The sequence below is a fragment of the Cinclus cinclus genome, chromosome 7, assembly GCF_963662255.1.
Source record: "Cinclus cinclus chromosome 7, bCinCin1.1, whole genome shotgun sequence".
Taxonomy (NCBI): Eukaryota; Metazoa; Chordata; class Aves; order Passeriformes; family Cinclidae; genus Cinclus; species Cinclus cinclus.
In genome coordinates this window covers 20,412,290-20,541,495 of record NC_085052.1, presented here as the reverse complement: position 1 = coordinate 20,541,495, position 129,206 = coordinate 20,412,290, and the positions used below count along the sequence as shown (strand labels likewise).

General features: G+C 42.4%; 5 protein-coding genes across 8 annotated transcripts; 1 reads left to right on the top strand and 4 right to left on the bottom strand.

Annotated features, from left to right (window-relative positions):
- Nucleotides 1-8,442: 8,442 nt before the first annotated feature.
- On the bottom strand, nucleotides 8,443-29,696 carry LOC134045994 (neurotrypsin-like). 3 transcript variants are annotated; one of them, XM_062496187.1, is made up of 19 exons: nucleotides 29,164-29,696; nucleotides 28,952-29,065; nucleotides 27,728-27,918; nucleotides 25,650-25,695; nucleotides 24,202-24,438; nucleotides 22,801-22,924; nucleotides 21,914-22,089; nucleotides 21,443-21,590; nucleotides 20,408-20,586; nucleotides 19,869-20,010; nucleotides 18,638-18,840; nucleotides 17,508-17,649; nucleotides 17,043-17,248; nucleotides 16,399-16,477; nucleotides 16,033-16,155; nucleotides 15,212-15,492; nucleotides 13,415-13,677; nucleotides 12,283-12,357; nucleotides 8,443-10,740 (listed from the first exon to the last, which is right to left on the bottom strand). In XM_062496187.1, exons 3-18 carry the CDS (start codon nucleotides 27,797-27,799, stop codon nucleotides 12,322-12,324), a joined length of 2,457 nt encoding a protein of 818 aa, XP_062352171.1. In that variant the 5' UTR covers nucleotides 27,800-27,918; nucleotides 28,952-29,065; nucleotides 29,164-29,696; the 3' UTR covers nucleotides 8,443-10,740; nucleotides 12,283-12,321. The 3 variants fall into 3 exon arrangements, with proteins under 3 accessions (XP_062352171.1, XP_062352170.1, XP_062352169.1); XM_062496186.1 differs by having other exon boundaries at nucleotides 8,443-12,357; XM_062496185.1 differs by having other exon boundaries at nucleotides 8,443-13,677.
- A 2,189-nt stretch (nucleotides 29,697-31,885) lies between these two features.
- CHCHD1 (coiled-coil-helix-coiled-coil-helix domain containing 1) lies at nucleotides 31,886-35,312 on the bottom strand. The gene is made up of 3 exons (XM_062496442.1): nucleotides 34,298-35,312; nucleotides 33,789-33,907; nucleotides 31,886-32,655 (listed from the first exon to the last, which is right to left on the bottom strand). The coding sequence occupies exons 1-3, from the start codon at nucleotides 34,485-34,487 to the stop codon at nucleotides 32,545-32,547; spliced, it is 420 nt and encodes a 139-aa protein (XP_062352426.1). The 5' UTR covers nucleotides 34,488-35,312; the 3' UTR covers nucleotides 31,886-32,544.
- A 7,135-nt stretch (nucleotides 35,313-42,447) lies between these two features.
- On the bottom strand, nucleotides 42,448-49,421 carry FUT11 (fucosyltransferase 11). The gene is given in 5 exon segments (XM_062496441.1): nucleotides 42,448-43,259; nucleotides 46,429-47,054; nucleotides 48,348-49,055; nucleotides 49,057-49,281; nucleotides 49,284-49,421. Coding segments are annotated over 5 exon segments (1,845 nt in total). The 3' UTR covers nucleotides 42,448-43,111.
- A 1,375-nt stretch (nucleotides 49,422-50,796) lies between these two features.
- SEC24C (SEC24 homolog C, COPII coat complex component) lies at nucleotides 50,797-89,325 on the bottom strand. Of its 2 annotated transcripts, XM_062496075.1 has the most exons (24): nucleotides 89,290-89,325; nucleotides 81,563-81,765; nucleotides 78,555-78,641; nucleotides 75,995-76,136; nucleotides 74,937-75,115; nucleotides 73,270-73,710; nucleotides 71,798-71,928; nucleotides 68,692-68,803; nucleotides 67,755-67,882; nucleotides 65,078-65,216; nucleotides 63,057-63,172; nucleotides 61,680-61,804; nucleotides 61,211-61,402; nucleotides 60,098-60,191; nucleotides 58,301-58,417; nucleotides 57,653-57,823; nucleotides 57,169-57,265; nucleotides 56,755-56,900; nucleotides 56,228-56,366; nucleotides 55,296-55,414; nucleotides 54,731-54,910; nucleotides 53,896-54,087; nucleotides 53,385-53,474; nucleotides 50,797-52,948 (listed from the first exon to the last, which is right to left on the bottom strand). In XM_062496075.1, exons 2-24 carry the CDS (start codon nucleotides 81,735-81,737, stop codon nucleotides 52,808-52,810), a joined length of 3,453 nt encoding a protein of 1,150 aa, XP_062352059.1. In that variant the 5' UTR covers nucleotides 81,738-81,765; nucleotides 89,290-89,325; the 3' UTR covers nucleotides 50,797-52,807. The 2 variants fall into 2 exon arrangements, with proteins under 2 accessions (XP_062352059.1, XP_062352060.1); XM_062496076.1 differs by lacking the exon at nucleotides 78,555-78,641.
- Nucleotides 89,326-91,909: 2,584 nt separating this feature from the next.
- On the top strand, nucleotides 91,910-126,297 carry SYNPO2L (synaptopodin 2 like). Its single transcript, XM_062496480.1, has 4 exons — nucleotides 91,910-92,014; nucleotides 105,577-105,728; nucleotides 108,196-108,872; nucleotides 123,965-126,297. The coding sequence occupies exons 1-4, from the start codon at nucleotides 91,910-91,912 to the stop codon at nucleotides 126,295-126,297; spliced, it is 3,267 nt and encodes a 1,088-aa protein (XP_062352464.1).
- Nucleotides 126,298-129,206: the final 2,909 nt, after the last annotated feature.

Sequence of the window (129,206 nt, the reverse complement as noted above, 5' to 3'; positions counted from 1 at the left end):
GCCCCGGCGGGTCCCGTCCCTGCCCGGCGCGGGCACCAAGATGGCTCCGCGCTTCCCAGCTTCACCTGCGACACCCCCCGCCAGCTGAGCGCCGCTTCCGCCGCTGCGCTTCCGGCTTCCGCCGCGCGGGGCATGCCGGGCCGGGTGGCCGCTCCCCGCCCGGGCCTTGCCGGAGAAGCAGCGCGGGCGTCCCCAGGGACGGGCCGGGGTTGGGCTGGGCTGGGCTGGTGCCGCCGCCGCCGCCGCACTCCTAGCGGGGTGCGTGGAGTGGCCGTAACACAGCAAAAGCCTGTGTGTTGTGTCTGCCCGTACCGCCGTAGGCAGCGGGAGAGTGCTAGTTGTGCTAAAATGTGGGGTTACCCTGGCTGTGACCATCTGATTGGAGATGAAAGGAAATATACGAGTTCTCAGTAACATTTGCTATGGAAAACAGCAGGAAAGAAGATCAAGTGGAGAAAGAAATAAAGTGAGGGGACCGTGGCTCGAGTGAGTTCCCGTTCAAGTGCAGTGCCTGCATTCCTTCGGCCGAGAGCCCCTGGCTCTCTCTCTCTCACAGGCCGAAGCCAAGGAGGGGTCTGAGGAGCTGCTGAGGTCTGAACAACTCCAAAATTCAAACAGGGGAGATAACTCCCGTGTCAGCCCCATGAGAAGTTGCATAGGATAGCTAAGGTCTTTCTATCCTACCCTCTCTGAAAGCAGCAGAGGTGACGTTTTTCAGTTTGTATGTTTGTTTGGTTTTTTCCTATAATTCTGTTTTTAGAGTTCTTATAGTTCATTGCTCCATTGAGAGAGTTGACTGGTAAAACACCAAAGGTTAAGTTTGCTCTTTGAGTACATGGCAGCCAAACAGCTTGACCTACACCTCCCTCCTTGTGTTTGCACAGAGGGGAAAAGCAAACAATGGGAAAAAAGCCAGCTAGGGAGAAAAGATTAACGTACTAAGAAATATTAAATGTAGGGAGAGAAACTGAAATGCAGCTGGTAACACTCACTGTCTCCCTCATCTCACTCTAGTCCTTGATCCAAAGAAATTATGTAATTGATGAGTCCTCACAGAGGGTCCTAAGCAATGCACCTTGGATCTTAAAGGAAGCTTCCTACATGGTTTGTCCTTACAAGCTTAATGCTACCCAGTTTAAGATTTCAAACACAAAGCTGCATTACTGCAGTGTCCGTCAGCTGTAAGAGGTATGGTCACTCATTGAAATGTCGGATCCCTCAGTGCTGCCAAAGCAGACTTCCCACAGGTGCACTGGGCAGGGAGGCACAACACTGGCCAGCCAGCTCGAGGCAGTGTTGCCACAGCACAGCATGCCAAGTTCTGGCTCGTGCGCTGCCTAATCCTGCACAAAAGTTGACCTGTGCTGATGCCTGGCCCTATCAAATAACCTGTTAGTGCACCACACCAGCAGTAATTCAGGAGAGAGACTCACCTGCCTGATAATGGGAGTTCTGGTGAGTTACATCAATATGAATCAAGGGCATTGCAGAGAATCTCTGACACATGAGAAAGCAAAGACACACAAAGGCATTGGAATACTTGGTGCAGTGTTGCATTAAAGAAGGATTTCACCTTAGGAAAGGTGCTTCCCTAGTGAGATTTAGAAAACTCTTGGAATTTCAAAGAATAAAAAAATACAGCTGAAATTTTGAAGAGTATTTTCATGGGGAAAAGGAGGAGGGAAAAAAAAAAAGTGCCCAAAAAGTGAAGGGTAACTACAAGTGAAATTCAGATGTTGTGGCACTTGAAATGACAGAAATGTTCAGGGAAACAGTGGTGCCATAGGGCTGATGCTGCTCAGCAATATCTTTTGACAACGTTATGTCCAGCACAGCACTGTTAGATTTTACCTCAATCCAGTGGAGAATACATATTACATCCAGAAAGGGCAGAGGAGAGGAGGCATGTTAGACAGTTAGATTATAAGGAGGCTTCAGAACACTGTGTTTGATTCCATTAAATTGTAACAATCCTCACTCCTATTCCTCCTTCCAGCTTTAGGATACCACAAGTTACAAAAATATCCAAAGAAATCTTGCTTTCACTTTCTTCAACATCACAGGCTGAAAGCATGGAAGAGGTGATGAAAATAATGAGACAAACAAAGCAGAGTGAACATTGGCACTTTCATCTAAAAGTGCATTTCAAGACCCTGTAAAAATGTGTCTTCTGGCTTGTGCAGACCAGGCCTGAGTATGCTGTTGCCCTGGCCAACATGAGGGAGTGCAGGTGTGAGTGCTTCACTCCTCCTTGTCCTCATGGCTTGGAAAGGCACACAAGTTCATAAACACGCATCCATTTTTTTCCCAGCCAACTTACTGCATGAGACAGGCATGTATTTTCCCTTGTGGATCTTCCAACAGACAAAAACTAGAGACTGAAAAATATTATCCAACCATTTCAGCAGTGTTCTGCTAGGAAGAAAGAAATTCAGTAAGAAATCCTGCAGAAATTACAAGGTTGCCAGTAAGATGTTTTCTTGCTTACGAGGATGTGATTTTTTTCCTTCTCCTTATTTCAGAAAAAGGATATTGTTCTTCAGAATTCCTCTGCCTCCAATGTAGACAGTTTTCAGAATGCAGTGTTCCATATGAGAGAGTCACATATGAGTGCACACGCATACCCTAAAGCAGAATTCCAGCATTTACTTTTGTTTCCTGTCTTAAGCTCTCACTGGGGACTAAAAATCAATGAGCCTGCATTGCACCCCATAAGTGTCTGCTTTTCACTGGTGAGTCACATGCTACACTACAAGTCATATCCAGCCTGTTTTTTATTTCTGATTGCATGGAAAGTAAAACACATCCTTGCTGTGGCTTGAATCTAATACAGACTCAATAACAAAATACAGCACTCCAGAGATTTTCACTGCAAGTGCAGTGGGACCCAGCTGTTCAGCTCCATTCTGACTCAACAAAGGTTTAATTGTCTCTTTGCATGTGATAATGCACTCAGAAATGACAAGAAAAGGCAAATTCTTAAAGCACACATATGGCTTTTTGTCTAAGTAATACACTGGATGTGCAGAGTGATAGTTTTTTATGCTCTAGAACTATGGCACTATGGCAAACGGCCAAAAGTTCCTGTTCCTCCTAGATGATCACTGTTTAATGCTATACTGATTACTCAATTCATAACTAGTACTAATAATTAATAACAGATATTAAACATCTCCACGGACATAACCAGCCACCATTATTTATTTCAAAACACTAGGCATGTTCAACAGATGGAACAAATAAATGTTTTAGCACAAAAGAAGGGACAGCATACAACTCTTTGCTCCTTGCTCTGCTTCTGACTAGGCAAATGGCTGTACAAGATACACAGAGCTTTTCTAAACAATGTATAGTAGGAAGCTGAAAGGAAAGCTGTCCTCAGGTATTGCAAGATAAATTTCCCCCATTTGGATTGAGCATTTCCCAGTCTTTGACTAATTCTTGCCACAGAAGAGTTTGAACTGATGCTGTCCAAGGTTCTGTCTCTGGGATCTTAGAGAATATGAACATATGCCTGATTAAAGCCTTATTCAAAACTAAATTCACCATTTGTGAGATGAGTGACTAGTATGCATATACATACATGGGAAATAAAGTCAGTAGGGAAACACTTTTGCAACAGCTGCTAAAATTACTGTTATACAGCAGGAGACAACAATTGTGGCTAAGACCTCATATATGAACATAACTGCTACTCTTCAGAAAGAGAAGATGGCATTTACAGATAATCTGCCTGCAAGGATTACTGAGCATATGTTATCTGGCATCTTGTATTTCACAGGATACAAGTATATTTTCCTCTTCCTTTCACACTAACCTGGAGGAGCATTTGTTTTTGTTTTCACACATTCTTCTGCCATTAAAGCTGACAGTCTGGCAGGGTCTAATATATACTATACATTCACAGATAAAAGCACCAAGCTAAAGGGAACTGAAATGTTCTCCATTTTGCAGAGGGGAAAGAAAATAACTGTTACACTGCAAGTCCTCTTTTTCCTCAGTCTGTATCACATTTGTATATTTCATCAGCCAGTGTGAAAAGATTGTGAAAGCAGTATAATAACTCTCTCCTTTGTCTAGAGAGCAGGTTAGATACATCAGTTGTGTAAACTCAGCAACTGATAACTCAGTTTGTCTAGAGAGTATTACCCTAACTAGCAACGTTATACCATTGAAAGCTTCCTAAGAACTCCAAGAAGCTGCTTTTGATGCAGACAAAACATAAGGTTCCTTGGCTTATTTTCAGTTCACCAAAAAATAATCAAGGAAAATTGCTAAATGTGACACTCCCTCTCTAACAATTTACAATTTTAGAAATCAAAAATAGCAATTAAAAATAACAAGTGCTGCAGTAGCTGACCCTTAACACACCTTTGCTGCAGAAAACAGGTTTCTGTATCTGTTTTTGAGGTACAGTCAGCTGGTAAGTGAAGGATAACTCTTAGGGAATATAGGAATCCCATTTGTTCATGTCAAGGCCAACATATACTGCTCTGCAATGTATGCAAGCAGATCTTGGCTAAGTGAAGTAATGCTCTGCTACATTTATATTCTTCTCATATCTTCAGGAGCAGAAGCTTTCCCCATGCTATGGAACCTGCTCTTCCAGATGAAACTCACCATAGCAAAATTTGCACTATAGCTGCTTCTTAGCAGTAAAGTCTTTCAAAATATAAGTAACAGGTACATTGGTATTAAATAGAGGGATAAAAGATGATTCTAAAATGCAAGAACAACAGTGTACAATATTATGGACAGTAAAATGGTGTGTATTCTTCACAGCCTTTCCCTAGAAAAATAATTTCACCATGGAGTTAGGGACGTGAGGGGTTTTATTTTAAAAATTGAGTTCCTGCTACCTCTCTTCAGATCCCAATGGGAAGTTCAATCATCAATTAAATTGTCAATCTAACAAGATTCTCTCTTACAAATAGTGTGGTTGCTACAACCACGCAGCAACGCTTCATTTAAGAAAACACACCTGACAAATTTTGTGCTCATGGGTGGGGGTAAGGGTCAGTGCTGTTCCAGTTACATATGTTTAACTGGCCTCTTGTGTAAGAAAGAGGAGACACTAACAAAGGTATTATGCCTGTCATGATGACTGAAAACTGCCTGGACTGCTAGATACAGAGACAACACCTCTGTCACTTTTCTTTTTCTGTAATAAGTGAGGGGGGAAAAAAGACCTACTGACTTGAGCAAGTGGGATTTATTTCAGCGTGCTCTGTAAAACAAATCAGTCAAGCCTTAAAATTATCCAAATGCTTACTGGTAAAGTGTTCACCTATTCTACCTGCAGATCTTTCAACAGGATCCTCCTTTATTAGACTTAAGGATTCTCAGATTAAATCCACTGCTTCTATTTTCATCTCTCTTCTCTAGGCAGGTGACCAACCCTTAGCAGGTACTGGCAGCTGGTTGTTTTGTGTGCTGCCTCAAAGGCTACCAGCTTTTTTAGTCAAATCTTCATTTTCAGCCATCTTCCTGCAAAATGCTATGACAAGATCCTATAAAACTTGCTATCCAAAACTAATGCATTTCCCAATATAATTATTTTGCATATCTTCTTCTTCTTGAGGGAAGTTAACTAGATTTGTGTAATTCTATCATCACCTTTAGTGTTAAATTTAGCAAACTGCATTCATTTAGGATGGTGAAATGGAATAGTCGTAGGAGTTTAGTGAGTAGTGGCACACTCTTTGCTTATTTCTTCAGGAATCTTGTGTGTGGACACTCCTGACTCACCTAAACAGAGGCATCTAATTCAAGTAGTGCATCATCCCTAAGTTTCAACCACAATGTTTCATCAGTTTAACCAAGTTGTTAAACCCATGTAACTGTGAAGACAAGACTTGCAGGAAAATAAAGATTTCTCAAGTCTTAATTAACCCCACTGTGGCTTAAACATGTGGGGAATTAAAAGGCTTTCTGTTGAGACTTCAGCATAATTGTGCTGATTAACAGAATCTGCTTCTTAGGTTTGCAAGAGATAACAAAATGATAAACCTGAAGCAAGGGAGCTTTCCTCTGGTATGTTTGTTACTGGTTCTAGAATCCCACAGTCAGAGGTTATAATCCTACTTTACCTCCAGCAAGCCTGTATGTGCAAGTGGGGAGGGGGGAAAGAATAAGGAACTGACCTTTAGAAGTACATGTTCATTTAATACAGCTCTGGTTTACACAGAACAGATTAGTGAAATTGCAAAGAAAAGAATTATGTTGTTGTTTGAAGTGGTTCTTGGAACAGTGTCCTGTATCCAAGAAGAAAGTGACAGAAATGTATAAACTTTTGCAGTGGTTTGGAGCTGAGTTGTCCACTTAAAGTTGTCCACTTATTGCCACAGTAAATGTCCCCACACTCCTAGTCTCTGCAGTGACGGCTGTCCAGTCTGGCAGGTGGGCAAACAGGAGAGCACTCTGCTGCACAACTTCTCATGGAAACCCTCAGCAGTACCTGCTGCTGGCTCCTGAGCCCCAGGGCTGCCAGGGGCTGGCAACCAAAACATCCTCAGCAAATGCTTCCCAGCAGGATGAACTTGCTGAAATTGTAACTCCTGCTGGCTTGTTTATTCTGTTGGGCAGCAAGTGAACATGAGCCCAGCACTGTGTTGCACCTGCTCCCAGCTCAGCCCTTAGCGTCCCTGATGCATGCATGAAAGCCACTGCAGATAGAAAGGGATAGGAGAAACAAGGCCTTTTGCTTCGCTGACAGAGCAACACAGCTTCACAGCTTCTCATTAGTACAGCTGATCCAAAGAAGCTGGTTCTCCCGTTCAGGTGACAGGCTAGTTTTGAAAATCTGCAAAGAGAACAGTGCCTTTTATTTTTAACAGAATATGTGAGATTCAAAAAGTAGGGAGAAGATCAAGTGGTGCACTGGGTTCTCACAAATTTGTTTGAATTTGTCCTGAATTTGAATCCTGTCCTATGCCTGTCCTCCATCAGCACATCTTAAATCCAAAGGTTTTTCTAAACTTAAATTACTTCAGCTGGACCATCCACATACTTAAGGATTCATTTTGATGGCTGATTCCTCTTTTCACTTTTGCACATGAAGAGAATTCCATGGAAACCTCCTACCAATGCCAGAAACCTCTTCTAGACAGGCCAGTTTAAGAGTAGCACGGGACTCAGTGCAGCAAACCGAGGCAATTTGAGCAGTATCCTGTCTCCCTCCACTTGAAAGTGGAAATGGTACCCAAGTAAGAATTTTTTAATGTCAGCGGTGATACCCAAGTGCCCTTCTTCTTCTCTCCCAATGAATATGGTAGCTATCCTAGTTAGAAAACCACATGAAGTAAAGCTCAGTTTTCTCCTCATTGATATTTCAGTTTCAAAATCCAAAGCTATCTTAGAGTAGTCAAGCAGTCTGAAACAAGTAAGCTCATGCCATACACTCCTCCCAAGCCTTTTCACCACAGGAAGGCAGCAGTCAAGTGCTTTAATACAAAATGACATTTGACAGACTTGTAACCTTAACCACAGCTTCAACATTGTTTTCCAGGCAATGACTACCGAAGAGCACTACAGGACCGATGGGATGAAGCGGTGCCTGCTGACCCATGAAGGCCAGCTAGAATGCCTGAACTCTGCTTCCCAGTTTTGCATGAGCAAGAAGGGAAATGTAGGTAGGTGTAGAAAACCCCAAAGGGAGAGATGAAGTGAGGAAAGTGTTAACTACAAGCAGTTCTTTCTTCAGTGAGTGCAGGTTGGTTTCCACCAGCAGGCTGGAGTCAGTACATGTGAAAACTTACACGCTATAATTCTCGGAGTCTGCAGGCATCAGCTACACCAAGCTCCAGGCTAACCCTAATGACTTGGAAAAATTATTGCATACCTTGCAAGGAGCTGGACCATGTTTCAAAACAGACTTTTTTTACAGAAATTCAGGTTTCAGTGGTGGGGAGGAATATAACAGCAGTAGAGTATAACAGTGTTCTTGAACCAATGGCTCATTCAAACAGAATTTCCCTTATCCTATTTCCACTTTTCCAGAGGCTGGCTTTGACTTTTAAGAGTGATGACACATGAAAGGAGACTGTGCCAATCAAGTTTGTATAGAAAGTTCACCTTTAACAACAAATTAGTAAGCTGATGTATTAAAACCTGTTAACTTTTTTAATCCAATGAGCTGACCTGCTCTTTCACTCGTTCCAAATAGCAAAAAAATATGACATTTGAAGAACTGTTGCCTTTCATTGTAATGGTAGATGCTGACTTTGTGACATGCTTTAGCATGTTGAAGCTTCTCTAAAAATAATGTAATAGAGAAATTTAATTAACTTTACTCAGTGTTGAAAAAAATCCTAAAATCTGCCCTTGGAACAGATTCCTTTATTAAAAATAAGACAGAGCCCCGCACAGTCACATTATAATCCATTTATTAGCATACCTTGTGAGCCATTGGTTTGGATCCAGGGGACATGACTACTTTGGCACTGGACTAATTTCAGAGGTATTCAGCCCTTAGTAGAGAGGGATTTTAGTAGGACTTGAGTGGGCTACTACACAAACAAGTTTCTGATGTGGAAAATTACGTATTTTTCCAAACAAGTGAAAATGCAGCCCAGGAGATGTCCAGGTCACAGTGCCTTGTTCTACAAGGAGTAGTCCCAACTTGGTTATCACCAGAGGTGATTCTGTTCTCTCTAGCTGTAAGAAACTCCCAGTGAGTCTATCAAGATAGTGTTAAATACCACAGTGTAATTTCATCTCTCCAAAGTTCCCATCTGATTGCTGAATATATGCAAAAAAATCTGTCTTCAAGTGGTCGATGAATCACTGCAGCTCTTTTGAGGTGAAGAGACTTCAGGATACAGGCTTCAGAAAGAAAGGAAGACAGACAAAAGGCAGATCTACCTCTTTTACCCCAGAGATAGCAAATACCCACTTTCCTGGTTCCTCACCAATGCCTCTACTCATATCTTTGTGAAACTGATCTGTTATTTTCTGCTACAAGTTTACAGAGATTACAAGGATAATTGACATCCTGTTCAGTTTAATAAACAGCTGCCTGATTAATTATAGCATAGAACATCATTCATAGACATCATCAGAATAGTGTTGAGCCACAAAAAAATGATAAATATTTAATCCAGCTTCAGGTGGCCAAAGTGTGAACAGGTTTGAGATAGTACCACTGCAGGTCAGGAAAGCCCTAGCACTGGGGCAGCCTTCAGAGCACTGGGGCATTCTCTCGAAGAGGGATTGGAACAACACTAAGGGCTGCTCCTTGGATTCTTACCATGGCCATGTTTCTACTTCTGCCAGTGCTCCTAGCCACTCACAGTGATGTTCCCTTTCTCACACAACTACGATGTGCCACTCTGCTATGGAAAGTTCTGTCAGAGCATGCATGTGACACAGTGCAGCCACCAGCAAGACTGACTGAGCTCTCAGCTCCTGGAACCAGTGCACATGCATTAGCCTTATCCAATGGACAAATGCTGTGAAGGTGGACTGTCTCAGCCCTCCTGGTATGTCAGCACAGGCAAAGGTCTACACAGCTCTCCAGGTGCTCCCTGCCCAGAGCTCCCCAGACAGACCTACAGTAATTTCTGTGAGCTCAGTGGGACTGCTGCACCTACCTGAGACACAGGAGGAACTAACCTCAGTGGGTTTTCATCCCCTGGTAGTAAGGCTGCCACCAAGACCACACTAGCAAGTTTAAAACTAGCTCCAGCATACAGACACAGCACTGAAATCACTTACAAAATTGCCTGCTATAGAAAATTGTACTCAAATAATCAGCAGGGGATACAGTCTCCCCTGGCAAACTGCATTCAGTTGTTCACCAGAGTTTAAAGATCCATCAGAAAGAAAAGACACGACGAAACAGTCAGCATGTTATCAGACACCCAGACAATTTGGATTGAAGAGAGACAGAGAAGCCACAGTCTTAGAAAAGGAACTATCTCTAGAATAATGCATAACAGAGAATATTAAGCCAGGCCCCTTATTTCCTCTTGTGGCTGAGAACACAAGGACAGATGGTACTCAATGAAAACAAAGAGCAATTAATTCAGGAACCATAAAAAGAAATTATGTGCCGTGGAGAATAAAACTATAATGGTTTTCATTGCCAGAAAATACTGGGATTGAGAGCTCAGTTAGATTAAAACAAAAAAATGTAAACATTCATATGGAAGATGAAGGCTGGTTATATTAAATCCTTTTTTAAAGTTAGACATATAAACTCTTATATTTCAGGGAAAAAAAAGAAGAATGACAAAAGATAGTGCACAGTATCTGTACAACACCTAGAAGATCAAGTATTTGCACTTCCATTTTTAATTATGATAATAGTAATGCAAGTAATTAATTTAAATGGGTCAAGAACAAAATTCCCCAAAAGAAAAAGTTGTTAAAGCTTGTTCAGCACAACTCACACATACTATCTTTTGAAACATCTGCTGCTGTACAACATTACAAAATACAGTCCTAGGGTGACTGAGTGGTGCTCATCCAACAGGCAGTTCCAGTAAGCCTCAGTGGCAAAAGTGGCAAAGCACATGAGTGTGGTTTGGGCCACAGTCCCAGGTTAAATAGTGAAGAGCAACAGTTGTATCCTGAAACAGGCACCAGGTCAACGGAGGAGAGTATTGACAGGCTTGCCTACAGCACCAGAAAGGTATAAAAGCAGGCAAAGGAGATTGGATACTTCCTTCCCTCCTGGCTCATGCAGGACTCGAAGGGTGTTAATTGCAAGGACTCTCACAGCTTTCATAGTGACAAGATCTAGGAGAAAGAAGTATTTTTAACTAGAACATGGGCATTTCAGAAGACAATGCCAAGCATGCTTTACATGGTAATTCTTGCTAACTCCTGAATAGCCACTCGCTAAGTAAGCTTAGGGAAATAACCTCACAATGTCATCCTTTGGGTGTTTCTAAGCCTGTTGGGGTTATAGGTACAAACTGAAAAGTCAAACCAGGTTAAACTAGAGATGTGATAGCACCCAAGGCACGGAAACTCCATTTGAACTGCTGTAGCATGCTGGCTCAGGGGAGGCTGAAGATAAAAGTTAAATCCCTCCATGTTTCCCAGACGGGTACTGCTCCTACCTGTGTAGAACTTGGTATTTAATTCCTGGGACATAAGGAGCAGTCTGCAGCTTGCATTTTAGAGACTGCCAGGAGCCATAGGACAACATGGCCAGCATGGAGCCAAGCAGAGTGCTGTCAAGGGATCAAGTCTGGCATTTTAAACAGGGTTATCAGCACAAAGCTGTGCTGAAGACATTCAGCACCTCAAGAAGAGGCACAAGCAGATCAGGTTTATCTCAAAGGCCAGTTTGCAGGGCTCCTGACATTGCATGTTTCAAAGACTCCAACAATTCTTCATTAAAATAAAGTTTGTAATCAAGATTTTAGATCAGTCCACTGCAACACTGGTAGCCCAACTATTCTATAATATTCTGAAAGGGTAAATGAAACTGTTTCGTTTAGCCTTCACACACAAAAATCAGCCACCTAGTCAGATCAGCACTGCTACATTAAGCTAATTTCTAGAAGACAAATTAAAACTGTAGGCAATCACTACTTCTTGAATCCAAGGCAATTTCTAGGATTCTGTAACCACATGCCCTGTGATATTGCTAATATGACATTGCTAATCCACAGACTGTGCTCTGCCTTCTGTTCTTGCTTTGGTAACACCCAGACACCGAACACCTCAATGCAAACCTTCTGGACAGCAGGTCAGTGCCTGACCCCGTTAGTGCCTACCCAAAACATGCACATCTGGCACAAGTTCCACGTGTCCCATCCTGTATTCATCCTCCACATTCAAGCCATTGGTTATACATCAAAGCTTTTTGCTCCTCCTGCTGCACAGACCTGTCTCCTCTCTGCCTCATCTGTACACAGTGAGAAGATGCTGCACAGCACAACTCTTAAGGCACTTAGCCCTTCTGTCTACTTATATTTTTTTACTACTCAAGAATAATACATTAACTTTAAAAAGTGCTTAAGGCATAAGAGGGCGCTCTGTTCATTTGTTTGGATGAGACAGAATAATAGTAACACTATAATATTATTGTAATATGTAATATTGTAATGTTGAATAACCCCTGCTTTCTCTCAGCATTATGTCTGTTCAGGCTGAGAACTATAGCTTGATGACAGTGCTTGCATGCCCTCAAGTTAAGCCAGTTTACTCCCACTGAGAGGAATGAAAAGAGAAAGAGTGCAAAGAAGGGAGAAAACGAAGCATGGCCCGGAGGTTTCAAGAACAGGACACACTTCACAAAAGCAGGAATCTGCTTAGCAGTGCACTTACTGTTTTTCACAAGGAGGGAGTAATTTGCTTGAGGTGTATCTATACCCCAGGAGTAATTCCATGTTTCATGGAAAACTGTGAACACAGAGATATTAAAGACTAGCAGCACAAACAAAGAGCAGCTAATAACTATCATAAGTAAGGGACCAGTAGGAAGTCCCCATAGTGCTGTTAAATCATGATTCAACATCTGAATGTTTGAGATTACCATTACATTTGCATTTAAAGAAAAATAACATGTCTATTCAGCTACTTGAGGTCAGATTTTTGAGTTCTTCATAGCAATCACGAGGGCAAAAAAGCTACTGCCTCTCACACTAACAACTGATTTGAGAAGATGCTACTTTAAGGAAAAAAAAAAAAAGCCTAAACGCACACAAAAAGTACTATAGCAAAAAAGCAGCACTAAAACCATAGCATCTGGCAGCTGGAAATGTGTGTCAGAAGATTGCAGCGGGAGGGACAAGCATCTCTTAGTCCATGCAGACACTTGAAAGGGATCCTATAGGAGCAGACCTACTATTCTGAAGAGAAAAGGTTCCCTCTAGAGACATAACAGGGAAGCTAAAAAACCCAACTGTTGGCCTGTTCCTCAACTCAGGTCAAATCTTCTGATTCCTGGAACAGAAGAAAGCTGTTATGAAAAAATATCTGAAGATTTCCACTATGCCAGCACCTGGTGCCATCTTCCAAGCATCTCATCTCTCCTTGCAGCATGTCTCAACTGTCCAAACGTACAACCATTAGTAGATTTTCAGCAGTAGGTATCTCTCTACTTCTACCATTTCTGTGTGCCAGGGCAAAGGAATAAGTGTGATTGCATTAAAGGATTCAGATACGTAGAGCAATGCATACTGATCATTGTTACCACTGTGCACCTGCTTTCTCTGCTTACAGATTACAGACTAAGTGAAACCAAAGACTTTAAAGAATCAGTCATAACTGTTTTCCTTCCAGTTCTACAGTAAAATCTTTTGCCAGTGTCCAATGACAAATCTCCATCAGTCACAAGCCAGAAGCCACAGCCTTCTGCTGCTGCAGGGCAAAAGGACTGTATGCTGAAACTCCTAGAGCTCAGTCATTTTCATTGTAGCTTGATCACTTTCTTGATCCAGGGTACGAATTTGCTGACCTTTGTGTACACACCGGGCGAATCCTTCCGACCACAGCCATACCCCCAAGAAGTGATGCCCAGAATGATCCAGCGTCCATTTGATCTCTGACACATGAGTGGCCCTCCACTGTCACCCTGACAGCTGTCCACCCGTTTGTCCTCAGAGAGGTTCCCAGCACAAATCATGCGGTTGGTGAACTTCTGCCCATAACGGGCCTCACAGTCTTCCCGTGGGAGAAGGGGCACCACCCCCTGCAGCAGGGTTCTGGAATAGGACTTTCCTGGAATAAAACAGAGCGGCCAGACTGATTCACATACAGGCAACAGTAGTGACCCGGTGCAATAGTGGTTCCTACAGAAACAGACACTAAAACATTTCTTGTCAAGTCTGCAGCACAGAAATAGGCTGAGCTCAGCATCTCTGAAGTACAAGAACTTCAGGAAACAGTGATGCCAAGCCAGACCACAAAAAAGCTGTAAGATCAAAGGCGTGGGGAAGAGGATTATAGAAAAAGTTTAGATCAAAGGATGAATCTTACTCCTGGTTCTGTCAACAAGTAACTTGAACCTTGTTCAATTTATTTCACCTCTCCAAACCTCCATTTCCTCCTCAGTAAACCAAGGACAGTGTTTTCTCAAGAGAATAAACACAGTAGTATCTTAAGTGCTCAATCCTCAGAGAAGTTTTAGAAGATGTTTCAGAGGCATTCAAATATTATTCAAAGGGAATTCACTTCATCTTTGGCCAGACTTGAGTCTGTTTGATCAAATCTCTTTATTACCCCAGGGTTGATCAGAACTTAAGGTTAATGTGCTATATTAGAGTATGACCTTTCTGTGCCCAAGGTTTATGTAAGTTCACAAGGTAGTAGGTTAACTGCTCCTCATTGAGAAAGCTGGGTTTGGTGCGTGGGAAGGATTCTAGCCACTAAGCTCCAGTACAGCTTAAGGTGGTTACATGGCTAAGTTGCTCCTTGATCCACCCCAAACAACCTGAAGTGACACGTGCAAGTGGCACAACTGACTCAAAGGCAAATACATACTTGCAGTTTAAAAGCTGCAGTAATAGCTAGGGAAACAGCTGAGAAGGATGGGCAAATACAAAATCAACAGATGAGCTCCTTGGGCTTTTGACAGGAAGTTTTTCTAAACACATGGCTTTTCTCTAGTCATAGCAGACCCAGAAAGGCCTCTGTGCTCCCTTTTACCTAGGAAGCTTCACAGCAATATGCTCAAAGAGGACAGGACCAGGTTGTCCTGAACCCAGGACAGAAACCAGACTCAGAGCCCATTTGTCCTTGCAGAAATACACATGGAGATTAAGCAAAGTAGTCTGAGAGAGATTTCTCTCTGAGGGCTCATTCTACCTCTAAGCCCTCATTTCACTATGACAGTATCATGAAGAAGGCAGGTCATGGAAACATAGGGACTCCCAGGGGCTTGGTATAGCAGTTCTGCACAGGCTGCTCCCTTAGAGGTCTGCTGTGAGCAAGCATATGTGTAGAAATGGGAAGAAAGAGAAAACTTTGCTGCCATGTGGCCAGATGGCAGCATTGGTCTCTCCCACAGCTTCAGAGGGATGTTACGAAAATCAAAGCTTTCACCAGTATTGAGCAGACTCAATGAGCCTCAAATTAGATGAAAACACAATAGCACAAAACCCACCTCATCTCCCCATTCCTCAGCACCATGTGCTGGCACAGACAACGGGAGCAGTGAGAACATAGCCTTGAGTTGACATAAATTAATGGCCCACGTAGGCTTCTGAAGGCAGACTTCCTCACCTCACTCGTCTCTCAAAGTTGCAGCACTCACCTGTGTCTCCCCAGCCAGAGATGATGCAGGCTTGCCTGTTAATGTCAGACCTCTCTCTCCTGTCAGGCAGGCAGACAGGCAGAACGTGGTGATTGAAGGAGAGACAGTGCCCTTCTCTGCCCCGCATCCGGACCAGGGCTATGTCATTATCATTGCTGCCAGCCCAGTAGTTCCTGTGGAGGACAATCCGCTCCACAGGCAGCTCCCTCTCAAACTCATCCTTCACACCTGTATGGTAATCACCCACCCGCAGGAGGTAGCGCCGCACATCAACACCAAACCTGGAGAAAAACAGACTCAAGATCTTGATACTCCTACTAAGAGGAAAGCAGACTCACACAAGTCTCAGTTGCTATGAGACTGAACCACCTCCTCACACCACAATGGTAAAACAGTTCCATCTGCAGGACTGTGGGACCTCTTTAGCAGATATGATCATGCCAGCTGTTGAAGACTTGGTGACTGAAATCACTATCCACCATGCACAGTACTTTTTTTCCTATAAAAATGATTATTATAGTTGCCGCAGGCTTGTGAACTGACCTGTTCACAGTTCCTTAAAGCACTTAAAGTGGCAAAAGGCTGGTTCCCTTTACACTGCAAAGCCTCAGAGTTAAGAGGCCAGGTGTAAGCAGTGAAGGAAAAAGCAAGTCTATATTGAGTCATCCCTGTAAGCACTCCAAGATCACACATATCACAACCTGAAGCTCTTGGTTTAGAAACTTTGCTCATGTGGCTCCACTGGGCTAGGAGGATAAACTTGTCTGAGGCTATCTTGTCCATCATTGAGTATCCCTTGGGGCTCCCACTCCCAAACACACCTTTTGAAGCAGTGGGCTGCAGTCACCACCCAGCAGCTGCTGATCAGTGTTGCTCCACACAGCAGACGAGTATCTCGACGGAAACCCTTCAGCCGCAGGGAGGCCTGCCACGGCCAACTGCCTCTGAAGAAACAGAGGAATAAGAGGTGTCACACATATGGGAGGCATTCTCCTCTTTTCCCATTCACTCTGTCTCATCTGAGCTCAGCTGGCTTGCATTCTTCCCTAGATAGCACACTGGTTCAAACCAAGTTCAAAAATAACCAGTGAAAATCCATTAATGGAGTCAGCATCTGCCAGGCTTTTTCCAGAGCCCAAAGGAAAGCTGGAACCAATCTGGCTCTCTTAGCAGTTACAGGACAGTACCTCAGAGACTTGTTTCCACCTATGATCCTTTTCTTGCGACGGTGGAGCAGGCGCATCCCACACACACTGGACTCTGCACCTGCATGGCAAAGTTAGAGCAATTGGGTGGGGACCTTCACCTTAAGTATCAGCATTGCTATCACAGAGCCAAATACAATTCACCTTCTATGAGGGCATTAATCCTCAAGGTAATCCTCAAGGACTGTGTTGTGTTGTGCATATGGAATTCGTAGAACATTTGATCCCATAGGTTTCCTTAATTTCACTTGAGGTGCTTACCTGAAGCCTCTATAGTCTTATGCCAGGAGTGGGACCTATGCTTATACTTCCTCAGTACTCTAAACCCCAAAGGTTGCTTATGGTTGCTGTTCTAAGGAAGAGTATGGTGACTCGGCTGTGGGGAAATTCTGCAGGCTCAAAGGCCTGGCGTGGGTGGAGCACCTCAAGACTAATTTGGAACACTCTGTGCTGCTAAGAAGATACACTGAAAACAAGAAAAACGCAGGAGGTGCAGGACAGGACATGCTTATTTTGTAGGTGAAGTTTCAGCCAAAGACAAGAATGACAGAGAAAAACCACAAAAGCATGCAGAGATCCTTCAAGCAGAGCTCCAGATTCCTGCATAGAAGAAATGGGAATGTCACCTGTTCTCTTGATGTTTTGGACCTTTTCTTCCACATAGTCACAGATCACCCCAGCATCCTCACTGTGCCAGCAGCTGTGAATCCTGGTGTCAGGCATGGCACATTGCCCCAAGGTGTGCTCCATTCCACTGCATTCTATGTTGTCCAGATGGATGGGCCCATGGCCTTCGCCAAAATAAGCCATTGCCCTGGCTTTTGCTGTACCACTGCAATTAGAGAGAAGAGGGTGGCTAATCTGCAGTGAGCAGGAGCCAAGTGAACCTGAGACACCAGTGCATTTTAAGTGAAATAATGTTTATGTGTCACTCCACACACAGATAGTAGTACAATAAAAAAAGCAACCTACTCCCTCCCTCCTCCCTATGTGTGGGTGTGCCAAAACTAAAACTAAGCCCCTCAAAACAAGTCCAGAAGTGCTCCTGGGAGCTGTTTCTCTCTGTAAGATGCCTGTACCACAGCCCTTACCTGAATCCCAGTTGCCTGCAAACCACTGCAGCATCTCTGTCTGTCCAGTCATCGTCACAGACGCTGCCCCACTGCCCATTCAGCAATACCTCAACCCGGCCCTCCTTGGTGCTTTCTCCATCCACCAGCCGCACAGGAGGCCCTGAAGGAGAAAACACATGGGCTGCTGCAAGCAAAAACACAAGAGGGGTCAGGAGTCCAAAACTTGGGTTTTGGGAAAAGATGAATCCCAGACATCAGTAAGCTTAAAACAAAAAGAAAAAACAAAAACAAGCAAACAAACAAACAAAAGTGTGTCTATATGAAGACATTTTACCTCTGTGCTGAATCAGAAGATTATATACATACTAATTTATTTAATAAATACTGGAAATCATCAGTGGATAATACTCTGAAAGCTGAGTAAAGAGGAGAACAAGAACAGAAAGAAAGTTATTAACTCCTGAGCCAAGAGTTAGACAAGCCTAAACATGCCTGGGGAAAAAAATCCATTGCATTGTAAAACTGTTACATGATTTTAAGGAAGAGTTCTACATCCAGGAAAAACAAAAATGTTGGATGCGAACTATTCCAATAACAAATGTCTGACGGGCTGGAAAGTCTTCTGTAGTAAGGAAAGGAGAGAGTGTCAGGCATTATATAAATGAGGGAATTATGCTAACTTGAAATACTTTCACAATATTAATTAGAAGTGTGCCATCCACACAAGGAAGTGTGAACAACAACCACTTGCATCTGAAGTCCTCCTGTCTTGGCAAGGTGTGGCACTAATGTAACCACACTTAACTTTCCTAAAAGTTAGTTACAGGGTTCCCTTGAGCAATGGCACTCTAAGGCAGCCACTGTCCCTCAGTGGCTTTGTTTGTTTGAAACAAACCTCAGAGGTTTGTTTCAGAGACTGCCAATACAACTATCTCCAGTTTCCATTTATCTGCTGGTCTGATAGTAGTTCTAGTGGAGCCACAGATTTGTGGCTCTGCCCCAATTCAGTCAGGGCTCATTTGTCCTCAAAAAGCAGACCCCTTGTTGAAACAGCAGAGGGGAAACTCCCACATCTGCTAAAGTTTCCAAGAGAACAGACCAGAAGGTGAAATTTCCTCACTGTTCAGGGCAAGAGCAAGGTGAGTTACCCAGGCTGCCATCCATGACCGTGTTGCTTTCTGGGGAACAGCGGACTCCCAGATCCTCAGCATGGGAGCAGTCATGCTGCCCCCAGTTGCTGTGGGGACAGTCCAAGAGAGACAGCTCTGTCCCCACACATGCCACATCATCCAGTAAGATGAAGCCTTGGCCAGCAGCATAGTCTCCTTCAGAGGCCAGGGCAGCAGGACCACTAGAAGAAGGAAACAGAAATAATACTGAAACTCTAAATGCCACAGAAGGACCCAAACTCGGATCTAAAGAGAAACTCCCCTGCTTAACTATGGTACTGGTGGCCTCCTGACCTAAACCACTCAGTGGACACACAGGATGGCAACCGAGCACCCTCACTCACATTTTGCCAGTTTCAGTTTTCAGGGAGGCCTTCTCAGACCAGTCCATTTTCTAGTGTCTGGTCAAAGGCACATTCCAAGGCACGGAGGCCCAGCAGAGGCTGCTTTGCAGATATGGCAGGTACATCAGTTTGGGGAGGGGCTGGCAGAGGAGGTATCAAAAATGTCAATATTTAAGTAATTCTGTGTCTTTTTATAGGAAGCAGCTACCTGGATTTGAATAGCAGATAGCTGCAAACTTTTAGGCACTAAAAGAGATGACAAATGCAGTATGTAGCTGAACTCAAAGGGAAGAATTTAGTTTAGTCCTTTTTTCATCTATAAAGTTGAAATTTTAGGAGACCCTACTAACCATGTTTTTAAAATCCACAAAACCCTATTTTACCAGCTCAAATGCAACTGTATCCTGATTTTAAATCTTTCCCAAGCTCCTACCTGAAGGGATGACAGCTCAGCAATGGGCTGAAAATCCCTATTACTACTCTTTTTTGCCCTGATGGTCTTTGTTCAGCTACTGAAGGTGATACATAGGGAGCAGATAGGTGATGCCCTTTTACTGACAGAGCAGAAGTGACACCTGCAAATTTAAGAAGCGTAAATTTTCTGACTTTGCTGAGGGGTTTATAAGGATAATATTAAGCATGTTATCTGCTTTCAAAACACACTGAGGCAAGAGATAATGGATTTATTTTTGCCCCTTGGAAAGAATGTGGATACCTATTAATCTTTCTTTAATAAGTTGTATAATGGTAATAAGCCTTCTAACAAAGACAGCATTGAAGGATTAAGGTCTGGCCTATCCCAGTGAAGGGTGATGGAATCTAATGCTTGAAATTAGGAAGCACAGACACTACACATTCTGTCCTACCTGAAGCCCAACTGCCTGCAGACCACCTGGGCACCAAGGTCTGTCCAGCCATCATCACACACTGTGCCCCAGTCTCCGTTGTAATAAACTTCCACCCTGCCTTCGCTGGGGCTGCGGCCGCCAGCCAGCCGGACAGTGCCCTCTGGAAGGGATGGGAGAAGGAAAGGGCAGCACTCAGCAGGGGAGAAAAGAAAACAGCCTGTACACCATTGCTAGGTCTCTGCACTGCCCCCGAGTGAAAGGAACAAAAGACAGATGTCTGTAAGTACTCAAAATACAAACATTCATTGCTTCCAAACATACCCATCTGTTAGGGGAGGATTCCCTTCAGCCTTTCCACACCACCTGAGCAAAACCGTGGGAACACCACCTGCCTCTGATCCATTCCCTTTCTCTTTGCCTCCACATCCAGCAGCCCTTGTGGGAGCCATACATGGAAGCTGTGCAGGATCCTGAACCAGGGGGTTACCTGCTGAGCAAGCCAAGTCATGTGGGGGTAAGACCGACCACATCTGACTGGCAGAGCTGTACATCTGTACCTGTGAAAGGGTCACAGGAGACCCCAGCGTCTTCAATGTGGTCACAGTTTTGCTGTCCCCAGTCACTCTTCTTGCACTGATCAAGGGAGAGTTCATTGCCTGAGCACTGCACTTCATCCAGCAGGATTGGGCCAGATCCCTGCCCATAGTGAGCCCATGACAAGGCTTTTGGGGTCCCACTGTAAACATTACAGACAATGTATGCTCAGTAAGGAAGGCCACAGTCTTGTGCCCTCAGATTCTGCCTTGCACAGGGACTCTCCTTTACTGGGTCCCTGTCCTCCCACAGTTTATCTATATTTTCAACACAGTGGAGGTGCCAACTGTTAATTGAAATAGGTTATTGGAAAGTTTGTAATGAGCCCTTACAGCAAATAGCAGAAATGTTACTACATCATGAACAGTTCAGACTAATGCAGACAATGACCTAACATCAGTCTCTGTTACAATCTCATAACAGGCAAAACGCCCAAAGACTGAGGGATCTCAAATTTGAACAATCTATTTTAAATAATCCTGTACTGATGTGATTTTCAAGAATGTTCAGTATACAACAGTTCCCATTTTAAGCACTGAATGGCACACAGGAGAATGAGATGGTCTCCCTTGCTTTCCTGTCTGAAGAGGATAAGGGCAGCCAGTGAAACGAGAGGTATATAAACTTAACCAAGTAAGCAACTGCAGTTCACATATGGAAATCACCATGACAAGTTGTCACTGGGGCCAACAAGATTTGTATTAGGACATATGCAAAATTGATGAACAGGAGTAAATACAATCCTTAGACAGGAATGTACTTGGGTTTTTATTTTGTTTTGTTGTTCGTTTTTTTTTTTTACACAGCACAAACCCATAAAATTGACAAAAATGGGGTACAAAATCCCTTCATAGGACGACCAGTCCAGAATTACATTTCCCAGGGTTTCTTTATATCTCCTACAGGAAGGGCTGGTAGTATAGTGAAGGGACATGCTCTCATGTTGTTCATTCTGCCTACTTCTGTTACTACTGCATGACATACAGCAAAGAAATTACCCGAGTCCCAGCTGTCTACAAACTACTTCAGCATCCCGATCGTCCCACTGGTCATCACAGATGGTTCCCCACTTGCCATCATGGTAAACCTCCACTCTCCCTTCAAAGCTCTCCTTCCCCCCAACTATGCGCAGTGGGGCACCTACACCTGTGCTTCAAGAAAGAGAAAGAGAGCACAACAGAACAAGAGAGACAAAGCACATCCATGAGTTCAGGGTGTAGAACCATTCTCTAGCCAGAGGAGCTCTCGTGATGCTCTCTTACTACATCCTCCCCTCTAGACCCCCCACAAGCACCCGCAATTGCAGCCCCCAGAGTGGGGTACTGCTGGTCCAGAGATGGCTCTTTAATTGGCTGCTGTGGTGATCAGTTTTCTGCCTGCAGATAAAAAAAACTGGCTTGATTAAAAGAGGATGTGGTCATAAGCATCTGCTATCTTTCAGTGACAGAGATCTTTCCCTGGAGATTTACCTTCTGGAGGAGCACAAGTTACCACGGCACTCCCCTGGTTACAAGCTCCTGACATAGCTTCCTGATAGCCACACTGCAGCAGGGCTTCCTCATCTCCATGGCAGTTTGCTGACTGCAGGTGCAGAGGAACAGGCCGTGGTCCAGGATGACTCTTCTTCCCAACTGTGCCGATCTCACTGGTACAGAGGATGCAACAGAGCAGTGAAATGTCACAGCACAGCTTGACTTACAAGTTCCCTCCATTGTTGTGACTCTCTAGTCCAGTTCTGACATTTCACGTCCCAGTGTGCCCAGTTAATTGGAAGTGCATAAAGGGGTGACCATTTACAGTCTAATGGGAAAGCACAAGCAAGCACAAAGCACTTCCTAATGCTTTTGTGTGCCTACCTACTGCAGAAGAGTTGGTGTACTCAGAAATGGCAGTCTCATTTGAAAGCAACGAACTAACCCATCAATAGACTCAAACACCAAACTATCTGAATCACCTTCCCTCTCTGTGGACATTATCTCTTCGCTGTTTGGAAGTTTGAATGTCCAAATCCCAGATACCCAAAGAGAGTTCAGATTCCTAAAATTTCTATTAGATTACTATAGTATCCAGCTGATGATCATCAAAATGGAATGCGATCTCACAACTCACTTTTCACAGCCTGGAGCATGAAGCATAAACTATTGTTTTAAAAAAATCTTGCAAATGCTTATTGGGTTGGGGATAGCTACAAGAAAGAAAACAGTACAAAAGGACCCTGATAAGTGGGAAATTAGACCATAAAACAAACTCTTTTCTGCCAGCCAACACGCTCAGCCAGAGGGACTGTAACCACAGAGGCTGCTCTTTCAAAAGCCACATGAGCATGTACCTCTCACAACCAGACTGAGGTTCCCACCTGAGACCTAGTTGCCTGCAGACAACGCTGGCATCCCAGTCAGTCCAGAGGTCAGCACAGATGGTACCCCAGAGTCCATTGAAGTACAGCTCCACACTACTGTCTTCAGCCAACCGCACAGCACCTTCCAAAGGAGAAAAAGAAAATAACCAAAAACCAGCTGCTATCTGCTGATAGACGTTTCAGACCAGCAAGTTTGGATTTGCATGTAGCTGAGCTGAACTGCACTTGGCTTCTTTCATCCCTGTTTTGCCTGTGTTGGCACTAAAGTGATGTGCAGGAAAGAGTGTGGGATGTGGCACCTTCCCAGTCCCAGCAATGGCTGCTTGGGAGGTTGGGTCTTACTGTCTTTTCAAATCCATGGTAACACCAGCAGGAAATTTGGCTTCTGCCAAAGATCCTAGATTCTCCTTCTGTGGAATGAGGATGATTTTACATGCTTTTACATGCTTGAAGATATTGAAAGGGTGTGTAAAAATGGCAGGCTATCTAATTACTTCTGACACTCAACTGATCTATCAACCACTTCACCTGTGTGACGCTGTTTCTACAGTGAGAAGTTCAGTAAAAGCAGATGAATCCTATGTAATTTCTCTAAGAAAAGGAAGTGCCAGTGTAAATGCCCTTTCAACTCCCACCCACCAAAAATTTTACCACTGTTTAGAAAGCACATCTCCTAGCTCAGTTATGTAAACTTGCAGAAGGACACACCTGTCTGCAGTAGCTCAGTGCAGGCACTCAGCTCCACTGCACTTACATCCTTCCCTTTAATGAAGCCATCTTTGAAAGCACATCCACTAGCACGGGAAAAGACTGTCAATTTATTTATTAAACTGGTATTTCAACTGTTCTGCAAAATGCAGGAAAAGCAAGGAAGGTCATTAAACAGGACACTTTCAAGAATGCTGCACAGCAGCCCATGCATTGAGAGAGCTTAGCTCCTTGCTTGCCTCAAAGTAAGCAGTAGTCCTTGTGACAGCACTGAGGAAGTTTAACACAAGCCTATGACCTGCCTTGCCACAGAAGATTTTTTCTTGTTGTATTTGAACTGCTACACTTACATGAGGAATGCTCTGATACGGACCCTGAAGGAGCAGAAGTGGGTTGTTTTCTACATAATTAAAACTGTTTTCAAAGTATCATAAGTTAGCAGTAGAAAAAAAAGTCTCCTTGTATGAGACTAAAACATCTATACAAGGCATTACAGCTACAGTAGCTTAAATCCACCCCCTACTATATAGAGACATTCTTCTCCCACACAGGCTAGCCTCTAGTATTAATTACTTCAACAATTTGGAACAGTCTTTGTACTGTGCTTTTTCACGGGGTGTTCCACCTGCCACTTGCAAGTCTGAGCAGCACACATTTGTGGCTTGAGCCCTGAGGCAGCGCAGCCCTTACCTCGGTTACAGTCACAGTTGGCCCAGCCGATGGCCCCTGACACGAGCCTGTAGAAGCACCAGGGCGTCGTTCCCCCGTCTGGGTTCCTGCAGTAGTTGTGGTCCCCCAGGCCACGGTCTGGGTACTGCTGAACATAATCAGGGAACTCTGCCCAGTTGAGACACTCCGCCCCCGCCTCGGTGACTGCCAGTGAGCCATTGTAGTACCCGAGAGGTCCCACAGCACACACGCTGGGCGCTGGGCACAGGAAGGCAGCGTTAGCATCACCTAAGGCATCACACACTGAAGCTCGGACAACACGGGAGACACCAGCTGGTTATGAGAAATTCCCCCCGTGTCTGCAGTCTCAACTGCTGCTTGCCTGATTCCAACTCTAGCACACTTCAAGGTTCTGCTCAAAGAATATTCATAATATTCACTGTCTAAACCACAATTGTTCTGAAGCAATGAACTGCCCAGAGAGACTTTGAAAAGTGTTAACTTAGGGCCCAAACATGACAATTTGAGCCGGTTTCCATTACTGTACATGCAATACATTTACTCACTTTGGAGCAGCACTGGACAAATCAGGAAGGTGGGAAATGACACTGTATTTCATTGCATCACCCTATATACAGATATATCAGCAGATCACCTGGCTTATCTGAACTTAGCTAATATATTGGAAGGAAAAGGGAATTTATTTTGGGGGAAGTGCACATGCCAATGTTTCAGTGCCCATGTGAAATATCCAGTGTAGAAGTACCCAATAATTAAATGGTTGTGGTCCTTAACAAAAGGAGAAACCTCTCAATTCATGACCCTGAAATAACAAGGTGGGGAAGAAACCCCCAGGTTTTGTGGGCTTTATAGAGTCCATAACATGAGAAGAATAGACTGAAAAGGGGACAACATTTATAGCTCTATTCACTAAGTAAATAAAAAGAAATCAACACTTTCAGAAAACCCTTCTGCACATGGGGCAAAGAGCAAGGGTACAAAGAAACTTTGCGTCATGTCATTTGCCTTCTAGCCACTGCCAGGCCCAGAGGGGATAAGTGACAGCTGAAGGTTAAATGCAAGGTACAAAAATGAGAAGCAGTTAGAAGTCATTGTTAGGAAACAAACCATATGCAGAGCATCAGCTGGGACCCTCAGAGAGGGTGTCTGAGAATTCAGTAGTTATTAGAGCAGAGGAAAGGTAAGCATGCAAAAAAGACCAATGAAGAGAAAGAGATTAAAGGAAAAGAACATGTGAGAGGAGCAGGGAGCTGCAAGATCATTCAACATGAAGAAACAGTCTGGCCATGTTGGTGAAGGCGATAAACAGGAGAAGAGAAAAGATTGAAGAAGTGATGAAAAGAAAGGAAGAAGGCCAGGTAGCAGTGGTTCATCATGCCTGTGGTCTCAGATCACCACTGCAGGAAAGAGTCTGCCCAATGACTGAATTAATAACTTCTTGTTCTTACCTGCACTCTGCAAATGGTTTTGGTTGGGCTTGGATCCCAGGAAAGCCTGGGAAAAGAAACATAGCAACAGCAGAGAGATGATTATCCAGTGAAATAAACAGGGACATGTCCTAAAAGCAGCTCAGCTTTAAGCAAACACACCCTAGTAACCAGCCTTTTCCCTGGTGTCTCCTCTTCAGCTACAACCATAGCTCTGTCCACTAACAACAAAATGAATAATTACTGGCCTGCAGAGATTTACCCTTGATCTAAGCACTACATTACAGGGCTCTGCTTGCTTTTTTTCCAGCAGAGTTGGAAGTCTGAGTGATATGCCTATGGAAAGGAAATTAGAAGAAAATCATTATTATCAATAAGAAAAATAATAACTACTCGTTTTCTCTCTGTTTATAGGGCAAGACATCTACAGCCACAGCAGCAGAGATTCACCTACTTGAGTGACAGGATGATGCCCCCTAGAATATCTGTTAAAATGGTAATTAATATCCATGTATAAAGTGGGTAACATACAAGGAAGAAAATCCAAGGCTTTTTTGAGGATTTTGTCTTTAATACTTGAAAATATGATATAGCCTATAGTATTATTATCCAGATGGGGTTAAACCATTAAAACCAAAAAATAGGAAACAAAATCCTCAGAATTCTAGTGTCCTGTCTGGCCCCTAAACTGCATTTCCTCTTACAGGCAGTGTTTTTTGAGGTTGAAATTTGACTACAGGCTGAGAGATAGAGATCCCCACTCAACACCACTACATGGTGTGCAAGCAAGTGCAAGACCTTCATAGACTCAGAGTGAAAAGAATAAATTGTACATGCTTCTGCTAGCTCCTTGTAGTTGAATTCATTTCTAAACATTCTAAATGAACATTTCTAATACTTTTATATGAACAAAGAGTTGCAATTCACAGAGATGTGCAGCTAAAGGATACTAGCTATTGGTAATGGTTATGGTTTTCTTAAAAATGCAGTAATTTTGCATCTCTCAGCTTCACCTCTTCTTGGAAAATGGGAAAAGTTAAATTAGGAATTAAACCAAATCCACTTCTGGACTAAGCAGAGGTAATTCCCACAGAAACCTGACCAGAACAACACCTACTCATGTCAGGCATAATTTTCAAATCAAGCTTATGAATATGATCCAGAAGGTGTTGACAATCATGGCCAAGCTCCAGCATCACCCTCCAGAAGTCAGAATGGGATACTGCATATGGAAGATGAATTCCTGACATGGTTCAGAAGTAGCAGATCAGCTCTCAGGTGCATATGCACAAGGAGATGCACAGATAAACCCTTTTCAGGCAAAAATCCATCTGCATCCATCAGGCTGTTGCAAGCCCACATCAGGGTTTCTGGACCAACAGCACTGAAGGACTTACCTGAGGATCTCAAAGCTCTTTGCAGAGAGCATAAAGTGAGCTAAGCTGTATTTTTGTGACTGCACCACAATCCAGGTCCCTCAATCCCTATCTTCCAGTGTACACCTGCAGACACATGTAAGCCTGCTGGTGATATAAGGATGGGTCAGACTAATTACAGGATATCTATGAGACTGAACCCGCTCTTCTTGGAGCTGGACCATAAACAAAAGTACCGCAGTCCAAGTAATAATCTTCCCTTCTACTGAAAGATTAGTTGTGGCCAGTTTCTGTAGCAGCTTCCAAAATATCACAGTGCTGACCATCACCACCAATTAAATTCAGTGCAAACAGCCTATGCTGCAGGCATTGCCCCAGGTCTGTGCAGCTATAAATCATCTGTCCACAACAGCGAGAGACAATCAGCAAAGAAACAAAAGATCTCTCCTGCCAGGGTCACTGCAGTGCCTGAGAAATACTGGAAACCCAAGCCAAAGCATCTGCAAGCCCTTGTGCATCCTGCTTTCCTGGTTTGTTCCTTTTTCTAAATTTTTATGCACAAAGAAACAAATCTCTCCCGAAGCCCCAGTCCTTCCCAGAGACCACAACTGCCTAAATGCTCTAGAAAACATATTCAAGTAATAACAAGATCCACTTACAGTGAGGATATTAAAAGAGCCATGTGACTTCTTACAAGCAGATACAAAAATAACCTTTTCTTACCTCCACACATCTGAGACAGGATAGCAGACTTGAGAGCTCTACCAAGAGCCCGAGTATTTTGGAGATTTCCATCCCTCGTGTACAAAGTGAGCAGAAGGTTCTTCAAGCATCACATTCTCGTTCAGCTGCCAGGGTCTGCTTTCCCACGCTAGCCGCTCCGCACCGGAGGGAGCGGGGTGCCTTTTCCATTTCTACGCAGGGAAAGGGATGTGAGGAAAGGGATCAAAGTTCCCAGCAGCATCTTAGAATTTCACTTTCCCTATCCTCTCCCCATCTCTTCTCCTTGATTCTTCTCTTCAGAAAGGGGAAGAAGAGAGAAGATAAATAAGGGAACAGAACATGCCCCCGAATTTCTCTAGCACATTGGAAGACGGACAGAGATGAGCACAAGCGGTGGGGCACAGCCCTCACCCCGCTGTCCCCTCCTCTCCACAGCCTCCCGCGTGCTCCAGGTACGCGCTGCTCCCAGTGCCAGCCTCCGCCTCCCCGCCCCTTCTGCCCGGCGGCGGGGCCAGCCGCCCGCTCCGCTCCTGCGATGCTCCTTCCCCAGCTGCCTTTTCCTCCTCTTCCCAAGGCACAAAGGCTGCTGCAGCACGGCAAGGAGCTGGGACTGCGTCCTATTGCAAAGCCCTCAGCAACAACTAGGAAAGGCAACGGCGTGTGCGCGCACATTTGCCAGAGATTAGACTTCCTGGAAGGAATCTGGACTTTATCCCCCCCACCGCTGCCTCCTCGATTAGCAGCTTGCAGCTTCCCGAGGTCAGCCCTCCTCAGATTTGAACCCAGGTAAATGGGACCCAGAAAACTATGTTAAGCAGCTTCCAGATCTCCCCCGGACAACCCACAGGTGGCACAGCCCTCTCCAGGGTGCCTTCTCAATTTTCAGCCCTGTATCTTGCCATCATGGGTATTGCCCCCAGAGAACTTTGCCATCGAGCGTCTCCTTGACCTTGGGCTATATTTTCCCTCAATTGGCTAGGATGCTTTCCAGAGGGTTAATCATTATTGTATTACCATGAACCATCCCACCCCATGGGGGGATTTTAGTGTTTTCAGCTTACTCGTCCTTCATATGAATTAGGGTTCAAGGCTACAAGCTCTAAACAACTATTACATCTAAGAAGGCAATTGGTTCATTTGGAGCTATTCAGCCTTGGAAATCCTTTTTCACATGTTCCTTGTGCTGCTTCTCACCTCAGTCTAATGGGCATTTCCTATACTCACATTCTGATTTTGGAGCAATGAACTTGTGGTGTTCTACAGCATGAAACATGAAGGTCACCTTCAGAAATGAGCTCATTTCTGGCCAAGTCTGCTGCGTAGCACTTCCAAAGACACCTTCAGCATAAAAACAAGGAACAGGCTACTAAAAATCTACTGATTTGACAAAAAGCCTCTTTTTTTTTTTCCTTCCTTCACTTTTGCCCATTACTTACTTAATGTGACAGTTTTGTGTTGCCTCATCCTCAGTCACTCACCAAAGGCAAGGAAACTTCCCTACATGCTGGATCTTTTACAGGAGTCACCAAGTGGTAAAAAGAAGCTGTTTCTGAAGTGGATTTGGCCAAGAATTACGCTCTGTTGATTAGGAGCAAATCTCCTATATCCTCATAGTCAGGGAGGCAGGCGATCAGGGCAGCAGGGGATGGAAATAGCTTAGGTGCTACATCACACTCTCTCAGGCAGCAGTAGTACAAAGCAGAATAAAATAAGAATATGGGACTGTGTTAGAATTTAGAACCACTTACTCCACTGAACACACAAGGAAAGGATATACTGGAAACAGGAACAGAAATTCTATTAGCATTCAGAGAAATTAGCTCCTTACTAGAGATTGTTGATGCTCAAACACCATCTCATGAGACACTCCCTGTTCAGGCCTCTCACGCACAGGGTTTAACACCTCTAGCAGAAGCCTGCACTGGATTTCTCTCATGATACCTTGTAAGTTGCCTCCCTCACACAGCAAAGGTTTCCTAAAGTGATTTAACGAAGTAATTTTAAAGGAAACACAGACCAGTACACCAAAAGCAATGGAAGTCCAAGCATGTGTCCACTTTCTGGAAGAAAGATGAACTCTAAAGATACAGCGGGTTTTGCAGTTGTCTCCTCTCTGGCAGGTCCCATTTTGGAACTTTTTCCTTCTTACCAAGACTCCCATTTTTTCTCACACAATGTAATGACATTCCCTGAGAGAGGTGGATCTCAGATTCTCAAAAGCTTCTCAAGACTACTCTCCAAGGTGGAAAGACCTGAAAGGGAATTACACCAATATAACTACAGCAGTTCAGATCAGTAATGTAGCTACAGATAAGGTAAAATATCCTGAACTTTCTTGTATGGGCAAATTTGAAGTAGTTGTTAATATCTAAATCTGCTGTTTAACAGTATTCACCTGTTCACCCTGATACAGGCACAGTTCTATTAAGTAAGTTTATGATGCCCTAGAGTCTATCTTGATTTTGCCAGATTTTTCTGTATGAACCTTCTGAACATGAAATGCCATCTTCTAAAATGTCCCTGGCTCTCTGGAATTCAACCTATTTCTCCTGAACTGTCAGGACAACTATTCATCAGGACCAGCTGAAATATTAATGCTACCTCCACAGTGAAAGCCTAAAAGGAGTAGTTAGCAGCAATTATAGAGCTAGTATAATAGTTCAAGGTATAAGGTATAGGAATAAGATCAAGGAATTCCAGCAGATCTGCTTAAATCCTGTAAATCCGACTTAGGAGGGTAGAACAGCTAGTCAGCTTTTGTTTAATTCTTTCCTCACCATGCAATCACATACAGGTCTCTGCAGCAATGTTCTTAACCAGCGTGCTCAACACCAGAACAGTTTTCTTTACCCCCCAGCAACAGCATCATGGGGTGGTACAAGCCCCAACTCAGACAGAACAGTGCTGTTCCCTGTGGGCGCACACATGAACTATTAATGGAGTGATCCTCAATATGAATGCATTTAAACACCCAATATAAGCTTAATGGCGAGATCCAGGAAAATAGCCAGCAGCTGAAGTTGCCAAGGACTATCAGTAACTGGAGTTTTTGGTTATGACAAAAGCAGCAAAAGAATTGCTCAACTACTTTTAAAGGAAGCACTGCAAAACCTCAGTGCACTTGAAAAGCATCGTTTCCTTTCTCTCAATAAAGAATTGGAAAACCTTAGCATAGTAATTTCAAGCTTATAGTAGACATATAAAAGGTTAGACAAAACCCCAAACTGAATTTGTAAAGCTCACCATGAAGCAGTATAATGCAAATATAGCTGTTCAGATTAGTTGGGAGCTGTGCAAAATTTCAAAAGTAAAACCAGAAAAAGGTATTAAGTGTCTCTGTTACAGCTTCTTATATAAGACTGTTCTTTGCGGACACTAGAATTTGGTACGTTCAGCACAGGTGCTATCTTAAGAGATGCATAACTGCTTCTGTTCCAGGCTTGAAGAAAAATTATCATCAACAGAAATGAATCCATTCCTCATTCCCAATCTCTCGTATCCTCCAGAAATGAAGGAAGACTAAGGAGCATTTATTTTCACAGTGTCTTCTGGAAAGAACATGCAAAATGTCACAGAACCAAAGTGTTTTCCCAAACTCAGATGTGCGTATTGTGTTATTGACCCCAAGTCCTCTCAAAGACCCAATTATGCCATAATAGCAACAAAAGAATAAGCTACCCTGTGGATAATCCACTAATGAGCCACTGTAATTAACAGCTAAGTGAATGTTGCTTCAGTAACTTGAAAGCCTTCACCTGACCAAAATTTCTGTGGTGAACAGGTATCAGCCTGGGGCTCCAGAGGACTCAGCTCCAACAAACTCTACAACCATCCATGGGTAATTACACAGTATGTGTGTGCCTGACTCCCCTCTTATTCTGCTTTTTCTACACACTCAAAAGAATTACTGATATAAATGGTTATAACATTAGCTCTCCAAGACACTGCTTTTTTCCCAGCAATTAGGTACTGTTCCAAGAACCTGCCCATGGTTTTGTGGTACTGTAGTGGAAACTGTTCTTCCCCCCCTTCCCCAATCAAAAGTAAAAATAAATTATTTCGATTACCAGTGCATGCTTGAACTTTGTCTCCCCCTTTTAGTTTTTTGCCAAAAAACAGTGAAACATTTTGCTGTAGATGAGCTGCCCAAGTCAAACACCAGCCTTGCTTTATTGCAGTACAGACAAAATAATCAAACTTACGTGGCACCATACCTGTCCCACCTGCAAATCAGAGGGTATAAACCACAAACTTCCATGTTAAAGCTATATTTGATAATTACCAAAGTATTACATATTAACAAGGTATTTTGCTGGAGATTTTTTTCTAAATTCTACAGCCTTTTCTTACAGCAGTGAAAATTAAAATAAACTTTCAAGAGGCACCAGATTGTGTAAGAGTACAAGCCATCATAGCATCAGTTACTACCATCATTACTATCAGTTTGGCTCAGTGTATGAGCCCAAACACTTTTTGATAGCAGCTCCAGAGCTGGACAAGCAGCTTGCATGTGAAGAAGTCATCCTGTTAGGAAATGCATTTACAAGTATGCCTAGAAGGTTTTATTTAATGGGAGGCCCCAAGTAGGCTAGTTGAACAACACACTGCAGAAATCCTAACACTGGATTTCTCCCAAGAGTCTCATGAACAAAACCAGCTGATACTCAAGATGGGTGGGTTTTGCTCTGGAATCAAAAGCACAGTCAAGATCCGCACACCACTTGACATCAAAAAAAAATCACTCAACTTGACTTTCCTTTTTTTTGACCAAGATCCCAATTTTAATTGCTTGTCCACAGTCCCTTCTGTAAAGTACATTATACATAACGCGTGATCTGAGGAAACCTCTTCAGCAGCTTGTTCACTTTGCTTGAAGGCAAGTTTCCCCTGGATGACAGGGTGTCCTCATTTTGACTCTTGCGCTCTTTCTGAAAGAGAAAAAAACTCCTCAAAACATTTACTTCTGTTTCTGCAGATCAGATGCTCATTCCCAGAGACTACAACTAATTTTATGGGGATGTTTCTTTCTTTCAGAATAGTGTTCCTTTAAGGAACACTTACAATAGCACTTGGCTCAATAATCACAAGCTGATGACCTTTAAATGATGCAATTAATAACTGACATCTTGTAAAGATTATATCCTTTCACATTCTTAGCTAAAAATGATATAAACTTCTGGTAACAACCCAGGTTTTTTCTTTTTATTTTCTGTTATTCCTTGATCTCTGATTCTTTGTCATCTACCAAATAAACTGTGGATAATTTTTCACTTACGCTGTCAAACAGCACCGCTAAATTACTACTTAAATGATGACACTGTTACTGAAAGAAAATGGAAACCTGAAATCAGTTTAAGGACAAGTTTAGTACATATACTTACCTTTAGTCTATTTTGAAAATCATTTCATGCTTATCGTATATTATTATTATAATATGTCAATATATAATAAGAAACCTCTAATTTTCAAACAGTATGAAATTTATTTTTCAAGAATGCCTAGCCTTCAAAGTCAGAAACAGGTTGGAAAAGACCTCCAAGATCACCGAGTCCAACCTTTGACTGACAGCCACCTTGCCAACTAGACCATGGCACTAAGTAACACGTCCAGTCATTTCCTGAATGCCACCAGGGATGATGACTCCAACATCTCCCAGGCCAACCTGTTCCAATGCTTCAGCGCCCTTTTAGTGAAAAAGTTCTTCCTGATGTCCAGCCTGAACCTCCCCTGGCAGAGCTCGAGGCCACGTCCTCTTGTCACATCGCCAGTTGCCTGGGAGAAGAGGCTGATCCCCACCTGGCTACACCCTCCTTCCAGGCAGTTGTAAAGAGCAGTGATGTCTCCCCTGAGCCTTGTCACCAGACTAAACAATCCCAGCTCTCTCAAACCCCTCCTTGTAGGAACTTCTAGATCCTTCACCAGCTTAATTGCTCTTAGTTGCTCAAACGTGTCACAGTCAAATTGCTCAGAGAACATTATTCTACTGGCACACAAAAAATTACTGGAGGCTTTCTTCTTTCCTACTACTAGCTTTTAAGAACATAAAAGAGGCTTTAATTACTTCTGCCTTTGCCACGCAGTCATAGAACATCCTGATCTCCTTGGCGCAAGGTGCGTCGTTGAAGTCATTCTGTTTCCAGCAGGCCATCATCAGCGACATCTCCGTAATGCACGTTGCCTCTAGAAGGGAAAGACACAACCAGAAATCCCGGGGGTTTGGGATTTCATGGTAACAACCCCCGCAGTGCATAAATCTCAAAGAAGTTTAAGACAGGGTAGAGACAGGCGAAGAAATGCATAACTAAAGATCCCAGCATTGCTTTGGGCTGAGTTGTTGCTAACATAAAGCAAACCCCTGCAGCCATCCCGCATCTGACTGAATCGTTAAGGCAATGCTACGACGCAACGCGTCTGACCCACATACTCCGCGACCTGAGTGCTGCAGTGTGAGGAAGCGATCCTTCCCACAGGACCCGGCCCCTCCCGCCCTGCGGAGCACACGGCGCCGCCGAGCTCCGCCGGCAACGCGGCCCTGCCCGGGGCCCGGCCTCGCCCTCGCCGGGAGCTCACCCGTCGGCTGCTCCCGGCGGTTCGCCACCTTGTCGGCCAGCGCCAGCGTCCGGGACGGGCGGAGCGTGGGGGGCCGCTTCTTGTTCCGCCACTGCCCCGACACCCAGCGGGTCACCCAGGCGGGGTAGGCGGGCGCCGCCATGTCCGCGCGCGGGCCCCTGAGGGCGGCGCGGGGCCCGGCCCGCCCCATCCTGCCCGCCCGCCCAGGGATAGGCCATGGACATGGAGGAACGCCCCAGCTTCCGCGCGGGGCGGCAGCGCTCGGTCACCGCCCCAACAGGCTGCGCCCGGAAACTCCTTCTGCGGCAAAAATAACAAGGGAAGGGGCGAACGCGCTTCGGCCGGCCGGAGCGGCGGAAATCGCGATTGGTTGAAGTAATTCAGATGGCATTAAAAGAAATCACAGAATGGGCGAGGCTAGAAAAGACCACCCGGTCCAACCTCCCTGCTCAAGCAGGGTCGCGGAGCACGATGCACAGGATTGCATCCAGACGCTTATAGAGTATTTCCAAGGAGGGAGACTCCACAGCCTCTCTGGCTGCTCCAGTGCTCGGGCACCTGCACAGTAAAGTTGTTCCTCATGTTCACGTGGAACTTTCTGTGCATCAGTTCCTGCCCGCTGCCTGTCGTCCTGTTGTGCAGCACCACAGAGAAGAGCCTGGGTCCCTCCCTCCATCCTTCTGGCGCTCTCCCCTCAGATACTCTAGACATGCATAAGGTCACTCTCACTTGTCTCTTCTCAAGTGTATGGAAACTCTTCTTGGTGTCTCAAACTCACATCACTTAGCTCTCAGTCCCTCCTTTCTCTCTGTTACATTACAGCTGGATCTCCCCTGCACTGTTCTTACTATTCCTTCCAAGAAGATACTGAAAGTGCTGCTTCTGAAATGGTAGCATCATTCCCATAAGCCTCCACTCAGTGGAGGAAAAAAACTCTTGTTCCCAGAAGTTTGTCCCCTAGGTCCTGGAAGTCCTCAACTCATCTGGCAGGTTCTGGAGTGCTTATGTCCCCATCTGAAAAAGGCAGGCAATACAGAAGGCACAGGAACATTCCAAGAGCTGGAATGCAAACAGGTCTCTGCATGGCAGGAGGGACAAGGCAGATGCAGAAAACTGAGGATTTAGCTACCAAACACTGGGGACCACAAGGCATGCAGATGCTTGTTGTGGAGCAGTTCCTGAATAGGCTATTTTACCACTGTATCAGGAACAGCTGGAGTCCTCTGACCTTATACAGAATACTAAATCAAAAAATGCTTTTCTTCGCATTTTTTTTTTCTCTACAGGACAATGATTTGAATTAAAATATATTCAACCTCCCAGACATAAAACCAAAAGCAAAGCACTCCCTTTTGCCTAGTCAAGGAAGTTAATGAAAGTTTAGAAATTCTATTACCTTGAGCTAAACGTCACCAGATCTGTACAACAATATTCTCAATATGGTTACTAGAATTTACTGCATCTGCTGACAATAAATCCTGGTATATCCAATTCTATAATTATTTTTGTGTTACTTTAAAATAGTATCTACTTCAAGTCCAAATTAGAGAGTATGAGAAGACATGTTCAAGTAAACAAGGTGTTTTTTTTTTTAGCTCTCTTCTGGGAGAAAATTTTCATCTCAAGGTACAAATTCAAACACTTTCTGGAAGTTCTGAAACATTTTGCTGAGCAGGATGTTTCTCTATTTCCATTTTTTCTAAAAAGACAGGAAACAAGCTATCCTTTGAGCTTGACTACTAGTAGAAAAGAAAGCAAACAGGCTGACACCTTCAAATTAGGCCAGAGGGCTTGCACTGTGCAACTCTGAACAGTGGTGACTTTGAAAACCCAACACAGGGACATGAAATACATTTCAGTATTCCCGTTCAAATGAGGTTCAGCTACTCTTGATTTTTCTTCTTCTAGCCACCCTTCCTACCCTTACTGCTAGCTACCCACCTTCACCTGCTGCATTTGCCTCCTGCAATGCCTAACTAGAACAGCACAGAAACATTAACAAGGAAAGACAAAAGTACTAGGACTTAAGAAAAGCTGAACTTCACTCCCTGTAAATCACTCTCCCTTCTTCCAAATTACATTAGCTAATGGTGGCAGCACCTTCAAGTCTTTTCACCTTCAAAAGCTGATTGCTCATTTAAATAATTCCAAGAAAAATGAGGTAGGGGAGGAAGGGAGGCTGGGAAATAAAAAGGCAAACTACACAAGGAGAATTGTAATAGCTTCTGTAAGTTATTGCTGTCTGCATTAGAACTAATTTTTTGGCATCAGTCCAGTATTGGAGCATCAGCCTAAAAGATTCCCAAGCAGACAGAATAAGATACATGATGGTGTCTGCACATACCATGCAGGGATGTCTGAAGCAGGACACAGTTTTATTATTAAACATTATTTTTTAGTATTACACATTAATTTTAAGGGAGAATGTAGAACTACAACAGGGCTGTGTTACTCAACAGCCAAACGTCTCTACAGCCTGTATTTCGTATAGCTGATAGCACCAACTCACTAATGGATGGGACAGAAGTCCTAACTTTATAGGCACAGTCAGAAACCAAATTCCCTCAACAGTGAACCCCAGAAATGTTTCCCTGTGAATCCTGAATGTACAACTGTAAAAACCATGTAAGATTTTAACTTTCACTCATTAGCATTTACAACTTTTTTTCCTGTATCGACACATTTAAAGCTGAATCCTAGCTTGCATTTCAACTGGTCAAATCCAAAATTAACCACAGACCTTAAAACTATTAATATTAGATTTGAAAAGAATATATATCACCACTGAACAAGGGCCACATATGGTGCTACAGTAAATGCTATACCACAATTAAATAGAATGCTAACAGTGCTGTGATAAAATGCACCCTTTAAGATGAGACTCATCTCAAATACCTCTTTTTGGGTATCATGAGATGAGAATTTACACCATGTATTCTTTACTTTCTAGTGTAGTTATGTAAAACCTCCAGATCAGTTAGGGGATGAGGCTAAGAAATCAGCTGTATTGGGGAAAAAGCACAGAGTTGATATCCATGTATTTTTGACTGCCTGGATCCAGCTTTCAGATAAATTCCAGTATGTTCACACAAATTTATCCTGAATGCACCAGTTCTTCTCATACCACTTCAAAATGGCCTCACCTACCACACTTTATTCTCATCTGTCTCACCCTGACCTCCTTAAACCAACTTAGATATGCCTTAAAATTTAAAGCACTTCCACTTTAACCTTAGTAGTAAAACAAACCAGTTTGCAAAGATTCCAGGTGGTTCAGACTTAACTCCTGCCTGCTGAGCTATTGTGTTTGGACAGTACTAGCACTTAATGCTCTTCTTAGCACAATGCATTCATGCAGTCATAACTAGACATGTCACACCCCATCCCAACTCCCACACCAACCCTCATCTTGTGCTATCTCAATCAGATCAGCTGCTCTTGCATTTTTCTATCAATCTGAGCAGTTCTGAGCTGCCATCCCCAACTCCTAATTCCCAGGATCTAGGAAATTGTTTCCACTGCCAATTACCTTATTTGTGTCCTTATTTGCTCAGAGATGCCATAAGGTATTGTCATCTACTCTGATCCATTCCAAGATCCCCAGAACCATCTCTAGCTGAGACACTTGCACATTCATTTTTTTCTGCAGTAAAAAAATGCATTTAACAGTACACAAATTAAGATGCTAGTGGTGTCATAGCTCTGGAACAAATCCCGCAGCTGCATTCCTCTCCATCCTTCCTAATCCCTCTGCAGGGCCATATATCTCTCACTGCCAGGTCTGAGACAATGAACCATAAAGAGAAGTACAGTTTGTTGAAGTCTGACGCAAACTTTGGCTCAGTTGGTCATATCACTAAAAGGATTTTGTCTCTGATTAATTTCAACCTGTCAGGAGAGGTCTCCGGGCAGAATGAAGGAACCTGCCACCCCGTACACTGCCAATTAATACAACTTCCCAGAAGGTGCCTGGAGATCCATCAATAACCTTAACTAAATACAACCAAATAAATGACAACTAATGATTAAGGGAGTGGCTCTCTTGGGACCATGGCTGAAGAGTGTGAATGGCAGGACAGTAAGAGAGGCAGATGGCTGCTTGTCTAACACAGCAATACCTGTTAAAACTCCCATGTACCTGATGGCTGAGTTCCAATTAAATTTATCCTGTTCCCAGTAATTTAGAAGTTGTTCTTCCACACCACTTAAAACTACCCTCAGTCAAAGTGCAAGAGGGGCATTTCTGCTGATTCTTCAGCTGCTGCTGCACTTTGCAAACCATTTCCAGAGAAAGTAGCTCATTCTCCTTTCTGTCTAAACAAATACATCCACTGTTGCTTGGGTCTCATTCTACTTACCATTAGAGAGGACCCAGAGATCTTTCAGTCTGAAAATTACTACAGTGACTGAAATAAGAAAAGGCAACTCTTTCTGAACTCCTTTTGAGTTCCAGAAATCATAATATTAGGTATCAAATCAATATTCTTCAGTGAAGTTATATACTTCCTACAAATTGCAGTCTTTGCTAAAGGATAGAAAACACAGACTACTAGTTCAGTAAATAAAATAACTGGTTTTAACTGAAAACTAAGGCAGCATGTGGTATCACAGTTTTGGCAGACAAATGAGAATTGTGACTTGTCCAATCAATTCAATGCATTGGACTACTAGATTTTTAACCTTCAGTCAGCCATTTGTTTCTTGTCTCCCACTTCTCAGAGGGCATAAATTTTTTCTAGCTTGTCAAGCCAATTCTGAGACACAGCATCAGTAGAATCTACTGGTGTTTCATGTGAGCAGTAATGAGGATATATGTATTTTTAGAACATTAATGCCAGTGAATAAAGCTATCCTGACAGCTTTGAAAGCCTCCCTCTAGTCACACAGTAAACAGACACAATGCATGACAAGCAGTGAAGCCACTCACCCTAGTCTGTAGGATCCTGTCAAAGCATCTACATGGCTAAGTATCTTTAATATTTGGTATATTTGATAAATTCCTGATTAGTCTCAGTTTTTATGAATATGGGTACCAGCACTGTAAGAACATGATAAAGATAAATGTTGAATCTATCATGTTCAGTCTGAGTATCACAAAGCCTTCCAGTAGTCACCATATGAGTGATGACATTCAGCCACCATCTTGCTGGTTTGGATTTAAAGCAGTAAGAAAGTTAGCAGCCAAGAACAGAAATCAGGAACCTTTCTCCAAAATAATAATGCTGTAGTGACCTTCTTCCTTGTCTGCATTCACATACTTGCATTAGTAGAAAGACAACTAGGAGGGTAAATAGAATTCACTTTGGCTACAACTGGCAGTACATGTTGGCACTGTATAGCAATCCTTTCAAATGCATTATTAAGTAAATTAACTGCAAACTCTTCAAGGGTATGCGACCCAGCTTCTCCTTCTGTCTTCTCCAAATAACAGGAGAGAATGAAAGCAAAGCCATGGTAAAATGTTTACCCAACATTTTGTAGTTCTTGCTGTGCAGAGCAGTAGATGCTGTGAAGGTTGATCAGCAGCATTGAACACAACTGCAACCACAACTCTCTATCCAGCTGGGTAGGATTCCCACCTCTCCTGTCCCTGCAGTTTGCCTACCAGCTACACAAAGCATTCACACTGTGCACTGAATAAATATTCCAGCCTTAATTCTTCCACACCATACATAAAAAGTGAAATACATTTACTACATTAATTGAGGCAACACACACACAGTTCATAAATCATGGAAGTATTGTGACATAGAGGAGATGAAAGCTAGCATGATCTATTACTACAGAAAAAAAACACTACAGATACAAAAGAAACAAGGCTTGGGTGAGCTTCACAGACAAGAGTAGTAGCTAATACTCATTACCTTTTGAGAAACTCACCACCTCCAAGACTCTAAAGAACAGTTAAACCTAGGAGGACACTAAAAACTCAGAAAAGAAAGCTACCAGATGACTTGTGACTCAACTACAAACTGGAAGCTGTACTTTGAAAACCAGAAAAAACTCATAGAATATCTGTAGTAAAGTTACTTTCAGATCTGTACTCTCTCCTTACCCACTTTAAGAAGACAGATGACAATCAGAAATACTCATGCTCGGGAATAGTCATCAAACTCAAAGCAACAGCCTTCTGTAGCACAGATACAGAGCAAAATAACAAAGAAACCCTGCAGGAATAACAAAATGACCTTGTTGGTTGTTGACTGTAATACAGTGAGTACAGGAAATACATAGTGGTAAGGAATACTCGGTTGTAAATTAGCAAATGAACAAAATCAGGGCCCCAGGGAAGAAGTTTTTACCTTCTTTGCTAGCTACTCTTCAGCTTGTACCACCAGATCTTCAGTGCTACTGTTAGTTGACAAACATGCTCATGTTGCTGAGCAGGAAGACAAAATGGGGCTTTGGACATCACTCATCAAGGACCAAGCAGGAGCTGATGCACATACTTATACTGGTACTTCCTCCTGTTGGGACAATGCATTTAATGTAGCATGCCTAACTTTGGCAACAGCAGATAAATTATAATAAAGACATGGAAATTATTAAAAATGCTGCACTTCTGAAAAATCTACTTAAATTACAGGATAAAATAGTAAAAACAGCATGTTCTAGTACCTGATTCTTATTTTTTATGTTTAGTACAAAAAGCAAGATCACAACTTCTCCTCCTGGGTATTCCACTAAACACTTGAATAAGAAAATGTTTTGAGATACAGCTAATTAAGAGAATGCAGTTAAAGAAGACCGAATTATTTTCTATACAGAAACATGAAATTAAGTAACTGAAGGCATTAATTCAAACAATTTACTTAAATATCATTAACTTGTTTAGTATAAGTCAATATTCAGAACTAAAGCAGGCTTAATTTGTTTTATCTTAATTTACTTCTCAAGCAAGTGGCTTCTTCAATCCAAAATAAACACCTGTAATTTTTAATCTGATTTGAGTAATCCAGTTTAACAATTAACTGAGATATATTCTCTTAGGTATTCTTGGCTCCTGAATAACTGAAAAAAGGAACGTAAACTGATAAATGCATTTTAGCTGAAGAATCACTTATTACTGTTATTAGAGAAGAGGCAGAAAAAAACAAACATTCTTGTCCTGAAAACAATTAGGTGAGAACAACGTACAGTGTATGCATTTCCTACATTTGTAAAAATCCAAATGTAAAAATCCAAAAATCCAGTGATAGTCATGGGTCTGAAGTCTTTGCTGTCAAGGTGCCCCGATTTTAACAGGGTAATATTGTTATGTCACCTGAGAGGCAAACACTGAGATTATTATTTCCTATACTGGTATTATACCTGCAGTACCATACGTATAACATTATGAAGGGGAATTTGAGGGGAAAGAAAAAGATATTAAGTGTACATGCACTAAGCAATAGACAGTGATGTGATTAGGAAGAAAATGTAGAGTCACTGGTGTTCCTAACTTCTACTGACAGACATCAGACTTCCCACAGCAATGCATAAACTGCCTTACAAAATCAAATTACAGAGTAGACCGTAGACTTTCATTATCAACAATCTGTCTTAAGCACAGAAACTTTGGCTCTTTAGTCAGTAGTTAATTTCTGAAGGAGGAGGGGAAATGGAGAAAGAAAATAGCATTATACCATTAGAGACATCACTGCAGTGTGGCCATATCTGCCTGTGCTTTTAAACCTGTGATGCTGAATTAATTACTTCCCCTCCACTGCAAGATTAATTATTTCAGAGAGATACCTACTATGGCAGGGGACAGTGGGGTTTATTTATACCTGCAAGCAATACAAGCCATGCAGCAAGGAAATCTATCCACATATTGTCACTTAGGAACTCTGGTCACAGACCAGAATCACAGTGTGTTAAGACTGGTAGAGATACAAAACCATCTCAGTGCACCTGGTTCTGATCACACACTTCAGCATACAAAGACTTGCATCCAAACTGCAGAGACCACTGGAAAGGCACCATTGTTAAAATGTATTTGTCTTTGCAGAAAGCTGCACATACTAAAAAAAATCCAAGGCCTCTGAATTGCTAGCATTAAAGAGGTAACAATAAATCAAGATTACAGATTTCAGATATGATGAAAACTTAAAAGAACCAAAGCACAGAATTTTATTTTGTTCTACACAATAGCAGGTAATACACTTTCTGGTATGAAATACTTTGTTGAAAGTTGCAGCTTAAATAGTTCTCCTATCCCATTGTACATATGATCTGCTAAGCCATCCGAAGAGGAAAACTGGGCAGAGTTAAGAGACCTGCCCATGGTTATTCAGTTACCTTGGAAAGGAGGAGTATCTGAGGCATGTTACTTGGGGAGAAGAAACTTTATTGCAGCAATTTCATAAGGCACAATTGCTCTTCAAAGATGTGTCTTTTGTAATTGCTTCACCGGAAAAGCCATTTGTTAATAGCAGCTAAAAGTACATCTTAATGAAAAGAATATGTGATTGATAAAATACTTTAAAAAACAACTAATATTCTGAAGACTTAAAAAATCCCTGAAAGTCATGTAAGACACAATATAAGCATAGCAAATGCAAAAGGAAAGTAAATTCCTCTTTTGCCCCACATGTTGACACCTGCAAGTCAGGAGTGGCTTCACACCACAGAGCTGAAACTCAAAGCAGTTGCTAACATTTCCACTGCCAAAATCCAATTATAGCAGAAACTTACTTCATGCACCAGAAAAAACTGTCTCTGTGAGAGGTTTTTTGGCTTTGTTTTTTTTCAAGGCAAACATCTGAAGTGAGGTAAGAATTCACAGTCTCAACTTTCAATGCAATTTTCAAATCAAGCTCTTACAAAGATGGGTCAGTGTTGCCTTGTCCTCTTGAGAAAAATCTCATGCATGTAGTCCCAAAATCTTCCCTGGTGAGACTCATTGCGATGAATCATAGCAGTGAGGGCCTCACCCTGATCAAGGCTTTGCCAATAATCCTGTAGCCACATTTCTTTCCAACTGAAACATAAAGAGACACCATTGCAAACAATTAAGAACAAATTAGTCTGCAGCTGTAATAGCACTGAAACCGTATTTTTCTTTCCCTTAAGATGAAAATAGGCCCAGAGACGGTCATAACAAGGTATGTTGTTAGTCTGCCACTGTGCTCCAAGTCATTTAAAGAAACTTGCTTTGAAAATTCTCTATAGCAAAAATAAGTTCACTGTTAGTTTTACAACATTCCAGAAATACCAACATATACTATCACTATCATGTTAACCAAATAAACTAAATTACTACTTGTAGGGAATAAAAACTTCTATTAAAATAAAATCTATCACAATGTCATCATTTTGAGAGTAGCTTTCCCTGGCCAGTATGCATATAACAGCCTAAAAATCAGGGTTTTTTTTCAGTTGATCCATTTAAACAACTACAAACTCAGTTTACACATGACAGAGACAAAAATCATTATATTCTTTAACACAGATTCTATTCTTTATCTCCAGACTACATGGTCAAGTATGGGCTGTCTCTTCGTCAGTGCATACAGTCTCAACCTTTTCATAGTACAGACTGCATCACTGCAAATTTCAGCAATTTTCTAGTTCATGACCATGTGGACTACTTCTCTCACTTGTATTACATCAAGGTATGCTAATTATTTACCTCTTCTCTATTATTTCTGCTACCCAGAAACAAATCACAAATTTTGGAAAAAAGGACCAAACATGTGGTTCTTTATAATACATCCATATGAATTACCCAATACTTGTTAACTAAAATACAGAATTTTTTGCTTCTTCTCCCTCCAAATCACAGAAATAAGTACAGTGGCTCCTGCCTTCCCTCTGTACACTATACACTGAATCCAGTGTGACTGCACTGCCTGGAAGCAGATCTCACCCACCACTCCAGGAAGGCTGCAAGCAATGCACAAAAAATCCCAGTGCCTGTCCTTGTGCAACGGCAGCCTGTACACCATGGGAATCAGCTTCTGTGGTCCACAGCATCACCTGTGATGGCACCTTTCTGCAGAGTACACCAACACAGACCCCAAAACAAAGCTTTCAACACAGATTCCAATGTGAAGGATCATAGACAGAGGCTTTCTTCTGCTTTAAAAAATAAGTATCTTCAGAAAGGTTCCTTAGCACCACACTTGGATGCACTGTGAGATCACATTGCCTACTAGCTAAACTCATTATCCTCTGTTCCAAGGACTGCCAACATGAATTACTTGCTTTTTGCAGCACTGAGTAAGGGCACGTGTTTGGAAAATTGGTTTACTGCATAAAGTACTAGACCCAAGAGCAAGCCGCAGCAAGGAGAGAAAAAAGAGAAACATCTTCCAGATCAGCTCTATGGAAACAACACCAAAAAGAATTCCAATATCCAAGTGAAGACTTTACTGAATATCTATTCCCCAAAATAGATATTATATTCAGCAGCAGCACTGCAACTCAGAGTTTCCTGTACAAAGCAGCTAAGAATTCAATAAATTGTAGTGACTGACCACAACCTGACACATACCACTGCTTGTTCTACAGCTTTTTTTTCCTTAAGCTCACTTGGGTGTGAAACCCTGCAGTCCGACTACAAGTGAGGCTGCAAGCATTAGGATTTAGAAACCACATCTCCACATATACAGCTAAAGGTGTCATAGTGCTCCAGCTACATATACCTACACAGAGAGAGATTGTGATTGCAGCAGCATTCTGACAATTCAGCACATCTATCAACACTAAAAACAAATTACATCTGGGAATAAGAGTTACAGAGCATGCAAATGTCTAGTGTAACCTTACTGTAACTGGGTATATGTTCTAATAAACTCCTTCGTTGTCCTCTGAGTTCAGAAGGCTCCAGAACACTCCACAGGTCAGTGTGTGTTTATAGTCAGACCTAGTATCCCTGCTAGATCTGAGTAATTTTTCCACAGTAATGTTTTTTAAAGTAACAAAACACTCCATTGTCTGGCTCAGTAGGCAATCATATAAATTGATCATACTGTTAAATAACATTACTGTCAAAACTCAAAAATATGGGCATGCTTAGCTAATGTTTTGGTGGCAATTTTATGCTATTGTCACACTAGTTAGAATTATAAGTAGCCATGTCCCATTCTGCAAATAAAACTGGTTAAAGCTTAGATGCTTATCAGATAGAAACCACTGTATTTCCCAGGAGATGCCCACGAACATGCCTGGGAAACTATGGACACGTATCTTTATAAAGTAAATAGCAGTGAATGTAAAAGCTTCCCTAGAACAATTTTTCCAGACACATCTCATGCCTACAAATGGGGAGAATAACAGACACGGAAACATGGGATGAAACTGTAGCTTGAATTATGCACCAGCAATTGGAAACTCCCTGCTGATGAGCTCTGTGAAGAATGACAGAAGCACCAGAGCCTGCACGTGGCACAGGCAGCAACTCTGTGTGCCTGCACAGGTACGTCTCTACTGCCACCTGATGCTCAAACAGAAAACCTATGGAAAAGTAGAAATACTTCTACCGAGTAGGGTGTTGCATAGCACACTACAAAGTAAAAAAAAAACAAAAACAAAAACAAAAAAACATTTTGCTACCGGGACTGAGAAAAGGCATTACTATAAAAAAGCTCTGGTAAATCAGTCTATTCTGTCCTGCACAGTCCCTCTCCTAAAGAAGTGGGATGGTGTCCTTGAACACAGCCAGAGTTTTGTTGCACGAAACAGCAATAGATCTTGAATTCTGGGTGAGTCTTCAGACTCCCGAAGTCTACAGGAGTCAACATTGGCAGCTCCATTCTTAACGCAGTACTTTGTAAGAAGGTATAGAGCTGCTTTTGCCTCAGGGCTGCCAAGTGCTTTACCATCACTGTACTGAAAAACATCCCTCCCTCAAGCAAACAGGCTAAGATAGACAAAGGATAACCCCACTGCCTGAGGTAACAAAGCATTTTAACAGAATATTGTGAGTGTGTCACAGTCCTCTTTCAGCTGCTAACACCACAGTCCAAGCCTCTTGTTCAGCCTCAGCCTTACACAGTATTAGCAGGACTCCTATACTACCCACAAGACCTAATATAAAATATAACTGGAGAAATAACAAGAGACCTTTTAAGTACAAAGCATTAAAGTTACAGCTCCTGTTCTCTAAAGCTTTTTTACTTTCAAAAAGCATAATTTTGGCACATTACCTATCTCCCTCAGAGAGGTCTTCAATACTTCCAAACCCAGGGGTTGGCATAGGACATCCCATGTGCTTGAACTGAGCTATATGAGGTCTGGGAGCTGGAATTTTTCCACGAGACTTCTTGTGCTCCTGCTCCTCTTTGACCCGGGTGTTCTCCTTGTCACAGATGAAACACTCGAAGCCATTCAGGTAATTGGGCAGAGTCATGTCATTCACACCCCACTCCCGTTTCTCCAAGCCCTCTAGCAAGAACTGGTTTTTGATTCCATCAACGTTTTTATACTCTAGATACTTCAAATATTCCTCTCCATTTTTGTCCAGAAAATCAAGATACTTTGCCAGCTCTCGGGGGCTGTCAAAATCATCAATAAGAATGATGGAGAGGTTGTTTGGCATCCAGTCCCGCACAGCTGGGGAGCCTCGGTACACTGGGACAGCACCCAAGTGCATGGGACGCCACAGCTTCTCTGTCATGTAGTCGTCACATATGGCATTCTCCAAGGCCAGATGAAACTTGTACCTGGCAATAAAAGTCATAAACTCAGAGTCTTCCGTAGTGGCTGTAGAAGTGTCTCTCAGTCGCTCGCTGGGGAGCTCACGGTTATGCAGGCATTTCCCATAGGAGTCAACCTAAAATAAGAAACAGCATCTTTACAAAGTGATTTGTTCCCCTGGAACTTGTTTTCAGACCCTGTAGTTCCTAACTTGGATCAGTTCGTAGCTATGTTAATTTAGCTTCATTTTCCCCCCAAGTTGTCTCCCTTGAGACTATTCCTAAAGCCTCAGTTCTACAAGCTTTAGAGAAAACCAAGTGCTGAGTTTCAAAAGCAACATTAGCTACACCACGGACTGAGGGGGTGAGGGGACTGCACAGATGCCACCCAAAAATGTATTTATTACCAGGTAAATCAGAAACCAACAAGTAAGGAACAGCATTTGACTCTATGTCAATTTAAACATCCTCTTTCCACTTAAGAGACCCAGTGCTTTTCCAAACAGTTACTACACATAGTTCCAGCCAGTCTTGGCAAGCTGACAATTTTTTTCCATTTGTTAGACTGAGAAAAATTGTTGCAGGGAGCTAAAAGAATACCGTCTGAAAATACAAGACAACATGCTTGAGCTGGAACCTGCATCATGCTTTGAGAAGACAGTCATTTTTTAAAAATTATTTTGCCTTTGCTTTACTCAGTACATGATGGCCTTACACAATAACCAAATCACGACCAATAGAAACAACAGAAACCACCAGAAAAACAAGTTTCTGGCAAAGTCTAAAAACAGACTTTTTTTTAAAAAAAAAAAAAATCAATCTAATACCCTTCACACTTTTTAAGAGAAAAAATACAGTATGCTTTTTTCCTGCTTGGAAAAAACTATATTATTTTACTTTATGAAGTTACTTACCATCAGCTGTAGCACAGCAGTACAAACTATCATAAAAACAACACGGTCCTACCACAACACAGGAAAGGAGCAGATTCTCACAACAGAGCAACCTGCCTTTTAACTTCACTCCACTTTCAAAGGGGAACGAGGCTTGTAAAGGAACAGCCTCCCTGTATGCCAACTTCGAAGTCCAGACATTTGAGCAACTTCTAGCACTTGATCCACAAGACCGAGCTTATTCAGGCTTTGCCCAGCTTGTGACTGATCCCGACTGCGGCCAACTCCACAACTAACATCTGCATCAAGCCTGCCTACTGACATGCGGTGTAGTCTAGATCACGCTTTGGGAAGGAACACAACTAGTTTTTCTGTCCAGCTTGTAATCAGCATGTATCCCGTTATGATTCGCGTCTCGGCTAAAAACAAGGACAGACAAACCCCATTAAAACGAGGCGGTAGAGGGGGACAGCCGGGTGTTCCCAGCTCCGACAGCAGCACCACGGCGCAGCGTCCCCGTGCGTTCAGCCCACCTACCTGGATGTACTTCATGAGCTCCCGCACGTAGCGGTCCCTGTCCGAGGGCACATCGCAGTGGGACTGCATGTACAGCACCGGGCCGTAGCCCTTCCTCCGCCACGCGTCCTTCTCGGCCAGGGGCACGGCCGGGGCCCGCAGGTACCCGGTGCCGGGCAGCCACTGCAGCGTGAGCGGGTAGTCGGACTCCCGGCGGAAGGTGGCCGTGTAGTTGAAGAGCCGGATGCCGGGCGAGTGCGAGAGCACGTAGTTGTTCATGGGGGACTCCTCGTGGAAGAGCGCCCAGGTCTGGTGGGGCAGGCGGGGCAGCGGCGCCTCGTAAGCTCTGAAATCGGTGCCGTAGAAGATGAGCGCCTTGGTGCGGCGGTGCCGGGCCACCTGCCGGCTCCGGGTGACGAGGCAGGAGCCGCGGGGGCAGTCGATGCGCTCCGTGTCGCCGGGGAAGTGCGGGAAGAGGCTCCCGCTCCACCACAGCAGGATGGGCAGCGCCTTGTTGCTCCGCGTGTCGTTGTTGCCGGGCCCGCGGTACGACGCGGCGGCGACGAAGGCCGCGCCCGGCGGGACGGCGTCCTGCGCCCACCCATCGGCCCCGCACGGCTCGGCCGGGCCCTCCGCGGCCGCCGCGCTCCAGGCCAGCGCCAGCGTCACCCACAGGCCCGCGGGTCCCCACCCCGGCCCGGCGCCCCCCATGCCCGGGCCGTGCCACGGGAAGCGGCGCCGACCCCGCCCCCGGCGGTGCCGTCACGGGGCGGGGAAAGGGCCCGGGGGAAGGGCCCGGGCGGGAGCAGCGCCGCCTTCCCCGCCTCTCTCACCTCGAGCTGTCGCTGCAGCTTGGAAGCGGCTCGGAGGGGCAGCGACGCGGACCCCTGCTCTGGCGGCAGCGTGAGCCTTGCTGCAGCGGCTCGACGAGTGACCCGTTCGCAGCTCCGTCCCAAAAGCCCGCCGTACAAGGGCTGAAGCTGCTGTAAGCCTGTCTGCCTCTACCGCTCCTGCATCCGTCTGTGCTAACACCGGCCCCCGCAGTAGCTGCAGCGGACAGCGATAAAGCCGAGCTGTTCCCCGGAGGGACAGCATGCCGCGACTGAACACACCTGCGGAAAGAGGGTTCATGGACCAAGCAAGCCGTCAGCTGTTACAAGAAGGAGCACCCAGCTCAGCTCCTGCTGGAGACCATAAAGGGAAGGAACAGAAAACACCTTTTACTAACAGAAATCTTCTGTTGGGTCTTTATATATATATATATATATATATATATATATCTACAGGTAGTTTTAAAGCTCCCTTGAAATCTGCTGTTCCACACCAACCTTCCTGAAGGAATAATTCCTTCAGTACTAAAATATTCTGTAAATGGGAAAGTGTTTTAAGCTACACTATGTAAATCCAATGGACATATTCTAGAATTACCACTCAGTTGCTCAGTTACACAATTGCTAAAAGCTTCACATTAACTTATTAAGATATAATATCTATGAATTATCAGTTATAATACAGGATATTAGTTAGTAGGGACACAAGGCAAAGAAGTATTCTTCAGCTGTGTAAGGAACAAGTTAGAGGGAATAGTTTTCCTGTCCTTTGAAAAGTTAGGTGTAGTCTCTGCTTGGGCCTGCTCCAACAGCACCAGAGCATCCTCCACGCTGTGAAGGAAACACACATGGGCTCTCCAATGCAATTTCCACCAGCATCAGAATGTTCTGCACCATTTACTCCACATGATTAATGTACAAGGCCCATCACTATCACACCAGTTCTGTGGCAGATTCTGGACATAAAGTACATTCTAAAGGAGAGGAATCTCAAAAATATTCTACAGCAAATTTAGTGTTATTGGATAGTTAGCGATGATTGTCTTGTGCTTTCATACAGATTTGTTATAATGTTATCAGCAAACTGTACAACAGCAATATTCACGGGTACAGTCAAGATAACACTGCCAGTTCACTCTGAACTTTTATTTTTGCAATTACCAACACTCCCAGCAAAAAAACCCCCACAACCAAAACAAACCCCAACCCCCCCCCAAAAAAACCCCAAACAACCCCAACCAATTCACCCAGGTGCCATTAACTCTGAAATATGATCTTTTTAAAGACTACAGAAGTTATTAACTTGTCATTGTCAGAAGGCAAGGGCAGTATTTGCCTAAGTAGACCAAAAAAACCCCAGCCAACAGCTCAAGGTGTGTTAGTGAAAAAGGTAGTATCTTTGTGAAATGGAAGTTCAGACAGGTCAGAAAGTCAAAAACCAATTACCTAAATAAAGGAACACTGAGATTAAACAGTACCTTTTGTCTGCTGACTCTTGTTGAATTTCCTATCATTCAGTGCGAATAACAATACGACCAAAAAAAGAAAGACTGCACCTGGTTAGTAGAAGATTGGATTGTAAAGGATCAATGAGCTAGACTTCAGCCCTTCCCATTTCCCCCCTCCCTCAAAATACAGGGTTTGGAAAAATAAGCAGTGTTTATTTACTAACAATGACATAAAATACATCTTAATATATTTTTATTTCTTTACAAATTAAAAGATGCATTGGAAAAACAAGTGAAGAAAATGAAAGCTTCATTCATGATTTCATTTCCACCCCCACACCCCCCAATATTAATACTAGAAATTAGTATTTGTGGAAGTCTGTGGTTGCTGTGCATTATATTCCTGGAAAGTTCTTTTTTTCCCCTCTGATTAAAAATCCTCTAGATTTTTTGGTTGGAGGCAGTACGTGGAGTAAAAAGTCAGCCACATTCATACAAAACCGCTGAAAGTTCTGTCAACTACATCTTGAAAGAGTTTCTCCATTACAATTTTCATGTTCCCATTTCTGTGTAGTGATGGGAGGGAAGACAAACTAGCAGCATTAGAAGAAAAAATGGATTTATATACATGCTACAGGACATGGAACTAAAACCACAGCCAGATATTTTTCTGATCTTAACAAGGACTTTTCTATGAAATATCAAGCCCAGATAACATGTTCTCTAATCCATCCACATTCCTCCTTTCACTTTTAGTGCTACTGGTAGCTTAAACTCCTGGGTATTGGAAGAACACCTGTTAAGTGTTCAAGTTAAAATATACAAGCCCCCTTTCAAAAGTGAATAAGCAAAGCCCTTAGAATTCTGAATTTGATTACACTAGCTCCCTCTTCACAGGAGTCTTCTCATCCACCCTAGCACAATGGAGCAGCAGAGTAGCCAAAGTGGATGGATTAATCTGTCTGAGGTATTTTAGTTTAACAAACAGGCTTATAAAAGGTTTTGTGCAAGCTGATCAGTAGACAGAATGAGAAGGGTATAAACATCCAGTAATGAAACTCTGCTTATGGCCCAGGTGCTGTCAATAGCCAAATCAGGTACTTGCAATACCTATACAGTACAGTCTAAATCTTAAGGTTTTGTACCCCCTTCCTTGTATTCCAGGGTACAAAGCAATATCAAATTCACGTCAGTATAAATCAAATTCCTGCTTGTTTGCTATGATTCACAAAAATATGGTTGAAAATGGCCACTTCCTTATCATCCAGCTCCTACACAGTCCCCCATCACCTTGTTAAAAGTATTTTCTGCTTAAGGTTAAGATGCTTTTGTTCCCACCACCATCTGACAGACAGGTAAACTCTGCAGGAGAGGTCACAGTACATGGATTGAGTAGGACAATACAGAGCCTTACAACGAGAAGGAAAGGAGTCACCACACATGTCAACAGGAAGTACCATCTCTACCCCTACACTGTTCAGAAGCTGTTGATTTTTGCTCACTTAAGTATTGATTACTCCATTACAGTTCTGCACAGCAACTTATGGTACAGGGAAGATTGTGGAGAGGAGTTTGCCCTGCTGCCTCCTGGCTTACAACTCATTTCATCTTTCATGGCTTTCTGGTTCAGACAGCCACATGATACCTCTGTGCTCTGACAGATCATGTTTCTGTCTTCAGAGGAGAGAGAAAATGTTTGGCTGCTCCAGCTCCCATCACTTGACCTGCCTCTTATCCTCCCCACCTGTGCATCCTCTTCACACTTGGAGCATGCACACGCACCCACACAAATGCACAGCAGCTACCAGAAGTTTTGAAGAGTTATCGCTTTTTCACCCGATGTTGAATCATGTACAGTGAACTGAAAAAAACCCTACATTCATTACAACAGGATTAGCGAGCATGGGGTGGGGTGGGGTGGGGGGTGAACTCCTGCCAAGCACAGGAGACAATTTAGATGCAAATAAAAGACCTGGTATCAAAGGCCTTTTTTTTTTTTTTTTTTTTTTTTTAGCCCTCACCAGGAAAATATCTCATATGGGATTGGGAAAATTTGAAAGGATTTCTGCTTATGCAATGTGTATTAAAAATTATGGAATTGTACAGATTTCTATGTTGTCCTTTTTGAGGGCGCTGGGCCTTCTGATCAGGTCATTAGTGGAGACTGAAATGTCACTGCTGAGTTCTAGCACCACTCACTCCTCTAGCTCAGTAGCTGCCGAATCTCCTTGTGCATGTGACACAGGAAGTCCACATATGAAGCCCCCCCAGTCAGGCTTTTGTCCTCCACCAGAAAGTGCTTGAACAGCATTTCCAGCTTATCTTCTTGCTTCACAATTATCAACTACAAAAAACCAAACAAAACAAGAACAAAACCAACAGTGGGCAGCTATTAGAATTAGTCTTCATGGGGAAAATAGAGCAAAAAGCTAAACACTCAAAACACAGAAGATAGCCAGATTCACAGCATACATGACTTATGTGCTTTGACTTGTGTAACCCAGCTAGGTTAAGCCTCAATCCTTTCTAAACAGAAGGGAAATGCCATATATGTGATTCATATAGTACTGTATTGTAATAGGTATGGAAAAAATAAGTTTTAGTACTATGGTAGGCACAGAACTCCAAAACTAGTGAAATTTGTTTTCAGATTCTTGAAAACTTTGAATAACATTTATGAGATTGGGAAGAATAAGTTCAGGACTTCAGCATTAGCAGGCATCATCTGAGTCTACTGAGAGGGAATGGGATTTAAAGCTATACATGTGGGACATTTTTACCTTCATGTAGCGGGATCTCTGCCTTTGAAGCATATCAACAATAGATCGCACTTTCTTTGATAAGGGGTTTTCCAAGACTGGCAGGGTACTCTGGAATGAAAGATATCCAATCCCCATTAGCCTTGGGAAGTAGAGCAATGTTAAACAAAAGTTAGCAGTTTTGGCCTACTGTATAAGGCTAGAGAAGTATCTACCCCCATTAGCATACAATCTCTGACTTCAACTACTTAAAAGAGAATATAACATGAAATCAGAACTGAAGTTCAACTATTTATTCCATTTAAATATCAACTATTCTCTTCACTGTTAATGATATGACTTGCCAACTACCTAGGCAAAAAGCATGCCTGACATGCCCAGACTATCAACATTTCCGCTAGTTTCACACATCTGTGCTTCTCTCATTTCTATTATGAAAAACAAAATGCTATTTTTTCTACTGGCTTTCTCACTGTTTTAAATTTTGGGTGACTATCACAAACTCTAGCTCCCAGACTGCCATCCAGCTCACCAAGGCATTGCTAATTTGACTGAAGGATGACACTCCAAAGAGGTTCTGGATCAGGCCTTGCTGCACGCTGACTCCCACCCACACAAAGATATTCAGCCCATTCTCCAGCAGGTAGATGTCACCCTTGGAAAGACGCTCCTCGGAGTTCCGGATGGCTGCTGGCAAGGAATCACTGTCAACATCTGCTTTGGTCTGTTTTACAGGGAAATAAAAATCAAAGTAAAATAAAGGTTATAAAACAAGAACATCTTATGAAGTCCTGAAAATTTCTGCCATGAAGACCCCAATGATTTTCTCATTTCTAGGACTCGCAAGACTGTAATAATTGTGACTGAAAATAGCATCTTCCTTAGTTCTCTTACTGAAAGTGACACACAAGTTCAGAGATTCTTGCTCAGCAAAACAGAACATAAAGCTTCTGTGAAAAGACCCAAGTTCAAATATCACCTCCTGGAGTAGAAATATAATTAGTTTTTAGTATTATTCCAGCAACTACAGTAATGAGAAGTCAGAACAGTAAGTGGAATTACCTTGCAAAGCTGAAAATTACAAGGAGTTGTAAGCTTTAGGACTTTTGAAAAAGACTATGAAAGGGTCAAGAGTGTCTTCTTTGCCACTAGTCATACGCTTACAGCTCAGCAAAAAAAGTGTCACCTAAGAAATTCACAAGATGCAGTAATGCTGAGCAAAATTTAGTGAAATAGCCCAACAGATGGCAGATCCCCAAATACTTCTCAAATCACTTTCCCTTGCTAAAATATAAATGCCAGTCCTTAAGATGAGTCAATGAAACAACAGCAAGCCTGAAGTGCTAAGAAGACCTTGAAGTACTCACCAGGGGCAAAAGCCTGGGATAAAAGAAAACATTTGTTTCAGCCACATCCATGGATGTCACTAACTGACGGATATAGGCACGGTCATCCGTTGTGACCTCTGGGCCAGGCTGAAGTACGTCACTCTTCAACACACAGTTCAAGTACACAGGAAGCAGCTTCATGCATTCGGGGAGGATGAGCTGAAAGTCACAAGCAGATAGAAGCTGGTCAGATGTCTTGCTGAATAAGCTTATGTTTGACAAAACGAGGCTTGCATGAACCAACAAAGTGTGGTACAGCTGCAAGGAGTGAAAGCTGATAGTCTACTTATATAATGGACTGCAGAAGGAACATAAAACCTTTCCCTGAAGCAGGCAGTGCTCCCTGGGCTCCAGACAGATGTCCAAGAAGCCATTCTCAACTACAGTTTTACTCATAGTAGTGTATCTACTTTCCTGAGTCTCCTCTTTGCAAATTTCTGCTGAGGAAAGGAATTGACTGTTTTTGAGCAGGCTAAGTGAGAAGAAGCTGTAATCACTTTTAAATTTTCAAGCCTGGAATTCAGGTGAAGGCACTGGAGTTTACCTGGCCAGCAGAAGAGGGACTAGCACAGTTCTTTCGATAGCAGGCTAGGATCTGGGCACACTGGTTGATCAGTGCATCTCGTACAGTCTTCACTGGACTACTGAGGACTCCACGATATGCTGCGAAGAGAGAGGAAAGAGATGGACTGCTGTCAAGTGATTGCTCAGGAACAGCAAAACCCCAACACTACTCCCACAAAGGAAATCTAAACAACTATTGTTTATGGAAGCCTTTATTCTTCCTGCTTCAAACTTGTAGGAAAATGACGATATATTCCTACTGATAATCTGAAGGAGATCATTTGCTCCATTTTATTACATAATCTTGAACTCTCTATCTCCTACGTACTTAAAATATACTTAACCTAATTGAAAGTACAGGGTTCTGTAAAAACTCCTTTTACAGACTGGCCATCTTCCATTAATGGCCTGAAAATGGACAGTTTCTTTCATTTTAATGGCAATAAACATACACAACTCTCAATCTCTGTTTCATTTCTAGCCTTTTACTGCAAGCCAGAAAGGATAAATAGGGTACAGTGCATAGGTGTATGACATTTAACCCATACCTACAAACAAGGGCCACCATTTCCTACTGCAAGAGCAAAATTCTGCAACAGTTAATGAATGAACTAAAACAGCCCAAAAACAAATACGAGGATGAATTCAGACAGGTGGCAATACAAACTGTTATTAAAAACATTTAGCAAAGAATTTGTGTGAAGAATAAGCCTACACCCTCCATCTGTACCACTTGTCCTAAGCAGCAATACAAACATCACAACTTTATCCTCTTTCCCACAACTGACTGAAGTACCAGAACTGACACCCGACATTTGAAGCAGGAAGAATAAACAGGTATCATTGGGTGACAAAACAGGCATTTTAGCAGCAGTCAGAGGCTGCAATTCTCATTTCTATATTAACCCTTACCATACTTAGCCAAGTAGTTGATGAGGGTGTCAGTCTCACAGTTCCGATAGAGGTCAGCAAGCTGTGTGCAGCAGTTTAAGGAGAGGTTGTGAATGCGGAGTCGCCGCTGTCCTGCACAACTTGTATACAGCAGAGCACACTGCAGGAGACAAAAATGCCAGGAGACAGAGAAATGAGGTCCTGCTACAATAACAAGGGCAGGGTTAGAACATACTTCATTAAAAACTAACACTCAGATGCATGAACAAATAAGGTAACTATGTAAAAAACTTGGACAATAAACTAAAAGTACATGCTAAGAATCAGAGTCACCGAAAGGTAACAAGGAGCAATTTCAGCAGTTGTATTAAGGGACCTGGTTTTAGAAAACAGAACTGTAGTTTGGAGTAGTCTAGGTCACCCTCAGAACAAGTATGCTGGAAGGGTAGGGTAACGTACAGAAAGAAAGAGCAAACAATTCCTTGAGGAAGTGTCTAATAATTCAGTTCAATTGTCAACTCACTTCTATAAAAAGCCTCCCCCCATACCTGAAGCAGTGCACCACTGTCTTCACTCAATTTATCATCATGCTTGAATTCCACTGTAATTGTTTTATCACAGTCCAGACCTGCCATCTCTACATCAGTTGTGTTGCTCATATAGAAAGCTCCAAAAAAGTCAGTTGCTCTAATACCTAAAAGAGGGAAAAACCCAACATGAACCACTATTTTCAACAGAATACCAAGACAGCCATCCTTTTGATCCTGACACCAAGTTATCCTGGCAGATTTCAGCATGGATCTCTGCAGTCTCAACAAAAGTCCTACAATTCAAAAGCTTTAGCAGAGCTTTTGGGATAGCCTAGTCACCATGTGCTTTAAATCACAGGAAAATTTTTTTTCTTCCCATGAGACACACTTGAAGTGGTCAATTTATTAAGATTCCTCCATGCTAACACCCACCTGTGCTTGTGCGCACTCTCATTACAGCATCAAATCCCACTTCTTTCTGGACATCCCTTCTCAAGTCATTCAGGAATCTGTACTGGTCTGTCTCCAGCTAGAAGGCAAGCAGTAATTGAATTTTCACACTTCCATAAATCAGACTGGCTTCATAAACCATAAAGTAATTTAAAACCAGATACTACCTCCTGCAGTCTTACTTTAGAAGTCAGCCATGATATCAGACTCAGTGGCCTGCTAATAAAATATTGTGCTAAGAGGTAACAGCCTAGCTCTTCCTATTGAGTTTTGTTACTAACAGAGATGTTAGTATAAAGACACAAAGCTACCAAATAATTTTGCTGATTATCTGGAAATTTAAGTAGCCATTTACTACCAAAGAAGTACTTCTTCATTATGGTTCTCACTATGAAAAAAAGAACTCTCAGCTGAACAATTACTCTTACTTGGATCAAATACCAGCCTGAGTCAATGTCACTCCTACCTGGAAATATGCATACTTATAAATGGAGCCTCCTGTCTGGTAAGGTACCACACCCAGAGTCGCCACATCCAAATACTGGTTTGGAAACAGGAATAGATCCACACAGCAGCCCTGGGCCACACAGTCCTTGGCCAAATTGTTGTAAAAGCTCGTCTGTGGTTGAAATAAAGTCTAAGAAAGGAAATCAGACATGACATCAGAAGTTTGTGGAGGAAAAGGAAAGTGAGATCCAGTTTATAATCCCAGTCAATACTCTTTTATACTTTAAGTCTTTCTTCAGGGGAAGTAGAAACATCTAAGTTCTCCCTGACTCTGCCTTTGAAGAGCTGTTAATTATTACAGAAATTACGACAAATTTTTATTTAATTGTAAATTCAGCACATTCACTTGAACCCAGATTTGGTATTTTACACTGTGTAACAATCTAGAGCTAACTCTTCTTGTTCTCAGACTAGAGCTGTCCTTATGATGTCAAGTCTCCATAGCCCTGCTTGGGAACAGAAGACAGAAGTGGAATGTTGAAAGATATTAGCTGGGACAGTTACAGTATGTGCTATCCTTGTAATTTTTAAGTGCCGTTTCAGTTACTTTATTCCATAAAGAGCAAAATATACACCCTTATGTAAGGATTATGCAAACCATTATTACCTTCTCCTTATCTGTGTTGATCAGTTTCCTATCATCCCTGTTCTTTAACTTCCCTGGAGCCTCTGCAATGGGCAGAGAGGTGTGGAAAATGAAGAGCTTGCCAGCACACTCAGCTGCCTGCAGGAAAGCGAGTGCAATAACAGAGGTTAGAAATATTTACACAAATTGCAAGGGAAGCTGTGATTCAAGAACAAACACTAAGCAACCTCACCACTCTTTTGAAGTCAGGGTGACTCTACCATACACACAGGCCCACTGTGACTTGGTTACATGACTGGTGTCCAAGAGAGGGAGCACAAAATACCAGTCAGTTACAGAAGAGCAAGTTTGAGTTCTTCTGGATTTGTGCTCTTTCCACAGCAGGGAGAAAAGAACTTTCTCCAAGGAGACAGAAGAGTAGGGAGGACCCAGATACAAAAGGTTTTGTGCAAACATGTTGCAGTACCTTCTTCCCTGGTTTGCAACTAATTAATTTGGGGAAAAAAGCCACAGAAATGGAAAAGAATTTTGTAATGTGAGCTTCAACAGATCAATAATTTTAAATCAACATCCCATGCCAACACTAGCTAATGTTTAATAGGTTATTTTCTCTGACACATGCAGTATGTAAAAAGTCAATTAGCAATTTTTACTGTATCTTGATTGAACAATTGTAACAAAAACTGAGTTTAAGAGAGACTTTTAAGGATCATTCCCCTTGTACTCAGCACTGGTCAAGCTACACCTTGACTTTTTGAGCCCTTCACTACAAGGACACTGAGAAACTGTAGCATGTTCAGAGAAGGGTTAAGGATCTGGAGCACAATTCTTGCTTGAGGAGTGAGAGAACTCAGGTTGTCCAGCCTGGAGAAAAAGGAGGCTCAGGGGAGATCTTGCTTTCTACAAATACATGAAAAAGGCTGTAGTCAGCCCCTTCCCCTATTTAATATGGGATAGGAAAAGAGAAAATGCCTTCAAGTTGCAGCAGCAGAGTTTTAGATTAGATATTGGGAAAAACTTCTTCATGGAAAGGGTTGCTAAGCACTAGAACAGGTTGCCCAGGGAAGTGGTGGAGTTACCATCCCTGGAGGTATTTAAAAATGTGCAGAAGTGTCAGTTAGGAGCATGGCTTAGTGGAGGACTTGGCAGTACCAGATTAAAGGTTGGGCTTATCGTAAAAATCTTATCCAACTAAAATGATTCTCTGACTGATGTGACAAATAGAGTTGTGTCAACAGTTTGGGGCGAAGCCATACAAGCAATCAATTTGATCAGTAGATACAGGTCAGAGTTAAACCATGCATGTAATTATATCTGGATGAAGTACTAGAATGGAAGAACCTTAGGAAAAGTTTACTTGGTTAGCACTTTGTTGCAGGCAACTTCAGCTGATGATATTCTCTCCTTTTATTTAAGATTCTACCAGAGTAAAGGATTAAAAAGAAACTGAATTACACAACACCTCCATGAGACTTAACAGACTTCAGCACCTGTTTTTTTAATGCTGGAGGGTCTCTTTTTCCCTTGTAGGTTCTGTAAACTGTTTAAAGCAAAACCCAGACAGACAACTGAGAGTAAGCCATGTTCTTGCACTTTGAAAAACATTATTAAAAAAAGAACTGGGTAAAGAACATACAGATAGCTGCATAAAACAGACAGTTCATGCACTTCAAGAATGAGCCAAGTACTCCCTACACGTAGTGCATCTACTACAAGTAGCTTACAAAACCTTTAGAATTGTCTTATTAGTGTGTGTTAGAATACGAATTTCAGAGTATTTGGCTGAAAACAATCTGTCATAAAAATGCATTTACTAACCTTCAGTGCCTCCAGCCCTGCTTGAATCACAGGTGCAAAAACAGTTTCTGTTTCTCTTGTGTCTGCAAACATTTCTGGAATCTGATCCAGCAAACTAGCAAAGAACAAGAAAAAAAAGGATTAATTCAAGATCTCACTTAATAAGAAAAGCCACACAGTTGCAGCTGATGATTTGGAAGAGCGATGTTTAAAGAGAAGTCCCTAACATGTCTATTTGCATGTCTTATTTGCATAACTTTTACATGATTTGGCATCTCCTCTGTGAAAAAATGCTGTATTGTTCTTCATTGGCTTCTTTCATCCATATCCTCAGTGCCTTCTATAGCCTCCACTGATTCCTATTCCACAGCTCTTCTGTATTTCTTCTCTTTTAATGTATCCAATATACATAGGCAAGTAAATGTTTTGGAAATACTAGTGATATTTGGCTCTGTTAGCCAAGCATCTTGTGCACTACTCAAAGATTAATAGGTTTAATCAACAGTTTTGTATTTAGGCTGGTTTAATGCATTGAAAAGCAGGCTAGAAATTTTCTCCAAAAATATGGAATTCCAGTTCTATTTCATAAATTATAATTAGCTACACACCACAGATTAATTACAGTTCAAGTACCATGGTAAATAGTTTGCCAAAACTTTCTTAACTTCTTTCTCTCCTTTCAGATTTTATCTTCTTTATCCCACTTACTCTGTTTTCTCCACAGAACCAAAACTGGACACCCCTGTTGTCTCAGCTTGCAGTTATTTAAGCAGTTGACTTAAAGACATGGATTAAGTATTCTTACAGCTTTCACTCTACATCATTCTAGTTGTGTGGCTTTATTTTAGGTGGGTTTTTTTTGGGGCTTGGATTTTGTTTGTTTGTCTTTTCTTCCTAAAACTGCCCTTCTGCACTAATTCCCCTCAATGACACTTTCTGTCATGCTGGCTATGAGCCAAATAATCCCTTAGCCCTTCAGTTTCCCCATTCTACTGTGCCAGCTTAATCTCAAAGAGTATAGTAAGTTAAAATACATAGAGTGACTTAACATGATAATTAAGCTCATAACATGTGAATCTACCAAACAAGTATTTTACTACACACATTGTAAATCAATCGATATTATTACTTTACCTGGCAATAACTGTCCTGGACTCATTCACATTCACCAGAAAACCATCAAGGAGTGGCACAAACATATCTGCCACATCTGAGACCACCATCATTTGTGGCTGTGCCAGTGAGCTCTTCACGTTATAGAAGTGTAACACTTTGTTGTAGGTGACAAAGCCTACTCGAATAGCTGATTCCTCCATGTTTCCTTCCCTGTAAGAGACATACTAGCCTTCACATCCAAGAAGCTAGATAAACCATTACACACAACCAACACATTAAGGGAAAAATGTAAGGAAGTAAAATTTATTTTCACCTAGAAGGTTATTAAGAAAGTTGTTCTGCTTGGCCCTTTTCTGAAGAAAACCTTGATATTGAAAAATATTTTGAAAATTATTGAATAATTTTTAAATTTCTAGCATTTTTAAGAGAAAAAGAAACAGCATCCCCCATTTGCATTTATGACTACAGCAGTTCACAAGATACCTACCTGGGCAGATAATCTAGGAGTGACTTTAATTCTTCACATATTAGCCTCACTAAGCCACTTTTCACAGCATTGTAAGACACATCAATCATAAAAATGAAAGCAGGTGGACTAGGAAACTTGTTATTCTGTGGAAGAGAGGGGAAAAAATCACACTACTAACGCAGCTCACGTAACAGCATGCTAACACAGACAAATCAATGCTGGTCAAACCTTAGCTGCTCTCATGGACCTCTGCAAGCATGAGCAGCAGTTGTTTTTTCAGCTCACTCTCCTATCCTTTTCCAACTAACAGACATGTAAGCATATTGGTATTAAATGCCCTAGACTGACTTTACCATTGATCAGAGAAGAACAGTTATAACTAAATAATCCATTTACACGACTAAGTTAGATTGGAAAAGTAGACAGGGAAGATCTCTGCCAGTTCTCAAGACTTTGGAACCTGACCAGACTTGTCATAGGTGATTCCATCAATATAAAGTGAGAGATTTTCCCCTTCAAGCATTACAATTTTTCCTTCTTAAAAAACAGACTTTTTTTGGGAATGAAAAACTTGTTTTAGTCAATAGTTTTCTGAAGTCTATAGGTCATACTAGAACAAGCACTCAGAACAAAAGCAAAAGAGAAGAACTTTCAAAAAAGCTGTGAAGATTGCATTTGTTTGATTCAAAATTCTTCTTATGCTGTGAGAAAATAACTGGACTTTTTGTCTTAATTCAAAGTAAAGCAGAGGTATTAGAAGGCAGCCAGTATCAACTCAAAACATCTAGGCATCTATTTTCTCAGCATAATATTTCAGCAGAGATATTATAAGTTGCTTTAATAAATACCTTGCACATATTTTCCTTATTCCTTAGAAGTTAATTATTATTAAATCTTTAATTTAAAATCAAACCAGCTTTGAAATATACATTTCCACACTATTCTTGTGCTTTTAATCACTATGGCTGTATTTGAAATTAAGTTCAATAGGTAAGGTCTGCCTTAGGGAACCAGTGGCACATTGCATAGTGGCTATTGTACTTGCATTGAACCTCTTCTACAATTCCCTTTTCTGCCAAGAACTACTACACAAGAATCCCTTCAGCAGAATTCCTAAGGTAAGCACAGCTACAGCTGCTTATATAGCTCCAGAGAAAAAAATAGAGACATCTATTAAGTTATATTATGTCATGTGTTATCAGGACCTTCACTGGTTTTCTAAGTTAGTGAACAAGCATGTTATTTTACACTAAAAAGTGGGCTGGATTAATGCTGTCAATTATCTCTGCCACCTAGAAATCAGCCCTGGACAATTCACGTCTTTCTTACTTTCAAGAAAATAGTCTTTTTACTTAAAAGCAAAACAAATCCAGCAATAAAAACGTACTACTGTACCTTGCAATAGTCAACTGTTGCCAGAAACTCGTACGACCCCAATGATAACTCAGGTCGGTCATAGAAATCTACTCGCTTTCCAGTATGATCCAAATGTTGGAAGTAGTGAGGTGGCACTGGCAAAGGAAAAATCATTAAGCTCAGTGATATGCCCATAATAAACATTGTGACTAGAGAGCCAACGTGACAACAGCTGCTTCAAACAAAACTCCAGGGAAGTGAACTAGCACTCTGGGCTAGCACACAAGTACTAAAAATATTAAGGCAATTTAAGAATATCATTAAAGCAAAAAAATACAAACTTACTCCAGTTTGTCTCATGCACCAGACAGCATACAGTATAGCTACTGTTATACTTCTCTTGAATCTCCCTTCCATTTTCATTTTACATTTCATATCAGAAACATCACTACAAAACACTTTTAGGATTATTCTGAAGGATCTAGTCCAAAGGAAAAATATAATCATCTCATGTAAGCATTAACAAATTACTCAGAAGAGAGTTTGAGGCAAACTACAAGCTACAGCATTACTAACTCAAGTCAGGCTTAAAATATTGAGCTTCCTATTTTGCTATATAAGTTAGTTTCTCCTTCCCTTCCTATGCTGCACAAGAGTAAAGCCTCCAGGCACTCCCGTGTGCAGAGACTCCCATAATCTTTTTATCAGAATAGACAAAGTACTTCTTACAGTGGATTAAGGAGGAGGAACAGAAGTACAACCACACACCCAGCTTTTGTGCTGGTACAAGGTACAGAAAATAAAATGGGAAGTTAAGCTAATTTTTTGCATATAAAAGTCAGCTGCAGAAACAAAGTGTTTCCCCTTGTGCCCCAAGAACTACCATGACAGACACTCACTCCTGCAGAACTGCTCAGATGACAAAATTTATTCCAGCCATAGGTGTCTATATAGCTCTATATAGCTGTCTATACAGTTCCAGGGGAGATTAAAATGAGATTACCTAGAATGACATTATCCACCACTTTTAAACTATTATAAGCATTCCAAGTTTCTGAAGTTCAAAAGAAAACAAAGTGATATCATTGAGACTATATATAAGCATCTATCACTCTTGTCTCCAAGTACACATCCCATACAAGCTAATTGCCTGACGGCATTTGCAGATAATACAAAAATTGTTCTCAAATTTTAGGTGCAACTACATTGTGTTTCCACAGTATTGCTTTCATCAGCAGTCTCTCAGCATCCCTCCCTTTTCTGCCTCTGCTCACTTGTTACAGGTACAGCCCTTCATACAGCTGCTGAGTGAGCAGGACAGGGAGTGTACGCAGGCAGAAAACCACCAGACAAAACTGAGTTTTAAAGTTGGCCATTTCTAACCTCCATTTTGGTTAGTACGAACAGTTGTACAGCACAACTGGGGTATTAAGAACAATCCATTAAAAGCCATCAGTGCTACCAAACAGAAGACTGAAAACATCATCATAAGGTTTGTTGTACCTTACATTCCACTGTGCCTTCAAAACAAATCTACAAATGTCATGCTGTGAGCAGCTCATTGTAACTTCTGCTTAAAAGGAAGCATGTTTTGAACTAATTTGGAAGAGCAACTAATATTAACTGGCCTGTACTGAACACTCGTATTCAGCTGTAGCAGATTTAACCACAATCTCATCTGTGTTAGTGAGACAAAAAAAGGCTTTTTGAGAAAAAAAAATCCTAACACATGCTACTGACTAGATTTATATCTCAGTCTGTTCAAAAATGCCGTACTTTTGAAATACCCTAAGAAAATACAATAGTCTTTTAAACCACCAGGCATAAATACCTCATCTTAAAAATTTGCTACAATACTACAGTGCAGAAGCACCTTTTTGAATACAATTTCAGAACTGAACAATGAACATGCCTTCCAATAATTTTTACAAAACTAGACACATCCTAAATCACAGTATTCATTGTAAATTATCATAACATGACAAAGATTTATTTGTCTGCATCTTGTTCAAAGACCTTTCCAGTAGAGCCCAAAGAGGGATTTCCAGAAGAAACCTTACCCTCAGTGACACAGCTGCAGAAACAACACTGGAACCTCCTTCCACCTTCAATGAATTGCATAAAAGGGCACATGTAAGCTTTGCACCTATTACATCGCACAGGACCGGATTCTCCATGGTCTACCAAATAAGGAAGGGTCTGTGGAAGCAAGAGAAAAAAAGCACATGAAAAGAAAGCTCTCATGATGATGAGAAAGTTTTAAGCTCTGCATTGGGTGGTCATTTCTATCTCCCTGTACACAGCATAGGATTTAACATTTGGCAGCTGTGGGAAAGAGTGCAGGGGATATGGGAAGCCTGAACAAATATTTAGATGTTTTTCAATTCAAGCTCCAGCACAACAGTATTTTGAGGGCTAGAGTCATTAATGGGCTATCCCACGTAGCCAGTAGCCAGTAGCTTGCTTGAAGAACACAACCACATTCCACTACCAGACTTATCCCAAGTGAACACAGAAGACTCAAAATCACTCTTCACCTCTTATCTCTTCCCCTTGTAAAAAGCAAGGTTTTCGACAATAGCAAAGCCAGTCATTTCATTCCATATATTAAAGAATACAGAGTATCTGCCTTAAAAAATTCCATCTGCTAAGACTTATTTTTCAACTCCATCATGAAATACATCATAACCACAAACTCTTAGTGTCTCGATCCCACTATACAGCAAGTCCTCAAAACTCTTACATAGTGACACTATTTTTGAACTATTACTTATAATGTTCTTTTGCACCCAAACCAGAATAAGACGCTTGGCAACTTCTGCAGCTTCTCAGCAACAGAAGGAGCAGGAAGCACCTTAAAATGACTGAGAGAGAACTCATGCAAGTTATAAGCTGCATTCATAGTACAAAGCACCTTTTGAACTAAGAACTTAGCTCAAAAATTTAACTACTTGTTTTTAAAATTTCTGCCAGTAAAGGTGTCTGGTCTTAATTCTCTCCATTACTCTAAATCGATGGTCATGTTTAAGAGACAACATATTCCCTGAGCAGAAGATGAGCAAATGCTCCAGTCACTTTCCTCTTCATGCCACAGATGTGTTATGTCTTTCATTCAACCACACTAATCATTTAATGGCAGTACAATGCTTCTGCAGCTGGCATTTCTCATTTCCTACAGCTCAGGCTGATTTCTTCAGAGGAAAAAAAAAAAAGGTCAAGTTTTCTGATTGGCAGGCAATATTGGTATTGTACTTCAAGACAATTAACACAATTTTCTCTTCCTCAGCCTCTCCCTCTGTAACATGAAAACAAATTACAAGGGTGCTGAAAACAGGCAGCACTATATGTAACTTGTCATTAACCACTTACTCCCAGAAGACAGAGGTACTTCTTTCCAAAGCCTCAAGCTTGGTTTTCTGAGCAGTGCATAACATCAGGCAAAGGTCCTGGATTCGGAAATCAGGCTGGATTTTTATATATCCTAAATTTATCTGAATGCTTTGGTTTCATAAGACATTATTTCATTAAACATTTATCCTTTCATTACAAGTATGTAAAGCTTTAGCTCTAATTACAGTCTTGCTGCTTTAAACAGCTGAGTCTTGGAAGGGCCCTTCCAAGAGTTTGCCCTTGCCATTTGGAAAGAACTTCCAAACACTAGCTGACTGGTCTCCAAGGCAATTTTCCAATTCTAGACACTTTTCTTCTGGACACCACAAGAGTTTGTTCAAAGCATAAACACACCAGGAGACCAAACAACTATTACTTGTAAAGTTTCTCTAAAATTGTGCTACTCCACAAGCCTCCAAGTTTCTCAAGAAAGACCTTATTCTCCCCTGTTTAGTGCTCCTTTTAAACTTCAGCCACAGATCAGTTTTATCATACACCAGTTTTTAAAATTCAAACCATAGTTTAGGAACACTAATGAAATGCAACAGGAGAAAAATAACCTTAGAAGACCAGAGGAAATTGCTTTCCTCAGCAGATGCTACAGTTAGGTTTAACAGGCACAGGACACTGCAGACCTATGTATTCAAATTTAACAAGCCTGTTTGTCTTCATGTCACTGCTCCAGGCAGGCTAACACTACACAGTAGCCAGAGTATTTAGACTACTTAAGAAAAAGTCAAACTCTGTAAAAGTCTCTGAGCTTTCATGTCTCAGCAAACATGAGTGGGTAAAAGGCTCAACAGCCACGCATTACACCTAGAAAGAAATAAGTGCTGCAGAGAGAAAGGGCAGAAATACAAGTGCAGCTCAGCAGTGCTCAGTACTCAGTGTTGTGCTGTCATCCCACACAATGCTGTGCATGTACATGCATATTAGACAGCTAAACCAGTGCTGTTTCATACATTCTAACCCCATTTCACAACCTGGCATTCTAGAAAAGACTTAACAACTACGATTAGCAACCATTTAAATACTTTAGATGAAGAAAGAAAGTGAGATCAGCTTACACCTTTGTGACCATCCTCGTATTTTGGCAATTTAGTCACAGTGCTTGACAGCTACTGCAAAAAAGCTGAAATTATCATGGCAGTCAAAATATTAAACGCTTTGAACACAACATTCTTCTGCTTTACAGATATCTATCACACACCTGCTGGAGAATCAATGTTTACCTGGTCTTCATTACCTAAATATGCCTTCTAAACATATCTGTTAAATGCTGACACCTGAGAGCATTCTCCTGTCGAGTGTGCACACAGCACACGTAACTCTACACACGGCTCTCACCTCCTCCGGTGGCAGAGTAGCCAGAGGCTTTATGACAGCAGCCAGGGGAACTTGGGATTGTTTGGCCATGTCAGAGGTGCAGGGAATATTGTAAGATGTGCATCTGATGTAGCGGGGGCTTGCATTACCTGGGGAACAAATAAAAAAGCCCCACAAATTTCAGTACAAATTAAGTTTACCTTCAAGAACAGAAACAAGGATACCTTAAGTTGTGTCCTTAAGCCACAGACACTAAGAGCTTAGCTAAATATTGAGTTTTAATCTATGGAAAACTTCAATTCCAAATAAAATACCTCTTCATGATTAACTACATATAATAAAAGACCTTAAAACAAATGAACTTGACTCCATGTCAATCTAAACCTATAAAAAGGCATTTCTTTTTAATATATTCATAGACTAAAATGTAATGTAGACAGAAAACTCTACTCAAACATTTCTACTTTTGCATTGTAATTTTGGCTGAAGATTGAAATACTCGATTGAATAGAATCAGATTCTGAAGTTTTTTCTGAAACTTTAAAACTCAAAAAAATGTCAGCAATTAAAAGATGAAATATCTTTTCTCTATGGAACCCTCAAACCAATTTACATCCCTCTTAATTTTATAAAACACAGTTGCCAGTCCAATTTTAATGATGTTGCTAGTAGATTTGAGTTCTTAAATATTTTTTATAAAGCTCTATAGAAGACACTTAATTTTCTGCTTTCTGATATCTCTGCTAATGCTGGTCCTAGGTATCTGCCTTGGAAAACATTTTTTACCTGCAAATTAGTTACTAGCTACCAAACAATCAAGAGAATCTAAATCGAGTTCAGGACCTGAAACTAAGTTTCTGTTGGTAAAGCATGTATTTCCATTAAGGACACAGTTTTGTCACTGACTCTTTGGGATTTTTGTTTTGTTTGTTTGTTTAGGAAAAGAAAAACAGTTTACCTTGATCCTTGACCAAGAAATTTGTAGTAACAAGAGGTGGGACTTGCCCTCTCACTCCAGTGACAAATGGTTCTGACCCACGGTTATTTCTGTCATCTTCAATCACTTGAATCTGTGATGGAAAATACCATGTTATTATGGAGGCTTGGTTTCAAAGTACTGTAAAATAAACAATCTCTAAGGCAGTGAAAAGGGGACCTGAGGCAAACTTTACTATCTCTAAAAATAGGAAAAGCAAGTAAATTTTGTCAAGCAGTCACCTCTCAGTTGGATTTCAAATAGTATTTAATGTGACTAACAATAAGTTACAAGCTGCGAATAGTTATTTTTTCCCCAAGTATTCTTAGTAGCAGCATATTCTGTGTTTTAAAGTCTGATCTGAACTCATAAAAAACAAACTCAGATGAAGAAAAGAATTTTTGGCAGTACTCCCCTGTACAGTTCCAGTCAAATAAGAATTAGAAGTTTCTGTAAGCCTCAAGCTGAAGTCCTATAGGTAATCCGTTTTTTTTTTCTTTCTGTTATAGTCCCACTGCTTTCATAGTATGCCTTTATTTCTAACCACTGTAATTCTGGCCTAAAGACAGATGACTTGCAAGCTCAGGTGGAAGTCTTCATTGCTTTGTGGTGCTCAAGGATATGTGATTTGAATTCTGGGAATGTGGAAAGTGAAATTTCAACAGATTTGTCAATGAATCAAACTTCAAAGACTGTAAAAATCTTAAATTTCTTGGTATTTCAAATTCTTCACAAGTCCAAATTTGCTTAAGATAATGAAAATGTATTAAATAGTTCTACTTAACTAAAATATTCACTGACCTTTGTAGCTGTGCACAGTTTAAACTACACTTCCATAGTGGTGACTGAATGAAATAATTAAAGCTAGCAATCATTCTTCTACTCTTATTTTGACACCAAGCACATCTGCCTTTGCCCAGAGCAAATTCTGAAATGCAGAAGTTCGTATGGCAGGACTTCCACCCTCTCACTACAGATTGCAAGCTGCCAGCAAAGAGCCTCCCATAGCTTCAGTGACTACTCTAGAATAAATCTAGTACCATTTCAAAAGTCTACAGGCTGACTGACATTGGTGATCTCACCACTGGTACCCATTAAATGATAAACTCTGACTACATGAAAAAGAAGTGACCCAGGGTAACAAAACCCCAAAAGTTTTTTTTTGTCTTCCAATCCAAAAGGTAGCTGCTTTTTTTCTTTCTTTAGATAGGATTCTCCAACATAAACATTAAATTTTAAAATTCAAAATTTAATGGTTATGCACGAGCACAGATAATGACAGAATGTTTGTAGCTCCCCATGCCTTATACTAGAAGATTTGTATCAGGAATTAACATTTTAAAAACTCCAGTTCATCTGCAATTTTAGAACTCCAGAGCACTAGCCCAGTACTGGTATATCAACAAGAACAGTAATCAAATTCTGATCAAAAAATGGTAGAAAACATGGCTACAACAGCTCATGCTGTGTGCATGCTGACATGAGACACACGTTGTATGGGCAATGATACTACTGGCTTACACTGGAAATGCCAGCTGGAATCTGCTGAAGGCGATATCCTAAACACCAGACAAAGTGAAGGGGAGACATTCTTCATGATCTGTTTCTGAAACACTGCTTTCTATTGCCTCACCATTCATCACAGTAGATTTCAACAACCTCATGTGGTGTAATGTTACTCATTTTGATAAGGCAAGCAGAAGACAGCAAGGAAAGGGTAAAAGATTAATGATGGAGGGTTAGTAAGGTGAAGTTCAGGTTTCAGGCATGCACAGATGGTCACCAATACACAGACTACAATTGACATATATATATACAGCACTTACTGGACTAGGAATTGCATCAGGGTCTATTCTGTGCCTGGGTTTCTGCTGGGGTGGCAGCTCATTAAGTTGCTTTTTTTTTTTAAATAAGAAATAAGAGTGCCAAAAAAAAAAAAAAAAGAGAATAATAAACCAAAAAGTAACAGTGTTACTTCTCTCTACCCAAACCTGTAGCACTGGAATTTAGATACATTTAGATACTGGTTCATGCAATAGGACACATCAGCTTCTTCAGCATACACTGATCCCAAAACCAGTCCTGCCAGAATATTGGGCTTGGCTCTGAATGCCTTGCTAATGGAGGCAGTGGCTCATCTACTCATTTTGGTTAGAAACTGAAGATGTATGCTTTAAGAACATGCTGACACGAAGGTAACTGACACAAGCCATTTGAGATTTCATTTAGTGGAAAAGAAGAGGGGCAGAAAGCACTTGAAGATTTATATTCTGTGAAAAAAAACAATAGTAAGCTTTACATAAACCTGGAATCTAAAGAGGTAATCTTTTTAAAATAGAAGTTCCATCCAAATAACATCAGTTCTGATCTAGAACTCAAGACTACATTATTTTCATAGTTTTGAAGCACAGAAACAGCATCAAGAGCAGTGGAAGGAACAGCACAGTAGACTAGTGGCAATAATACCACCAGGCTTAATATTACTTATCGTTGCTAACCATTACATCTAACTGCTTATTCTGTCTCAGAACTTCCACTCTGAAAGAAAAGCCCAGTTTGAGAAGCTGGGAAAAAACGCCGTTTGAGAAGTCCATATTTGACTGATGCAGCATCATGACTTCGTGACCCAAAAAAACACAAACCAGTTTTTTGACAGATTATAGGAAAAGCACTAGTCACCTCCTACTAACCATACTTTAAACATAGATCACACAGTTCACAGACTGTCACCTCAAAACCTGAAATTAGTTCACCTTGGAAAGTCATTATGCAAGAATCCAGAAATGGAGAAACAAGTTTAATCAAAGCCTTCAAGGATTCTCAAAAGATAACACAGCACAGAAAAAGACCTGAGGAATTATAGCAGTGACTTCCATATGCAGTGTCTTTTTTTAGTCACCAAGAAAAATACTGCCTCTGGGCTTACTCATCAGAAAAGACTGAAGGTGGATAGAAGAGAGAAACATAAGCAGGAAAACAGACTGATGTTCCTTGGAATGAGAAACCTGTTTTCAGCTTTGGTCTTCGTCAGGTGCTTTCTGCAAAGACACCATGGAAGAGTTACACTGGTAAGAACAAGTAAGCTTACAGGGCTAGGAATGGAATCTGGATCCAAGCGTTTTGGTGGAGGTGGTGGTCCAGGGGGACTTCCATAATTTGGTGCTCCTGGATAGGCTCCTCCATAGTTTGGCTGGGGACCCCTCATCTGTCCAAAGGAACCTTAACAAGTAAAATCCATAAAAATCAAACAATGGCTTAATACTAGGCATTTCTTCATTTGGCACTTTTCACATTTCCTGCCAGTATAAAAAAACCAGAACAAAACAAAACAAAAACATAAAAAAACCCACCCTCAAGAAAAATAAAATCATGTGCTTTTCAAATAATTGCAATTAAACATCTTTATCACAGTGCTTCATCTTAGACTGGTATATCTCTACCAACAATCCAATAAACTGATACACACAGTCCTCAAAACCAGACTTAAGGGAACAGAGGTTTTCAGTCTGAACTCTATTAGCTCTACCTCAGACCAAACCAGCATACTACTGTAAATAGTTTTAGAGTTTGTAATTGTTGATTACAATACATATTAAGACCACACACTATGAACATTTATTTGCAGAACTGTCTAATGGAAAATGCACACAGAACAGCCACATAAGCTAGTGGACGATCCCTAATTCTTCAAATTAAAGATATGCAAGGACTTCCCTTGGGCACTTTTGACTTGTTTGAAATTATAGCAATAGGCTAATGTGTGATTTTTGTCTTTTGTTTTGTAACTACCTGAAGCTATTTTATATTATTTTAGACAATTCCAGTAACTTACAGAGTAACAGCGTGATTTAACCCATTAGTATTTTTACAGTTCATAGGAATTTGAACAGGTATTTTTAAGCCATTTACCTGTCCAGCTGTGCAAAGCTGCATGGGGGGTGGGATTCTCAGTCCTAACATTTGCACACGATTACTTTATCACAGCTATCTGTAAGTGTTATCGATTAAAAACCAGCCAAAACTGCTTTCAATTCAGATAGTTTAACTTGCCTTACTTTTAAGTACATTTAAGACATGCAAGCTTCTACAAGGGAGAAAAATATGGTTATGCATGTTAAAGGAGAAAACATAGCAACTCTTTTTTCAGTGTTTCACAACTCCTTCCATACACAGGCACAGTGGCCACAAATTTAAAAAATATAAATAAGACTGTTCAGTATTTCCGATGCCTGTTTTTGAACAGGTGAGGTTGCAGACATCAAATTACAGTCCATAATAAAATTTTGATCATAAATTTTGGTAGTATTATGGCACTAATTGCTGAACACTTTTTTGGCCAAGCAGGCTTGAATTCCTTTAGTTACATTTATATGATTAAAACCTGTATTATAAAGTATCTCAGAATGATACACGATATCATGCCAGACAGGAGCACAGGGAAACAAGAGGAAAGTTTTAATGTGCAGCCAGGAGTCCACAAGTGACAATGTGAAATCTAGTTCTCACTTTGCAGCATACAGAGAATAAGTAACTTAAAATTCCTCTACTAGGAATACTCACCATTCTGCTGCATTGGGTATCCTGGCTGAGGAGGATGAGTGGGAGGAGGTGGTCCATGGAGACCACTCATGGGAGGCCCAGGGTGCAGCCCCGCCATAGCTGATGGAGGTGGTGGTGAGGATACATGATTAGGCTGGGATGATGGTGGTCCAGCAACTGTCTGCCCAGGCAGTGGTGGGCCTGGCATGGCAGGTGGCCTTGGAGCGCCTGTGGTAGGAGGGTAAGAGGAAGGTCCAACCCCTGCAGAAGGAGGAGGTGGGGTAAAACCGGGAACTTGAGTAGGCGGGCGCTGAGTTGATATTGCCTGAGCAGGGAGCGGAGGCTGTGCCAAAGGGAGACCCTGAGACACACTGGTAAGAGGGGGTCCTTGGCTCGCACTGTAAGGTGTGTAGAGACCAGATCCTGTCGCACTAACGCTTCCTGAGACGGGAGGAACCGATGCTGGGGGACCCGGTAAGAAAAAAAAAGACATAACATCATTTTCTTCTATCCTCAAGATAATTAAGATGCAAGAAAAACCCATTTGCTCCACATCACCTGAGTAAATCTACCCCTTTCTCATCTTCAGATGAACTTACCAATACGAGCAGAGACAGATCCTAAGTGACCATTCTCCTAGATTGATCAGAGAGCTGAAATTCCTTCAGGGGATCTGAAACTTGATAGTTCTTTCATTGCTTTCTCTCTCAAAAGTCTGAGCTGCTTATTTTACATAATCAGAATATATTTCAGGTTTCAGGGCCAGAAAAAAGGGTGAAGCCAGGAATATACAAAACATAAAGCACCACAAGTCTATCCATAGATTTCTTGAACTAAGTTTCTGTCTTAAACTCCCTACTCAGCTGGAGCCTGTAGATCAGGAATGGTTTTGAGCTCTGTGGTTTTAACAGCATGAAACTAGCACCATTTGCATGTAGCGCTGTACTATTTCTGAGAATAATTTTGGACAAACACACTGCCAAAAGGCCAAGGAAATCTGTATCCCCTACCTACTCCTAATTTTCCTATAAAATCTGTCTTACAAGATGCTTGTTAAAAAGTTCTTTAGCAAAACAATTTTTAAATAGTTTAGACTCTTGCAGACCAACTTACAAATAATAAAGACAAAACTCTAGTCTTCAATTTAAAAAGCCCCCTAATCTACAGCAGTGTGACTGTAGAACTAATACCGTACCATAAATTCAGCTTCTACTATTTAAATAAATGTCTTCCTGACTTCCAGCAGAACTCTACACACAATCATTCAGAGTATTTTCAGCTCTTTGTGATTTACATTTACGGGGCCCTTTTTCCTTTTTTTTTTTTTTTTTTTTTTGACTGGACTGCTGCACAAGAGTGGCAAGACATGTAGACTCATGTCTACAGGTGAATTAGGGATAGACAGTCCTGTGTTTCACAAGATTCAATAGTTGAAGACCAATGTTGTTACTCTCCTTTGTTATTCATGTCCAGCAGTGCAAGCACCGTCCCCTACAACAGCCTCAGTTGTGTTTTCCCCAATTATGAATCTATTAGTTAAGAAAACTCCTGTTTACCATGGCAGATGTCAACACCCAGAGAATTCCCATAACCATATGGTAATAAATCACTGACAAGGAAAAATCTTTTATGAAATTACTAGCAAAAATTAAAATCGACAGCATACTTCTGTAGCCAGGAAACCTTACCATAACCCAGTCCAGCTGGGGGAGGAGCAGAGGCTGCAGTACTGCCAATTGTCATCCCTGCCATGTGATTCCTGAGCTGCTGCACGCTGGCTGGGGGAGGCCCATATTGCTGGAAGGTAGATATCTGGCTGACAGGCGTGGGTGCTGAGCCTGGCAGAAACGGTTGAGAAGCAGGTGGCCTGAGAGGGAAGATGACAAACTGAATTCCTTGTTATAAAAGAAGTTACAATTCTCTGTGCCTTTTAAAATTCTTCTAGCACATAAACACTATCTGGGTCTCAGATATTTACATGAAACATTGTAGCTCAGTTTTGGGAAAATAATTACATATTCTGTATGTACCTGAATACCTTTCATCAAACAAACAAAAAAAAACCAACACCAACAAAAAAACTACTAGCTCTTAAAATACAAATTCTGTATTTTTGTTAATTTCATTCCACTTATCACAATAAATCAGAAATGCTGCATAGAGTCTCTAGGGTGAGCAACAGCAAGGCCTGCACAGCTACGTAAGAATGTTCTGCCACTCAAAACATTTGAACTCCCCAAAACTATTGCCACTTTCACCACAGAGGTAATGGCAGTATCTTTCTGGAAAAGATATTGTAGAGCCTTAGATGACAGTAACTCAGGGATCCATAAGGGACAGAAGAGGGCCCAGAATCAATACTAAGAAATTATTCAGTAAAGACTGTCACATGCTCCAGAGATGGTTTCACACTGATGAGGAACAAATGCTAGAGTTGTGTGGGTGCAACTGAATCTTTTTAGGGGAAAATGAACACCACAAACAATGTCTTAGGAGAAGAGGTCTTCATCAGTCACTGACATCTGCTCACATCCTTTCACAGGTTTTTCATCTCCAGATATACTCACTGTCTAACAAATACCCCTGTGGCAAAATGTTGCTCCAAAACAATAACAAAGCAATGAAAAAAGCCAATATCCACCACAAAACCCCAAAGTACTTAGTTTGATTTAGATCTAAAAAGTCTAGACCTAGCACAAGTCTACCAAGGCAGGATTTTGTTACAATTCCCTCTTCTCATACGCACCTCTGCACTGGGGCTGCTGAGGCTGGAATTCCATTCTGCACATCTCCATGTTCAAATTGACTGTATGCCAAGGGGCCAGAAGGATGAGATGCTCCAGAGGCTGGAGGAGGAGCTCCAGATGTTGGTGGGGCTCTTAAAGAACCTACAACCAATAAAGAAAAAAATATTAAAGTATCACAACTCACAGAAACAAGGGCTTGAACCAACTACCACGAAACATTCAAGTGCAGGATTGCTATAACAATACTCAATGAGCAACAAATAATTAATGCACAGATATTTTTAGCCAGTGTTACTAGTTACCATCTCCACACAGATCAAGCAGAAAACATGTGCTGTGGAAGGTCTTCAGAAGATAACTTCATCTTTTATGAAGAAAAAAAATTATCATGTCAGTAAGGTACTGAATCCTTTCCCCTCCAAGTCCAATTATTTTTATCTAAACCAAGAGTATTCAGTGGAATTTAATGTTCATTAAAGGTCAGTTTTCCCTATCTCAAAGGTAAACAGGCTATGCAAGCAGATTCCATTTTCAAAAACTACATAACTTACTGCATTTATATGTAACATAATGGGGGCCACCACAGACTGTTCTTTCCAGCCTCTCAAGCTTGGAGGCTAACAAAAATACTTTTTCATCTTTTAGACTGAGTTGGTTCAGTCACAGCCCAAATATATTTGCCTCAGAAACCAGTCTTTCCACAGACCACAAAATGTTGGATACAATACCAGCAAACCAACTGCAGTTTTTACTTCCAAAAAAAAGAAAAAGAGACTATAAACTTGTCTTTTAATAATACTGTATTAACAGTGCTGGTAATTAGAACAACTGTATGACCATGCCTGTTAACCACAAGGGAACCTATTTCACATAGGGTACCATTAAGTACAGATGACTAAAACTGCCCCATGAGACCAGACCCACACATACACAGTTGTGTCTCTCTGACAGTGACTGGCATGGCAAGTTTCAAAGGGATTCTGAAACCTTCTTGTGAGCAGTCATTACAAAGTAGGAAATAAGGGGAGCCATTTCGCACTTCTACAGTATAATTTATAGCCTAAAGCATGAGGTTTCAACTCATATATTTTATCTTATCTGCTACATCCAATTCTTAGCAAACCTAAAGTGAAGGAAGGAATTAACTACACCTTGCATGAACAACTCGTAATTTTTTGGGTTTCCTTCCTTATTACTAAACTTCCTCCTGTTCTTCACTTTGACACAGGATTTAATTATTCCTAGAGACATTTATTATTTTTATATGCTTTCATCGCATTAATCTTGTCTTTTCTAAACTACTGTTACAGCACCTTCATCTTACTGTTCCTCTGACTAAGCATTTCCTGATCTCTAACTATTTGTATGTTATTGCTTTTTAATTTCCTTTGTGATACCTCGCATCTGTTTTCCAAAGTCTTTCTTTTGATAGTACATGCAAACTGTTTGGCCTTCTAATCTTTTGTCTTTGAAGGCATATTTAATACAATTTCTGGAGGGACCCTACACACTTTTTTATATACATTAAATTCCTCTCCCCCCAAATTTAACAGGCATACCATTTGACAAATACGTGCTTACTTCAGAAAAAGCTTTGTAAGTATTTCTTTTCCTAGTTCTCATCTCAAATGTACTTCTATCACCCCTACTACAAACCACTCAGTCACTGAAAAAGAAATCACTAGAACAGGTATAGTTATCTACTGTTAATTAGTCTAAAATTCATTATTCTTGACAAATCCTCAACATCTTGGTGATGTTCTTACTCATTACAGACCTCAAAATGGAGGAAGCTTACAGCCAAATGGGAAATGCCTATGATTTTCCTCAAAGCCTTGAGCCTATATGGTTGTATTCTGACACCCTCATCTCCTAAACAAATCAACACCTCCAGAAATAGCTCTTCCAAAATACCACTAGTTCGAAAAAAAGGGAAAGTACAATATAGTTTACTGCAGCATTTCTAATTATTACATTTTGACTGCTAGTTGTGAAAAGACATTTCCTTCAAGTCACAGCTTTTGGAAAAATAATTATTCCTAACATATACTTGGATTCTAAGTATAGCCAAGGAAGTTCAAAATATTTTATTCCCCCTTAAACAAAAGGACAAGCTACACAAATCTCCTGACTTTCAGTAACAGTCTACTGGTGGTTTGTGGAAATTTTTCACTTCTTTGCAATGCTATCATTTCAAACCTCACCTTCCCTCTAAAGGGTGAGAGAGAGTTCTTTTAAACTAAGGATTGTACCTTACAGAATCTGAATAGGCCAATTCAGGTTTTAAAATCAGACTTCAGAAAGCGTTAGTCACAAGTCAGGTTTTATCTATGAATCTGCATGCATAAGGGATTTCTGCTAGGGTTATTTCTTCATATGCTATTTATGCTTCTGGAATGCTGCCTACAAATAGATTGGGAAATGTCCCACCCATCTCTGCCTGAACAATCAGGCACCTAACCTTTGAGAGAAGCATCCATATTAAATGGGAACTTGGCACAGAAGAAGTGACACAGCACAAAAGCACAAAAACACTCCCACAGAAAGGACACCATTTACCTATGAAATTAGGTGCAAGAGAAGAAGTGTCAGAGTTGAGAGATACAGGAGAGCCCTTCGAAGGAAACCCCAAGGAAGGGAAGTAACCTGGAAAGACAGAATACACCAGTAAATCAAGCCTGAGAGAAAGCAGAGAGACAGCCTTTCCAATGCTGAAAGCCTGCAGCCCAGAAAATATCTCAAACACAACATTCGTGTCATCTACCACCTTTTTCCTTAAACTATACTCCCTCTCTTCTACCATGCACAACATACTACAAATGTAGTCTTTATACTAATACAAATGTTAACATTTTCATAAAGCAAGCCTATGTAAAACAACATACAGCCTAATTGGTACTGGTATTCAGGTAATTGTGCTTGCACCTGCAATTGCATGTCCTCATCTGAAGGAAACCAATAGACTGACGAAAGGACTGGGGCAAAATTGTCCTGGCTCTTTCAGTATTCCCATAGCAAGAAGCAGCTATTTTCAGCTAGCACCACAACACTCCACTTCTGGTCCTCAGAAAGACTATCGTCACTGCCATGATTCCATTTAGAGTCAGGGTTTGTCAAATAAATCAGATGTGAAACACTCCCTGACTAAAGATGGCACCAGCTCCCAACATTTCTCTACTCAGTCCCCAAAGCAATTTTACTGTTATTTTAAAAATAAATCCCTAAGACAGCTACTTTGAAATTACAGAACAGCACTGGCAGTTTTCCCTTTACCCCTCAGTGTTTTCTAAATTCCTGCCTCTGAAATTAATTATTTCTCCCTTATATTATGCAGGTACAATAGGCCTTGCCACAAAGACTTGCAGTAAACATGTGTTGGAGGTAGTGGCAGAAAGGATAACTGTCACTATTTTTACTATCACCTGTGTGCTGTCTCTGAAAACGTGTTGTTCGTTTGATTCCCTCTTCCACAGGGATTTCATACTCAGCAGCCACTGACAGGTCAACCTCTGGCTGTGGAATTTTACATTTCTTTCTTCTAAAGATAGCAATTCTAAACAGTGGACCAAAAATGAACAGTCTGACAATTCAGACTTCCTTAATACAGTCTGCTAAATCCAGGAATGATGGTCTCAAAAAAAAAATAAAAAGAGGGGAAAAAATCCCCACAAACTGTGGATGGCCTTTGCCTAATAAATAACAAGAAAGTACATGTGACACTACTTGAGTAGAGTAATACAGTTATGTTGTTCAAATAAGACTACCTTGTTGCCCTCAGTGTCACACCACCTTTCAATCATCACTCGCACAAAATCTGCATTTTTAATCTGTACAAGCTTACCTGAATGTTATCAAGGTATCTAGGTATGTCCTTACTGACATACCCAAAACTAAAAAAGGCAAAATGTTGTCCCAAAATTAAAAAAGGCAAACCAGAAATACTCTTGAAGAAAAAAGTTAATTCCCTTAAAAAGTAAAGCTTTTCAGGCTTGTGAAGTCTGAAAATTCTTGAAGCATCTGATAGAAGACGCTCATCAGTTTCTCTTCACAAACACCCTAATCAGTCTTCACATCGCTAACAGCTAAAACCTCTTTTCTATAAATAGCTGCACTGATGCAACTTTTCCAAATCTGTGGTAATTTTTGTTCTTCTTGAATCCCCTTCTCTCCCTCACTAAACAAGTCCAATTTCTCCCCATTCCTTCCAGACAGAAAAACATTATTTAGTGGCTGGCTACAGTGAGCAGTCAAACAGAGCACTCAATGGCTGAGTTCTGCCTCTGTTCTCCCAGGAAGCACAGTTTCTTTTCTCCATTCAGAAATTATTTTCATTACTTTCACAGGAATTCAAACCCCTTGTGAAGTTAATTCAAAACTCTCAGATTAAAAGTGCTGTTAGAAGAGATTTATTGAGAGCATGGGAGGAAGAGGATTATGGAAAGAAAAGGAAGATGGAGCACTTGAATAACCTATTCTTTACCACATCACACTCAACCCTTTTACTACACTACTCCACTAAGTCTAGACAAAAATCCAACAGTGCAATTATCCAGCACCCAATTTCAGTCCCCCACTTCTGTTACTTTCAAGACAACTAGAGGCACTCCGATTATTCTATCCTTTTCATCGAGTCTGAGTTAAAATTCGAGAAGTTGCAAAAGACTGAAGATGTACTTGCAGGGGGGAATAGTACAGAGATGATTAGCATGACCAGGATCGTCCTAATTACCTTAAAACACTCATCTGAAACAAAACCAAATATTTTTAGGTTCACGTTGTGCTATTTCAGCAAAATTGAATTAATCCCCATAATCTGATACTTGCATTCAAAGCAATAGTATTTTCTCCTCTACATTTCAAATGTTAAAGCCACTGTTGATTTCCCAAAGCAATTAACATACTTGAAAAGCCAAGACTCACAAAGCTTTTAATAAAGTCAGCATTTCTTTTGAAAACAGGAAAACAAAAATTGAATTACTTTTATTTTTTTAACATACAAAAAAAAACAAAGGAGATGATCCAGAATCAGTGAAATGCTGGACTACGTCAGCTTGCCACACATCCACAAACTTTTTATTGAATTTGAAGACATTAGCAAAGATATCTCCAAAAGCACTTTCTATCTAGAGCTATCTTAATCTTTCAGGATGGAGTGTAGATCTTTCTATATAATAATGTAAGGCAGTCTCAATTATAAATCTGTTACAGTCCCTAACTGCTGCCTCTCAACATAACCTCTCAACATCAGGAAGACTCCTCTAGTGACATGCTGCAGTAAAATAGGGACATGGACACAGAGAAAAAAGCAGGCTGTTCCTCAACACATTAATTTTATGACCTACCAAAAAAAGAGTAAGCCCTACTAAACTGGACAAGAGACAGCACAATAAGCTCAGAATATGGGACAACATGATTTTTAGCATCACGCAAATTATATAAAGAAAAAAAAGGTAATCACTCCCACAAACAAAACCAAAGACTTACAACATTGCATAACTACACAGCAAAAATTCCACACACGCCCCAATTCACAGGTTCTCAGTCACGAAGCATTGGGTGAGCAGTACCTTGTGGAGGGACTGGCTGTTGATATCCTGGCATCGGCCCATTATAAGCTCCATACTGCGCCTGAGGAGCCCCTGGCAGTGACTGTCCTCCGTAGGCAGGCTGCTGGTATCCCTGATAGCCAGGCTGAGGCTGCCCGTAAGGAGGCCCCGTGTGAGCTTGCTGGTTTACACTCATTGTGTTCACATCCCCAAACTAACCTCACCTGCAAAAAGTGGGGAAAAATTACTTTTATTAGATATAAAACCAAGCTGATCAGCTTCCCTACTGTTTTCAAGTAAGTGAGAGATCCTAAGGTACTTGGAAGAGAAAACATTAATGGTAACTTACTCTTTCACAGCAATTTTTTCAAGTGAGATAAATGCTTTACATTTATCATTTAAAACAGTATTTTCAGAAACTATGTTTTCTAATCAACTTAGTCTGTGTTTCATCCTGGTAAGACCTGTGATCATCACCTTAGATAGAAATACCATCATTTGCCACTCCATAACAGATTATTATCAAGCTTCTTGAGAAACCTTTCAAACTACTTCCACCTCACAGAATCAGACCCACAGAAAACAGATTTCATTATAGAAATGAGCAATTCCTCAACATAACACTTCAATAACGCTGAACAAGTTCAGCTGTCACCTCTGTGTTAGTTTACTCCATCATGTTTCCTTGTTACAAGCAGCATGCTTCACCATCCACAAAGGCAGCTGCGTGAAGTGTTTGATAGAATCTAGAACAGGACTAGCACAGGGGGCTATAGCCTTTTTTTTTTTTTCAGCAAGAGATGATTTAAAGCCCTTGCTAAGTACATACATTTCAGAAAACAAAGACATTCCTAAAGCAAAATTTTCACCTAGGAAAGGTGTTCAAAATGGTATTGTGGAAAATAATTACAGGCAAAGATGGCATTAAAGGAGTTACACCAAAGTATAAGACCTGAAACGGAGTGTCAGAGACAGGAGAGACATTTCTTAGCAAACTTTTGCAAGAAATCTTGCTCAACAGACAGATTCCCAACTCCCCTAACTAACTGTATAAAGAGACTCACTAGTTTTATAACAAAAAAGCAGAACTGTTATTTTTAGACCCCAAACCAAGCAGGCAATTCTAGCAACAGCAAGCAAGCAGATAACCCACAGTGCCTTTCATTTGTGGAGAATCAAGGAGAAGACTTCAGGGGCAGGAGATTCCCTCATGGAGTGTTTCTTCTAAGAATATTCTGCATCCCCTGCACTTCTTTGGATTCTCCATGTCACTGTTATCCTCTTCAGCTAAGACTACCTACACTAACACTAAAGAAACATGTTTAGGGCAATCAAATTTTTTACCAAAAAACGTCAGTTTATATTAAAAAGCTAAGTAAATGTAAAATAAATAACTAATGCTACCCTCATATTTTTCTCCAAACTCTACTGTGAACTTGTGTGCTAGAGGTACAAACTAATTCTTAGCACAGAGTAGACAGAGGTGCAACAGCCACCAGAAGCAAAGCCTGACCAGGAATCTGTAGTTTAATTCAATCAGGTATCAAAGCCCCAGGCTTGTTTGCCTACACTCTGATTAGCACATGCCAAACAACACTAAGGTTGGTTTTTCACATCACCAAAAATGCGATGCCAAAGAATTATTTCAGGAACTGACACCACAGTTGTATAGCAAAGCTACTGGAAGAACTACAGCTCTGTAAGAATCACCCACATTAAGAAATTCTTTCATACATACAATAAAGGGAAGATATATATCACATTTAGGAGATTTAATTACTTACAAAAGAGAGCTAGCACAAAATATAAAAGCTACATTTAACCTCCTATAGCTAGTAAACATGACAAATGTCAATTCTAAGATTACTAATACTTACTCTGAAACTAGACTTTAAACATTTATGAAAGGAAATATATGAAGTTTTACATTTTTATTCTCCAAGCTGTACAAAGGCAAAGATTGGGCTTTTGTTTAGAAAAAGATCTCCTCTTAAATATTTAAAGGTAATTTGCTCTTGAAAGTTAACATGTCATTTGCAACAGCTTACAAGAGCATGACAGAATTTTTAACCATCTCACCGTGGTTTTAAACATGATTACTCTCTTGCTGTCACATTTATAACATATAATCTCTAAAAATTCTGGTTTCCCACACTACCTTTGACTCAGTTCTGCAAAACAGTCTAACCTGAGCAGCCATGTGGCCAGGAAGTCTGGACTTTGGGACCTGCTCCCTTCCAAAGTTCCCTGAAAGGTTAACCTCTTCCTGCCCAGACAGGCAATCAGTGTCACCACACTGCAATCACAGACATACTCTCAGCCACCTCCTGTTCTGTATAAACAGTAAAGCAAAGGTGGGAGTACAGGGAAGGAAGAACACATCAAGAGAACTCCTCTACCTGCACATCTTGGAACATCTGGGCAGGGTCTTCTGACAAGGAAGCAGGGCTGTGGTCTCTTCTTCCTGCCCCTTCTTATTGGATTGCACATGAGGAACCTGGCTTCTAGTCCCTGCTCCTACAAGCAGGTCTCTCCTCCAGGTAGAGCTGCAGAGTAGTATTCCACAGGACAGCTCCTAAGCTATAACCACTAAGACACTTTTCACAAGTTAGACCTGCAGAAATCCCTGAACAGACCTCATGCTTGGACTAGGAACTACTACAGGGCAGTTGAATCTTTCATACTTTTTCTCCTGTTTTTCTAATGCACAGTGGGACAAGAACTCAAGCATGTCCCTTGTAAACCACTTCTGACTTACTGCTGTGAGTGTATACTCAGTAAGTGATCTTACCTGAGAATCTTTTACTATTCTCTTTTCAGCCTTCTCTCCCATGTGAATATCAGTATTTCCTGCCTGAGGAGGTGATATCTGTCAGCTGGCTGCTCCATCCACAATATCAAAACAGAGAGGTAAACTGATTTAATGCACATCTTACAGAGAAAAAGAGTTTTGAGATAATCTTCTACACTTTTGGGGAAAAAGCAGCCACATCTTGTTTGATGGTTCCAACTCAATGTCCCAGCTGAAAGGCAGACACACCTCAGACCTTTAGCTAGCCCATGTGCCAGCCAGCACAGGTTCATCTCCACCACAGCACACGCTGATGCTTGCTCTACAGCGGAAGAGGGTCAAGGAGGGAGACTTAAGAACAAGTCCAGTGCTGAAGCTGCAGACAAGGCTGCTTCATTATTTTTGTGCCCAACTTGCTCTGAACGTAAGGCTTGTGGCACACCTGCTCATCACTGATGTGAAATACCGTAAGGACCAAGAGTATTTGCCTCTGAGTAGGTGGAAGTTGTCACTGAGTGAGTCCTTTTTCCCTCTTCCCCAGTACAAGTTACTTGTATCAAACATTCATTTTGTTTCCGCTCAAAAAACATCTCAGTGTAAATTAGAACCTGGTCACTTGAAGAGATATGGAGAAAGGGAGAATTCTGTGCTGTCTTATGACATAAAGAGTGGCTGGGGTATGGGGAATGACAGAAATAACACATGTACCAGACAGGGAGAAATGGAGAAAACAGGCCATTTCACTGGATAAAAATGCTGAGCATATTCCTTTGCATGTAGTAACACACTACCAAAACTAAGCCAAACATAATATTTACACATGGTGTTGAACATCATATTACTACTCAGTAGTTACAATACACAAAGCTCAGATAGGCAGGACTGATGCTAGAGTTAAAAACTCCTATGACAAATGGTCATTACCATAAACAACAATTTTCTTGCAAAGCAGGAAGCAGTCATTCTATACCATTTTCTGTTCCTCTGTATAAAGGCAGCTGACCATGAAGTTTTGGTCAACACAGTTACAAAGCCACGATTACTTACACCAGCAGGCTATTGTACAAGACAGACAGTGAAGATCAGTAATAAACTGATGGGAGGAAAATACATAGGAAACATGTAGGGGGTGCAGAATATCTGAATTTTTACAATAGCTTCAAGATTACTTAGTATCCAAACAAATCAGACCACAGTGAAGCTTTTATGACATTAAAACTTTAAAAAACCCTAGTGACTCATATGAGCTCATTTCAATGAGCAAATATCCCAAATCACTGAAAACTTCATATTCATCTTTTTTTATAGTCTGCATTCACTGTTAACTCCCTTTTGAAACTTCAAAACTTTATCTCATCAGTTCTTGCTCACTTTCTAAAAGAAAGGCATACAGCAAAATTACTGTCCTTCAGTAAAGTGCTAGTGCCTTTTTTACTGGCCCCAGAGAAAGAAAAACCCCCTTGTTTCAACTTCTGAGGAAGTTGAGGGGTTTAAAAAAAGACCCCAAACCTTCAGTAACAAAAAAATCCCACACACAACCCAAGACAACGACATGGCCACCTCTGTTATCCTGAAACTGAAGGAAATATACCTATTTAATTTAACACAAAATTTTAAAAAATATTTCCAAAAGATGGGATAGAAAGAGAGCACCAGTAATTCAGAGGACTGTCTACAGTACTTCTAATGTTTCTGTTCTGCAACTTTCTGGAAGCAGCAAGGTTTTGCTATTCTTAAAAAGACCTAGACTCTGGAGCTAACAACACTCTTCAGAAAGGGAAATGTCCTTGCTTTTGTTTCATTGACAGCTTGACTGGGTCTTCTACGAGTCCTTGTGGAACACTTGGTTCTTTATAAATATAAAAAAATTACTGAGTGTTTTATTTTTTTTTCCCCTGGAAAAAAAACTCGCATCCTAGAAGTCAGAAACTGACAACTAATCTGTAAGCTCACAGGCCATCATAACAAATGCTTCCCACACATTTGTCCAAATCAACCCAAATGGCAATACTGGAACCAACTCAAATCTGGTTGTAATATGTGGCACTCTCTCTTCCTGCCTGTTCAGACTGTCAACTTGTTACACCACAGGCAACATTTTCTTCATCTATGTATTCTGAGCTACTGCCAGAAACATTTGTTTTAACAGTTCTTGAAAAGTATAACACACAGTTTTCAAAGTGAATCTAAGGTGTGATCACTTGTATATTCTTCTAAAGAAGGCCACATTAAACCCAGTTTTGTTAGGCTGATTCATTATCCTGGGCAAGGTACAATACAGTATACAAATTACAAGAGTGAAAGTGATTAAAAACTGAATATAAAAAACGCAGCTTAGTCTTGACCTAACCTTAAAACTACCACTACTTCCAACTCTTGCCATCACCACCAGATTCCTACTTCAATAACATTTTGTACTTTGTTGACTCAAGTCTCCTCGTGGGACTGATTCACATTTCTATCACTGTAATAAAGTTCTAGGAAAAATTTTAAAAACGCTCTGCTATGAGCATGGCTTCTGAAGAGCAACCCCATGGAGGCAAAAGTCACTGACAAAACAGCATCAACAATTTCACAGTGAAAGATCTCTCTGTTTCCTAGCTGCCTCCACACACATGTGGACATATATGTTACAATGAGTGAAGCAATCCAAATAATTTCTGTGAATCTTGCGCAAGCATGATTGATTAGAAAAAGTTACATGAACAGCTTCAAATTTAGGGAAGAGGCCAGAAGGGAGAAAGGAATAATGGGAATATATAGAATAAGACTAAAAAACAAGTTTTCTTCACATACATTGTAACACTGGCCATCTCTGCCCTCTAACTTCCTCTACACAAATACACATTACACAATTTCCATCACTTGCAAGAAACTAAAAGAGGTTAGAATTGACTTTTCTTAATACCTCCTGCCAGTTTATACCCTTTTAGCACTTTCTATGTTAACAATGAATCTTGCTTAACATATAAAAACAAGCTCTATCTTCACAATTTATCCCTAACACAGCTTTTCAAACCTAAAGAACAAAAAACATCCACCTCTCTTCTGCAGAGACCTTGTTGTTGATTACTGTTGGTGACTTTTTGTACCTTGCCCTTCCTTAGCCAACCATCAATTTTTCCTTTGATTTTTGACCCTCCTTCTGATAAGTAAGTGTTACAGGAAGGTTGCTCCTACCATAGCAAGAAAAAACCATTCAAAGTACAAGCACCAAACCACTCATCAAATAAATAATCCTTTAAATAGCTGTTCACTGCTATAAATCAGCTTTCAGCCATGAAATTAGAAACTGGGGTGTCACAGCATATTAAGAAGCAATTATATATTCTTTATATTGATGTCCACTTCATAGTCTGTCTACAACAACAAAAGAATCCTGAATGACACAGCTTCAAGCCAGAAAAGGAAGTTCCATTAGCAAGAACCTGTTCCACAAGAAAATTGATAGAAATGTTTATGTTTTCACAGAGTGTATATATGTGATTGAAAGTAAGTCTCCTTTAAAAAGGAATGCTTGGAAGTTTCAGGCTACATATAATCTTATCCATCCCACAACTTAAACACCTGCTTTAGGAAAAGGTTGCAGGAAAGAAAAAAAAGTATGTTAAAGCCAGAGTTCCCTAAATTTACTCATGAAGACTTCACATTAATAAAGAGCAAATACTTCAGTACAAAATCAGTAGTGATCTACCATTTCAGTGATGTGATTTTACATTTCTTGTAAAAACAACAAAAAAGAAGTTGCATGTTATGTCTCAGTAATTTCTGTCCAACATTCCTCACAACATCTGGTAAAGTTGATTACAGAATCCTGTAACAGAAATTGATCTAGAAATATTTTTAAGGAATTATCACACTAATAGCTAACAATCAACTCGGTGGTGAACTGAAAAAGAAATCTGTATTTTCAATGACAGTACAACATTAATTCCTGTGGATAACTTCTGACAAAGGTGTAAGCAATTCTCTTATGTCCCAGCAATCACTTCCATTAGCCAGTAAGTTCAAAAAGAACTTCAGCCATAGCCCAGTTTGGATGGTTTTGTAGTCTCTCTCAGAGATCAGTATATTTAAGAAACAAAACAAAACAAAAAACAACTAAAGGAAACTAAGCTTCACTGTACTCCATCAAAGCATTACCCAGAAAGAGAGGAAGCAAATTCCAACAACTGAAAATAAAACTTATTTAAAGCACCATGTACATGGAAAGCAAGAGTCCCATCTTGCATAATAACCTTTTCAAGACTACACTTGTATTCCGATCATGCCATCTCAATTACTTTCCTCCTTCCTTTTTTCACAACCACAGACAAGCAACCACTAAGTTTTCCTACTAAATCCAACCAATCTCAGCCGCCAGATCCCCGCAAGGGACCGACCATCCTTTGCAAAGCTCGAATGAATGAAAGCTTGAACAGCACAGCACAAACGCCAGGGGAAGGATCCGAGGATTACAGGAGATTAGGGAGGTTGCAAAAGGGGGTATCTGACTCGCGGCGCACCCCGGCCAAAAAGAAGCGCTCGGTTCTCCGTGCCGGACCGACGGCCCGACCCAAAGCCGCCGGGTGTCGCCGCACCACACCGAACACCGACGGGTGTCTCGGGGCAGCCCAGGCACTGGAAATGCAGGCCCCGCCGCCAGCCGGCCCGGCCTCGCAGGCCGCCGGCACCGGCCGGGCCGCGGGCGACGCGGGCGCTCCCGCCCGGGCGCGTTCCGGGGAGCCCCGGGGCTCTGTAGAGCCTCCGGTGGCGCGCAGCACCGAGGGCCCGACGCGTCACCGGGCCTCGGCGGAGGAGGAAGCGGCAGCGGCGGCAGCGGCGGCAGCACCTCGAGTCCGGGCAGCGGCCGAACCGCCGAGCGCGGTGCCGCCCCCCCGCTCGCCCGCCCTCAGCGGGCACCGCACGGCCCCGCCGGTGGGCCCGGCCACCCGGAGCCCCCCCAGGCCTCGCTCACCACCGCTGCCGCCGCCACTGCCGGGCCCACTTCCGGCTCCCGCCCCGCCGCTCCCCGCCCGCCGCTGCCACGTCCGCGCTCCGCCCGCCGGGGCCCGGATGCGGCGCAGGCGCCGGGAGGCTCCGCCGCTGACGTCCCGCTGGGGCGGGGATGGCTGCGGGAAGGACCGCGGGCTGCTCCTCGCGCGAGCCCAGCCAGCGCTGTCCGAGCGGGCGGCTGCTGAGCCGCGGCCACCATTAACCACGGTGCCCTTGGCCGCCTGTCCCACCAGCGGCCTGTGAAAGACTGCGACAGGGGAGCAGCCAGGGACAGTTCTGCACCAAGGTGCAAAGAGTTGTTCGCTCCCTAATAGCAGCGGAGTGATCGTCCCTCCGTACTCCGCACTGGTCAGGCCACGCCTCAAGTACTGCCTTCAGTGGGCCCTACTGGCCCCTTCACTTCAGAAAGGGCATTGAGGTGCTGGAGTGTGCTCAGAGAAGGGCAGCAAGGCTTGTAAAAGGTCTAGAAAACTTATCTTACAGGGATGGGTGAGGAGCCCGGGATTGTTTTGTCTCGAGAACAGGAGGCTTGTGTGGGATCTCATCACCCTCCATAACTGCCTGAAGGGAGCTTGCAGTGAAGTGAGGACTGGTCTCTTCTGCAGCTACAGAGAGGACAAGAGAAAATTGCCTAGAGATGAGACAGGGGAGACTCAGTTAGATGCTGGAAACATTTTCACTGTAAGGTGGTCAAGCACTGGAATAGGTTGATCAGGAATGTGGTGGAGTCACCATCCCAGAGGTGTTTAATAGGCATCAGGATCTGCTGCTGGGTGGTGTGGTTTAGTGGTTTAGGGGTTACAGTGGTAGTGCTGGGTGGATGGTTGGACTTGATGATCTCAAACATCTCTTCCAACCTTGATGATTCTATGACTGTGTTGGTGTGTGCCCACCAGCAATATGCAATGGCACTGGATTAGTGGTGCTATAGTACTGGCAATGGCGTCATCAACCAAGCAATGGCATCAGAGCAAAAGTATGACCTCTGGATGTTACAGTATAAGGGTACTAGTAATTGAGAGCTAAGCACATGCAGAATAAGGAAGAGGTAAGAGTAAGCTTGTCCTCAAGACCTTAACAGAAAATTATGTTTTAAGCCTTGTAGGAAAGAGGAAACATGGACTTTAATTCTTCTATAACTCCCTGGCTTGGGATGGCTAGGAGGTCTTGTCTGTCATGGTCCTATAGAAAAACCACTGAAAGACTCTTCCACTCTAGTGAGACCCCATCCACAGACCTGCATCCAGCTCTGAGATCCTCAGCACAGGAAAGACATAAACCCATTGGAGCAGGTCCAGAGTGAGGCCAAGAAAATGGCCAGAGGGATGAAGGCTTATCTTACTAAGAAAGGCTGAGAGAGTTGGGGTCGTTCAGTGTGAAGGTTTTAAGGAGACCTTATTGTTGTCTTTCAGTACTTAAAGGAGGTTTTTAAGAAAGCTGGAGACAGACTTTTTAGGAGGGCTTATGGTTACAAGACAAGGGGTAATAGTTTTAAATTAAAAGAGGGTAAGATTTAGACTAGATACAAGGAAAAAAAATTCTACTAGGAGGCTGGTGAAGCACTGTAACAGGCTGCCCAGATGCCATGGTGACAGATGCCCCATCCCTGGAAACACTCAAGGTCACATCAGACAGGGCTCTGAGCAATCTGATACAGTTGAAAATGTCCCTACTCATTGCAGGTGGTTTGGGCTAGATGATCCTTAAAAATTTCTTCCAACCCAAACTATTCCATGGTTCTATGACCTGGCTGGGCTCTCTTGGCCATTGAGTCTATGTAAACAGTGCCCTGCAGAGAACTGTTTGAATCCTGTGTGTGTAGCTAATCCCAGCTATTCTGGTCCCAGTGTCTAGTATTACAAGTGGGTGTAGGGGATGTCAGGGTGCAGCCTGCTGCAGAGGGAGCACAGTACATCTGTAGTCTGCCTGTGGCTCTCAGGGCAGACTGCTGCATAATAACGCTAGCTGCACAGGGAAAATAGAAGTGGAGAGCACATTAACTGCAAGCTGGTTTTGTTCAATTCACAGGGTCAGGTGCTATTACCTGATTTGTACAAGTCTGTGCCTGTGACATGTCCTTGCCTGAAACTCATACTAATAGATCCTGAGTACTGAGTGACTCTAAGATTTGCATTTGGAATGCAAAGTGAAAATAAAATTTTTACTGAAATGCTTCCAGCTTTAAGAGTGTCAGACAAAGCTCTGGAGAGACAGGAGGTGTGCTATTTTCAGCCACGTTCCGGTGAGAGATCCATCGTGTTTGCGGGGGGGCCACAGAGGGTGAGATTGACATGACACGTGTGTAGGACAACTCTGGCCCCTTCCCAAGGGCAGAATCAAATGTCTAATCATAGGCAGAGCAGCAGCTGAGACTCCAGAAGAGCAGTGAAGGCTGGGCTTGACAGTCTGAACTCGTGTGTGTGTGTGTGTGCATGTGAACTTCAAGGAGAAAGTGAGCAGAGGGCCTTGTGGGGTCTGGAGAGTGGTGGTGTGAATTGTGAATATGGGAATAGAAGATTCTGCCTGTTAAGAATTGGAGTCATACTGAAGTTGTGAAGACAAAATACTAAGGCACAGAAATCATGGGAGCTGAAGAAGAAATGCTCATCACTCTGTCTGGAGGTGCCCCCTGGGGCTTCCGCCTGCAAGGGGGTTCAGAGCAGAAAAGACCCCTTCAAGTGTCAAAGGTAGGACCTTGAGGTGTGAACTGTGAAAGCAAAGTTGTTCTGCTGAACTAAAATACCCTACCGAGTCGGTATTTCTCATTACTGTTAAGGAATACAGGAACTCCTTACGGTGGCAAGATCTTGAAAGGAAAGCTTGGGTGGTGTGCTCAAGCAGGGTGTGAGGTGGGCTGTGGGTCCTGGAATAGATGCTGGTGAGGTAGAGACAAGTGTCAGGTGAAGATCTGTTTCAGTGCAGGTCTGTACAGCTCAGAAACTCTGTAGGCTGCACAACTCTCTCCAGCTGTCAGCAGAACTATAACCATAGTGACAGTGCAGGGAAAAGGGCTCAAATATGGAAGCTTCAATACTCATGTAAGACATCTAACTAAAAAAAAAATACATTGAAGCAGTAAAAGCCATAGTTTTAATTCAGCTGTCCCTAACACTTCATTATTATATTCCAACTTTCAAAATAGATGCACATTTCTTAGTGCCTCTTCTGTTGGTGAAAGTTTTTCAACACGGTCTGAAGTGAGTATTTGTGATGCTCTAAGCAGCAAACGCTGGCTTAATTTCAAGAATTAAAGAAAAACAGTTGTTTGGATGGGAGATTTTTAAAAATGGAATAAACATGAACCTTGTGTTGCACTATTTTTGATAAACAGCTGTTACTGTTCTCTTTTCAGAAAGACTACTAAATAGATTGAAAACTAGGGGGGAAAAGGTCCTCTTTATTAAGCTCATAACAGCTGCATTAGCCTTGACACAATGATATCTTGGGATATCTCACTGGAAGGCACCCAGCAGCAGAAATGAAAAAATGCCCTGCCCAGCTCCTTCTGTTTCATTAAGCAGTCCATGCCTCTGACAGCATTTTGAAATTTCAGTGTTTTATGTCACTTGGCTCACCCCAGATCAGAGACTGTTTGTCAGTAACTTCTGCCAAATGGTTTGGAATACCCTAGCTTGGCCTTGAAGTTAATGTTTCTTATATAGAGGAAGATTATTTTTCTCCAGAAAAACAACTTCTGCACCAACTTGTAGAGTTTCAGGTGATAAAAAGAAAGAATCAATATCCTTGAAACAGGTGTCTGGAATCTGGTTCTTAGAAAAATGGATTTTTCAGGGGCTACATTAACTCTGCGTGGTCTAAGATTATTTTGACTCTTATTTTTCCCTCAGTAGACAAGAAACTGGGACTGAAGAGGGAGGAGACTGTGAGTGTCTATAATGATTACTCAGGATTGAGCAGCAGCAAGAACTAAGTCATTACCCAGGCTAAGTTGCACCTTAAGGTGAATGGAATATTGCTCAAGGATTAGTAGCACTTGCAGGAAGGTATTAACTAGAAGCAGCTCTCACCCAGAACTGGGTGCTGTACTTTAAGTCTAGCAATAGAAATAAATATAATTTTACAATACTTGGATATTGCATTAAAAATAATTATGGAAAATAAAATTGATACAAATGCTTTTGAGGATTAAAATACACATCATTCTTTAGGCAAGATTTTAATTTTATAATTATCTTTTTTGTCTATTAGCACCCAGAATTTAATAGCATCCAGTGACCCTACATAATGTCTTAAAGGCAACACCATTTAAATAGTCTCCAAAGAACGGATTTTTAGGTCCTTACTAGGTACCCAGGAAGATCATATCTGAATGTAACCTGCTTAGAAGAGAATAAACTGCCAGGTGTCATGCGACAGAACATACAGATATGAATAGCTGATAGGTGTCAGGAGATAACTGAGTGGATACAGGAATTCCAGTGCTGTCATTTTAGTCTATCCCAACTTCTAGGCTAGAAAAGTCATAGTAGTAACACTAAGGAAAGATGCTTACCTTTGGATGCTGAGTCAAATTATAAATAAGTGATAAAAAGTTAATTTAGGAAATTAATCAAGTATAACAAACACATGATATATAAATGATACATTGTACTTTGGTAGAGCTGCTGGAATTGCTAAGCCAGACTAGGCTGAGAGTCACTTCTTGTCCTGCTTTACTTTGTGTTTCCTGCAGGTATTTCAGAGGAAGTTGTAAGTTTCACCAATGCATCTAATTTTTGCATAACAAAATGTGGAGGGAAATCCTTTCCCTTCAGGAAGTTATCAGCATGTCCTAGGAAGTATGTAAGAATTGGTAGTCCTAGTGGTTTACCCTAGAGATAAACAGAAAATTGTTTCTGAACAACTAGTACCTTACCTGTCTGTCTTACGTGATTTCCTAATGAAGATTTGGTAACACCAAGCAAACAGGCATTCCAAAGACTAAATGTTGCACTAAGTGGGATTTCCTGCTTGAGTTGCTTTTGTTGTATTACAAAGCCCTTCACAATTCCTCATCTTACATGATCAGTTCGTAGTCTTCTTGCCTTTATGCTTTCTAAAGTTTACATCACCATCATGTTTTTATTGTTTCTCGTTATGGAGATTATGATAAAATTAATCACGAATTGCTGTTCTTGGTATCTTTTTTCTGTTTCCCTGAAAATTCTTTGGGTGTGCTGTATGGTTTTCCTTTTCCCTTTCCTTTCCTTTCCTTTCCTTTCCTTTCCTTTCCTTTCCTTTCCTTTCCTTTCCTTTCCTTTCCTTTCCTTTCCTTTCCTTTCCTTTCCTTTCCTTTCCTTTCCTTTCCTTTCCTTTCCTTTCCTTTCCTTTCCTTTCCTTTCCTTTCCTTTCCTTTCCTTTCCTTTCCTTTCCTTTCCTTTCCTTTCCTTTCCTTTCCTTTCCTTTCCTTTCCTTTCCTTTCCTTTCCTTTCCTTTCCTTTCCCCCTTCCCCCTTCCCCCTTCCCCCTTCCCTCTTCCCCCTACCCCCTTCCCCCTTTCCCCTTTTCCATTTCCCCCTTCCCCTTTTCCCTTTCCCATTGATGGGCCTCTAATTGGTTTTTCTCTCATAAGGTATTCACAAGGATGGCTTAAATTATTGGCTTTTTTCAAATTGCAATTAACTCAAAATGTATAGTGAATACGTGCATTTGAAACTGTTTTCTAGTTTAAAGTATTCAACTGGCTGTAACAAAATAAAGTACATGAGCATGTTGGAAGTGGGATATGAACCCATTTTTCTACAGACTGAAAGGATGCATAGCTGTAGTTTAAACTGTTTCTCTGAGCAAAGGATCAATTCTAAACCTCAGTCCAACTGACACAAAGGTGTACAAAAGCAGCTGTATCTTCACATGCTGGATCCAGCTGCCACAGAGCTTCTGTGCCATTCAATAACTCCCTGTGGGTTCTGGGTTCAGGGACACACCTGGAGAAAGACGCTGGCATTACATACTTGTGGACAGTCTCTCGGGTCATACATAACTGGGTGTGAGCCCACAGTGTGCCCTGACAGCCCTGAGGGCTGACAGAATCCTGAGCTGCATCAAAAAAGGAGTGGCCAGCAGGTGGAGGGAGATGATTCTGTCCATCTGTCCACATGAAACACTGCATGAACCTCTGGGGTCCTCAGTGCAGGAAAGATGTGGACTTCCTAGGGTCTAGAGGATTTAGATGATCCAAGGGAGGGAGAGGTCCTCCTCTCCTATGAAGACAGGCTGACACAGTTGGGTCTGTTCAGCCTGGAAAAGAAAAGGCGCTGGGGAGACCTCATTGTGGCCTTCCAGTACCTGAAGGGAACTCATACAAAAGAGGGAGAGGTATGTTTTAGGTGGATAGGTAGTGATAGGATAAGGGGGAATTATCTTAAACTAAAAGAGGAGAGATTTATTAGATGTAGTGAGGCACTGGAACAGGTTGCCTAGAGAAACTGTGGGTGCCCCATTCCTGGAAGTGTTCAAGGCCAGGTCGGATGAGGCTCTGAGCAACCTGGTCTAGTGGAAGATGTCCCTTCCTGTGGCAAGGGGGGGTTGAAACAAGATGATCATTAAGATGCCTTCCAACCATTTTATGATTCTATGATAACTAATTCTGTGTTCAAGTAAACATACAGAACCAAACCAGCTGTGCCTGCCTTGGATCAGAACATTGCTTCTTTCAGCAGTACCCAGTGGTTACTGAGGAAAGAGCACAAATTTAAGTAACGCAAGAAAGACTGAAAAGCTAGCATTAACACCAACTGATCATATGGTTCCAGATCTGTAACTGCAAATGCTTATTCCTTTCATCTAAACTTGCCTACAAGAGCACATACTGACTCTTTTGTTCCACCAAAAGAATAATTTGAAGTGTCTGGGTGCTAAAATTGGCTGATGTGAATCAAGGCTACCATATTGATGTGTATTTGAAAGGCGTACCATTAATAATTCATCTCACAAAACCAGATACAATAAGAGCAGAGTGAGACCAAAAGATAAATGCTAGAAAACCTCTAAGTGTCTGGAGAGCCTTCAGTGAGAAAGAATAGATGTTTTTTCAGTGAGGGTTGTATTAAAGTATCACACTGTAATGAGTAAGATGAAAGAAAAGCAGACATCGATATGCTCAGCAGGCAGATACACAGCATGATCAAACATCAACAGAGGACATGAATCATTCTGCAGAAACTGGAAAGGATAGGAATATAGAGAACTAGAGAAACAAATAAAGAGGGAAATAAAGATTAAAGAACACAAAAAGCAAAGAACAATCTTAATTTTGTTCTTAGTTACAGCAGCATTCTTTTAAATGATCAGCAAAATTAGTTGAAATACTCTAGATCCATACTGGCTTATTGTGTTTTCTAATTAATCTTTTACCTCTTACTTAATGAAACAGATAAACTCTAGTGGGAATTTGCACTACCCCTGAACAAAATAAAGCTGATTTGGGATAGCTCAGTAGCTGTGGTGTAAATGATAACATAGCACAAGAAGTCTTTGACCAGAAACAGTCTTTAAGAAAGAAAGAGAACAAACATAAGCACAAGAAGCAAAAAGGATCCATAGATGGCAAAATTTTTATTTTAGAAAGGCTGAGGGAAAGTACATGGTCCTCAGATGTAGCTGTAACTGATGAGAAAGCTTACCCATTCTGAAAAGATAGTAAGACAGAACAATGCCATCAGGTTCCTGGAGGGTTTCTTTGCAGTAAGGATATGTGCATCAAATGCTTTTGTAACAAAACAAATTGTAAAATAGCTAGTCTGAGAAAAGTTGCAAGTACTAATGCCATTAATCAACCAAAGTGGAAACCTAACATGAAATTATATTATAGAAGTATTTTTTATGAAGATGAACAGGACAGTTTTAAGATTGTACAAGTGTGTGCAAATCTGCCTTTAGGGATCCTGCTACAAAACAAGATTTATTCAATGAGGGGCAAACATTGTTACTCTCTATGTAAAGGCAAAGAAAAACACTTCTACCTCCACCACAAGTACAAGTAATATTGACAAAATGGGGGAAACTGAATATTTACAGCTGGTACTGATAGTAGAGGCAAAGGACCTGGCCATATTAGTGCATCACCGATAATAAGCCAGCAAAATTATGAATCTCTGAAAAAAAATTAATAGGCAAGCGTAAACAAATGAGCCTCAAGTAGACTTTCCTAGCAGAGATAGGAAGGCATTGATATTAGTGTGGAATGCACAAGGGGGAATTCACTGGAAACACCACACTTACAGAATCAGCCCCTTTCAAGGAAAATAAATCTAAGGTAGAGCAGCCACAGAAAAGGAGGGGATGATAGAAGGCTTCTTTTACCTAGCAAAATATTGAAAGAGGTGACTGCAGTCTACAAATAGATGTTGAGCAAATACCAGCAACACTATTCAAATATAGGTGACAGCATTGACAGCACAGAGCAACTAACCAGGGAGGTTCAGCAATGACTTTGCAATCTAGAAAAAGAACTGAAAATCTTTTGAGCCAGTTTACGAACTGGGATAAACAATATGGCCTCTGAAAACTACTGAGGATTTGCCCTGGTAGCTCAAGAGATTCATTTCAGTTGGCTGTTCTGTACAAATACTCTGCAGCACTGTTAAGGGAAGCAGTAACACAGGATTGCACTGGTTCCAAAACCAAAAATTAATTTTTTATTTAAGAGCAGTTCATCAAAACCTCCTTTTTAGCTCTTTCCAACATATTCCCACTTTTTCCTGTATGATTCTCTCCTGATAATTCACTCTCTCCTCTGCAATATATCCTTGCTGCCTGTTTGCCATGTCACTGCTCCCTGTGACACACAGCCTGGCTGTTCTGTGCAATTCTGTTTTGCTCATGTGACATTATTCCTGCTGGAGGTGCCAGCTCTAACCCAAATAGGTCTGATGGCTTCCAGATTTGTGAGCACTTTCTCTTCCTCTCTCCTTTTCAGTGGGTAGCCAGTTATTTATCTGTTTTCATAAATGTTTACTGTCACACCTGAAAAAGCACTGCTAGTCACTAATGTAGTCACTAATGCTGCTTTTGGAGTGCCTCAAGCTGCTTTGGGAGTGCTCCTGGACATATTTTATGGCCTGTTGGCACTTAGGTGCTACACTTAGCTGCTAGTGAGCACTTGCTGTGGCACCAGTGGGACTTTCTGAGGACCTGGAAGAACCTCTTGATGAGAAGTTGCAGTGAAACCATACATGCAACCACCATCCATCTATACCTGGCATTAAATGTACTTGGGACCATTCTCCGGCACTTATGCCAGCTGCTACAGAGTGTAAGGAAGCCCAGCAATTAACATCTATTCTTCCAAACAAAATGGCCACATGCCTACAGGCAGTGGCTCTGGGAATGGTCTGTTCTAGCTCCCAAACTGTGCCTGGGAATTGTTCTGGACAGCAATAGCCGATCTGAGCCAAAGATGTGCCAAGGATCATTTCAACAGTTTAATGCTACAGTAGTTGCAGTCCAGAGCTCAGGTGCATTTGCTGACATTATTCATCCTGCTACTGGCTAGAACTACTGAATAAGGAGAACTAGCCTCTATGGAGGCTGAGCCTGGTTTTTGATGTACAGTCATACCTACAAGATGACTACAAAGATGTTGCAAGGCACAGGAAGCTCTCTGTACCTAAGTGCCTTAGATCCTTCAGGTGAATGGGGTACTTCTCTAATCCATACTTGTGGCTGATCCTGTCCTTGCTGCCACAGAACAAGAGTGCTTATCCTCCTCAGACTATTGCTGAGAGGCTGCCTTCGGGCTGGTGAGTGCTGTCTTTTGGTGCAGTAACCAGTCTTGAAATATTATGAATGCTGTGTTCAATTTTTTTTTGCAAACAAAAGTGACCCTCATTCTATTGAAATAATAGTACGTTTTTCTTCCTCTAATTTGCCCTCTCTCAGCATAAATACTATGGAGGCATAATATACTTAAGACTGTTGCTGTTCAACAATTAGTAGCAGCTGAAAAGAGCCTTCTGTTTTGAGAAGAGTTTTAATTCAGGACTTGCAAATGCTCACGGCCCCTTAGGGCACAGTATCAGCAGCCAGTGCAAAGGCTGGGAGCACCTTGCTCTGGAGGACTGAAGCCGTGTCTCTGGATAACTCTGCCCTGTGTTCAAGGGTCTTTCCCTCCTTCTGTCCCAGTTCAGTGCCTGTGCCTGTAAAAAGATCTTTTGGTTGCTTCATTTGATTAGGAGCTTCAATTACATTAGGTTTAGATTCTAAAATCTTTTATGGCATAGGAGCCAATCTGAGCCTCTAGAAAAAGGACTTACATGGGACATGTATAAGCTTTTTTTTTTTCTGAACATTTAGTTTCTTTTCCCACAGCTCCTAAATGTGAGACCCGGTACAAATAACTGACAAATATATCTGTTCCTTCTGAATGCTTGCTCCATATGAAAAACACTTGATGTCCTGCTGCTTACTCTGTTGAGGGTAAAATGCTTATCAAGTACTGTTAGTATCTACTGTAGTACATGTGGCATTGTTCTTTGTCTTTGATACTGCATTTCAATCACTTTTCAGCTAATCTACCATCAAGTAACAAATAGGTATGGTGATAAAGCCTCTTTTTATCTACCTTGGGGCCACCTCTGGCTAGAAACTTGCTCCCCACAATGACACCTGTGCTAAATTTTTGCATAGGAAAAGAAAGTGGATTGTTTGATTATTTTTCTCTCCCCTCTCTTGTATAACCACAACACAAAATTTATTTTAAGGCACTTCATTTCAGTAAGAGAAAACCAACAGATAGAGAAGAAAAACAATCCCTGACAGTTAGTGTTTGTTTTACATCAGCTTGTATCCCCTGGTACAAGTCAGAATTACATCTAGTGTATCTAAGAATTTGTCCTCTTGTTCCTGCACCAGTACACTCAAGGCAGTAACATATTTTACAGTAGTCTGGCATGTACTTAACCAACTGACCAGCACTAACATCCTTTTTCACTACCAGCTCTCATTGCTAAACCCCTTGCTCAGAAGCCACCCAAGTCTGTCCTGCCACTTAAGATACATCTTTTCACCACTCTCTTGCTGTGTCTGTCCCACAAAGTACATGTTCTCTTCTATGTTTTTTCATATAAAAACTCTCAAATTAAGCTTCACCATGGATGACCTGTGAAGTAGGTCTGCAGAGACACTGTACCTACTTTACCAAGAGGCAAGTCTTCCAGTGTCACCTCTTGAGAAGGAATACAATGATAACTTCCTATGTAGTTGTAATGTTTAGTGTAATTATAACAGATATTCTCCTGTAAAATAGCTTCCAATAAAAACATTGCATTGAGGATGTGATGTTATTTGCTACTTCATAGATAAGGCATAGGGTAAGTATCTCACTGGATCTCTGTGTTCAGGAGGGCAACTGAGAGAAAGAAAAACTGTTGGAAAATGTCCTGGTTTCCAGGCTTCTGCCTTTTATGGCTGACAGTCTGAGTTTTTCTCTGAGGTCACACAAAAAATCATCCAGGTCTTCTGAATCCCACTCTAGCCATCTCCTCACTCTAGCCACAGGGGTATCCTGCCTCACACAAAAAAGGAGTAAACCTTGGCTTGGACAAAAAACAAACTGGCCCAATAACCAAAATTATATGAATACACACCTTCAGAAAGAAGAAGAGATTAAGGGTGTTTGTTTCTGCTTTTGCATGTAGCAACTGCTCTGTTTGTGGTTCAGCTGAGCAGGAAGTTCTAGGAGGAGCAGACACATATGCTAGTTGGCTCTTGCTTGAGTCATTCCATTTTGGTAATGCTTTTTAACACAAAACATAATTTCTTACTTCTCCATGAGAACTCTGTGACAAGACTGCAGTTCACATAAGTCTGGAAATGAAATTTAAATACTGCCAGATTGTATGGAGTGTTGACCCCAAGGCATTGTAGCTTCTGGGGGAAGGGGATGGCTGTGTGTTGAGAGATGCAATCAAAGAGTGGAAGGCAATGGGTGGGAAGATGAATCGTATTCAGTATAAAATTCTGACTTGGACTGAGGCTGTTAGGTTTCTGCTGGAACGATTGTAGGAGATTAGGTGAAGACTGATAATAAAATTTATCTTCCTACCTTATACTTCCTCTCCCAGTGAGAGGAAATGGGAGGTGGCTTGGGGAGGCGAGGGTGGGGAAATGGATGACATGAGCCTGCACTGCAAACCACTTCTATTTACCCACAGCCTACTTCATTACAAAGAAGCAGTGCTGGCCAGCAGGGAGAGTGGTTGCAAAGTTTCAAAACAGGTTCCCTGAGTCGTACTGAGGCAAGATGTGAAGCCACCGAGTTTCTATCAAGATTACGCTATTCTTAGCATCCCAGCATGTGTTCAGCCCCCACATACCACTATCTAAATATAGTCCCTACTGAAGGACAGATGCTGCCAAGTTGCATCTGACCCTCTCCTCTCTTGCATTCTGTTCCTAAAGCTAGGCTGAATTCCCCAAGACACGTCAACAGTCAGCATGTCCTTTTGTCTGCCTAGGGCTGTACATGCAAACTTCTACTGTACTGTTAAAGCCCCATCTCAACCTTGGCCCTCCTGGCCTCTCCTAGCACTGACCTTCCTTTTAACACCTCTTCTTACTCCTTTCCTCTTCTGTTGTTTCCTTACTCTTTTTGCTCTTTTCCTTTTTTATTGTTTTTTGTCTTAGCTTCCTCTGTCCTTTCCCTTCTGTCTGATTGAACATGATCAATGGGAGGAAGCAGGCAAAGTAATGAAAGAAAATGTGTGTCTATATGTGCATGTACATAGGTCCTGCAGACACCCAAACCTCTCTGAAAAGAGCTCTTTTGTTGCTACAGATCTTCTGCTGAGAGGGCAGGGAGATGGACAATTTTCTAAGTAAATGTGTTCCAGTTTTTCACACTGATTTGTATTTCCAGTAGCATAAATCCATATGACTCTGAAATTGGGATTTCCTAAACCCATCTGAAATATATACAGGACATACCTTGACATGAGTATGCCATGGGAGAGTGTGTCCTCTGAAGCATGGTGTGGAAAGTCTTAACAGTCACTTCCAAGAGGCTCACAGAATTTGTGGGGCTCCTCCCACAAAAGGAGAGGTCAGTCCTCACCAGTATGTGCTGGAAGGTCGAGCAGTGCAATCCCCCAGGGCCAGGTCTGGGGCCAACCCTGACCAGTTGTCAGAGTCTGTCAGTGCTGCTTCTCATTTGCACAAGAAAGCTCTACAGGTATGTGTTACAGAAAGTAGAGAGGTTTTGTCTTTAAAATACCACTTTTTTCCAACCTTTCCCACCTCTTCAGAACAGCTGTTGGGTGATACCTTCCAAGCTTTCTGCAACTTAAGCAGAAGCTCCCTGTTAGTGACACTTCATGTGGCTCACTGGGTGCCCAGGAGAGGGCATCTTTTGGACACGGAGAGCCAGTGGCTGATCCCGAGGGCAGCCTGACCTTCAGCATGGGCCTGGCTTTTGGACTGGGCAGCCACCCTGGCTTGGGGCCTCAAAGGCTCAGTGCTGCCCTCGCTGTACTCAAGATGAGCAGGTTATGGGTTGTCATTAAAGTCTCTACAGCACAGAGCTGGCAGTCATATAAAAACTGGCAGGCTTATGTTGATCTCTGTCCAGAGGCTCTGCAGCCTCCAGCACACTGCACTCTGCTGTCGTGGCTGTGGATTAAGTCCTGTCCTGTCCATCTTTCTCTGCACAATCGTCTTCTGTGTTTAACCCCTTTGCCTTCCTCCCCTGGCAAATGCAGTGGGGTAGGGGTTTGGTGTAAAAATGAAGCTGTGGATAGTTCATATCCCTCTGATTCTGGGAAGCAAATTCATGAATTTCCAGGGAGGGTTTATAAATCTGTGGAAGACTGAACCAGACACATGCTATTTTCAGACTCTATAGGTCTCTTCCTGCACTGGAAGAGACCTGGTCCTGTTTTCCCAGAAAGGAATGAAGACATGGAAAAGTCCCTCCTGGACTGTAGAGCACTTACTTTAGTGCATGTGCTTTCTGTCAGTCTAGGAAAATTTGAGCACAGACTAAGCCAGACCCAGCATCCTCACTAACCATGAGAAAAATGCATTGCCTGCTCATGATTATCAGTCCACATGGCCTGCTTGAGTCCCACCAGCTCTCTCTAGTATAAAGGTACCTGAAACAGCCTCAGGCAGTGCTGGGAGCACAGCCCGATCCTTCCTGCCTGGGAACCCCAAACAGTTGCCTGCGAAGACTTGCAGTACTGAGGCAATTGCAGGACATTTACTGTTACTGTTCTGGTTGGTCACCAGCCCACATCCTTGGTTTCAGTGCAGGAATACCATGGGATGTGAGGAATGCTCTGAGCACCTGCTGACAGCCTTTAACCCCCAGTCCCCTTGCTTCACAACTGGGAGAGATACTCAGCAAGCATGTTCCCATCCAGTGCTAAGCACCAAGTACTTGGCTATGGAGCAGCAGGAGGAGTACTTTTGAGGAGTACTGGGAAACCCTCTTTTTAATCTCTTTTCAACTTTCTAACTCTTTTCACTAGCTGCTGTGTCAGTAGGCAGCACTAGAAAATGTGTCTTCTTTATCTTCTCAGTTAACAGCTGCATCTGGAGGAAGTATCAGGAAGCAGCATTTATACTGTAACAGTGGTTCTTCAGCAGTAGTTCATTACAGACCTACACATGCTCATTCCAGGCTTATATTAACAAGGAGGGAGATAAAATATTAAAATTACAGAGGCTGACGGATGTGGCAGCTGGGATGAGCCAGTCCCTATTTTAAGCATGCAGGCAAGATTTGGGGTCAAGTTGGAACGGCTACAGAGTGATAAAGTACCAGTGAACACAAAAACAACTTGAAGCATAGCCCTCCTCTTTCCATCTTCTTTCCCAACACCTCTCAGTCCTGCTGACAGGCTGATTTGGGAGGAGTGCTGCTCTTGTCTGCTCAATACAGGCCTGCAGGGTCAAGCCCAAGGCACTCACACACCCCATGGGTGCAGGGGGCCTGGGCCCTAGGACCAGCCAATTATGCCATGGGACTTCCTTAGGGCTCCAGCTCTTTTCTCTCCTGCTCCCCTGCTGCTCGTGCAAGAACAATGATGGGGCAGCAATCCTCCCATGTTCACTTTTCTTTCCTGAAGCTGCCATTATGATGTTATAGATGAGTCTGGTGGCTCAAGCAGCAAGGCTGTGAGATACGGGTGAAGGTGCCCTGTTGAGTATTACTTCTCTGCAGGGATCTGACACAATCTGTTCATTGTACCCTCTGTTAAGCAGCTCTGCACTGATTTGTCTTTCACTTAACAGCAAGTTCTGAAAAAATATTCTAGAAGAATCTACAAATAGAGTGTAATACTACCTTAGTCCTATCCTGCTCTGACCCAGTGATTTTACCTGGTTATTATTTTATTTGCAAAATGAGTGCATTATGGGTGCCAATCTGTCCTACAAAACTATCCCCATTGCTTGCCTATATGGGAGAGGTCTGTGGTTTTTGGCTGAGTGTGCATTTGGTTTGCTTGCTTGCTTGCCCTAGCAGAAAGGCTAGGCTGAGTTGGTAAGAAGTTTAACTGATGGGTGATGGAATGAAAGGGAGAGGGAACACTTGGTGCAAGATGGCCATGAGAGGCCAGATCTAGGAGCTCGCCTGGAACCAGTGACTCCGATTCCCTTCTCAGATATAGCAATACATATCTTGCACAACTCCTGTTAAGGCTAAAGATTTATTCCAAGTTTACACTTGTGTAACAGGACACCATATGGCCTGATGCAGATGTCCAGAAATACACTGACCAAAGCCATTGGAGCAGGAATGCTTAACAACAGAATATGCCTCAGAGCTGCCACATCTCCCCAGTGTCAGCTTCCCTGAGGATGGTACTTGCAGAGGCTCTGCATGAGTCAGGGATCATACCAAGGAAGTACAGTAGAGGCATGCAGAAGGACACACAGTCATGTGCAGTCTGTTCCCCCTCTGAAACACAGACTCCCTAACCAACTTAGGAGACAGGGAAGAAGAGGAAAAGAGCATGTCTATATTCTTGAGTCTTTCATCTGCACTAAAGAACTTGAACAGGGCTGGTGATCAAGTCAGGGCTATGCTCAGCAGAGTGATTGTTGAAATTAACAGGAATACAGAGACCAAAAGGTACAGCCAGGGCTCATCCAAGAAGATTAGTGCTCCACTCTGTCAGCACAGTAGTCTTAGCCCTTATTTTATTCTGTGAGGTATGGAGCAATAGAAGGACCAGCAAGAGACAAACAACTGAACTAAATAGCTGTTGTTCTTCCCTTCATCCTTATCCTCTCTCCTGCTTTTTCAGATTCGAAAGAGAAGCAAAGCATGCCGGGGAGGCCTGTGGGAAAATGATGTTCTAGTATCTATCAATGGGAAGTCATGTGCTGGCCTGTCCCATGCTAATGCCATGCAGATCATCGATTCCTCCAACGGCACGCTCAACATCCGCGTCAAAAGGTAACCTGCTTCCAAGTCCTAGGGTTGTGACAGTGCAGGCAGTAGGGTGCTTTCATCCAGTACAGCAGCTGTCCACATCCAGCAGAAACAAGGCAGGCAGGAAGCCTTTGTTTCCACCATACTGCAAGGTGTACTAGGAGGACTTACCCATGTCCTAACATGGCTAACACATGGACAACTCAATGTTTTGCCCTGTCTTACAGTGGGCTGTTGTAGTTGTATACAGTCTGTATATTGACTCCCACAAAGATTAGAGGTGTATGGCCAAGACCACTTTTTATGGGAAGAAATATCCATGCCAGTCTCTAGTTCAGGAGAATACTGGAGTTTGGGCTCAAATTTATGGACAAAAAATAGTCCTAGTAACATTCCTTGTCCTCCCTGTGCCAAGTTAACGCAGTGCGTCAGCGCATGCTGGATGCAGCCCAAGCTATAAATGAATAATCCTATAAAGGTGAAGGCAGCAAAGCTGTGTGAGGTCCTTGCTAGTCCACACTACTGCCTAAACAGAAATCACCCTCAGAAAATCGGGCCCTGAAGGGGGGCTAGGAGATGTGATCTACAGTCCTGAGAAGCAGAGAGAGCAGAGTGAGCAGTGAGGAGGGACAGCCACCCTGGTTGCTGTCATTCCTAAAGCAGGAGCAGAGGTAGGTAGTGCTCAGAGAAGGAAAGCCTGAGCATGTAGGATCTTCCCCTTGGTTTCAGAGAAAGTGCCAGTGCCTTTTGATGTGCTCACTCTATACCCTAGCTGTGATTAAGTAGGATGAGTAAGCTCTATACAAGGTGTCCAGAATAGCTCCTGGTCCCTTGCCAAGGCCTTATCTCACACCATTGGAGCCTATCTTCAGCCAACAGGTGCCTGGGCAAATTCTAACTGGTCAAAATCAGCAGACTTTGAATTAACAAAGTGACAAAGGCAGGCTTCTCACAGCCCTCTGGATGGAGCCAACACTGGATGGTTTGGAAATAATGTAATCAGTTGGCTTCATTTGGAGTAGTGGAGAAATCATCAAATGTTTCTTTTTTGATCATGTCTATTCTCACTTCATCTTTATGTGCCTAGAGAAAACACCAATCATTACTGTTCAGAAAGGAGAGGTAGCTGGATGACTTTGGAGTATGTGTATTTCAGAAAAAGAGGAAGGAAGAGACACTGACCCGACAGAACAGAACAAGAGAAACTGGCTTACAAGCAGTTACCTGGTCAAGTGTTCAAAGAAGAGGGACTGTTCTGTTTTGCTTGTGGAATATTGAGGTTGCTCCCCAGTGAGATTTCATAAGGGCAAATAATATTAAAAAATATAAACTGCCAGAAAAATTCTCCCAGCCTTACCTTCCATAAAAGTTTGCATTTGACATAAATATAAAATTTTCACTGTTTAGAACTGGGATCCAAGTCATGAGTTCCACTGCTTTACAGAGGCAATGCTGGCTGCCTGGCTTCATGGTATCCATATTCAGAAGGCAAATTCTTAGGACTCCTTTATAGCTCTTACAAGTCCTGGTGAGTCTGACAAGAGAAAGAACAAGTTCCCAGCTCTATCTGTGTGGGCTGGAGTCAAACTGCCATTGAAGTCCAGACTCACTCTTGAGGAGAGGGAAGACAGAGTGGGCTCTTTTCCTGTCAGCACAGCCAATTCTCCATCCCTCTGGAAGCCAGCAGTAGGGTTTGACTGCCCCAGTTTGCCCAGCACCTATACCAGTCATCCTTCCAGATGTCTTACAGGGTTGAAATTGCAATGTCTAAGCCAAAGGCAAATGCCACCATGGATTGGGCCATGGCTGCATATGGTTGTCAAAACCCAAGTACTGATAGTTAGCTTGTGAAGCAATCCCACAGTGAGCAGGCTAAATATCAGTGGTCTCCTACCACCAGATACCATAGTCCTACCCCCAGAAAACACTTGAGCCTTTATATCCGAAGTATTTGCTATCTACTCCCAAGTGAGGTCAGAGCAAACAAATAGCACCGACTTCTTGGGAGCCCAGTCTGAACTGAAGCAGTTTGGGGCTGCCAGGATCTGCAGATCTGACACAGTCTCAGCTGCAGGAGCAGCTGGAGTGCAGTGTGATTGCTTAGCACCAGCCGTTCTCTTCTGACAGGCTGCAGGCTGAGGGTAGGTCTCACTGTCCTGGGGAATGCTTGCTATGCAGGAATTCCTCTCTCCAGAAGAAATGCCTGGGCAGCTGATTAAGCTTGGTAGATTTTTTATGGTTTTAGGGCATTCTGATTTTTGAGTGTTTAACACCTGGTTTTTGCAGAGCTATGAAGCAGAAAATCAGAATGAGAGCATGTAGCTGATGTCAGGGACAAGTCTGTCCTTGGCATCTACACTTCAGGTGTCTGTACCACCTGAAAAACACCTGTAACACTGTCCCAATCCATAGCCCTCTCTCACAACGGGGTTTCCTTCCAGTTTAGCTACACAAGCCAGACCTCACTCACCGCTTTTCTTTCTGCCCACAGGATAGTTGGTGGAGACCAGACTGGCCCGTGGCTCCAGCGTTCCCCTTCTCCAGGGCAGCAAGTGCTCTCTTCACCATCCCTGCTCAGCCCCCCAGCACAGTTACTCAGCTCTGAACCAGCAGGAGCCCCAGCTATCACGCAGCCTTCACGGCCCTCACAGCCCTCACAGCCATGGAGGTCACAGAGGCACCTGGAGAGCCTCACGTCCCCACCTGACAGCGAGGCCTATTACGGTGAGACAGACAGCGATGCTGACAATGTGGCACAGGAGAAGCACCGCCGGGCTCGCAAGAAGAGCCCGCGCTCTCCCCCCGACAGCACCACCAGCTGTCACGCACCGCAGGACGAGGTGTCCCTGTCTGAGCAGAGTGGCTATGAGAGCATGCCGGAGGCTGCTGCGCAGGGGGGAGCAGAGCTGGCCAGCTCCAGCGGGGTGGCCAAGAGGGAGATTGTCTGCCTGCCTGGCAGTCGCACAGACACTCCGTTCTCAGACAGTGAGGGACAGTTGCGGCCACCATCAACAGAGGGACGGGAGCCTTCTCCAGAGGCAATGCTCCTGCCCCATGCCACCAAGGCTATCCGAGCAGAACGCCACCTCATCCCCATGGTGGGGCCAGTGGAACATCCGATTGATGAAGACCTGACCACCACGTATACAGAGAAAGCCAAGCAGGCCAGTAAGTCCTCTAAACTGCCATACATCCATGCCTTTTCCCTGTGCTGGATTCTCCTTCCAAAAGCCTGATTCCTGCAAATGTCAGGTGGGTTAGCTTCTCTAGGTTACAAAGGAGCACCAGTCAAATCAGACCTGCAGAGACCAGTGCTTCCTGCTGCAACTTTGGCACTGGAGTCTACCTCACCCAAGACATCCTAAGAAACAGATAAGAGAAAGGGTCAGGGGTCTGGGAGTCACTCGCAGAGGCTGCAGCCATTCAACCAGATGTGCTCTAGTACCTCTATGTGCTGAAAAATGTCATTGGTTTCTTCAACACTTTGGGCTAAGAAGACTCAGGTGACGTGATGGTGTCAGGAAAGAACTTGGAGGTTAAATTTCCCTGGCTTTCCAGAGATCTTACGGCAGCTCAGTTTGCTCCTTAGCTACCTGTGTGTTAAGCACAGAACACTCATTTCAAGAGGCTCCCAAAGAGCCCCTCTGTTCAGTTCAGCTCTCCATGGGCACAGAGGCATGCAGTATTACACAATTAAGGATGATGAGAGATAATTTGCAGACAAGATAGCTGCAAAAGAGTCTTTTCAAGAACTGATTTATTTCCTTCACCCTGTCCAGTTCAGGGAGGGACTCTTCTACATCAGCCTTCCCTGCAGGCACTCACTGCAGCAAGGATGCCCATGTCTGGCAGCAGCTGGAATTCAAGTAGAATTTATAATTTTTTAGGTGTTGGCAGTGGAGGGTTGCCAGCAAGGACAGGCAGGATATGGTAAATCATCTCTTGAAACAGTTCCTTGTAGTGCCATCCCTGATAATCAAGACCTTTCCATGTGGAATAAAGTACTGAAAAATGTAGTGTAGTATATGGGCGATGGGCCTGAAGTGACCTTAATTGTGAATATCTTTCCTGGTTTCTGCTACACATGGAGTATTTCAAGACCAAACATGAGGGCAGAACAAAGTGTTATCTAATTTCACAGTTGTAATCTACCTAGTAATATTAAAAACAAGGTAATGATAAATTTATTTTCATGTATGTACCTCAGTTTACTACTCAGTGTGTAGTATAACTGACTACTTTACATTTCTCTGAGTCTGGAAATAAAGCAGGTTTTTTAAAAGTGACAGAATAGGAAACAGAGACACAGGGAAGTTACTAGACTTTCTAGAGTCTAGAAGAAAACATGGAATTACTAGAATCGGAAAGAAAACATGGGGGTTCTAACTTCTGATCCCCTGATTCAAATGCTAGACATTTTACCCAGGACAGATAATGCTGCAGTGCAGTTATTAAACCTCTCTTTTCTCTTTTCCTTGGTCTAAATATTATTTTATCTGTTCTGCCTAAGGAGTCCTATAGAGGCAACTTTCAAACCTAGGTGCTTCCTTCAGACAGGGCACTGTCCTACTGCTCTTTCCAGTGTTAAGAGGGGAAGCTCAGTTTGATCCTTTATGTCTTGCTCTGCTGGGCAGTGCACCTGACTTGATGCCTTCTTCTACTTCTTCCTAGTCTTTAGCTCCCATTTTCCTTAGGACAGGAAAGAAATCAGCAATTTCAACCTCCCTAAAGATGAAGCTATTTTTTTCCCCCTTTGAATAATGTACAAGCATGAGGTGAATGTTGAGAAAGGCATGTTCAGCTGCTCCCTGCTACCTGATAGTCCTAGCAGTAGAAGAGCAACTGCTTTACATCAAGACTTATTTCCATGGACGGCATCAGTACAGAGGGATCCCAGAAAAGCTACGTATTTAATTCAGAGTATTTCTGCTAGCAAGATAGTATCCCATGGCAGGAGATGATGCAACAGTATTGCCAGCTGGAGTTAGGGTTCCCAGAAGCACTGCAGACTGAGATAATATTTTATTCTCCTATTACTCCTTCACTGCTCACCCTCTTTTTGGTTTATATTTGGCCATGGGTGTCCTTCTGTAGGAGTTACTCTGCCGGTAATGGGATGGTAACTCACATGGTCTTTTCTTGTGTTAGAGATCTTGTCAGTAAATGGGAAGGCAAAATTCTACATCCTGATCATGCTGGAGCACAGCAGCCATGAAAACAGAAGTCCAGTTCAGCAGCCAGTAACTAAGTGAAGGAAGCAAGTAAGGAAAAGGAGTGGAAGGTGTTCATTATGTGGTGAACAGAGCTAAAGAACACCTATACCTGGAATAAACACAGGTATAAACACAGCTGGAGAATGGGGAACTGCTGAACTGAACTGGCTCCACAGGAGGCTGCTTGCACAGAAGCTATGGACTGGCATGGGTGGACACGGTAGAGCATCTCTTGTCAGAAAGGTGTAGCCTTGGCTGCATGTCTGCTCACTGCTCCAGCTCCTACAGCTGCTCAAGGCTCCCATGAAGATAGCAGCATTTAAAGCTCTGTTCCTTTGCTTTTCCTTAGCAATAGCCTACTCTGGCTACGCCTGGGTTTTGCTAAACAAGAATGTGAAATCATGGGTTAGAAGTTAGGCAGGGTTTTAAAACCTGAGTTAGCTCCAGGGAGTGACTTGGGCTCTCAGTTGTGAGAGTCTAAGTGTCAATATATAGGCAGGAGACATTTAAGGGCCACTGTGAATACCTAAGCAGATGGCTGCCTTTTGAAGCACTATCTAAATATATTCCCAATGCATCTGCTAACACACTCTCCTTGCCTTGCCACAGCCTTCTTCAGCTCCCACCACTGCACCGTAAGAATGTGAAAAACTGCTTTTCCTTTTGTTGAGAGTGTTTCCCAGATGGTTCCTGTCCTTTATTCCTAGAATGTACTATTTTGTCATGTCTAGTCTGATGTTCATTTCAAATTTGGGGGTATTTCTCTTGTCCTTTGTTTTAATTCTTTCTAACTTTTCACTGCCACTTTTAAGCTCCAGAGACTGTCTCCCTTTCCCACTTGTCCCTGCACCTCAAGCAAACAGAATTGAAGGTACATTATTTCTAGATGAGTATTTAGAAATACCAGACCTCTATATGAATAACTGAAATCCCAGAAAAATAACAGATATGTAATAATTCTTTTGCACACCACCAAGAGCAGCAACTGACATACTTCACTGCCCTATTGCCCTGCAAGGATCTCAGTAACACTGCTACTGCTGTCAGCTCTTGGGTTTTCTGTAGTTTTTTTCTTTACTTCCTATCTCTAGAACTTTTGCAAACTTTTGTCCTTACTGTGTGTGCTCAGCTTTCCAGATCATAGGCAAGTGGACTCAGCTCCCCTGTCTCCCCCTTCCTGTATGATTTCCCTTTGTTCCTGATGGTAAAAAAAATGTTCTGATGTGTTAGAAAATCTGATCTGTGTTGACTGCGTATTGTCCTCAAGATGATCAATGAAATGAGGAGGTGCTTTCCATATTACCTGACCATCTTTCCTAGTTTTACCAGCATGGTTGTTCAGTCTTTATGTTCTCATTGTTACTGAGGCATTTTCTCTTAATTTTCATCTGATGAACATTTCTCCAGCACATGGGGTTTTTTTGTTTTGCTTGTTTTTTGTTGTGTTTTGTTTGTTTGTTTGTTTTTGCAGTAACTCTAACAACACCTGGGAAGTACAACTGCTTTCCCTGCTTTTCGCTTAGAGGATATAAATCAGGTGGTAATTGCTGGAGGTGATGCTGCTGTTTGACACCTGCTTTGCATCACAGTAACATGGGAGCAAATGGAGCTCCCTTATTTATGCCAAGCAAGGCTTCAACTCCAGGAACAGAACAGAGTGTGGTGTCGACAGCCCAAGATCAGGAAGTAGCAGCAGCAGCTGATGGTGCCCACCTTATGATGTCCTGCATGTCATCAGCTGCTGAGCTGTGCTTTTTCTTCCCCAGCAAAGACACAAGGTCTTAGGGCTCCTTAGAGAGCCAACAGCCCCTGCAGTGAGGTTTGGGCCTCTCTCCTTCCAAAGTTTGTGCTCTATGTGCACATTGGTATTGGCTTGTTTTTTTCAACCTGTGGGATAAGCATGTACATCATCCCAATTCTGCACAGGACACATGACATGGATTTTCCTGCTTAAAACCCACTCAGAACATTAGTGGTTCAGACTGCTGGGGCACTGTGGGGAGCCACACATGAGCCCAATGCAGGGGAACTTACCCTACAAGTAAAAATCTTCTGTCTGCAGCACTACCCAGTGGCTTCAATGCACCCTGGTGCTTTGTTCAGTAGGGTAAGAGAGGAGCCAGCAAACAGGGACTCTACTATAATTTAAATGAACTATCGAACAGTCATGTTTATGAACAGCCTGTATTTTCCCTAATCTGTAGAAACAAAAGTATGAATTTGTTGCCTTTCCACTTAAAATGTAAATTGCTCTTTTTTTAGAGGTGATTAATCCCTGGGGAAACTGAGGATCTTTAGGCACTCAGTTTGTCATCACTGTAAAGGGCCAAGCTAAGTCCCTTCCTGAGATGATTTATGTGCAACTTGCATAGTGCAGAAGAAAAGGAAGAGATAGAAGGACAGAAAATACAAATTAAAAAATCTAAATCAGTTTCAGGAGCTTAGCAGAAAGCGGGAGCTTCTGGCAGGGAAAATCAGACTATAGTTGTCATAAGTAATTGCAAGTGAGGTTTTTTGGTTGGCCACAGGTTCCACAGTGTCCTCCTCTTCTCGCCCCACCTTCAGAGACTTGGGCTCCATTTGTAGCCAGGGTTGCTTCTTCTCAGCCCCCTGTGCTGTCTGAGATACACTGTATTTTCACCCCCATCCTAAATCATCTCACAGGACAAAAAACTCAGTGCTTTCTCACAACTGGAAATAGGATAGACATACCAGGACAGCAGTCTATTCCTAACTTGCTAACACCCTGTGTCAGTGCAAGAAGTGCTTCAAAATATCTTAATTTAAACTTATCTGTTGGGCTATTTTTAGTTCCTAGGATTCAAGAGCCTTTCCATGTATGGTAGAGGAAGGGAGGGAAAACTGGGTGGGGAAATTTCCTCCTCTGCTTTATATGGGTCTGGGTGCCTGTGCAGAGTCATCAAAGTTACTACATTCCATATCAGAAAAGGAAATCCTTCTTGTTTAAAGCGGATGTACAGCAGCATCACTTGAAAAGATAGGATGCTTATAAATAAGTGGCCTATTCATGGGCAGGTCATAGAGATTACCTCTTCTAAGAGTGACTGCAGTCACATTTCTCTGTAGAGAAGGTGAGTGCAGCAAGCCATTTCTCAGCCTGTTACAACCAGTATAGGCCACAGGGGCTGTGAACAAGATTAAGTATCTGAATGGCAGTTTGAAGTTATTCCACCATATTTTCTATTTGGCTTTAAGCTTTGACAGTTGTAAGTAATGATCACAGTTATGTGACTATTAGACCAACTTACTGGTTTTGTCATTCACTGCAGTCAAGGAGACCAATAGGTTTAGGAAAGTAGCCTACTACTACTACTACTACTACTACTACTACTACTACTACTACTACTACTACTACTACTACATCCTAGATGCCTTAAAGAATAATAGAAAAGCATTCTGCTTAGACCAGGAGATTAAAATTAATTGCCTGAACTATTAATCTTACAGAAGTCTGTTCCTAGCCATGTGAAGCCATGCTGAATCACCCTTGGCCCTTGCCACTCAATGAGCAGCCAGCCATTTGGAAAACAAGGACAACAGCTTCCATGGTTGAATCACAGATGGAGAGACTGATCTCATTTCAGCACGCATGAAACTGGAAATCGCTTCCACTTGGGCAACCAGTTTCCATACACTGCAGTAGCAGTTGTATGTGTTTGTTTAAGAAATCCCACTTAATAACTGCCATTCATCTTTGAATTCTCTGCCATTTGGAAGGCATTTATTAAAGACTACATTGAGATAAACACCAGGCATCTAGAGCCCTCTTTCTCCACCTTTAGGCTTGAATACGACACTTGATCTTATTCCTTCAGCTTATGTCCTTCTATGGAAAGTAGAGGTGATATTTTCAGGCTGATATATTAATGGGCCAGAAGCCAGATTATAAACTACTGTTGTCCATCTTGGCTAGCGTGGATGAATTTTTCATTCTTTCTTGAGTCATCTCATAACTGTCACAAGTAATTTGCCATTTTCCCCAGGTATTCTCACTGGAGACCTCCGGCATCGTTCCCTCAGGCATGGCTCTTGTCCAGCATTTCAATGAGGTTGTTGTGGGTTGCAGCACTGGAAGTAAGGCTGATAGAGCTCTGCTCTGCTCCACCTTTGCACCTCACTGCAATCCTGCTGCCCCAGAGCCTGACAGAGACACAAAATTAGCTGAATATCTTAGCTCAAGATGAATCTAGCTGCAGATAATATTCTCTGGAAGAAGAAGGATCTTTAGCATTTGAAGATATATGGAGGAAATCTGTGTGATCCCTGAAATTAAAAGGTATATACTCTCATTTGTCCTAGTACTTCTACTATATGAGATATCATTTGAAGCATCTTTTCTGAAACTATCAGTTACTCAGACATGACACCTATGTTATTATTGTCAGCACAGGGACTCTGACTCTGGGTCACAGTTCCTCAGATATGATCAAAGATCATTCATCATCCTGCTGCTGCTGAAGCAGTTCAGAGTTCACTTCCAAGCTGACACTTCCATGGTCCTTGCAGAGTCCCAGTTAGTGATTTTTCAGACTGTTGTGCCATATGTTGAGTTAACATAGCCTGGCCTTGCATATGCACTTCTACTCTGATTTAGGATATGCAAGGCTGATGGGGAACAATCATTAAACGAAAATGTTGCCAATAGTTCAGATTGCAAAGGTGATTGGAGCAATGATCACACTTAAAACATACAACACACATATACATATACATACAACCCCACAGACTATCTTAACCAAGCTGGTAGTTTTAGATTACAGGGTTTTGAGATCTGAGTTGAAAGAAATTGTTACTCAAACAGGCAACAGGAATCCCTTTCCCTGTCCAGTTGTTTCCATCAGTTCTGAAAGTCATATGGGACAAGGTTGTTGACAAGGTAGGGACAAGTCTCTCAGGGACAACACTAAAATTGTTTTGAGACAAAGTGAAAGTGATGGATGAGGGAGAGGCATTAAAGAGTGAGGCATGGAAGGACTTTGACAAGGAGTGATTAAACAACAGCCATTACTCAAGAGAAGTGAGAGAAAATTATAGGTAGGAAGGAGAAAGCTGTCAACCTGGCAAATACTTGTTCTTCAGTTTCACTTAAACCCACCATAGGAAGGGACATCAGTTTGTTGGGAAATGTGTAAAGCTTTAGTGTCATCAGTATCTGCCACTTACAATAACTAAGAATCTTGCTCTTTGCAGAAAGAAACAGGAGCAGAAATGGGGGCAAGTAAATTCAGCATATCTTGATACACTGACAGTACTGAAAGGATAAGGCTGAGTCAGCTTCTCTGTAGAGGTCAAATGTAAGGAATTAATAAAACTTGTATCAGAATGATCCTCAGTCCTTGCCAAGTACCTTGGAACAATGAAAAGAGTCTCAGGGAAAAAGACCAAGAAAGACCTTCCAGTAGACATGGGCACTGACAATAAGAAAAAAAAAAATCATTTAGCTTCAATTAGGTGCATGAAGTAATTTTTTGTGCATATTTGCAAACAACAAAATGAAAAGTAAAATCAACATGGACTAATAAGAAGTAGGAAGAGTCTTTGACCTACTCAGTGAGATAAGACTTCGTGGCTGAAGGAATAATGTGAACACAGTATATATTGGCTTCTATAAGATACCTGATAATGTTCCACATGACTTTTCCAAGGAGAGAAATGTGGATGAGATAGGAGTACTGTAAGGTGACTGCACAATTGGCTAAGAATAGAACAGAAAACATAACTATTAATGGTTCATGATGTCAGATGAGCTAACTGGCTAAGTTGGTAGTAGTGTTTCACTGGGCTTCTGAATCTAACAGGACTACCTCTATATTTTCACCCACAGAGATTTAACACTAACGTCAATCAAATGTCCTCTCCACCTCAATGTTATATGACTGGCAAGGAGACAGAGGATAAAAAATTCCCACCCTCTTCTCTTCTGTCAGTGGATCTCATCCTCAGGCTGCAACTAGACGGAACAAGCAGCATGTACTGTGGGGCACACCACAGCCCCAAAACTGCTATTATTCAGATCTGGAACCTAGCTGAGACACCTTGCAGCTTTTCTCTGGTTTTTCTTCCCAGAGAAACCCAGGTGTGTGGGGGACACAGGGGAGGGAGAGGGCTTGCCTGGACTGAGGAGCATAAAAGTGTTACAAGGTACACCACTACTGTCTTCCTATCTGCTTTTTCAGATGCTAAATTCCTGCTCTCAAGGCTTTCTAATTGTGGCTTGTTTCTTTTGGGTGTTGTACCTAGCAAGCAGCAACAGGAAATAGCAGTAATACCATTTTAAATGGGTGTCATGGGGATTCAGTGGAGATTGTTGTGTATTAATTGGCAGATGACATAATACATGGAAAGTATAGAGTTGTCTCATGAAAAGCTAGAATTTTTAGTGTAGCAGGAGCTTGAATTGTTGCAGAAAAGGATTAAAATCAACTGGTTAATGAGACTATAGGACAAGCAGTAGAGGATTAATCAAGTCCACATAGTGAGATGGTGAGCATATACTTATCTGTATTACTGGAGTAGGTGTTGGATAGACTGAAAGACATAGACATGATCAATCAGTGGTATCCTGCTGTCAGACATCAAGCAATTTTGTAAGCAGCAGCATTAGCATTCCTTTTAATTTTTAAATTTTAATTAATTTTAAATTTTTAAAAATTCTTTTAATTTTACGTTGGATTTGATATTTTATTCTCTTATGTCTACTAAATGCAAATCTGTCTAATATCTGTCTCTCACATTCAAAATGAGAAAGCATATGTGTGTGTGTGTGTGTGTGTGTGTGTGTGTGTGTTCTTCAGTTTTGGATGCCTAATCAAGACTGCACTCATGCTTCTGGCTACCTCTGGTGGGGTGTCTCTCATCTGTTGAGCCTCCTATTTCCATGGAAACTTATAAGAACATAGTATCTTTGTGACTTCAGACTCTTAAAATTAGGAAATGGACACAAAAGCTATTAGCATGAAGTGGGTCAGATCAAAAGACTTGCAGCATTGACTTCATAAACCTTTCATAGGAAATTTGGCTAAAACTGCAAAAGACAGATTCACTAGTGCATTCAACAGGTGCCATCCTGGCAAAAGAAGTTGTCCTTTGGAAGAAGACTGTGTAGGGAATATCCAGGGCCCAGGTGTGAGCTGTCAGCACAGAAAAACTGGCCATGTGTGCTACCTTTTGCACTGAGGACACTTTTCCAGCTCAGAAAAAAAGGCAAACTGTCACCCATCTGAGATTTTTTTTTTTTTTAAGGAACAAGCTATTCAAGTTGTACAAGCTATATCCTACAGCAGGATACCATGAGACTAAGATATTGCAGCCATGCACAGTCATGTCTCTAAAACCTCTCTGCCTAACAGAATTCTCCAATAGCAGTATGGCTAAGAATAGTCAAAAATCTACAAAATGACTGGGTATGGTTTTTCCCCTGGGCTGTTAGTTCACCTTCAGAAAAGCCTGTTTCTTTCTGTTTTTCCAAAAAAGGAGATTGAAGTGGGGCAGTGTCTCACTGGCACACTTAAATTCACTAGCCATTTAAGAAGAAACACTGGTTTGACAAGTATTTTAGCTATTTAACCTCAAATAGATGCTAAAGTGTTGCAGACTTGAGTGGGATTGTAGCATTTGTCTGTAGCATCCTAAATTGGAGCTGGAGCCATATCTGTGTTTTATATTATGCACAGGTTATGTGATGGAAATGTGCAAATATCCAAGAATTACAAATACTTCCTATCCCAAGAGTTTTACCTTTACTTTGAAGTAAAAGAATATATACTCCTCTGCTTAACTGTTTGAAATTTAAATACTGATCAAAGCTTTAAAGGTTGAAACTTTCAACAGGGAAATACTTAGAAGGTCAGTATAACCCATCCAAATCTTATTTCAAAAGGACTTCAGGTATGTAAAGTATGAGACATCTGTAGCCTCTAATGACTTACTGAGATATTTGCAACATTAGCCATGGAAAAATGACTTTGTCTGACATAAATAGCTGTAAGAACAGAATTCGAGGTGACACCATCTGAAAAAAGTAGTTGACAAGTAGCATTTTGTCACAGAGGAACAGGCTCTTTATCTCTGGAAGTAGCAGAGTGCCTTATTTTCTATAGTAATGGCTTTTCTAGAATTTGATCTTGGGAATAAAATTTTACCATCGTTCCCTAGAGAATGTGAACAGTATCTGACCTCATGTAAGCCTGCCTGCTTGTTCAGTAGCTTGCCTGGGCATACATTAAAATGCTTTCTTTTAATAAGGCCTGATCTTGAAAAGGTTTATACTTTTTACACTTCTCTTTACTGTAATTAGTAACAAAAATCATGTCACTTCAGTGAAGCTTAGTTAAGAGGAAAATCATGGTCTTTGCTTAATAGACATTTTTCCTTTTTGTGGATTTTTTTTCCAACAGAATTCAGTGTGTACATGAAATAAGTGTTTTAGCAGTTAACAAAAAATTCCCATAGAAATTATTCACCACACCAACAGAATTTATGAGAGTTTTATAATCTTTCATTTTATTCTTTTACCTGTTCCATTTGAGTGTTCTTACGAGAGACAGAGCTGTATTTTCATTCCAATGATATGCATCAATATTACCAGGAGAGACATATATATGTATGCATATATCCCTACAAGTAAATATTAATCAAAGAAGAGACTGAAGCACTTCCATTGCTCTTGCTCTAAGAGCCTCTGTATGAGCCATGACAGGTGTCTGTACAGCAATGTTGCCTTGTGGGAGTTGTCTTCTTGGTGTGCAGTGATGGCTGCTGGATTTCAGCATGTATGATCAGACCTTCATTTTTCCAGGCTCTCTAACACTGGAGATGGTCTGCCAAGGCTACAGAATTGCTAAGGCTGGGGCTGCTGGGAGGGAGAATCATGGGAGATTCCTTGGCCGCATCCCTTGGCCACAGCTCTGGGATTGGCTCACAGGAGCTATTGCTCCAGTACAGAAAGGAGCAGTAGGACAAAGTGTGAGGAGATGCTGAGCAGGCCACAACTGCAGAGATTTGCACACTCCCAGCACCCTTCCTTCCCATCCACCACAGTCCTCACTATCAGCATCTCATCTTTCAACACCTCTCAGTCTCTAGTGCTGGAGCTCTGAATGGTGCTGCCAAAACACCACTCCTTGGTTTCCAAACACTCCATCACCCTCCCTGGGCACAGCCACACTTTCAGTGTAGGTAACAGCCTCTGGTGCTTTAATCAGCTAAATAACCTCACTGCAGGCATCCAGGTTCCTAATGCTCCTCTGTTAAATGTTCCTCAGTCATGTACACAACAGAAGTCTGAATCATGGACTGGTTCTCTTCAGACATGGAAGAAAATTGATATACACAGGAAAGCCTCTGCTTTCTCTTTTCTTCCTCTTTACTGGAGCTGAGTGTTTTCTGAGAGTTTTGGGCCAGGAAAGTTATTTTCCTCCTGTGCAGGTTTCTTCTGCCTCTGCATGCTGGACATGCACACTGTGTTAGTTTCATCTCTTTGAAGGGCTCTTTGGCACAGAAATTATGGACATTGAGGCATTGGTAACCCTAACTTGAAGCCTGCACCTTTCTAACCTGAAGCTTGCATCACAGAAGCTGCAATATAGAGTATATTTTCTTATTTTAAAATAAAAAAAAAAAGAGTTTCTCCTTACAGGGAGTACTGGGTGGGGGAAAGAATAAGGGTGTTTTAAGTGCCAGGTGACAATGTCCATCACACTGCTCAGTGATGAAGCTATGAAGACAAAAATAGACGAAGTGACCTCATGGCTTTCAGCAGCAATGCCTATGAGACAAAAGGGAGGCTTTAAAAGGCTTGTGGACTGATAGCAAAGAGCTTGGACATCTCAGAGTTTTGGTTCTGCTCCAGAAGGGGACTGCTTTGCTCCTCTCTCATTGCCTCTCTTTCTGTTTATGGGGAGTTGTGAATTAAACGGGCTTTGTGACATGCCCAGTTCTCCAGGTCTGGATTCTACTTTCTCAAGTTTGGATCAGCCTTATGCAGGTACAAATCTTTTCTTTTCTTTTCTTTTCTTTTCTTTTCTTTTCTTTTCTTTTCTTTTCTTTTCTTTTCTTTTCTTTTCTTTTCTTTTCTTTTCTTTTCTTTTCTTTTCTTTTCTTTTCTTTTCTTTTCTTTTCTTTTCTTTTCTTTTTTCTTCTCTTCTCTTCCTGTCTTTCTTCATTTTTTTTCCTTTCCTCTCATTTTTTTTTTAGTCTACTCTCCTTACTCTATTCTTTTGCCTATTCTTGCTCTTTACCTTCTACAACTCATCTTAGGAAGATTTCTCTTCCTGTTGTTTTCTTAATCTTTTGTGGAAGATTGTAACTTGAATAGCATGACCATTTTTCTGTTGGGAGGACTGGTGTAATCAGTCGTGTGCTTTAGCCTTTAATGAGGAGAAAGGTAAGAAGAAGAAAAGAGGGAGGTGAGAAGCAGGTTCCAGAGGGCCCTATTTGCCAGCTCCTTCAGAGGAACAGGACAGTTCAGAGCAACTTTCTAGGAAAATTATACATGGATCCTAATGCTGAGTCAGGACTACAAGCTGGTGGAGTTAAAGCCATGACCATCTTCTGTTACATTTTCTCCAACAGTATTTGCTAGTCCAGACTTTAGAGTTGGCACTTCTATGGTACTCTGCTGTCAGAAAGGGCTGTGCAGACATCACTTCAAATGGTATTGCTCCCTGTTCGCTCCTGATGATAGAAATCCTCCTGAGTCACTCAGGCCAGAGTTTACATATTCTGCACTTGACTAAGAATCTGTGGTGCTGCTCTTTCTCCTTGTAAGTTCAGAAGCAAAATACCACCAGGTGAGGTGTAGTAGCTTGTAGCAAGATCGTTTGTTCTTCCCTTATTTTCCTGTATTTTCCTTCCTTCCCTTATTTTCTCCATTGTCAACAATGCCTAGAGACACAGGCATGCAGATTTGTAAATGAAGTGGGCAGACCTTCAGGGACTGTAGTTTGTTTCCATCACAGAGAGCAGGTCTTTGAGGGCAAGTTTGTGACTGCCCTGAAGAACACTAAATCTACACAAAAAACCCTGGACATTACTTAAGTCTCAGTTCAGCAAGGTGGAGTAATTCTGTAAGGAAAATTTTGCAAAGAACCTTCACTTTGCAAATGCAAGTACAAATAATGAGCCATTTCAGCATTGCTTTTCTTGTTTCTAGTTCTGGGTACAAAGGAGAGGAATGGACTGTGCATCCACATGAAGTGATCTCAAAGCATAGAAGTCCCCTTGCTGAAATCCCAAAGCAGCAGCATGTGCTATGGAATGGCTGCAGACTTTGAGAGCTTTCTGGAAGGATGACTGCTTTGCAAATCAACACTTTATTTTCAGCATGGGGAGGGAGAGGGAAGCTCTTTCTGCTGTGGTTACACTGATGCAGTATGGAATGATGACACTTGCCACAGCTGTGTAGCCTAGAAAGGTTCTGGGAGACTGCAGATCTCAAGGAAACTAGTAAACTTCTTAACTAAGCTCCCTGTCCCTCACTGCAGGTGACTTTGCCACATTAACAGGTTCACATTGAATGAATGCTTTGTGATAAAATGATCAGCAGTGAGATCACAAGGGACTGAGCAGCTTCCATCATCTCTTGAGCTAACACCATCCCTCAGCACTGCCTTGCACCTCTCTCCTCTCCTCTCCTCTCCTCTCCTCTCCTCTCCTCTCCTCTCCTCTCCTCTCCTCTCCTCTCCTCTCCTCTCCTCTCCTCTCCTCTCCTCTCCTCTCCTCTCCTCTCCTCTCCTCTCCTCTCCTCTCCTCTCCTCTCCTCTCCTCTCCTCTCCTCTCCTCTCCTCTCCTCTCCTCTCCTCTCCTCTCCTCTCCTCTCCTCTCCTCTCCTCTCCTCTCCTCTCCTCTCCTCTCCTCTCTTCCCTCCCTTCAGCAGAGCATAATTTACTACATCTCTCTTGGGAATGTCAGGGCTGGACAAGGTGGTTTTTTTGGACAAGTTATTAGATATGTACAGTGGATGGTTGTTTCATCAGTACTATCATGCTGGGAAAAAAGACAATGGAAAAGGGTGAAATGAAAGACATCACAAATTAGTCTGTGGTTTAGGTATGTGGGGCTTTTTTTCTGTGGAGGGTTAGTGCTGACTTCTGTCTCTTCAACAGTGATTCAAGGCATGTCCATACTTTCCTTAGGGCAGACAAGTTTGGTTTTACTACTGAATTTTGTTCACCACCTGTTTTCCCTGCACACAAAGACAGAGGACACAATGTTCCTCCCTGGGGCTTTACTGACCACAGAGCAGGTGGAAAATTATTATCCCACAGTTTCATGCCAGTGTCCCAACAGGTGTTGTCTTTTCCAAACAAGTCTGTCTAAGTGGATTTCCTTCTGGTCTGGCTGATCAGTTGTGGGGTCTGGGATTCTTGCTCAGGGGCAAACACTCTTCTTCCTTGCCAGGCATGGGGCACAGGGAAGGGACTGCAGCAGGGATGAAATCATGTTCCCTTTGCCTCCTGCAGTGGCAGGGCTGCTGCAGAGCAGCAAACAGCCCTACACACAATGCTGCTGGACAACACTGACTGTAGCTGACTTCGTAGGGCTCAGATCAGGAGCTGCCCTGCTATGCCTGCAGAGCGCCTCTCCTTTTGCACACATGTACCTCAATATAGTAGGAGGAGCATCTACAGAAAGCAGGGCTCCACCTTCAGGGTGATAAATAAATGGCAAAAATTTCTGCAAGCAAGGGCAAGCACTGTAAAAATGTCAGGGACTCTTGGCCACATGCTTCAGAAATAGGAACTCCCAAGTCTGATGAGGAAACTTAGACTAGCCATCAGAGTGGGAGGAGTTCCCTCCCCACACCTGCATCAACTTCTATTGTGTTTGCAGGGAAAGAGAAAACTGCTCCTGATTTTCTACCAACAGTTTATAAAGACACTATCATCAGCAAAAGTGGAATGAAAAGAAGGGCAAGGGGTGTGTTTCCTCTTCTGTGCACTAGAACACCTCTAGCCATTTCACTGTCCACCTTTGCCCACCCAACCTTTTCTGATCTCTGAGACTCCCTCTTTCTATCTCTTTCAGAGCTCCACCGCCACGAAAGCATCCAGGAGAAGAATGTGAAAGAAGCCAAAACTAAGTGCAGAACCATTGCATCCCTGCTGACAGATGCACCCAACCCCCACTCCAAGGGGGTGCTGATGTTTAAGAAACGCAGGCAGAGGGCTAAGAAGTATACATTGGTAAGCTTTGGCAGTGTTGATGAAGACCGCTCCTACGAAGAGGAAGACGGAGTTTTTCCAACTAGTGAATCTGAATTTGATGAGGAAGGTTTCTCTGATGCCCGAAGCCTAACTAATCACTCAGACTGGGACAACACTTACCTAGACATTGAAAAGTCCAAATCTGACTCAGAACAGAAGGAAGAGAAGCAAAAAGGTTTGAGTGAGGCATCAGGTAAAGGAGCACGATTATTTGAGCAGCAGAGGGAACGGGCTGGGAAGTACACACTTGAGAAAACTCCAGTGCAGAAGAGCCCAGAGGTTGCCCCAGCTGCCCAGCCAAAGCAGGGCACAGTGAACAGAGACATGCCTGTGCCAGAGAAGGCAGACAACATGCCCCTCAGCATCCACCTGGAAGGTGTGCAAGTGCCCAGCAAGCAGCCAGCCACTGTCCCCACTCAGCTCCTGACTGCCCCCAGCCCCACTTTCTTCCCACCTCCCCCAAGCACCCCCGACCCCTTCTCTGCAAGTTCAACAAGCATGTTCAACAGGTCTGCAAGACCCTTTACTCCTGGCTTTTCTGGCCAACGTCCAGCAACATCCTCCGTCATCTTTAGGCCATCTGCACCCAAAAAACCCACTGAAAGTCTGGGTGGGAAAAGCACAGTGGCTTCCCCTTTCTCACCTCTGGTTCCAGGAACACCTGCCAATGCACAAGTGCCAACACAGCGTGGTCCAGTCAGCTCCTCCACATCTCTGTATATTCCTGCACCAGGAAGACCAACATCACCACTGGAGTCACAGCCAAAAGGGGGAGGAAGTGCTTCAGAGATCAAGCCTTCTGCCAACACTGCCCGGACATCCACCACCTCTATCTTTCTGTCAGCTCCCTCAAAGCCAGGAGGGGATATGGCCTCTGCAGCGTCCCAGCCACGAATCCCTGGAACAGCCTCTTCTTCATTATATATTACTCCAGCACCATCACAGCACATGAGAAGCAGTTCCCCTGTGCCAAAACAGCCTTCTCCTGCCATCACTCCAGCAATGCCACGACCTCCTTCGGAGCCCTTAAGCTCCAGGGAGCAGAGGATTTCTGTGCCAGCTCCCCGCACAGGCATCCTGCAGGAGGCTCGCCGACGGGGCAACAAGAAACCCATGTTCAGTAAAATTGAGGAGAAGAAGAATTCACCCAACCCTGAGCTCCTCTCCCTGGTGCAGAACCTGGATGAGAAGCCAAAAGGTGACCACCCTGGGGCAGGCTTTGAGTCTGGGCCCGAGGAGGACTTCCTCAGCCTGGGTGCTGAGGCCTGCAACTTCATGCAGTCCTCAGGCCGCAAGTTCAAGACCCCACCTCCAGTGGCCCCCAAGCCTCAGCAAGATTCTGGATTGGTAAACGGGGCCCAGGACATGCCTCAGCTTAAAGGCAAAGGGGCAGAGCTCTTTGCCAAACGCCAGAGCCGCATGGACAAATTTGTGGTGGAAACAACACCTAAGCCAGAGTACAAGCCCAGGACACCCTCTCCAACCCCTTCTCTACCCTCATGCTGGAAATATTCACCCAACATCCGGGCTCCCCCTCCAATAGCTTATAACCCAATGCATTCCCCTTTCTATCCCCTGGCAGCCAGCAAATCTCAGGCTAGCAAAGCAGAGAGCAAAGTGAAAAAGGCACCTGGCCAGAAATCAGGGATCAAGGTCATTGATATAATGCGCCACCAGCCCTATCAATTAAAGTCAGCCATGTTCTGCTTTGGGGATCCCCCAAGCCCCAGCACTCAGACTACTCCTGGTCAGCCAACCCCACAAGCTAGCTCATCCTTCATGGCAGCCAAGCAGGTCCCTGTAAAAATAGCCAAGACCCAGGAGATTCGTCGCTTCTCCACTCCGGCTCCCATGTCAGCCTCTAGCAGCCTGGCACCCACTGTGCTTGTGCCCCGCTCAGCCACCACTCTGGATGAACCATTGTGGAGAACAGAAATGGCTTCTTCTGCCCCTGCTACACCAGGACCTTTCCAGGTGGAGCTCAGCTCCTCCCCTAAGCCATATCTGAGCTCCCCAGAGCCTGGACAGGTGGGACAGGGAACTTCACCAAACTCAGCCTCTGCCGCTCGGTTTCAGGTGGCCAGGCCCAAATTCTCCGCAGCAAGAACAGGCATGCAGGCCAATGTGTGGAGGCCAAGTTTTGGCCATCACTGAGGCAGGCACCCCTCCCATCCTGTCTGTGGCCCCGCAGAGACAGCGCTTGTTTTGTCTTTCATGTCAGCTCAGTACATTGAGATGAGTGACACAAAATGAAGAAAAAAAACCTCAAAAAATTATTGCCCTTCTGCACCACCCCCTTCCCCAGCCTCCCCTTGATCTCAGATGGGATACTTCATGGACAGGCTTACTGGCTGTAGCTACAGCAGGAGGAAGAATGTGGAGAGAGGGCACGTGTGTGGTACACAAAGACTGGGAACTTATACGCAGCAGCAAAACCCACCTCCAGAGGGGGTGAATGGCAGAGGTTATCTCACATGCAGACACACATGAAGAAGTAGTTTTCCTTTCCCAAGGGCTTTGGAGTCACCCCTGCATGGAAGGAAGGCAAGAACTTTCCAGGAAGAAAGGATGATTACAGAACAGAAGCCCCAGTTTTCCCATTAGACTATTCTTCCCTGATCCTCCCAGTCTGTACATGTTCCCTTGTGTGTGCACACATGCACACAGCAACACTCAGCAGGGAGTGACAGGATGAGTGGGGCATCACCTGGGACACTTCTCCCAGACTTCCATCTGTGGGAGCATGGGAAAGAAGGCAAGAAAGCAGAGTGAGCAGTGGTGTTTGACCATGCACATGTGAGCAGTGTGGCCTGCACCCGAGAGTGGCCACATGTGCCTGTTCCTGCAGTCACCAGGGATGGGGGTAAAAGGGAAGAGTCATCCTAGCTGGTACTAAATGCCACTATCAGGTCTGGAAATAGTTTGGTAAGAGAGGCTTTGAAGGGACTTGATGGGGCTATCTCTAGCTGTGGGAACTGCAAAAAGAAGTATCCATTTTTGAGGATACAGAGTCAAATCTAAGCTCAGGCAGTGTCTGGTTGGCACAAAGAAAGGCCCTGCAGTATCAATCCCACTGAACAGGATATGGATGCTGTAAGTAGAATGGTGGATCGCATGGGAGAAGGGACAATTGGCTTTAAAATTAGGCAGGACTGAATATGCATTTGTACATGATCTTTTTGTTTAGTTTAGGACAGAAGTGGGGCTAGATTAGAAATGGGTCACAACATAAAGTTTGCTGAAAGCTTTGTGATGAGGGGAAGACGAAGGGCCTTTGCAGACACTCTCAGCATGGAAGTGGAGGTCAGGAAAACAGAAAGTCACAAGTAAAACTTCATATGGAATGACTTAGGTGTTATTGTGGGGCCTATTTGATAAAAATTGAAGTGCTCTGAGAATCCCAGAGGATCTGCACTCACACATATGTAGAGTTCAGTTTGCTGGTGATGCTGGGCAAACAGTACTGGTTATTCTTTGAATATTCAAGGCTAGCCTCCAACTTAATCCCTACACTACAGGCATACAGGAAGAAAGTACTGCCTTCCCAAGGAAGAGTTCAGCATATTAGTAGGGACTGTGTGTGTGTGTATTCATGCCATCTGTACTCTGGCTTACACACCCCCTGGCCATTTACTTTCTGCTTGTGGTCCCCCTTTGCCAGCAGCCACTTTTCCAATGTGATCCCACAAGTACACCAAGAAAGCATTGCTCCTGGAACACTGGTTCCAAACACAGCAGATGCCCCAGCTGCAGGGAAGGGGCTTGCCAGCTTTTTCTGGGTCTGGATTGCCCAGCCTTTTGCTAACCCCTTAGGAATATGTGCCAGAGGTATAATGAGGGTCTCATAGCCCTCTCTCCTTGACACAAGTCTCCCTTTCATTAGACTTGCTCCTCTCCTTCAAGCAGTAGCCATTCTCTGGCTGGACTGAGCACAAACTTTGGATATACAAAAGTGGAGGTTCTGGGGAAATAAAAGGAATGCAAGTGAATCGGAAGCAGACTGTATGCAGTGCAGCTAGTGTTGTTTCATACTAAATCTAAGCCAACCTTCCTCTGCAAAGCAGGAGCTTATGATTTGTAGCTTTTTCGTGATAATGCTACTTTTTCTTGGAGGCTTGAAAGTCTTTCTCTGTGAGCATCTGGAGATTTTTCATGTGTGCTCTCCTATGAAGAAAAAGAAGGCTGGAAAACCTAGCTAGCACTTCTTATCCTGGACAAGCTTGAGAGGGAGAGAATGAGAGAAAAGGAGAAGTAATATACAATTCTGCCTTTGGATCCTTAACACTCCAGCTGGACTTTTGCAGTGCACATTCCTGGTGGCCCTGAAACATATAATGAGCATGCTGGGGAGAGAGGAGGACAGAACTTACACCTCACTTGCTACAATATCAACCACAGGAGAGGACTGTAAGAAAAGCCATGGGAATACCTTGAGTTAATGGATGAAGGTGAGGCTGAGTCAGAAGAGATGATGCATCTTGTTGTATGACATAGGAGCAGCCAACCTGAACTGATGAGGAAATTGTGTCCCTGAAAAGCCCCAGAGAGGATGTCATCACTGCAGAGTTAATTCAGATGACCAGAATCCACTTAGCTCCAGTGAAGGGGAGCAGCCATTCTACAAAACCTATCTCAGATCATTGCTTTCTCACTCATCCTGTACTGCATCGATTGCCAGCATTTCTGAGAATAAAAAAAAAAAAAACAACAACAAAAAAAAAAAAAAAAAAAAAAAAACAGAAAAAAGAAAGAAAAGAAAAAAAGAAAAAGAAAAAGAAAAAGAAAAAGAAAAAGAAAAAGAAAAAGAAAAAGAAAAAGAAAAAGAAAAAGAAAAAGAAAAAGAAAAAGAAAAAGAAAAAGAAAAAGAAAAAGAAAAAGAAAAAGAATGGACCTGTGTGCAAACTGAACCTCTGTGACTCTTCCCAAACATGGAAGAAGGAATGTTGTATTTTGTCTAGGAAAACTGTATGAAGGAACTCAAGAAGTAGCAGTGCTCCAAAAGCTTTGTCTCTCACCTTGTGGAGTGTTGTCTGTCCCTGGCTAGTGATTTAAGCCATTAGCCT

Coding starts and splice junctions, on each gene's coding strand:
- LOC134045994 (XM_062496185.1), bottom strand. CDS start 27,799: ATGGAAATCTCCAAAATACTCGGGCTCTTGGTAGAGCTCTCAAGTCTG. Junction 24,439..25,649: donor AAACCATTTGCAGAGTGCAG/GTAAGAACAAGA, acceptor TCCTGTGCCCAG/CGCCCAGCGTGTGTGCTGTG. Junction 17,249..17,507: donor TGCAGGCAACTGGGATTCAG/GTAAGGGCTGTG, acceptor CTCTAATTGCAG/TGGTACAGCAAAAGCCAGGG.
- CHCHD1 (XM_062496442.1), bottom strand. CDS start 34,487: ATGGGGCGGGCCGGGCCCCGCGCCGCCCTCAGGGGCCCGCGCGCGGAC. Junction 33,908..34,297: donor CCGCCGGGAGCAGCCGACGG/GTGAGCTCCCGG, acceptor TTTCCCTTCTAG/AGGCAACGTGCATTACGGAG. Junction 32,656..33,788: donor ACTGCGTGGCAAAGGCAGAA/GTAATTAAAGCC, acceptor TTTCTCTTTCAG/AAAGAGCGCAAGAGTCAAAA.
- SEC24C (XM_062496075.1), bottom strand. CDS start 81,737: ATGAGTGTAAACCAGCAAGCTCACACGGGGCCTCCTTACGGGCAGCCT. Junction 75,116..75,994: donor TCAGCAGCCCCAGTGCAGAG/GTGCGTATGAGA, acceptor CTTCCCTCTCAG/GCCACCTGCTTCTCAACCGT. Junction 68,804..71,797: donor CAGATTCCATTCCTAGCCCT/GTAAGCTTACTT, acceptor TTTCCATCACAG/ATTCAAGTGATTGAAGATGA.
- SYNPO2L (XM_062496480.1), top strand. CDS start 91,910: ATGGGAGCTGAAGAAGAAATGCTCATCACTCTGTCTGGAGGTGCCCCC. Junction 92,015..105,576: donor GACCCCTTCAAGTGTCAAAG/GTAGGACCTTGA, acceptor CTGCTTTTTCAG/ATTCGAAAGAGAAGCAAAGC. Junction 108,873..123,964: donor AGAGAAAGCCAAGCAGGCCA/GTAAGTCCTCTA, acceptor TATCTCTTTCAG/AGCTCCACCGCCACGAAAGC.